The 131,827-nt window shown below is 34.2% G+C and overlaps 5 protein-coding genes across 11 annotated transcripts in view; 4 read left to right on the top strand and 1 right to left on the bottom strand.

Annotated features, from left to right (window-relative positions):
- The first annotated feature begins 15,844 nt into the window (after positions 1–15,844).
- On the top strand, positions 15,845–30,901 carry LOC124363794 (cilia- and flagella-associated protein 20-like). 2 transcript variants are annotated; one of them, XM_046819055.1, is made up of 3 exons: positions 15,845–16,082; positions 28,887–29,078; positions 30,529–30,901. In XM_046819055.1, the coding sequence occupies exons 1-3, from the start codon at positions 15,999–16,001 to the stop codon at positions 30,874–30,876; spliced, it is 624 nt and encodes a 207-aa protein (XP_046675011.1). In that variant the 5' UTR covers positions 15,845–15,998; the 3' UTR covers positions 30,877–30,901. The 2 variants fall into 2 exon arrangements, with proteins under 2 accessions (XP_046675011.1, XP_046675012.1); XM_046819056.1 differs by having other exon boundaries at positions 15,938–16,082; positions 28,858–29,078.
- A 2,390-nt stretch (positions 30,902–33,291) lies between these two features.
- Positions 33,292–60,824, bottom strand: LOC124361755. Its single transcript, XM_046815720.1, has 2 exons — positions 60,495–60,824; positions 33,292–33,598 (listed from the first exon to the last, which is right to left on the bottom strand). Exons 1-2 carry the CDS (start codon positions 60,629–60,631, stop codon positions 33,367–33,369), a joined length of 369 nt encoding a protein of 122 aa, XP_046671676.1. The 5' UTR covers positions 60,632–60,824; the 3' UTR covers positions 33,292–33,366.
- On the top strand, positions 49,997–98,536 carry LOC124361754. Of its 6 annotated transcripts, none has more exons than XM_046815716.1 (2): positions 49,997–50,175; positions 98,021–98,336. In XM_046815716.1, exons 1-2 carry the CDS (start codon positions 50,171–50,173, stop codon positions 98,319–98,321), a joined length of 306 nt encoding a protein of 101 aa, XP_046671672.1. In that variant the 5' UTR covers positions 49,997–50,170; the 3' UTR covers positions 98,322–98,336. The 6 variants fall into 6 exon arrangements, 5 of the variants coding, with proteins under 5 accessions (XP_046671672.1, XP_046671670.1, XP_046671671.1 ...); XR_006922394.1 differs by lacking the exon at positions 49,997–50,175 and adding an exon at positions 50,662–50,743 and having other exon boundaries at positions 98,021–98,536; XM_046815714.1 differs by lacking the exon at positions 49,997–50,175 and adding an exon at positions 71,215–71,685.
- A 2,343-nt stretch (positions 98,537–100,879) lies between these two features.
- Positions 100,880–114,629, top strand: LOC124361753 (zinc transporter 2). Its single transcript, XM_046815713.1, has 6 exons — positions 100,880–101,033; positions 106,344–106,644; positions 108,220–108,391; positions 110,455–110,560; positions 112,043–112,177; positions 114,173–114,629. The coding sequence occupies exons 1-6, from the start codon at positions 101,015–101,017 to the stop codon at positions 114,316–114,318; spliced, it is 879 nt and encodes a 292-aa protein (XP_046671669.1). The 5' UTR covers positions 100,880–101,014; the 3' UTR covers positions 114,319–114,629.
- Positions 114,630–129,093: 14,464 nt separating this feature from the next.
- Positions 129,094–131,827, top strand: part of LOC124363348 (tripeptidyl-peptidase 2-like) — a 57,746-nt gene continuing 55,012 nt past the window's right edge. Inside the window, exon 1 of the mRNA XM_046818597.1 lies at positions 129,094–129,466. Coding sequence (XP_046674553.1) covers positions 129,311–129,466 — 156 coding nt within the window. The 5' untranslated portion in view covers positions 129,094–129,310. The remainder of the gene's footprint in view (positions 129,467–131,827) is intronic.

Here is a 131,827-nt window from a genome sequence, read left to right as displayed (position 1 = left end):
ATAGTTATTACAATATTTAAGTAATCTATTTCAAAGTTTGAAATCATAAACATTGCAGAGAGTGTCTTTCTTGAATATTTAAACTTTATGTGCTAGACTGAAAAAATATATTATTGTATTTTTATCTTTGCCTTATAAAAACTGGCCACACTACTAGTTACGTGGCCAGTCAATTTCCAGGTTTTGTATTTGTAATATCTGTTGTGTGATGCTGTTGGAAATAAATCATTTATTCATATTTGTGGTGGTTCGGATATAATTTGTTCAAATTTATATATTCCAAATTATATTTATTATTATAGTGGTTCGGAAGTCACCTTTAAGCCGTTGGTCTCCAGGTTAAGTGTTAGAGAGGGCTTCTTAGCCCTTCCTTCGCCTGGTAAAATAAGACTTTTCTTTTATCACTTTTCAAATATACAAACGGCAATAAAAACGTTCGAATTGAGGATCTCGCACTGCGAGGAAACATATTATTGGCTGTATTGAAGAGCCTCTTATAGTAATTCTCTGCCAGTGCCCTTGAGTTTCGTCCTTGTGCTGTAATAACGATAACGTTGTTTCTTTGCTGCCAAATCAATAGGTTTTTCACTAGCTGATCCCATCGAATATCCAAATATCCTTCTGTACAAACAAGGTAGGAGTGCGCCACAGGCTTCGCTGCAGTTGTTTGCAAAGATTCAAATCTACCCCCTATTCTGTACTTGAGATGTACTGCGTACAAAAGAGTTAAAGTTAAAGAATGTCTTATTTTACCAGGCAAAGAAAGACATACAGTCAGACAGAAAACAACCCTTAAGAGCCCCCAGGTAGACAGAAGAGAAGTCTGCCAGTCCACTGAGCCGCTCTGTCAAATCCAGTAGATAGACATACACCTTCACCAAACTCATTCTTATCTACGTGGAAATGAAGTTTCATGCAACAATTAAAGTTTACAGATGAAATTGTCTCAAAGCTATCTTTCGAATAGTTAAAGCAACTTGAAAATTACAAGTATTTTGACTGATTTGTTCAGCCAAATTCCATAGAGGGCCGTGCCCATCATCAAACACGAGGTTAGCGAAGTAAAAATGACGTTACATGCAAAATTTCAAGTCTATAGCTCATTCGTTCTTGAGCTATATACACACAGGCAGATATACAGAAGAGGAATTGCGCCATAACCCTAGTGATAGCTAAGCAATATACAACATTCCAAGTTATATTTCTGTTCATTCTCCAAATACATCTTGAGTTGTGGGTGTTGCTAACACTCGACCAAATCCCACGAGGAGGCATCCATCATCATATCGCTCTATCTTGTCCATATACAAATAAACGGATACAACTGAATATCGGAAGACTCGATCGAATATAACGAAAGGCACACCAAATAATCCATAACATTTTCCACATGCTGAAATGTCATTATGTATTCAAGTGCGTTTATAAACGTTTCGTTTATTATATGGTTTTGTTATTACATGAAGTATCCATGGTTATTTGTAAGACCAATGTAAACGTGTTATCTACCACTCAGCCAAATAACATGTAGTGACAAACCATCATAAAACTCGATGCTGCTCATATAGAAGTGAAACTCCACGCAAACTTTCAAATCCAATAAATTGGCATTGCAATGGAAATAAGTTGGATAATGTTACCAAAGAAAAATGTATCTTACGTGGAATTTCCACCAGTTGCAGCAAAAAATAATTTCTTTTCTTTGAGGTTTATTGAGCAAGATATTTGTTTTCACTTGTAAACCACAAACCAAATTGGGAAAATACAGGAATTATTTTGTGTAGCTACTTCGTACCGTACGTATATTTTAAATATCACCAGATTTCAGGTAAGGCGACCATATTGAAGTGTTTCTATTTCCAATATGTTAATGGCTTTAGTTAGTTAAACATGCTGCGAAATACACTGTATTTAGAAAATTGAGGATGAGAGGTTTTGTATATTATTTACAAATCACGCATTTAAAGATTATTTGTTCCTATCCTCGGTGCAATTACATTGTACACTTGACGTATGAAGGAGTCTCAGGAGGTCGTGACAGTGTGCATCCCACTATCTGAGGTTGATAGCGAGTAAGGGCAATGGCCTGTCTATGGCGAGGTTTACTTGAGGAGTCTGACAGCGAGATAACTCGGAGATGTGGTAACTTTAGTTATCTCTCCAGAGTGTGACCGGGGGCGGGGGGGGGGAAGAATATTCACATACTATAATGTAAATTTAACTTACAGGTTCGCCATTTCCCATGGTTTGAAGTGTGTTTTTACGATGGAAGGATTGTGAAGGAAACAGGAAAGTTTATTTTTACCTAGTTTGTAATATTATATGTTATGTTAGTTATTTACCTGAAGAAGGGAGCAGATTGCAGATTTCAAAACGTTGTATTACTGATCTTTTTTATGGCAAATGTCCGGAAAATCCTATTTCCTTCATGTTTTCCATGGTTTTATCCTAACTTTTATCCCAGCTAGCCTCCCAATGTTAAAATTGTACACGTATTATACGTTAGTCTGTTTGAAACTTGGAGGTTTATGATTTAAAGAGTCTACATAAATAAAAAAATAATTTATATATTTATACCGCTTTTCTTCGTCTTTAGTAGAGCAACCATGAGTTTTACCTCTTAAGCACATCGTTAAACCTCAAACAATTTTATGTCTTTATTTTTGGCCTTAGAATTATAATGTAATGTAACTAAATTTGAACATATAATTAATATGCATCAAACGCTTTATAGATCCCTTGTTTAGTTTTTATTGTTTAAATATTCAAACTGTGAAGAAAAGATCGTTTGAAACTGTTTTGCTGAATAACCAATACAAATCTCTAAAATCCACAAAAGTGATTCGTTATACATGGTGTAAACCTTAAAATCTATTTCATAAGTACAGTATTCATTTATTAAGTTTAACTTTCACGGCTTGAGCCGAGACAATTAATATTAAACCATCTAGAACAGGACCTAGATTGTAAATGTTGCAAACTTTAAACCAGCATAATTTTTTAAAGGGTGAACCCTTTGAAGTCGGATTTGCAGCATTCGTAACTAATAAAGACCTTTAATTCGATGTATTACTCTAACTATGGTCTCATGTAATATTTCCTTTTGACTCCTCGCGGGCCATCCCCCTGACATGACAAAAATATGGTAGTTTCTTCAAAAAGTACATTTATGCAGTGATGTACCAAGTTTTATTGTTTTACCTGTAATCGATCTGGGACCATCAAGCCCATGCTGGACTATTTTTACACCCTGTATATTAACAATATCTTCACAATCTATTATTTTACTATGAAACATAAGGTAGTTTTTGTTAACAAAGTGCAACATTATTCTCACAGATTTAAAACCAAAATGAACGCCAGTACTGCGCCTTCCACTTGTACGTTTAGGACTTTTTACGTAAGATTCTTGAAATTCGTGCAAAGTAAATGTATGCAAACTGGCGTTGCTTGGCTATTTTTCATCATATGAATTACTTCGGTGATCAACATGAAAGTACGTAACATGTACTACATAGCCGTTAAAACACTGTTATGTCAGCTTATGTTGCGCGTAAGGTTTTATAGGCTTTTTTATTATCTAAGAAAATAATTTGAACAATGAATTTTCGTCAATAGTTTTATTATTCGAAAATTTAACTCTAAGAAACATTTAAGTTAACTTATAACAGGAAGCATGTTCAATTAAACATTGGAAATGTATGTTTTACCTTATAAAGAATTTTGTATTTTTATTTTTCATGAATATGTTTTTGTCAACATATTAAAACGAGTGTCATCTTAAAATAGAACACATATATGTTGATTTTAATTTTTTTGCAATCATTTAATATCATAGAGGACAGGACCATGACAAACTAACAAAAATATAGACTAATGATTTTGGATTGTCATTCACATTTGGTTTGGTTTTGTTTGTTCATTCTAATCATAGAAAACAATTCCAACATGTTTATACGTTTGAAACGCAGTTTGTGGTCCAGTCTGCATGCGCAGAGCACAATTAATAATTTAGATACATTTCAAAATTCTTAGAGCAATTTCATCGTTTTCCCTTGTTTGGTACACTCAAAATCCGTTGTTCGTTACAAGCAGACTCAGCATGCAAAACTCCGCTTTTTAGAAAAAGATGAACAAACTAGCTCATTTTTATTTACTTCAAAATCGGGATCTTTTTTATTTTGCGGTTTGAACCGACTTTCTCTTAAAATATAAAGCTTTTTAAATACAATTTTTATTACTAAACGATATGCATTAAAAATAATTTTGTTACAGGTTTGATATAAAATTGCGGAAGATAAGAATAAGCTCTGTGGTAGAAGGGGGTGTAATTTTTCCTATATAAAATACAATTCGCCTCTTTCATATATCACATGTATATATGACTGAAATCCATAATGTAAATTCCATGTAGCAAGTTAGGACTGTGACTATGAAATCTTAAAATGATAAGCCAACTGATTGGGTCGGTGAGGAGTCAGCATGGAAACAAATTTAAATATACTTAGATCTTAGTAAGATCGGGTCCCAGTTTTCAGTTGGTTAACATTCTTATCGCGTCCATTTAAGAAGAGAATCGTGTCAGGAGCAGTCGGTTCATAGCTCAATTGGCTATCGACAAATCCCTGTACACGCAGGAGGATATTACTTTTGCGAGAAAGATTAGCATTCAGTTGAAGCTTACGCACTCAATTAAAGATTCTAGGTGAGCGAGATGCCAGTATTGCAACTGCAACTTTCTTCTAATGAATGACAGACACCTCCTGGAGCCTCCCCGAGTACTGACTGACTCATGCCCTTACCCTTTAACTAAGTGCCTGCAGTGGTTTGTGTCTGTAGAGAATGATTTACGGGCAGACAGGTCCCCTGTACAGTATTCCCGATGAATAGCCGCCCAGGTCCCAGGAAGGACGACGGAAGGGGACAACGACCAGGAGTTCACGGCGTCTACGTGGGCGAGGGCACGTCTGCATCGACGACATCGTGTCAGCATTACTCCAGTGCCACCTGCAGAGTCAACAGTCAGCAAAGCGTGCAACAAAATATCCACAGCTGAGTAAATAAGGCAAGCCATGAGTTGGCAGTTATTGCCACTTTTGGTCCAATATTTGGGTCTACATAAAGCAACCTTCTTAATTCGAGTTCAACTTATTACAACCTATTACAACTTAAATCACATCAGTTCTGCAATCCTAACAGTTGTACAAGTGATGCTCTACAGATAGAAATCCAGTAAAAGAGCACATAACCATTGAGCAGGAATAAACTTTTTGTTAACATATGATTTACCAAAACTTCTCTACTTTAATAAAAATGTGTAAAACTATTTGTTAAATTGGAAAACTGTTAATGGTCATCCAGTGTAACAGTGTAGCCTACCAATCATAACTTATTATTTAACATAGATTTATTTTCAGTCCACCACGAAAAGAAAACCATTAACTACCGTATGTGTGCCTAGTTCATTCAAACGGGAAGCTGTATTGTTTTTATTTTGAAATAATGTATGAGTATGACACCTATATTATGCAGTATTTAAATGAGTATAGATTTGTTGTTAAAGCCTCTCATACAGCTCTTGGACTTTATTTTACATTAAACAGCCTTACTACCTTTGTCCACAAATACATTGTTAAATCTGTTTTTCTTGATTGAATAACGCCGGGGTATGCAATATTGTTGTCAAAAGTTTAATTATGATTATACACTTTTTGAACATTGATGAATTTTTCAAGTTAGCTTTAAATGTAAATAATTTAGGTTTTTAACCAGTGATACATTTTTAGAGGGCTAGCGCATCAATCCAACGTTTCATCTTTATGAGGTTTATAAACGTTCTACTGGTGGACATTTATGACTAGAACACATGCAATATCCATGTCACCAAATAGAGTCCAATTAGAGTATATATTCTAAAATACCCGCTTGCATTCTAAAATAGTAATACGTTTATTCCGTTGTATAATACATTCGTTTGAAGTACCAAAAATTCAAGAATTAATTAATTAAATCGAATTGCTGACGTAGCGTAATCCTTGTAAAGATTTTACTAAAACGCGAAAAGAGAAATGAGTTTTTATTAAATTAATGCTGTAACTAATATAGAGACACACAGAGCATATTTAAATTGACAACAATCTAACCTGGACTCCACATGTAGACCAACTCTGCAGAAAGCTCAGCAGTAGCCTATTTGTATTAAAAAGAATAACAAAAATGAGCAATCTGGACACAGCAAAAACTGCGTATTTCTCACTCTTTGAAGCACATCTAAGATATGGATTAGTGGTATGGGGAAAACTCTTCCATTGGGAATCTCCAACGGGTACTAATACTTCAAAAGAAAGCTGTGAGAACATTGGCAGGACTAGACCCAAAGGCTACTTGCCGGCAAGCTTTTCAAAATCTTAAAACTTTTGACTGTGATATCTCTGTTTGTGACAGAAGTGATCTGCTATGCTGTCTCACAGAACATTACAAGGCTGGGAGAAATGCACCATTACAACACTCGGAACGCCATGAACTATGCTCTGCCAATTCATCGCCTTTCTTTGTACGAGAGGAAGCCAAGCTATGCAGGACCTAAACTCTTCAATATTCTTCGAGACCATCCGAAAATAAACAGTGGACAGAAATGCTTCAAGAAGAAACTCCAAGAATGGTTTCTACACAGGACATTTTACTCCCTTGAAGAATTTATAAACTGGAGGAACCATTAATCATAGTGCTTAAAATGGTTTATCCACTGTTTTCTACATTGCTGACTAATATTCTAAATTATTACCTTTACCTACTTGACGCTAATTCTGTAACTCTATGTACATGAAAGAAACTGTCTATTGTCTATTAAATTAAGGAATTAATAAAATAACCAATTATCTTAAAGACTCTGCATGCGGAATTCCGACTAGGTTCAATGATTATAACAATCAAGTAGGAAATATTTCAGTGGCTGAAGGACTGAAGGTTTTATTTACAACTCAATCTCGTATGGCAAATATGTCATCTAACTCATATTGTACGTTTAGTATTACTTGCGTGGTCATTGAACAGAACAATCTGAAATAGTTTTACAGATGAAGTATTGTATTCTTAAAAATGTCCACTTGTCCAGGAAACGAGTTGAAGAGATTGGACCCTATTCCACTTAACCTTTGGGTCTGGGTCTCTTTGCTTTAGAAATATTGTTTGAAGGGTCATTTAACCTATCGCCAGACGCGGTATCGGGCAAGGATCTCGGTCTGGGTAGAGGGTGGGCTATAGACAGGACAGAACCACTCTGAACATAAAAAGTGACAAGCGATAACCTTGCAGTCTCCTAGGCGTCTTTACCAGACACTCAAGCCGCCCGCACGTCCCGGCATAGCACTACGTAGTATCACATATACAGATAGTTCGATATCTGTGATTTTTTCAGTTTTAAGCTTTAAATGTGACCCTTAGGGCTAATTTAACTATAGTATCGAGTTTGACAATAGTAAGCTGTTTGCAGTTTATAGCTGTATAATTATTTTAAATATTGGTCAACCAGACTTGAGGCATATCCTAAAGACTATAATTGTATTTAAAACTTTAGAAAATCGCTGAAACTGTTTTTATAAAATTGTTGCTACATAAAAATTATTGTTGTTCTAAAATTTTTCTTCTGCCCAACCATCGTGCATTATTAACGCATACTTATGTACTATTTATTTTTCATTTGAATTTTTCACTGTGTTACGTAAACTTTTGAACAAATCGTTGTTTACATACCAATTGGGGGTTGTGTTGATAACTGATATAAACAAGGAAAAAACTTAAATTATATTAAACTTAATTATATTATATTAAATTAAACTTAAGTTACGTTTTAAAACTACATTTGTGATGAATATTTTATTTAATATTCGTGTATTTTTAGTGTTGTTTAAACCCATATAAAACACATATTAGCCTATTTCTTGAGCTTTTAAACGTTCAAATTTAATTATACACAAATAAAAAAGTAAGCCATCAATATAGTGTTTAAACATATATTAATTTATTTAAGATATTTTTGTTTATATTTACCATAGTGTACTGTACCTCATAATAATTGTATATTCGATAGCAAACTGTCAGTATTACACACTAAAATTATCTTAAGTGCTAAAGCCACAGCCTTCATAAAATGCTATCCGTGTGTTCGACAACTCCGTATATTCCGTTACATCTGATTATTCCTTTTTAATTTTATTAAAATACTTCTCAAACACCTAATTACAGATACTGAACATAATACCAATTTCCGGATTACAAAAAGCCACATATACACCAATGAACGCTTCATCATCACAATGCATAAAGTAGGTTATATCAATGAAGTAATACAGTTAATATTTACAGAAATTTGGTTACGTGTCATTATCGATTTACTTCTTAAACCGAGAAACCTGTAAACCCACGACAATATAAGCCACACCGCTCCATACTGTGCGTGTGTGCGTGCCACCTCGTGTGTAAGAATAGACGAGCGGCAAGTGATGAAACAAGATGTTTTGTCTGATATTGTTTGGGAAGCCATAAAATATGTGTAATCGCGACATTGGCACTTCGGGTGAATTTGTCCTTCCCGCTTTCACTTACCATTTCTTCACACCTACCTTCGCCGTCGCTTGGACGATAAATCAAACTGAACAGGTCGACAGGCCAACACAGATCAGAGTGGGAAGGGGTTGCATGAGTCACCTACAACCAACAACTAACAAATTGTTAATTTTTAACAAACCTTGACGTTACATTAAAAACATAAAACCAATATTTAATACATTTTATTTATTGGTTTTATGTTTTTAATGTAATTTAACAGTGACCAATATAAGCTCCATCTACAGCAAACCTTGGCGTACTTATAATTTGTTCTGTGCTTCATAAAAATTAAAAAAATATATCCTTCTGTACGATTAATACGTATCATGTAAAGACAAAAAACTATCACTATAATATTATTCCTCCTTTAACAGGTTTGTTATGTCCATTACTCTATATTTATAAAATTATAAGTTACAGATTTTATAATCTATTTAATTAAAAAACAATAAAGAAAGAAAGAAAATCCACAGCACAAGACTAAATGGTATAGTTCGATAAAAAATGTAATATACTTACAAAATTGAGGAGATTTCGTCGCAGCATGGTTCAGGTAAAACCTTTTGTTGTTTCTATAAATGCAAGTTATACGTCATTATTTTAAGATTACACCAAAAGTAATTTAACTTGTTCGCAAAACTTGAGAGTTTTGATGTCTTCCTATATTATATATTTTGTAAAATTGTCTAAAAGTGTGCACTTAATAACTTAAGTATCCCTTGAATTAGTCTTCGAAAAATGTGTACAGGATAAACTGTGAAGTGTGTCAAGGGGCTTCAAAATAAATTATATCAGTTTTATTAAAAGTATTTTTACACTCCTGAGGCTTCGCGTATTACCTATATATATTATAACTAGACAATTATTGCACTGTAGTTAAAATACATTTCAAATTAATGAAGAGCTCAAAGTTTTAATCAATTAATTAAACACTAGAATTATACACAGCATTTATATTTTGCCATTGGAAATGTAAAATGCGTAAACTGTTATAATCGTCTTGGTATCAATACTAAGCATACTTGTTAATTATAACGTAATGGGCTGAACTTTTAGGACTTTTAAAATTAAATCTTTATATTAGAACTTATGGGATTATTACACCGAACACCGATATTCACTGACCAATAGATGTTTTAGAGGGATCAGTGTGTTATTATCTACTCTAGGTTGAGACAGTCCAAGGATTTTTAACCAAACTTGGGCTGTGTAAATGTTTGTAAAGAACTGTTCTTTAATAATGTTCCCACAACAGTGTTTTATAAAATAATTTCATCCCGAGACTGTGCCTTTCTTGTTTCTAAACATGTTCGGTATCAACTAACACATTTATTATAAAATTATTAACACATAGTAATTCACATACCGCATTTGGTAATACTAGTTTCCTTGTTTGTTAATTTCATCGCTCGTTTAGTACCCCTCTGGTCATATCAAACTCTGATCTTGGGACCAACCAATCAGTTAAATATATACATTTTAAATAAAGTAGCTTCATTATTTACGCTGTAAGGGGGGGGGGATTGTTCATCACAGGGCTTTACCATCTTAAGTAATGTTTGATTGAAATACAATATAATATGTAGAATATAATATAAAATCGGGACTTGCTCCTGGAATTAATGGGTGAAATCACTTAGTCAAGTTTTGTAAAGTATTTTCACAAAGCTCTAAGCAAAGTGTAGTAAAGTCTGTCGCTTTGGATCTCTTACCGTGGTACCAAGTGTTTTATATCAATTCTGGATGAAGAAATAAGCAGTACAATATCCATACCACATTTGTGTAAGAAAAGTTCAATAACATGAATCCTGGTCCTGTCTCTTGATTTTCCACTTTCATCAGCTTCGTTCTCTTTGGCCATATTTGATTGAAATCAGAATGTCAAGTTGTGTATATGAGTTATATAAACTTATAACAAGGTTTCCAGAACAGTGTTGTTGATCATTGATCATTGTTTCTCCATGGGGCTCTTCTTCTGGCTCCAAACCTATTTTTGATCAACCCCGGTTAACACATAAGCTATGAATATCCATGCCATATTTTAAAAGTATACAGGGGCGCGCGCGCGCGCGCGTGTGTGTGTGTGTGTGTGTGTGTGTGTGTGAGAGAGAGAGAGAGAGAGAGAGAGAGAGAGAGAGAGAGAGATCTAGGGGCTCTGCCCCCTTGGGTCTAAATGGATTGAATTAAGAACTTACGGACAGACAAGATTAAACTTTGTACCAGATTTGGAGGAAATCCGACTAGCATACGTTCAAAACACTGCATTACAAACAGATATGTTTTGAAATGTTTCACTTTCCATGTTGGGTGACAAATTTCAATTTATTACGCTCAGCGTTCTTAGTGTTTTAGACACTATAAATAGAAAAATATGTTAGGTTTTGGTGAAGATTTTTCTGTTGGTTTAAAAAAATATTTATTGCAACCAGTGTACTACAAAATGTATTCTTACCAGAGATTCCTTTATATCATAGCTGCGGTAAGCAGTGAACGCCTACAACGTTGTGATACTATTAGTAATACTTGACAACACTGAAATCACAGTTTCTTCTATAACGGCGTGTGCCTTCGTCAATACCAAATGCAAAATGTTGATTCATTCGACATAACTACCATTCTTCGTTGTTCAAATGTTTTATATGTTATTGGCGAGAATTGTCTATTACACTCTCAAGCAAAGTGTCTTGTCAAGTTTTATTATACAACCGTGTCTCACATCAACGTTTTCTTGTTACTTTCATACTATTAGTATTAACACAGCTTAGTAAAGTTTTAAACTGATGGATTTTGTGAATGTAACGACAACTATGTGGACCAGTAGCGTAGCCAGAAATTTCGTTCGGGGGGGGGGTCCGAAACCGGGGTATCCGGGGGACGTTTTGTGTGTTATTTGCCAATGAATTCACTGGTAAAAGGTAAATACCAAAAATATGGAGCTTTAGTAACTACGCCTTATAGAAAGTGGAAAGAAGTAATAGGCAAATTAAACTCTCACAGCAACTCTAGTACCACAAATTTTTCTTGTATAGCTACAGAAACTTTACGAAGTTCATTCGATTCTGGCCGAGTAGAAGGCACCAAAGTGATGTTGGATTCACTGGATAAGAAATAAAAGATCAAAACAGAGCTTCACTCAAGCGTATAATTGACTCAACTATATTCTGTGGAGAAAATGAAATACTCCTTCGGGAGACATTGGGCCACTGATGACGGCCGAAAACCCTTTAGAAAAGAAGGGCGATTTTCGAGCGTTGCTCGGGTACAGATCAAACTAACGGTCGGAAAATGCACCGGAAAAAACTCTACTGATTAGAAGTTCGGCCACTTTGGATTTCACTGATTGGGGTTATTTATGAATGAGTTAATAATGACGATTTTTTGTATCATTACACTGTAGACGATATTATATAATTCGGAAAAATCACTTTCGGTCGGAAATAAAATACACCTGAAGAACTTCAACTACTTCGGACTTCGGTTATTGAGGTAAACGTGGTATTTTTTTATTGAGTTAGGACGACGATTCTTTTTATCATTAAACAGTACTCGACTACCTATATAATTATCGAGAAAAAAAATCACTTCCGGTCGGTAAATACCAAAGAAAGCTCTCTACTGATTCGTTTTGACGATTTTAGGATTTCACTGGTTGAGTGGTTGAGGTAAAAGTAGTACTTATAATTATGTTAGGACATTGAATTTAGAGATTAATTCAACGCCGACTAATAAATAATATAATTATCGAGAAAAAAAAAAACAAAAATAATCACTTCCGATCGGAATATACTCGTACTAAGGAAAATTAAATATAATACCTCAGTCAGTGAAATCCAAAGTAGTCGGAACTTCTTATCAGTAGAGTTTTTCCAGTGTATTATCTGACCGGAAGCGATTTTTTTAATTTTTTATTTGATAATTATATAGATATTAGTCGGCGTTTAATTGATACCTAAAATCAATGTTCTAACATAATTCTAAGTACCACTTTTATCTCAAACGACTCAACCAGTGAAACCCAAAATCGTCAAAATCTGAATCAGTAGAGCTTTTCCTCGGTATATTCCGACCGGAGGTAATAATATTACATTTTATTGTGTCAACAATAATAAAAATTGCATACAATCGTCAAATTAAATTAATCAGAAATATGTATATATATTTTAAATTGCCCCCATTCATACCCGTTCATACACAGTCCACACTCATTCCTAAGACTGATACATACTTACAGCCATACGTTTTAAAATCTTCTAAATTTTACCACCAGAAAATAGAGGATGATCGAATTACTTTAAAATTTAATCCCAGCGGCTCATCTTAAAACTCTTCCACTGAATAAAAACACCCTCGACACCAAAAAGTGTCTCAATCGAGCTTTAAATTTTGCTGGTTCATTCAAAATTTTTATTTCATCAGGGAGCTTGTTGATCAGCTTAACAGCAACCTCGGATGGCAAACGTTTTAAATGCGGCTGTTCTGTGCGGATGTAACCGAAGGTTGTCCCTGCCCTCTTGTCCCGTATTGATACGTATTGATATTGATACGTCCATGCCCCGGACGAACTCGCACTTAAATCGGCAGAACAGGGCGACATCGAGGATGTAGAGACAGGGCAAAGTTAGCAATCCAAGCTCCCTAAAGGCATCTCTGCATGAATTTCGGGATTTCAATTTTGAAAATGATGCGGACAGCTTTCTTTTGACTTCTAAATACTCGCTCAAATTTATATTTAGAACAGCTGCCCCATAGCCTCAACTCGTACATTAGATAGAGGTGTACAGGGCCGAAGTAGGCCATTTTTTAGTACATCCCGGGAGCAAAAATTTTGAAAGGTTCCGTAGAGCATAAATGCCTGAAGAAACCGTTGAGCAGGTACTTTCAATGTGATTTTTCTCAAGTCAGACTTCGATTAAGGTACATTCCGAGGAACTTGGTGGAATCAGTTTTCCTCTATGAGGACATCGTCCGCCATCACAGCAGCGCGATCCTCAATCTCTCTTTGCCGCAAACAGAAATTTAGTAGTGCATTTGATTTGGAGTTGTTGGTCCTCAGATTTAATTTAGAACAAAAACTGAATACATGAATTCAGTTCTAAAAAGGAAATGATTTTTAATTCATGTTTTGTTGGAGCTTTAATGCAGAAGCGTTGTATCGCCAACATATTGGACAATTTTCCCTCTCAGGAGCGATGAGTTCCGCCTGCTGATGTACACAAGGAACAAGACTGGTCCAAGTATAGATCCCTGTGGGACTCCATAGGAAGAAAAGTCGCTAATTTAAAATGATTTAATTGTTTTTTTTTCTCGATAATTATATATGTATTAGTCGGCGTTGAATTCATGCCTAAAAATCACCGTCCTAACATAATCCTAAGTACCACTTTTACCTCAACCACTCAACCAATGAAATCCAAAATCGGCAAAACTTGAATCTGTAGAGAGCTTTTCTTCGGTATTTACCGACCGGAAGTGATTTTTTTTCTCGATAATTATATAATAGGTACGGTGTTGTACAGTTTAATGATAACAAAGATCGTCGCCTAACTCAATCGAAAACCCCACGTTTACCTCAATCATTGAAGAACAAATTAGTTGAAGTTTCTAATCAGTAGAGTTTTTCAAGTGTATTTTCCGACCGAAAGTGATTTTTTCGATAATTATATACACGTTTACAGTTTAATGACACCTAAAATCAACGTCTTAACTTAATTCTATGTAGTCACTTTACGTCCCCACGACGAATTTTGAACGAAGTGGTCGCTAATTTAAACTGTTCGCCGTGTTACGGTTCAGGTTACTTTGCGACGTCACGTGGCCGCGCCCTAAAGAAATACCGTGATTACTTTACACTATCCGAAAGACCGAGCCCAAAAGTATCGTTTTGATACTTTATGATTTAAACGAAAGGGCAATTATATTTTTAACAACGGTCACTTCAATCAGTGAAATCAATCAATTTAATGTTTGTAGACAAGAGTAATGATAACTGTCCTTTTTTCTCCTGCTCCATGCTTTATTGTTTATAGGTCTTAAAATTTCGGGGGGGTCCGGACCCCTGGACCCCCCCCCCCTTCGCTACGCCACTGATGTGGACACTGTAAGCATCTTATGTAATCATATTAGTGGACTAATTATTGTTCATTTTGTATTTAGGTGTATCTTCAGATACTTTATTTACATATTTAGTCTTTAATTTATAATTATTTTTATGTGTGATGGTTTTGAGGTATTTTCTATTCCAAGCTTTAGCGAAAACAGTGCAAATTTTAAACTTCGCCAAAATGGCTATCAAAAAGCGAACAAACAAACACTAATCGTGTATAAGAAACAAATTTATACAAACCGATCTCTTGGAAAATATGCATTCGTAATTTTTGAACCACGCAATTTAGTGTATTATTGTTCTTAGGGCCCGAATATGCATATGAATTAGGATAATTTGTTTTTGACACGTAGGGGAAATTTAAGGTTACCTTATTAATGTCGAATAATTGTTTGTTATTTTAGTCGTTAATGTAATATACCTAAATGTAATAAAGTTAATGTAATAGAAATTACACCTGAAATGTTTTCCACAACAATTAAATTATCTTTAGAATACTACTCTAAAATCTGTTTTGTTTGTAAGTTTTCAAACATTAAATATGAATTTCAGTTGAAATTAAATTATTGTGAACCTTATAGATTAGTGTTAATAATGCTGGATTTTTTTTATAAATCGAGTACGGTAAATTTGAAATACATTTTTTGCCTGAATAAAAAAGATAAAATGTTGAATCATCAAAGGTTTCTATCTAAACTGCCATATAAATCTAAACTAAGAGTACATTCAGTGATAGTCTTAAGACTGGTTTACGGTGATGTGATTTGTTAACAAGATTTAGGCCTCCAATGGTTTAAAACTAGCAAAGAAGACATAACAATAGTGTACTACGTGGCCGCATTATAAGATTATAAAGGCCAGCCAACAGGCAAAAAGAAAAAAAAAAAAAAAAAAAAAAAGAGATGTACCCATTAAATAAGTGATAAAATTATCTATCAATTCTTGATAGGTAAGAAGTGGGAACAGGTTTGTCAAGTTATTGTATTAGTAATATATTTAAAGTTAATTTAAAATTTCGATGTGTCGTATTTAATACCTGCCAATCCTAAATCCAAACAATGTTGACCTCTGACGAGAAAAGCTGAAAAATTCACCAAAATCCCATAACATATTCATGCGGTGGAGAAATATCAATACAGCTGTTGAATAAAAATAAATACACTCTTTCACCTAACCCACACTTTTAGGTTATGTAAACAAAATAGAAAATTCTCTTTTACCTCAAAATTTTCAGTTTTGAATTATACTATTTTATTTTTTGTGGCAAAAAGGGATAGAGAAATTGATAATGTTCAGAGGAAAGTATCAAAACAAGTTGTTTTCTCTGTTTAGCAGTGGTGGGAGCCAACCTCTCTACGGGTGGATCGTAAAGGTACGCTGCATAGCCACAATAGTCAGTTCTATCTTCAATAGTACGAGACATATTATAATTTCAAGCCTGTGTATTGGCTAAAACTGTTTTTTATGCACTTAAGCCTGAGATATATTGTTTAAACTTCGCATGAGCATATACAATAATTGTCTAAGTTTCTTCTGATAACAGTAGTTTTAAAATTATTAATTGATGTCTGTTTACATTATCAATAAATAATACATCCAAATGGCCAGGCTTACAATGATATGTCTCGTACTAAGTAACAATCAATAGTGCAAGATAGTGCACTAATAACACTCTCACTTTTCAAGTTTTCGAGTACAAACCGAGAAAGTGCTCTACAATACAATTATCTAAGTTTTTAAAACTACTTGAGATATGAGAGTTTATGTCTCGTACTATAACACAATGTGCAATACACTCACGTCTTTCAAAGTTTCGTACAAACCGAGAAGTGCTCTCAATACAATTATATAATTTTTTTAAATCTACTTGATATTATGAGCGTTTATGTCTCGTACTATAGCACAATGTTGCAATACACTCACCTTTCAAGTTTCGTACAAACCGAGAAGTGCTCTCAATACAATTAATATAAGTTTTTAAATCTACTTGAGATATGAGAGTTTAATGTCTCGTACTTTAGCACAATGTGCAATACACTCACCACCTTTCAAGTTTCGTACAAACCGAGAAGTGCTCTCAATACAATTATATAAGTTTTTGTAAATCTATACTTGACCATATGAGAGTTTTATGTCTCTGTACTATAGCACAATGTGCAATTACACTCACCTTTCAAGTTTCGTACAAACCGAGAAGTGCTCTCAATACAATTATATAAGTTTTTAAATCTACTTGACATGGGTGAGAGTTTATGTCTCGTACTATAACACAATGTGCAATACACTCACCTTTCACAAGTTTTCGTACAAACCGAGAAGTGCTACTCAAATACACATTATATAAGTTTTTTAAATCTACTTGACATATGAGAGTTTATGTCAGTACTATAACACAAATGTTGTCAATACACTCAACCTTTCAAGTTTCGTACAAAACCGAGAAGTGCTCTCAATACAATTATATAAGTTTTTAAATCTACTTGACATATGAGAGTTTATGTCCTCGTAGCTATAACACAATGTGCAATACACTCACCTTTCAAGTTTCGTACAAACCGAGAAGTGCTCTCAATACAATTATATAAGTTTTTTAAATCTACTTGACATGTGAGAGTTTATGTCTCGTACTATAACACAATGTGCAATACACTCACCTTTCAAGATTTTCGTACAAACCGAGAAGTGCTCTCAATACAATTATATAAGTTTTTAAAATCTACTTGACATATGAGGAGGTTTATGTCTCGTACTATAACACAATGTGCAATACACACACCTTTCAAGTTTCGTACAAACCGAGAAGTGCTCTCAATACAATTATATAAGTTTTTTAAATCTACTTGGAGATATGAGAGTTTTATGTCTCGTACTATAACACAATGTGCATTACACTCACCTTTGTCAAGTTTCGTACAAACCGAGAAGTGCTCTCAATACAATTATATAAGTTTTTAAATCTAACTTGTCATATGAGAGTTTATGTCTCCAGTACTATAACACAATGTGCAATACACTCACCTTTCAAGTTTCTTACAAACCGCGAAGTGCTCTCAATAACATTATATAAGTTTTTTAAATCTACTTGACATATGAGAGTTTATGTCTCGTACTATAACACAATGTGCAATACACTCACCTTTCAAGTTTCGTACAAACAGAGAAGTGCTCTCAATACAATTATATAAGTTTTATTAAATCTACTTGACAATATGAGAGTTTATGTCTCGTACTATAACACAATGTGCAATACACTCACCTTTCCAAGTTTCGTACAAAACCGAGAAGTGCTCTCAATTACAATTATATAAGTTTTTAAATCTACTTGAAGATATGAGAGTTTATGTCTCGTACTATAACACAATGTGCAATACACTCACCTTTCAAGTTTCGTACAAACCGAGAAGTGCTCTCAATACAATTATATAAGTTTTTAAATCTACTTTCATATGAGAGTTTATGTCTCGTACTATAACACAATGTGGCAATACACTCACCTTTCCAAGTTTCTTACAAACCCGAGAAGTGCTCTCAATACAATTATATAGTTTTTAAATCTACTTGACATATGAGAGTTTATGTTTCGTACTATAACACAATGTGCAATACACCTCACCTTTCAAGTTTCGTACACACCGAGAAGTGCTCTCAATACAATTATATAAGTTTTTAAATCTACTTGACATATGAAGTTTTATGTCTCGTACTATAACACAATGTGCAATACGCTCACCTTTCAAGTTTCGTACAAACCGAGAAGTGCTCCTCAATACAATTATATAAGTTTTAAATCATACTTGAGATATATGAGAGTTTATGTCTCGTACTATAAACACAATGTGCAATACACTCACCTTTCAAGTTTCGTACAAACCGAGAAGTACTCTCAATACAATTATATAAGTTTTTAAATCTACTTGACGATTATGAGAGTTTATGTCTCGTACTATAACACAATGTGCAATACACTCACCTTTCAAGTTTCGTACAAACCGAGAAGATTGCTCTCAATATTACAATTATATAAGTTTTTAAAATCTACTAGGAACATATGAGAGTTTTATGTCTCGTACTATAACACAATAGTGCAATACCACTCACCTTTCAAGTTTCGTACAACCGAGAAGTATCTCTCAATACAATTATAAAGTTTTTTAAAATCTACTTGTCATATGAGAGTTTTATGTCTCGTACTATAGCACAATGTGCAATACACTCACCTTTCAAGTTTCGTACAAACCGAGAAGTGTGCTCTCAATACAATTATATAAGTTTTTAAATCTACTTGAGATATGAGAGTTTATGTCTCGTATCTATAACACAATGTGCAATACACTCACCTTTCAAGTTTTGTTCGTACAAACCGAGAAGTGCTCTCAATCCAATTATATAAGTTTTTAAATCTACTTGAGATTATGAGAGTTTATGTCTCGTACTATAACACAATGTGCAATACAACTCACCTTTCAAGTTTCGTACAAAACCGAGAAGTGCTCTCATACAATTATATAAGTTTTTAAATCTACTTGAGATATGAGAGTTTATGTCTCGTACTATAACACAATGTGCAATACACTCACCTTTCAAGTTTCGTACAAACCGAGAAGTGCTCTCAATACAATTATATAAGTTTTTAAATCTACTTGAGATATGAGAGTTTATGTCTCGTACTATAACACAATGTGCAATACACTCACCTTTCAAGTTTCGTACAAAACCGAGAAGTGCTCTCAATACCAATTATATAAGTTTTTAAATCTACTTAAGATATGACTAGTTATGTCTCGATACTATAACACAATGTGCAATACACTCACCTTTCAAGTTTCGTACAAACCGAGAAAGTGCTCTCAATACAATTAATATAAGTTTTTAAATTTTTAAATCTACTTGAGATATGAGAGTTTATGTCTCGTACTATAACACAATGTGCAATACACTCACCTTTCACAGTTTCGTACAAACCGAGAAGTGCTCTCAATACAATTATATAAGTTTTTAAATCTACTTGACATATGAGAGTTTATGTCTCGTACTATAACACAATGTGCAATATACACTCACCTTTCAAGTTTCGTACAAACCGAGAAGTGTCTCTCAATACAATTATATAAGTTTTTAAATCTACTTGAGATATGAGAGTTTATGTCTCGTACTATAACACAATGTGCAATACACTCACCTTTCAAGTTTCGTACAAACCGAGAAGTGCTCTCAATACAATTATATAAGTTTTTAAATCTACTTGACATATTAGAGTTTTGGAATTAATTACATATAACATTAATGATATTATGGTCTATTTTACCCTAAAACAATAAGCCTAGGTATGTGAAAACCAAGACTTTTCTGTCATCAACAATGACAATTTTGTATGTTTATTGGCATAACACTATTCAATTCACAGTGAAATGACGATTCCATCTTTAGGAATTAACGTTTTATCCCTACAGTAGTATTAATTAACTTTTACCACCTTTAAACGTTTGACGCGAATCACACACAACACCATCACTGCAATGTTTTTTTCCTGTAAATACGACACATTCTCAGATGGAATTCTGCCGCAATATTCCCTTTTACTTGCAGAAATAGAATAAAACTCCTTGATTTACATTTGGTGGGTAGCTAAATAGAGGCGGCCATATTTAAGCGACTGCTCTACTTAGCGCAATTCTAGGAGGGTCGTTGGGCCAACGATCAGTTGAGTAATCGAACCGTTCCCGCGCAAACTCGGCAGTGACAAATGTTGTAGCGGGGAAGATGCGCGATCGACTACTGCGCACACCGCGGACCTGTCACGTGTCTGGCCGTCATGGCGTGAGATCGGAGGTTGAATAAAAACGGCTCTTGACAATTCAAAGTTACTTTAGACAGGGCCTTAAACATTTCGATAGAATTTCTTTTTTTCAGAGTTCGTAATTCACAAACTGTCATGCATTGTAATGATGACGCAAACTAAGATGACAATTTTCACAGTCTTTCTTTTATGTATTTACAATGTTGTAGACTATTTTAAAAATCACAATTCAATATCGTTTTGTTATATGTGACTGCAGATAATTACATCGTCAGGGTATTTAGACCATAGTATTTTAGTTCAAGTATTAAACAAATAAAATAAATAGCATGTATAAAAATGTGTAACTAAAGATTTGTAGGGGATTTTCTTGGCTCGGTAACATACGAAGCGTGTGGGAGCAACAAGCGGTGAGCTGCATCCTGCAGATACAATTGGAAACAATGTGTATCCAATTTGTGCATAACAGTAATTGCATGAAAAAGGGAGAGTCAATTAAATTATGATGACAGGCCAGATGGCAGTTGATACTTTAAGTGACATGATTCACCTCACTCGACATTCATCTTAAGCGGTTGACTCACACTTTTGGTTTGTTGTGTTGGTTATGTATATATTACGCCGTGGAATTCTGCTTCTCTTCGCATACTATATTAAACGCTTGTGAAATGTTAACAATAGCTAAAATGATTCAATAACAGTAGGGCCTATAGAGATAACAAAGATAGCTGTATTGTACTGGATTCTGTATTGTAAATCGAAATGATGTGGTACACCTAGAAATACAGAAAGTGTATATGTTGAACTCAAAAATTCATAAAAGTTCATAAATACACAAAAATAATAAATGGACATTTTGCGCAGTTATGACACTGAATAATAACATTCACTTCTCTGGTAGGCCTTCAATTTGATATAAATTGTATATAGTACGTTTACCGCTACTATTGAATGTTGTGACTCTTTCCAGAAAAGTGTTTCATAATACTTTTTATTGTTAGTGCATTTGTGGTATGCAATTGGTACTTTAAATGTCTGATGTAATAAGGACACAAACGAACAAGTCGAATTTAACTGTAACAATAACAATGGTTTTTTTTCCATTTTTAGTTTGTAATTAGACTTCGTGGTGTGGTATCAATGATTTTAATCGCTCAAAGGACTGCACGTTTTCAGAACTTGCCTTGCGAAAGAGTCCAACAATAGTACGATGAATATACGTATTAAATGCCGTTTCATAAATGCTGGGGGACTTTACCCAGTTTTAGGTAGATTTTGTATTCAAAATAACACTATCGCATTTATCCTCATAATACTAATTAAGGAAAATTTGTACCTAACGTCAATGAACTTGATCTCCAGAGTCCAAAACCATCCCCGTTCCAAAGTGATATATATATCAACTCTCACTTGCCTGGTGAGTTCACTACCATTACACCACAGAGCCGTTTAATATATATACATATAAAAAACGCGGCTTGTGCAAACAAGTTAAAACTGTACAGAATGGTTTGCTAGCTCGGTGCTCTATGTCGTTCCAATATGGCGCCGTTTCAACTAAAAACTCTACACTCCGTCATCTATGAACCCATTGAAAAAGTTTAGTGGTCTGGAATGCTTATACCATTTCCAACAATTGTTATAAAGAATTCTTTCTTGAAAGGTTTTTAATATATTGATTACAGTACATCAAATCTCATAAAAAACAAATTTTTGGTATTTCTGTTACAAAATATATCTACTTTTTCCGACTGAGATAGAAGGATTTCTTTTAGAGGCCCATTTGGAGAGGAGTGAAATAGACCTAAGTGGCTATAGAAATACAATGGAATGGGATTTTTTAATACTATTGGTTATAATAGAGTTATGCGGTCTATAAAAAGCAGACAGAATCGGCAGAATGGGCGGGAATTTTTGCGCTCATATGTTGGCCACTGGTGGCATGCTGCACCTTCTCCATCCGTAAAGAATCTCAAAACATGAGTAACAAGACTTCTGGTCTCTCTCTTCTGTTCCTCATTGCCATTCGTCACCTGTGCAGCAGCGACTTGGTGTTCCATCTCTTCTCAGCGTTGTGTTTCAGGCTGACTGACAATATCTTCTTCTGTTCATCTATGATCCAATAGTTTCTATCAACCGGATGTACCGGTAGACCATGTTGATTTTTCTTTATAAGAACAATGTTAAACATCAAAAATTTTTACTATCTTAATATTAGTCTCATAATTATTGAAGGTGTGTCATTTAAAAATATAATAAATACCCATGTAAACTATTTTTAGTTTTGTAAATATTTTAATTGGCTATTCAGACCAAATTGTAAACCTTTTTGAACTTCATCGTTTGTATGTTCAAAAAGAATACACTTAACTAGAAAACCCACAAAGCTTTTGGGTGCTTATTAATAAGATATTCAAAACAAGAATAGCCCAACTCCCCTGACGCTACGACCAAAAATAAGGGCGTAAAGGTTCACGAGGTTTAACATTGTTCTTATGGGGTAAAACTCAATGTCGTTTCTCTAAAGGCGGTTTTCGCGGTATTCACAGGTGTATGTCTTGGATTTATTATCTTTTTTGCATGCTTAAACCTTATTTTCTGTAGCACATTAAGCTTGACGAAGAAAGCAGAAATCAGTTCTAGAAACTTCGCGTTTCGGCTTTGCGTAACACAATAATGATACTAATGCCCGCAATCCTATTATATTTTCAAGTCGTATATTAGTAACAATGCATTTTAGACACACAAATAATAATAATTTCTGTATAATTGCATTAAACATTCATTCTTTGTATTATACAAATGTAAAACTCCCGATATTCGTTTCTTTATATTTCAACATGTTTGGTGTATTTTTCAGATATAATTTATTATCCCAGTTTGATAAATGCCTCATTGCTGAAATTTCCCTCATGCTATTTATCTTTTTAGACATTAATGTTACTTCTTAAGTCTATAAAACTAGTGCAAAAGAGAACGAAATGACATGCAATGTGCCAAAATGTTAGTCTTATTGGGAGCACTAATTGGCTGAGCTTTAGCTAAGCTTATCACTCAAGGGCTGGCAAAATTCCATGTCTGTCGTTCAAAACGATATCTACCCTATCGAGAACAAACAACCTATATACTTTAAATTTTGCATGAAGTTTCAGGTAACATCTAGTTTGAAGATGTTGAATTTGGATGAGCGTCAGTGAACATTGGTATTATGGGAAGCCAAGATTATAACTAGGAAATCACAGAATACAGAAGGTAGGAGTCCGCCACACCCCGTGTCGCAATAACACGCTTCTCTGGGGTTGCATGCAACAATTCCAAGTCTGCATCTTACTGTTGCTGTTACTATTTCACATGACAGGATGTCGTATTATTTTTTGTTTATTCCAAGATTTTCTTGTGGCCGTCATGATCAGGCATGTGTAAGCAAATCTTATAATGTAGCTATGGTGGGAAGGGTCGATTCAATACCAATGTTGAGTTTTGCTCCATTGAAAACATATTCTCAATGTCTCATCAGAAACACAAGTATCTTCTCACCTAGATTACACCATACTTTAATATTGTTTCTAGGTGTTTCTGATATCAAAACGATGTAAATCGTTCGTTCTGAGCTTCTTCGTCGCCGTCGTTTTTTCGATCTCTTCAGATGAACATGACTCTAGATTCCAGGAGTCTGGGACAGTACTAGGTTCCAGTCGCTGCGCTGCGGAAGTTAATTCTGTTTCCATCCATGATGGATTGAGTAAGACAGTTTAATATGGCATATGTGTTGGCTTCACGGTAAATGTGTAGGTTCTATGCCTGACAGACTGTGGTGATTCCAGTGTCTGGTGTTATGATTATGGATTTCCTCATTACTCATTGACTTACAATCAAGGGCACTTGCGTGTAATTAATAGTTGTTGTACAGATACAACCCTTTGAACATCAGAGAGTAATGTTCCTGCTATCTAGACTCATACATATGAAGCTTTTTAAGTTCAACATGATTACGTTTCAAGTTCTTTTTCCTTTCCATTACAGTAAATTATTTTGGGGTACCTTCCATAAAATTAATGATTGACTACAATGTAGAAAAAACATTTATTACAACGATAAATAAGCTCATAGATTATTGTAAACAGCTTTTCATAGAAACTCGAATTCTAACTTTGAAAGTTTATTTACTGTGTCACTACTCGAACACTAGACGTAGGGATATAATTATATTTCTTTTTTTGGGTTCGAGACAATTAGATCACGTTATGACACCACTTAATATGGTTACTAGCTGCCCTCCAAAGCGAAGAGTTCAATTTCTATAACTTATAAAATTGCATACTTCTCTGATTAAAAATAGTTGCATAATATTAAGGAGTTTTTAACGTAATAGCAGACAATTTAGTGTATTCATACAAGCATTTTTTTTCTTTTTTCTTACTTATACTGTATTTTGCCATATTGTTGTTTTCACACTATGCCATTTATTTTAATTTGCCTTTTTGACTCTGATTTCGCCTGTTAAGCTTTTAACCTCATTTGAGCTTTAAGAACATCATACCTGCCAGTTGTAACTGTTTATCCATGTTTACGTTTAGAATTTTAATGTAACATTATTATATTTATAATTTGAGTTTTTTAAGTTGATTTTTAGTTATAGAAATTAAACTCTTCTTAATCAGTTAATTTGTAGTGATTAAAATGTGGTAAATATTTATTATGTTGGAAACATGAAGAGTTAAAAGCACAAATAGTCTGATAAGATAATCTCTGTTTCAGAAGTGTAATGATGCAAATAGCCCCACTCCACTGTACACGAATCTTGACGTTTAAAGAGTCGGTTTCTAAGAACCGCGGATGTGACACGTATCCGCGCAGCGTCAATGCCTCAATTATCGCGCAGCTGGCGGCTGCATTCAGAAGACACGGTGCTGCCGTTTTTCAACACTGCGGCATTCATGGAACGACAATTTCCGCGCTTTTTGCTTGCGCGACACGTTGACGTCTGCCGAATCAGTTGCCTGCTAGCAGAAACCAATGTAGTACGAGTACGAATCGCATTGACGCAAGTAAAACTTGAAGTCGAAGTATTTTACCAACTAGAGTTGGATGATAAACTTTTTGCTTTGGTTCGGAAAAAGAAACTATTATGTTACTTCCAGAACCGGAATTATAAAAATAAAACAAAATATATGTTTGAAGAAATGGTAGTAACATTTCTGTTCATAGAAACTTCCCTCCCCACATTACTTCTAATGCAAATGAATTACGTTTGTATCATAATACAAATGATTCTGATTCGTCATAACGAATCAGAATGTTTATATTCCAAGAGCCTTGAGCCAATTTACATTTAATAAATACGCAATTTGGATTTTTTTTATCGATAGAGAGATTTCTCTAAAAATAGAAATTGATCGTTAGCCAAGCTGGTTTTGAAATGGGTCGAAAAGGGTGGGTGTGAAAAGGTTTTTAAACGATTATTTCGGGAATCATATTTAATTTTATCACACTTAAAACCCTTCCCAAGTGGAGAACCCTTCCCGATATGTGCAGTTCATGTTGGGGTGAACATTTTTATACACCTTTAATTATTTTATACACCAAGAATTAGTAATACTGATTGTAGAGCGGTATCAAGTAATTGCGTAGACTTTGCTCGCACACCACGTATCGTTAGCGTATTACACCAAGCTATCCTTTATGTGGTTACTAAGATCATTTGCATACAACAGATACAAAAGAGGACCTATAATAGAACCTTGGGGAATGCTGGAGATTATAGGAAGAAAACTAGAACTTGATTTGCCCAAAGAATTCATTACCTCGACACATTGGTTTCTCCCAAAGAGTTAGCAGTCAAACCAATGCTGTGAAACTCCTCTAAAGGCTGATGATTTTGAAGAAAATTAATCAGTCTTTCATGAATGATGCGTTCATAAAACTTTACTTAATATAGAAAGAATAGATATCGGTCTATAATTTTCTGGATAATTATTTGGACCCCTTCTTAAATACAGGTATAACTTTGAATGTTTAAGACTAGATGGAAATTTACCGTGTGATATTGAATTATTAAGTAAGACAGTCAACGGCACTGCTAAAGCTGCTGCTACTTGTTTGATTATCGCCGGACACACGTCATAAATATTAATAGCATTGCTAGACGTAAGGTTTTAAATTACATTAACAACTTCAATTTCTGAGACTGGGGTAAAGAAAAGAGAAGAATTGCACCGAAGAAGAGTAGTTCATGGTTGAATATTAGATACATTTTGAGGAAATTTGGAAACGTTTACAAACATATTACTAAACAATATGGCAATATCGTTTGGCTAGGTTAAAGAAAACTGTCTATCGGGTAATCACGCAGGAGTACATAAGTCTCTTTAACTTGTAATATATCATATTATGTTAGCCATACCATATCGTATGTTTTAGATCAAACCAATAGTAATGTATTTATTAAAAAAGGTCAGTATGATCGTCATAAATGAAGAAAATTGAACATCAATGTTCTGTTCAGCGAAAATGAGTTGTCAATCAGTTGCCAATACTAGTTCACCGAATTTAATTATTAATTAAATTGCGTTACAACTAAATAATTAAAACTACATATACACGAACAAATAACTTAACAATAAAACTAATTTTATGAGTATTAGCTGATATAATCGTACAGCAATACAAATAATCTTTCATGTCCTGGACTAATAATAGTAGAACTAATAACCGTGTAAGAAGTCATTATTTTGATAAAACATGGAAATGAGGTTATGTATTAATTTTGAACAATTCTCATAATAATTTATGTAATTTGAGCGTCGTAAATGTTTGTTTCATAACGAGTAATTATTATCGTATACATATAATACAGAGTTTCAAAATTATGTGTTATGAGTATTCAAATGAATATTCATGCCTCAATAAATGAGATACTATTTATTTCGTATGATTCAAATACTGCAATACAAAAATAGTGTTGCTAGTTTTGTTTTCAGCTACCTTAATGTAAATTATAAGTTAATTGCGTACCATTATCTTAGCATTGACCACACTGATCAAATTAAAGCTCAACAATTTTCAATAAAGTGAATTGATACAAAATTTTTAACAAACTTAAATATTTTATTAAAAGATGAGGACATTTTTGAAAGGTTAAATGAAAGTTTAGTTTCTTTTAGTTCTTATCAGTACTTACTACAACTGAGTAATAATCGATGGACTATACATTGTACTTCTTGCCACTCTCTTTGCGACTGCATATGGAGATGGATCTGGTCTTAAATTTGTTCCTCAGTGTAAATGAATTTTCCACCAGGTGGCCGAGTTGGTAATAATGATTCTGATAGCAAGGCAAGTCTAATCAAACATTTTCCTCACTGGAGCAAGATATGATTGCTGATCAAAGTATATTATATACAAAACACCGATACAACCAAATGATACATAGTTTCTGTCTTGAGAACAATTGGTGTGAAAAGTACTCTAAGAACTAGTATAGAGCTTCAAAGTAATTTTCTAAATAACACCTAGCTTTCAGTGTCAGTGAAAATGTTGTAAAGATTTTTTTAAAGATATTCTGTTTGGAATTTAAAAAAATGTTTTACTAAACAAGAAGTTCGAATTTGCGTCAATGATGTTTTTACAGACTGTGCTATTTGTTAATTGTGTAATCACGTTCTGCAGAACTTTTAAAAGTACTACACATTTCGCTACCCAAATAATTTTAAATTGTGAATTTGTTATTTTATTTCAATATTAATTTTGTGCATAGTATAATCATTACTAGCTTTAGCGCTTAGCATAGTTTGTTTTGTTGGAGATGGTAGATACACTCTGTTGCACCGCGGGTATGTATGTCCTCCTTTAGACACGTCAGTATCTCATGGAGCAATTGTGGAGTCACTGGACAATATTCTCTAAAGTATGCTTCACAATTAAACAAGTGCCATAGGAATATTTCAGCTGTCCTAAAATATGGATTGCACTCTTTTGATACTAAAGAACTGATAAATATTAGGACTTCTTCGGCCCTTCTTCCTATAGCAATGCGTAGCTACATCCATATTCATTAACTCAGAATGAATATTGCTCACCAAAATCACGCGCTCTTAAAAAACATAACAAGCGTTTGATAATACGACAGCAACAATCAATTTACGTTCATGGATGCTTACGTATTGGTGATCCTTAATATCACGGTTTATAGAGTTCTTGGATGAGCCTTACCTAACTTTTCTTTTCTGCTGTTCCCACCCAAATGTTCCCTATACTTCCGTTTATGGTTGATAATGTAGAAAATTTTTTTAAATAGGTGTTGGTATGATGTAAATACATCAAATCTGTTCCTGTTGTATTTTGCTTCAAGGCCTCCACGTGTGCGATGTCTGTTGCCAGGAGATGAGCGGATCGGTGCACCAAGTGAAGGACGAAGACCTGAAGAGGACGGTGCTGGAGTTGACGGGTACCAATATCGCCACGGCTCACATTACCAGTCCTCCTCCTCCCCACCACTGCCTGGGGCTCAGACTTCCTTGGATCACGCTCCACCTCAAGTATTTCAATCAACCTTTCTCTTTTGAAGTTCAGGTAAAAAAGAAAGGCTTTAAGTGTTTTTTTATTTGTTAGTAAGAGTTGGCGATACAATTTTAAGATGAAGATTTGTATAATGATTACCATTAATTAAGAATCGGCTGAGGTGAAATGTTCTTGAGTTTTCTCCCGTAAGAACATTATTAAACCTCAGGCACCTTACGCCCTTATTTTTGTCATATCGTTATGGAAGAAGTGCCATTTTAAAGATGTAATTAATACATATCCAAATGCAAAGTGTATACGTTTTGAGAATTCAAAAGATAAACCACAGTAAAGTTTGTAATGTTTTCAGAATTCCCTATAAACTAGTGTAAAATATAAGGAGTCATGGATGCGTAATAGTTATAACTTTAAAATAAGACACCTTTCATAATCCTACGACCAAAAATAAGCTCGTAAATGTTCATGAAGTTTAATAATGCTCTCGTGGGGCTAAAACCAGGATGGCCGCCAATAAGGTCGGCTTTTAATTGAACCGTAAGCTACCGTCTACATTATTCATATCTCTATTCAAGTTGAAATAAAACATAATTAAAAACCAAGTTTAACTGCGTAAATTAAAGTTATATTTTGTTTAAACGCTACAGTATTTTTCAAACTCTATGGTCATTTCTAACAATGCTTGCTGTATCTTCCTTGAATATATTTTCATAGAATAATACACTAGCTCTTTATACGAGTACTTAACGCATTACAAACGTATAACAAAAATGAAATATAAATATTTGTATTTTTTAGTAATATCCAAGCCTGAATCTCATGCTACATCAAAATTGATGTAACTCGACGATTTTTCTAAGAATTTACAATATGGTTATGAGTTAATATTTCGGTCGATAAATCTGTACTGAGTCAGATGAAAAGCAACGTAAACCTAAATGTTACTCCCTACTCCCTATTGCAGATCCTAGACGACGACGAGATGCAGAGGCGGTTCCGGTTTAGCACCTACCACAAGGAGACGAAGCTATCGACGTTCCTGACGACAATGCCACTGAAGGTGGTTCCCGGCTGGAACATCGTTCAGCTGAACCTGGCAGAGTATACCCTCTTTGTCAGAGAGAGCTTACGTAAACCTAAATGTTACTACATGTTGCAGATCCTGGACGACGACTGCGGAAGGTCCAAGTACCTACCACAAGGAGTTGAAACTATCGACGTTCCTGACAACGATGCCACTGTTTCCCGGCTTATCGGACCGTTCATGTGACGCTGACAGAGGACCCACGGGGCCAGATGAAAATCAAGCTCGAAATGGGCCAACCTGTTGCAGATCCTGCACAAGAGTAGACAAACCAACCTACCACTCCTCTATCGACGTTCCTGACAACGATGCCACTGAAGCTGGTTCCCGGCTGGAACATCGTTCAGCTGAACCTGGCAGAGTATACCCTCAGCGGTTGACAAGCAACGTAAATGGGCCTAAATGTTACTACAGTTGCAGATCCTGGACGACGACGAGATGCGGAGGCGGTTCCGGTTCAGTACCTACCACAAGGAGTTGAAACTATCGACGTTCCTGACAACGATGCCACTGAAGCTGGTTCCCGGCTGGAACATCGTTCAGCTGAACCTGGCAGAGTTCACAGAGAGAGCTTACGGCACGATGTACATGGAGACGCTGAAGGTCCAAGTCCACGCCAACTGTCGCCTGCTCAAGGTGTTCTTATCGGACCGCATGTACGCTGACGCGGACCTCCCCAGCGGTTACAAGCTCGAAATGGGCCAAATTCGGCACAAAGTGGAAAAACCAACTCGCACTCCTCTACCTCAAAGAACTCAGAAAAAATAGTAAATAGTTCGAAAATTGTTCTACCGATTCCGGTCATTACTGTGTTTTATTTGAATCAAGAATCTAGGAATCTTTATTGTCTTTAATGACAATGCTATGAACGTCACTTTTTAATACAACTAAAAGGCCTACTCTTATTACACCTTTAAAATCCCATAAAACAAGTGTAATGATTAGACATTTAGAATATTTGGTAAAAGTAAATTTATATATACATGGTAAATGTGAATAACGCCACAATTTGCTCATTAAAAAGAAAATAAACGTAAATATGGTGTTAGCAGCACCTCGTTTAATATATATAGAGATATATAATATAGATATATAAATATATCTATATAGAGATATAAAAATAGATAACAATAAAACAACTAAAAATTGACAATATATAACCTTCCAAAAAATAAAAATAGCAATAAAATAAACTTAACAATAACAAATAAATAATAGGATATATAACTATTAACAAAATCTTAATTATTAAAATATTAAAGTACTATTATCACAGGTTAAGTAGTCATTTAAAGAATAAAATGTGTACTATTTGTATAGTCAAGTATGGTAGTAACTAAAATCAAAAACGTTAATTTATTATGCTTTGCAAGCAAAGAAAACTTGAGTCAGACATTGAATAAAACAGAAACTATGGAGCGTGGTTTCTTGATAGAAACTGGATGTGGATTTATATCACATTCAGTTCTTTTATCCACTTTAACACGTTGCTCATCATCTTCACTATGAAGACTGACTACACCCTCCCCTCCCCATCCCCCCTCAAAAAACTACGCAAAAGACAATCTTCAAAAAGATAATGACGCATTATCTGGGTGTCGACTCCTAAGTCGCAGGATACATTGGGAGCCTAGACCCAGCTAAACTTTCAAGACCCATTCTTACCCATATCAGTGCGAAATCTATACAACAAAGTACATCCTCTCCGATGCAGTTATACACCATCTACTATTTCCGTTGGATTAGGCATCAAGTTCTTGAGTAATTGTGTTACGTGGTCAATCGATAATCAAGAATGAAATACATAAATATGTCGTGGAGTACAGTATATACCCGTGTAAAGTTTATGGACAGGAATACCTGGTCAGGGCTATTAATCTAAGTTGTCTCCTTCGGTGTGATATTTGCATAAATGACTAAAAGTGGCTCATAAATATTCATGGACATGAGTCTCGGCTATTAAAATAAGTGACATGCGTGAAAAATTGTCCAAATCTATGTTACCATGCAGAAGGGTCGTAAATCTAATTTATTCAAACTCTAAACTATTTAATTTCGTAGAGTTCTCAGAATTAAAACTCTCAGTATAGCTAGTGACGCTAGGTTATTTGATACAGCCCGAAAACATCAGCGTTAGATCGTTAGAAACCTCGTTGGCTAATCACTGGTGATAATCCTGTTTTTTCAGCTAATAATAAATTTAGATAATGGGGTTAAAGTAGCCAACAAAACACATTTTATAGGTCAATTTTCTAATTGTTAGTAAATTCCTTAGAATCTAGTTTTATAGAAGAAATCTTCTGAGAATTAGCAAGCATTTTACCAGAAAGTATGATTTCACAGAAAGTCACTTGAGAGATATAGAATCTGTAATACGAATATATTTAGAGCAATTTCGCAATTACAATATTGATTGGAGCTTCTTGGAATTTTCCAACAACCTCGTACACGGTGAGGAAGAATATCAATTGATTGATTGATTGCGTTTATTCCTATAATTTAGACACAAAATAAATAAAAAATATTTTTCTAGAAATGTAACATAATTGTGATATTTTAAAACTTAAATGCAGTTTTTCATTTATTTATTTATGTGGAATTCATATACTTTACCACCGTGTACATGATAGCATTTTAAAGGCACACGCCCACTAAGGATCGTAATAGTGGTAGCTTATAAATGGTTCTCAAGTAATAAATTATTATTGTGGAAATCTCTTATAGACCAATGGAAACGTTGATATTAGGACATTAAGACGTATGAAACATTTTTGGTTATTTTTCTGCTCATAGACGTTTTTTGTGAACAGGAGAAGCCGATCCCCTTTTATGCCTTATTCTGTCCGTCCCCATGGGCCACTGGCCTGTGCGAGGATCTTATCAAACAAAATAAGGGGGAGAGTCGATAAAGTACAAAAAAATGGTCGATGGTACTGATAAAAAGTTCAAAGGCCACAGACAGGATTCGAACGTGCGGTATCTCTAACCCAGACTCATAGTCCAACGTCTTAGACCGCTCGGCCATCGGCACTCCATAACGATCCTAAAAAGATTCCTCAACACCCTATATGCTATCTCGTAAAGAAACATTAAAGACTGCAGGTCAAATGTGATGCAGTGACTGAATAAAGGTCATTACAAAATGTTACATTGTCACAGGTATCAAGAAGACTATTGTAAATATGGTTTGAACAGTGTACTTTATTAACAGTTGAGTGTACTCAGGTCAGGTCACATGATATTGCTTGTTGTATTGTACTACGAGTAGAGTATTCTGTAGAGCCTCTGGCGCTCCTTGGAGGTGAGAGGGTCGGGCACCTTGGGTACGGCGGGCAGGCCCCCAGGTCTGAACCCCCAGCTAAAGATTCGGTCTATACGCACGCCATCCCATGCCCGGTTGTGCCTCAGGGCCAGTTCGTCTATCTCGGCCTGCATCCGCCGCGCCTGGACGGTAGCGTAGGCATCCTTCCGCATGCGGCATATCACTCGGCTGGAAATCACCAATACATTCATGATTGCACATGTAACAGATCAAATTCAACATGGCAGTATAATATATAATATGTAAGGTTTTTATGATATTGACTGAAGTGGTCCATGTCAAGACGATGGTTTAAGGCTACTTTGACTATTATAGGGTGGTTTTCTGGGGAGCCTGTGCAAGCAATTATTTCCTAGGAATGTTCAGATTACAACAAAGGAGATTCGCGTTATCGCGAAGTTGAGCCTCAGAGAGTCGTGCAGGACTGCATTCAAAAATCTGTTACTGTTGACTCTGCATCTCTCTATACATTTTGGAAACTATTTTACTATGTTTGTCTAAATGTGCCCTAGTCAGGGGTTTGGACATACACGGGTATGAGAAAAGAGGGAGAGATAACTACCGTACTAGAAGACACAGAACGGTAGTTTATGAGGCATTTCCCTTCGTAGGTAGGTTTTCAATTCATCAACAGATTGCCAGATTTTATAATGCCCTTAAGTCCAAGGTTTAAAAAAATCGCCTGAAACGCTTCGTAGCCCAAATGGATTTTACAACGTTGACGATTTTGTAGCATTTAACTGGGAGACCGCCTAATTCGATGACTGACTCCGACGCTGGATGTGGTTTGCAAGTAACCTTGGACAAATGAAACCCGAGTGTATGAATTTGTTTGACGTTTTGAATGTGATGGGATTGTGGTGTGAATGTTCCAAATCTTAGAATTAAAAATGAAGTTTGTCAGGCAGTGTTAATGGTAACGAGCAAATAAACGATCTGATTTTGATATAATATTATACATGACGTTTTTATAGTGGCTATTTTAGCGAGGGAAATAAACTCAGAAATGTTATAACTATGGTAGGTTATAAAATGAAGTAAAAGTTATGAAGAATATTGTTGGAATTTGCCCATGGTTCCGGAGATGAACCTTGAACGTATCCTGGGCAGTGGACGTGCCCATTCTCTAATGGGATCAATAAATGCGCAGTTTTTAAGGGCACGCGGAAGTTTCAGATCCTTTACTCCGCGCGTTACACCCTGTACACTCATAGTTCGGCATGAATGTTGTGGTTTAACCACGAACTCCTCCATGACTTCCTCCGCTTAGTTCAGTCACATCTGTGGTGATCAAGTGCAGCCATATACCTTAAAAATGACTTATCACAAGATAGGAGTTGCAATTTGAAAATTTAAAGTTACCTCCTTGTATCCCCTTTTGAAAATGGGGGTGGAATTTTTGTTACCCTCAAAAAAACCCTTGCGCGAAGGTTGTAAATTGTTTTGTTAGGATCGTCGCAGAGAATATTTTCAAGTCATTGTGTGTTTTAATGTACCTTTCAAATGATGTCCCAAAATAGGGGTTGCAATTTGAAAATTTCAAGTGACCCCCTCTCTGCCCACCCTTAAAAAGAGGGGAGAATATTTTTATCCTTCAAAAAGTTCATAAAAGTATTTTAATAGGTATGGTGAAGGTTTTACATCGATATCTCAATCCGTTTGGAATATGTTCAGGTGTATCAAGACTTAATTTACACCCTGTATAACTGAATTTTATCGTGAGCATACTATTATAAGTAAACCACTTACAAAGACACTAGGCGATTTTAGTTCACGCAGGGTGGGATAAATACCCGTCTGCCGCTGTGATGCCGTACTCTCCCAGTATCCCCACCATTGCTCGGCACTCGCCCGTTTGCTCGGGGACGCTGCTTTAGCACCTCCTGGAATAAGCACCCCCTCTGGCTTTGACGTCACGGCAGGGGGTTACCAATTCAGCGCATGGACATAGTCGAGGCGCTGAATTAGGACCCCTCTACTGGAAGGGGGTGCTTATTCAGGGCCTGGACACGGCCAGTGCGCTGATTTAGCACCCCCTTTCGTGACGTCAAAATGGCGTCAGTAGCGAGGGGGTGCTATGCCCAGGGGGTGCTAATTCAGGCGCACCGCTTGCTCTATCCCCTGACCTAGACTGCTACTTAGCCGCTAACCTCACCCGGACGCAAGCTCCCCGGATACGTCTATAGCTACATTAGGCTGTTCAATTAATATTTTACGCTTGTATTCACATAGATACAATATACTTATAGAATACGTAAGGAGCTGCAATGAAAACAAAGCGAGACACGATCCACACAACTGATAAAACAGAGACGAAGAGATGCTTGTTCCACTCCTCACCACTGGAGGGGGGGCCTCTCCTGCACGTGGCTTCAGATATTTGCTTCTAAGCAGGTTTCTTTGCGAGCGGTTTATCTACAAGTTAGTGAAGGAAACAGGATTTTTCCGGACATTTGCCATCGTTCAGTGAAACAAGAAAACAGTAACACTACGTTTCGAGATCTGCAATCTGATCTCTTCTTCAGGTAAAGAACTAACCTAATACATAATTACAAACTAGGTAAAATAAACAAATCTTACTAAAGCGTTGTGGCACGCCTAAGTCAGGAATCACAACCTTACCATGTTGTTGTTAGTCAACTTCACTAACACTAAAGACATGCACTTAATACAAAACTATACAAAACACTAATCATTAAAACTAAACTACGGAATACAGGTCACAATACGTCTTCACTCGTCTACTAACCACCTACGACTGACCAGAGGGACTAGCCAATGGCAATCGTGACGGCTGGCTAAAACAAGATGGCGGAAATACAAGGGAAGGGGAACAGGAATGGGCCCTTTCGTTATTATTGGTTCATGCGAGATGAACTTCTTAAAACCATATTGTGACTCCGCATTGGTTTATTACAAATATCCGATCCGTTTGATACTTTTGGTTTTCTCTTTAGTTCATTTTTTAGAATTTGTAACCAAAGCGGCCTAATCTGGACTGATGGTTGACTGATTGGTTGGTCTGCCAATTTAATATATGTTGCCTCAATTAATTTCCCTTTGAAGAAATGTGGTTCCCGATGTATTATGTGGGCTTCATCCCAATTCATATGATGGTCTTCGGACCAACAATGGTGTGCAATTTTTGACTTTTCTGTGAAACCCTTTCTCGTGTTTTCTTTGTGTTCTTTTATCCTTACGTTTAGTGGTCTTTTTGTCTCGCCTATGTATTCCCTATTGCAGCTACATTTTATACTGTAAACACAGTTTTTGGAATCCTGTGTGCCATTTTTTTGTTTTGTTTTTACGAGAGTTTGTCTAAGAGTGTTGTGTGTTTTAAACGCGGTTCTAATGTTGTACTTTCTACCTACTCTTCTAATTTTCTCCGATAATCCCGGCACATAAGGGATTGACATAAACGCAAATTTATCACAATTCTGTTTTTCTGACTCAGGAATGATTCTTCTGGTTCGTTTGCACTTATTAATTACTAATTGAGGGTATCCATTGCTTCTGAGATCCGATTCAATTTTCTTAAATTCTTCTTTTAGTCCATCTTTATCTGAGCACAAGCTCTTTGCTCTATCAAACAACGAGTAGGCTACAAATTCTGATTGTTTTAATTTCAACAAATAAGTGACGACTCAACGACATAGTATATACAGCGTGCTTGGTTGAGTACTACATTTCAGGCGGCTGTTGCAATGTGACTGCGTGTGTTTTTAAATAGTTATATGTGTTCAAATCAAAATCCTTTATTGCTCAAAATAACATTTTCATGCATTAGCAACGTCATTAAAGTATACACACAGGGCTAGCTTAACTAACTTATACAGTGTTACATGTTATCCTAAGTATACATAAAAAAAAACAAAACTATATTTAGTCTACTATTTACAATTTATGCAAAAAATCCTGGACACTGTAAAAGGAACCGTCGATGAGGAACTGTTTTAAGTTATTTTTGAACAAGGTTAAAGAACAATCCACCTTTAAAGCATCTGGAAGTGAGTTGAAAAGTTTAATGCAGTTGTAAGTTACGTGTTTTTGAAAAAAAAAGAAGTAGAATGTTGTGGAACTGGAATGTTAAGCCGGGTTCTAAGTGAATAATCTGAATTGGTGTTAGCTAGTGTCATAAAGTATTCATTATTTTTTAAAAAACTAAAGATTCATAAATAAATATGCTTGGGAAAGTAAGAATGTTGTTGTTTTTAAATACATTTCTACAAGATTGATGCCTACTTAGCCCAAAAATAATCCGCAAAGCTTGCTTCTGCAATTTAAAAATGAAATTGGTTCTGCAGTTCCTTCCCCAAATGGGAACTGCGTAAACAAGATGAGAATAAAAGCAGCCATAGTACAGAGTTAGTAGTAATTGTGAATTAGCGAAAGAAGCCAATTTTCTCAGTGCAAACAAACACGAACTTAGTTTTTTTTTTTATCTTTAACTATTCTGAAAGTCTTAAATCAATCTACTAGCATCTAAAAGTGGTCCATTTAGTTCAGGGTTTGAAATAAGCTGCATTGTCGAATAAACCGCTCAATATACCTACTACATATAGGTCATTTAAAAATTCATGAATACAATTATAATTACTTACATAATTACCTAAAAACAACCAAGCAATTACATACTATTTATACGTGACCTCGTTTGACGTGTCACCTTATATAAATTCTAAGTTAAATGAGTCACTCAAACTGTTACCACCATCAACTACTTATCTGCCGAGGTCACGAAATAGCTTAAGGTTTGATCAGAATATCATATCAATGGCACTGAAAACTCTTATCTGCAACTCTTTAGTGAGTAAATAGACGTAATAAGAGAAGCACTTGTGATCATGTCAAGTGTAGGCAATCTGCGTGGATTCTTCGTGTTTCCTTGACATTCGCTTGGATTCGGTTACCTCCGAGAATTAATTTTATAGTTAGAGAATTTAGGCGGATGTGATTTATTCCTGACCCTTCCTAGGGTTACTCAATTTTGTTCTTTTCTCCTCATCACAAATATGAAAACCAGTCTTTGAAAAGGACTTTGTTCCTTTCTATATTCACATAAAACATGATTGAAATCTAAAATAGCTATTCTTAGAACTTACAAATCGTACGAAAGTCTTATATTTAATCGAAGCTTAACGCAACATCGTTGAACTCTATAAAACAGCAAAAGTAAATGTAGGTAACCTTTTTAATATTTTCAATTCGTATTTATTGCCAATATCCTATCTCCATGTCTGTCATCTGTTGTAAATACTGTATTTTGAACAATTTAAGTTGATTGATTCATGTTGGCAATAGACTACTCTATTTGTATTCAAGCCAATGTTAAATGAAAATCACATGTTCTATTGGTTCTGAAATTGTTTGTTAAAATTTAAACACAAGGTTGGTGTGTTTTTTATTTTGTTTTGTTAATTATGTGTAATAGTATTTTATTATTTTAAGAATGGCATTGAAACAAGTAGGCTACATTTATTGTTATTTAATTTGTTTGAATTGCTTTTCTTGTTTAGTTAAATCTAACAGTTTCCTTATCAGTTGTCATTCCTATTATAAAACATTTGGCAACCCTTGCTGGGAAAAACGATGGAAAACGGAATCTAGATCGAATAAGGAAAGAAAGAATACATTGAGAAGACGGTTCACGCCTGGTTCAATAAATTGGGTGATTCAGTTTAAGGCATCAGTTTAAGGTCTCAACATGTATTGATGAAACTTTATCGGATAAAGAAGATAGGCTATTATTTATTGACGTTCAGGTGAGTGAGTTGAAGTTTTCTACAGACAATGACGAACAATGTCTTGAGTATACTTAGGTAGAGAGTGAACAGAGAGCAATAACATGTAAATATGGCACCCTTAGCTCGGAAGTAAGGCTTGGCCAACGTTCAAACCAAGGTTCATTTGATAATCCAAACCTTCCTTGTGCTAGATAACTGTATCATTTGTCTCAACCTGAGTAAAATTTGACGGTAGCTTAAAGAATTATATAGGTTTTTATTTAAGATTCAAACCTTCAATTCAGTTACAAGTGATATTTATGTGTCTATGCTGTTTTCCACGGGAAATTCAGCTATGCCAGAGCTCACCTTAAGAGAATGGCATCTACAACATCCATAAGGTTAGATGTAAATAGTCAAAAATGTAACTCACAGGCGTACAAACCTAAATTAGAACAGCTTTAGCATTTTTTAGGCTCGAGGTAGAAACAGAAGAAAGGTTATCATTGCTCATAGTACATTTTTCAGAATAATGGTAAGACTAATCTTTCAGGTAAAAATAACAAAATATATTGTAAGCCTAAAAATTGTGCTAGCTGACATTAAAAGGTTGTAAAAGGTTTTACTAAACCTATACCTACAGCTGCAGGTACTGCGTGTTGGCTTTACAGTTGATTCAAAGCCTAAACCTAGTTGTGTATTGTGTGAGGGTTTTCATTCTGTACTTGTATACATTCTATTCTACTCGAAATAAGAGTTTGTCTGAATAAAAAAGAATTTTGAATGTTGTTAAGGAGCTGTATAAACAATAGAAGAAGTACCAACCAAAAGGGGACATTATTTTCCACGTAGACTTGTTTTCAAAAATAATGATACTACAAAGATTCGACCTGATTTTGACGGATAGGCTAGTGAGAAAGAATACCCGTCTTTCAACCAATGTGTAGAAAAGGGATTGAATTTATTAGAAGAAATTCCTCTTTTGCTTCTTCGTTTCAGACTGAATGAAATAGGAGGAGTTTCGAACATTGAAAACGTATTCTTACAAATAAGCATAAGCGAGAAGGGCTGTGACTACGTATTTGAAGGTGGCGTTTGTATGTCGATTATATGGGTTGACGAGACCTATCATTCGAAAACTTATCGACATTCAAGAGCTGTTTTTTGGGATCACTAATAAGCCATTCCTTTTGAATGCAGTGGTTGACTAAGAGTCTTAGTCCTACATATGTTCTAAGTCGGCTATTAAAACAGTGATTAAGTAGTTTTTATGTCGTCGATTGTGTAACAAGTGTGAATAGTAAAGAAGACTTCATCGATAGTGAAACTAACTTTTGTATTTAATGAAGCCTGTTTTAAACTGAGAGAGTGGGAGTTTACTCAATTAGACCCTTTAAATAATATTAATACAAATGTCGTAGTCATGGCTTGGGATCGTAAAAATGATACCTTGAAAATAAGAATGGACAAAGTCGACATAACCTCAGTAACCTAGACGATTTATTCTGCCAACTGGACAAAGCATATTTGACGAGCCCCTGTATCTTTTTATCCTAAACTCTTACTACAACAAGCCTGGACTGAAAAAGGAGGATGGGGTGAAGAAATAAGCGAAGAGGTAAAGAGAATTCTTTTTTATTGTCGTTTAAGGCAATCGATCTTTTAGAAGACGTTGTAGTCTTACGATGGTTTATGACTGAACAATCTTTGGTTTGGACACTACACACTTTCCGTGATGGAAGTATTACTCAGTTAGCCTACGTGTCTGCTGTGTTCTTCGAGTTGAGACAAAAATGAAGTATTTATTAGTTGAATTCAAGCGAAATGAAGAGTTTCGCCTATGGAATATCGACAACACTGGTGCACAGAGTCTTTTGGGCATTATTCCAGAGAACGTTTGGATAGAGAAAGGAAGACAGAATATTAATCAAATCAAATCAAATCAAATCATTTTTATTTTGCCAGAACATTACAAAAATGTATAGCAATAGTCATTTTTCTATAATTTGGACCAATCACTCCACATTGAGACCAGTCAAACATTAAAAGGGCTCTTAACGCTTGTGTTATATATACGTTCTTCAATTAAACAGCTTGATGCCTGTAGTCCACCATTACCGTACGTAATGTTGCGTGTTTAAAATTAATCAGAAAAGCCTTTATTTCTTCGTAATGGGAGTAAATCATGGATTTGTATGTTTTGTCATGCTCATTCTATATTACTTTTATTAGGTATTCGTACAATCTTCATCACTGAATGTTTATATTGGCTTTATATTGTATTATTACAAGACGAGGTCGCACACCCATAAGGTACAGCGATCAAAAGAAACTCTTCAGAGGATTTTATAATGCTATGGACCACTTAGATTGGACCAAGAATCACCAATATTACTCTTGATAGACCGCACAGAATGGTGGTTCAACGCACCTTCTGCTCCATTGTGGTTTTTGGGAACGAATGGTATGAATTTTAGATAAAAATGATTTAAAGAAGGTGCTAGGAAGAGCGGCTATTAACAGTGAAGAACTAATATCAGTTTTTTGTGACTGTAAATCATTGATAAGCAACATACCAATAAATCTACTTGACAGACGATAGTTTAGAGTGCACTGCAATAACACTAAAAACTTTTGTCCATGACATTTGAGATTGCAAAGTTATTTACTTAGACACTGGATTCTATTATATCTGAAAGAAGACTCAAATATCTAAAGCGAGTTTGAGAAGATCTAAGAAAAGGAATATTTAGGGATTATTATATAGTGGAATATTTAGGCCAAATCTTGGCTGGGAGAAACTCAAGAAGTCCGAAGGTAGTAGAAGTAGTTCTAATCGGCTCAGACAACACTAAAAGACAAAATTGGCCTCTCGGAGTAATCTAAAATATCTTTCATGCCAGAGGCAGAACCTCAAGAGTCGTGCGACTGAAAACTACGAGCAGAATACTCGATAGACTGACTCAGCGTATCTATCCACTTGAGGTTTATGGTGATACAACCGAACTGAAGACTGTGGCGAACCGGATACAAACCTCTAATACTACGAAATCTTAATGGCAGTACAAAATAAACAGTGAATACATCGACTCATACAAGAACTGGAAGAAGGGTGAAGCTACCGCGACACGACTTCTCGATTAGAGTTCAACATGGCGTTGGGACAATTGGTAAGGTTATACCTCTCCAAGTTTTAAGGATGAAGGATGCTTTGAATACGATATTTTGAAAATGTAAGTTAATCGATTCATGTTGGCAATATACAACTCTTAAAGGAGAATACATAATATGTTCTATTGGTTCTGAAATTATTGTTTGTTAAACTGTAAACACATGGTTTTTGTGTTGCTGTATAACATTATGTGTGTATTGTATTATTTTAAGAATGCCGTTAAAAAAATACAGTTATACAGAAGCTTCTTCCTTATTTGGATTATTTAAATAATTTAAAAACAAACACTCGAATAACAAAATTATTGCCTTTTCTGTTTAAGTTGAAATCTGGCAGTTGGAATTCTCATTACAGAATATTATTGCCTTTAATCGTGTATTTTCAGAGTTTCTGGTGCCATTACGTAGAATATTACTAAAACCCATTATTAGCAATTGGTTATTGGAAACTAAAACAATTTTTAAACATTTTTATTGCATACACTTGTTTCGGCATTAAATAAATGTAAGTACACATATAGAACGTTTAAACGTTGTTAAATTTATACATTGTTGTAATTTTTAACAGTGATTATATATATATATATTACACTGCTAAATATATATTTATTTTTTATTTTTTCAAACATTTGGTTTGTTTTGTTTTTCGTCAGTTTTATATTTAAAATACGAGTTCGAGGTTCATCACTATAATTTGTATGGCATATTTATCCATTTACCTATTTGTTTATTTATTTGCTTTAGAGGTTATTACACTGAAGACGATTTGATGCCGAAACGCGTGTCAACAATGTAAGATGCTTAACACTGGATTCGGTTTATTATTTTTTTTAATTGATTATATAGATACCCCAATATTGGAGAGCTTAAAATTTCAACGAGCTTATGTCGTAAAAGTAAAAAATTCAATAATCAGAATAAAAACCAATTTTATTTTTGTTTATGTTGTCAATAAACCGACTCCTTCATTCAGTAAAACTAAGCACTCGTATATTTTATTAGTTTATTGTTGTGGAGGTATATAATGAAATGAACTGATGTATTTTAATTTCAGAAATGCCATTGTTAGTTTTATCTCGATAATCCACACAATTGTGTTCTCTTGGGCAATGTTTCCTCAACGGAAAATAGGTTTATCAAACAACTTCCGTATCAGAGCTTGGTCTCAGAATTATCCCAATTGTCAATCAATCAGGAAACAACCACACAACTGCCAGAAGGAAGTTTGACGAGGACGGTAGTTGCGTCGCGACGCCTGTGAGACGACAGTGCTGCACATTGCACACGCCTCGGACAATCTTTGCACACGATACATTAACTCCGTTGACTGATAACAGCTATCAACTAATTATATACGACCAAATCCCGCCGAGTGTTCAGATTACGCTGTTAAGAATGGTCTCGTTTGCGTGGCATCTCACACATCGCGATGAAAGCTTGACAAGCTGACACGTCGCAGTCACTCATACTATCTCACTGTCGCAATGTCAATGAAGCGTTGCGTAAACATATCACAATCAGCAATGTAAACATTTCTTCGAATTATCGTAGTCGATTAAAACTATATCAATAAATATTAAACTTTACTTTAACTCATACGTTCTCGCTGGCTCAAGATTTATTATAAGAGCACACACATATGGAAATGCAGCCCAATACAGAGCCTTGAGTAATCCCAGAGGTAAGAAGTGAACAAAAATCGAAGAATACAGTATACAATTAACCTATACAATTATAATTTGTACAGTTTTTGTTCTTATTTATTGATATGGATACGCTATGGATTTAGGGACTAGGGACTAGGATTTATACTAGGGACCATTAGAGAGTGCAATAGAGGGAGGACCCTATTTGGCGAGTGACCTTGGAAACAGCCAATGAGAACTGAGCGACGTTGCCAAACTTGTTCCCCGCTGTAACCGCCAACAGCACTCTTTCTTGCCCCCCACAGTAGTGTATAATATCACATTGTTATAATTATGTTTTGGTTTATTTATTTGAACTTTTAATTTAATGTCAACTTACAAAGTCAATTACGTATGCCATCAAACCATCCAGCTTCCTGGTAACTTCAAATCAAATCAGTTTTATTGCTGTGACAATAATTACATTGTATGGCAAACGTCAATTAATAAAGATATCCTAAAATTTCTGTCATTCATACTATAATACACATACATACATACAATCTTTACAATCACTCCTCTTTCATTTATCGCCAATGCAACCCACTTCGAACAGCGGAGTCAGTCTTCTAATTGGGCGGCCTTACAGTTGAAAGCTAAAAACTTACCTGCATTATAAAATGCCTGAGACACCAAGAAGCGTTTTAGGCAAGTCTTAAACGCCTATGGTGTTGGAGCATCTTTGATTGAAATGGGCAGTCTGTTGAGGAATAGAACACCCGCTTGTGAGGGCAGGCGTTCATAAACCACCGTTATGTGTCTACCAGTTCAGTAGTTTGCTCTGCCACGTGTCTCATACATGTGTATGTCTTGGCTATAGTTAAGGCACATTTATTCATACAAAATAAAGTTGTTTCCAATATGTAAAGACATGGCAGAGTCAACAGCTGCAATTTCATGAAAACTTGCCTGCGCGACTCTCTGAACTTGATTTTTGCGATGATTCGAATCGCTTTTTTTGGAGTCTGAATGCTCTTTGGAATGGAGTGTTTGCGCAAGCTCCCCAAAGTAGCCTATCACTCCATAGGCCAGGTGGGGGTATATCAAGCCATAATACGCCGTAATCAGTACCTGACTCGGGCAGTATTTTGCTAAAGACCTCAGAACAAAGATGCCTGAGCAGATTTTGGCGCAAACATGATCAATGTGCTCATTCCATGGCAGTCCTCAATCAAGGTACATTCCTTGGTATTTCGAAGAGTTGACGTCGTCCAGTGTGGAGTCAGCCATCAAGATGGCAGGTCCACATTGGTTGCCTGCAGTGCGCAAAGAAAAGTTTTTAAAAACTATGGTTTTTGCAGAGTGTATTGTGAGGTTGAGGCCGTTGAAGTACTGCGACACAGTTTTTGATATCAACAAAAGCCTGTTGTTCCAAAATTTAGCTTGATCTTGCATTGAAAAATATAGTCGTATCATCTGCAAACTGCACTGTTCTTCCATACAGAAGCGACGATTTTATGTCCTTGACATAAAGCAGGAAAAGCACAGGACTGAGGATAGACCCCTAACTTGCTAATCGTCCTGGAGCCGAGATTAGACTTGTATTGTAGAGCACACAAACTAGGTTTTCGTGAAATGAATATAGGGATTTGTTGTGAGAAAGAATTCAATCGTCAGCAGCACTAGTTTTGTTGGAGGTTGAAATGGAAGAGTAACTAAAAGGTTAAATATACAACATGTAATTTCGCCCGTGGTCATAATTTTCGTAGCTTTACACACTTGTAACCATACAACACTTAAATATTAGTTGTATTTGTGAAAATCAAAATTTTTAGCAAAATCTTCGGTCTTTATCAAGTTTTTTGACGAGCGTTGGTGTTTGGTCGTTGGTCTTAAGTGTTTAAAGTTGTGTCATGTGAACAAATTTATCGTTTGGTATTTATTCTTACCTCTGTTGATATTCTTCCATTTCAAAACCTACCAAAACTAGCGCGGCTGGCTGATCAATCGCTTTCTTAGAAAAATATTTATGGGTGAATTTAAGGAAAATTTAGGATGTGTGCTCTGACACAATTCGAATTGACTCCTGGCTCCGACCATAAATACGCATTGCTCTTCTAAATCAATCTTACGTTTTATGTTATGTATGTTTATTTAACAATATCATGTATATCTAACGTTCGCTTTCCTACTACATCATAATCTACATAACATGCTTGAAATTTCGCTCTGTTTCTCTGTACGCAGACTTTTATACCCTGATGTCATGCTGTAATATGAATGCTTACAACCAAAACCACTAAACACAATATTAGATGCTCAGCAAGAGATGCGATCACCCTTGTCAACATTATCACCGATCTCCACCGCACGTTTTCCATCTTAGAGGTAAATTAGAGCTCCATTATGGAACTTTCCATATAGAGAGCCCAGGGGCGTACCCACGATTATATTGTGGGGGTCCAGAACCGTCATGCCACATTTCATTGCGGAGGAAGAGATTTAGAACATACATTTTTAACATTATTTTTCTAAGTATTGTTTATATATATATATATATATATATATATATATATATATATATATATATATATATATATATATAAAACTAGGACTAATTTTTTAAAGATTTAATATTGAAAAGATACTATAAATTTATTTAATAACACGTATGAAAGTGGCTAGCATTGCCATTTTAATTGAGTAACACAAAATAAACAGTACGTTTACTTGATAAAATCTAGCAATTATTTATCAGTCCTATTTGTAATATATTCGCAATATGTTCCACCTCTAATATGTTCCAACACTATAACACCAGACTTGAATTAACGTCCAATTTTATTTCTACGATAATGTATTAAAGCCTTTTATATTAAAAAAGTAGATGAGGAGTTGTTAACGAATCATTAAATCGTACGTCACTAATAGTAATAGCTACTGTACTTTGCTCTAATGCTCTGTTATGATTTCTTTATTTTAACTTAGATTTTAGTAATGTTGGTTAGTTATAGGTTGGTTATTCACATGAGGAAGAGATTAGATTGCAGATCTCGAAACGTAGTGTTACTGATCTTTTGTATCACTGAACGATGGCGAATGTTCGGAAAAATCCTGTTTACCTCAAAATTCCCTCCATCGTCAAAAACGAACTTCAAAAAAAGGATAGTAATTAGTATTTATCATAAGTAGTGATAGTATGTTAGTAAATGTGTGCTTTAGTTACTTGATTTTTTTCAATTACCAAACGATTGGGGAGGGATCCCTCAGTGATACGATATAATCAACTATCGATGTTTCCAATCGTAACTACTGGTAAGGATATTCAACAGGCAATTATATATTCACAGGATACATAAATTTGGCCCATAAATCCATTTCATATTTGACAATAATTTGCATACAGATAACGTATTTTACTTAGATACTTCTTTTACTTTGCTTTTGTTTACAACAGTTTTATTTTATTTGTAACAAAAATTCAGGTCTTTATAATACATTTTCGATTACTAGTGTCGGAATTATGGAGCTTCCTTCACCTGCTGTAACTACTCGTACACGAGTACAACTTGTATAAATGGAAGTAGGTAGTTTCCAAAGCAATTCAATTAAAACGTTGTTGAATCTCTTTAAATCAATCAGTCTAGGACTCGTATCATCGCCTAATCAGATGATTAAAATGACCATGTAATTGTCATGGCTGTGCCCAACAGGCGACACAGCTGATCAGGTTGAGGTTTAAATAAACACTTCGCGGTCCTTGAGTTTGTATTCTGAGCCTTGGTCTGATACGGAAATTGGTAACTCTGCAACGATTGTCTTAATACAATATGGTACATATTGTAAATTTCTCTATGAAAAAATCTGTGTACATAAACCAAAGTCGGGTTAGTTACATAATGTATAACTCAAGAATAGCTGTACGGATTGTAATCATCTCTAATTTGTTGAATTCTTCTCCGCCTCAAATAGAGAATAACTAAATAACATAGAGAATATTAAAACATCGTAAAAGTTCACGGAAGAAAATCAGGTAAATAGTAAAGAAAAGGATTTTTTTACAATATCAGTGATTCAATGAGCCTGTTAAGTGTAATACATTGTCCTGTGAAAAAATTGCTTTATGACAGCACAACCATAAGTTTCATTAATTTAGCCACTATTTTCAATTTTCTTATATTTATAGTCTTAAAAGCATAGAGTAAGCTTGATAGTAATAACACTTCTTATTTCAACATTTTCTGCAACCGCTGTTGAGCACAGAGTAAGAAAAAATCCAGATGAGGAAATGAAATGTTTTAGTAAAAATGTACTGTTAACTGTACATTGGTCAGTACTACAATGCAGATATCAAAGATAAAGTTACTCTCTAACTGTTAGTATAAATTTTAAAGGCTATTAGTTAACTGTTAAAGAAGTATGTTTCTCTGAACTGTATATGTAAATATACTTTTTCAGGGAAACTATGCAAAATCAACTATGGCAACAAAAAATACTAAGGCCGGAATAAATTACAACGGCCATAAATATTCACTTTTTGATATATCTTCTTGGTCGTAGCAAAAAGCAAACTCTACTTCGAAGTCGGAAGTATAATTCACTCGGACCACAAGTGCTTATTTACGTACAAAGCCTACGAAATTGCGTGCGAAGCCACAAGTGCCTGTTTGTATATTATAACAAGATACAAACAACGATTTGTTGATTCTTAAACGGCCATGTTTGACAGGTAGAAACTAACTCGTTAAGAACTTTTCAACACGATTAATCGTAGCGATTAAAAGTTGTTAAGATGGTTGTTCACCGGATATCCACTATCGGAGCGTGAAATAATCGCTAATACAACGAAAATATTCAGAGACATGTGAGTATCTCAAGGATTTAATAATCCTTGATGTGGACATCTATCTTCAGTAAATAAATGTTAAACCAAAACCTTTAGATGCTAGATTAATGGCTTTCGTGGCTCGTGTTAACCATCATCTAAGTTTTCCGATTTGTCGAAAAAATTACAAACACGATTAAAATCTTAAGATATTTTGCCTTCGTGTGGAGAGATACTTACAGTCAACGAATGATAGACAAAAATTGTAGATGATAGTTTAGTGGTGTTGGTTCTCAGGCCGGTGTCAACGTCGAAAAAAGAAACTAAATTCCTAATACAGATAAGCCTATAGTATTCAGATATATCGGCTTGGCTGTGCACTCAACAGATATTAAAGAAAAACTGTAGATGTTAGACTAATGGTGTCAGTTCCAGGCTTACACGATCGTTATCAATAATCATACAAGTTTTCCTGTTCATACCGCGACGAAATTACTAATATAATCATAAGATTTTCGACCTTCTTGTCGAGAGCCATCTTCTGTTACACGAACAACTCTAGATCATTGAATATTGCTACTTTTTTCAACGATTTAAATATTCTCACTCCAACGTTCTCGATTTTCACAATTTTAAAATGTTGTTAATCAAAGCATGGAGGTATACCTTGAATTTTTGAAAACATTAGTGTTTAAGCACATTTTGTAGAATAACGGGGTTTTTTCCGATACCAATCAGAGTAGATATTGATATATTCCTCTACGATACACACAGATTATACCAAATGATAAAAATTCACTAATATAGGTGCGAATAGTCTGCAAGTTTGAATTTTTTTGAAGTTGGAGTTTGTATTGGCTACTGTTAACATAAGTACATTTTAACTTAAGCAAAAAAATGTTTACTTTTGTGATGTGTCTGACGAAGATAGCCTTGCTATCGAAAGGCCTCGCTAAAAATAAAAGTTTTAAATATTGGTTTATGTGTTTTAAATGTAATAAGTTGGAATTTGTTTTTGCCAAAAACATGTGCGCGCCGCGCCGTAGAGCGACACAGAAGGTTTTTCCGCCAAACAGCTAAATTAATTGACCCAAAAACCGGCCTATTAAGGCTATCAGTTGTTTGTATGACATTGAACAGCGCGTAATTAGCAAACTAAACGCGCGTAAACCCAAGCGCTCGTCACGGGACAGATTTACGAGCTCGAATTGTCGCGGCAGCGGCAGTTGGCACCTGAAAGTGTCTCATTATCGTCACCTCCACCTTATCGCTAGGTGTTGCCGAGTTCCGCGGTCCAGTAGCGTGTCGACCTCCGGCCGTAGTGGTCTAGTACGGCAGCGGCCGCGGCAGCATCTGTCAGTAGTCGCCGACATCACCGACAGGATCACATCCAACCATGAGGTAAGTGGCTTGGAATTGTGGTTTGATCCACTGTACTCTCACTGCTGTATGTGATATTGCTTAATAATTTTTTAAAGTGCCACACTTTCTCCATATTCATTTCCCCTATTCAACGAACATAAAAATTACAAATATGTCAACACTTATTTTAGCACACAAAACTATACACCACTATAAATACTGAAAATCGTGATTGTTTAAACACCTTGTCAAATCCGGCCAACCGACAGTCTTGTTTCGCTCACTAAAAACACTAATGTTTTCTTTTATCAACACAACAACAACGACGAAATAAACAAATAAAACGTTCTTGAAATTTCACAAAAAAAGAACACGCATACCGAAGGAAAACCAAGTCAGTAAAATATCTATAACAGGTAGAGTAAATAAAACAGTCAATATCTTTACATGTGTGCATAGTACAGTGTTTACATTACCACGCTGTCCTCCGTATCTATAGCACTCTCTCTATCAAGCTAGAGTACACCCACATTCCCCCTCAAACCGATTCATGCCAGAGTTTCAAAGATAACGCCAGGATCTACGCTTTTCTAGTCTACATTCCAAGGTCAGTCTTTAAGGACTTTAGGGAGTTAGCTTACTCTAAAAGGGCATCCGTAATTGAGTAACATCACAGATCGGACTTTGTCACTTTCCCGTTAATTCAAGTACTTGTTACGTTGTTTTGTCATAACTTTAGAATTGTTTATCAGTAGCTAACAAGGTGGGTTACGCCACATCACGTGTCGTGCAACAGGCAGTGCTGAGGTTTCATGCAACATTTCGAGTCTATTAGGCTACATAAGTTACCATGCCACGTATTAAAATTTCATATGATTGTACCGGTTCTCGGTTTGCCATCATGGTTACCCATAATATGTGTAAAGATTGTTACTTACGCTCAGCCAAATCCCATGGAGTGACATGCACCATCATCGAACTCGATGGTACTTATATAGTAATAAAATTCCGTGCAAAGGTTTAAGTCTGTAGGTCATTTCGTTCTCAAGATGATATCGTGCAGCCAGACAGAAATAAAATTTTTCCAGCGCCTTCGCTAACGCTCAGCTAATGAAAATACTAAATATATTTGTTTTGTTAAATACTTTACTGGCGTAAAAAGAATATAATTTATTTAAATAATAATAATAATTTAGTTTTAATTACTAAAATAATAATATAATTAATAATTATTATTTTTTATTTATAATAATAATATTATTTATTTATGTCACATATAATTTAAAATTATCTTTTAGTCGTTGGACCCTACATGATTGTTTAGTGTTGTGCGTTATAGCATATTGTCGCCCGTGGATGAAATGTTACCTTCTATATTTTAACTGTACATAATACGTCTCAGATAGTGCCAAAATCACTACTATAAACTAAATTCGACGGTTTTACAGTTAAATTTGGGAGAGCAAGTTGGTGCACATGTTGAGGTAAATCACTCTTGGCTTGAGTTAGAGATAACGGAAGTTCCGATCTTTTCTGTGACAATAACACTGTTATCATTACACTGACTGTTGGCCTTGTACTGACTCCCCCCCCCCTAATTCTGTTTGATACAATTCTACACACACCAGAGGCCTATTATCATCTGTAGAATAAGGTTAAAAGCGGGAGTGATAAAGTGAACAAAATAGATAAATAGTATTCTGCTTCTTCGCCCGCGGCTCAAACTTTTACCTTACAATTAAAGTATTGCAACTGTTGTTAATGTACTGTTTATTCATGGTGGTTCGGAAGTCACCTTTAAGCCCTTGGTCCCCAATGTTATGTTAGAGAAAGCTACCTAGCCTAATAAATAAGACATTCTATACTTTACTTTACTTCATGTCTGTTGGTAATTCGGCATTACGACGCATTCACCTGACTATCACCTGGGAGATCAATTCAGAGACTTTGACATCGACGATGGTAGATCATGTCTGCAATATCCCTTTTGACGATTCCTGTAGACCAGATAATGCGAAACATGGTACACGCAGCCGCATGGTACACGGTATCTGTGAACCACAGCGATGCTGGCAATGTCATCAATATGGTGAATTATAGTTTTTAAGTGATTTCAAGAGAAGTTAAATTTTATCGAAAATTAAAAGCCACTTTATATAGATCATAATAATACAATCGTTTTGAATTGCAGTTGTATTTTAAAACATCGAAATGATCTTCATTTAGCCATATTAACAGATTTAAATTGTTCACAGTTTACAGACACTGTTGCATTTCCCTTTGAAAATGTGTTGGTTATCCACTTTCCTTCTCTTCAACGGTTTGTGCTTCGAAGCCTTTCTCCGTCATTCGTCAATATTCTTGAGTAAAAGTATCGTACATGAATTGGAATGAAATTTAACATGTCTACCCAAATATATACAGATATAATAAAATGAGTAGAACTTATACTCAAAGTAATTGAACACTTTCTACACTGATATAAACTTGTTAGAAACGTCCAACAACCTATGTCCAGAATTACTGCATTCTCGTATATGAGGGCTTTGGTTTTCTCCCACAGAAGATAAAATGTTACGATTTTCCACTTATTCTGGTTGACGGAATTTTGGAGAATCAAACAAAGCATTTATGTTGCTTAATTCCATTTGCCTTTGCAGTTAAAAGTTGTATTCATACACAAGTACTATTCTAATAACTAAACAAACCTAGACATCTCATCTTACTTTCCTGAATTATTGGAGATGATTTGTCTACTTCGTGAGTATATTAACCGTCACCTTAAGATTGAGTATGCCTAAGTGGTGTTTTGTCGGCAGGTAGTCCAGGTGTCTATGAAAGTTGAAGTGAATTGCTGGGTGGTTATGGTGACAAATGGCAGGAAATGGTGTTATGTTGGTTGGAGTGACAGTAGTTGGTGAAGAAAGAGCCACCAACCCGGTCATAGATTGCTTGCATCTCATACCCTTTCCAGTGATGTCCAGTACTTCAATAACCTCTACTCTTTCACTTAAGCAGGCCTCTTCAACGTAGTATCTCACAATCATGGTCTTCTCATCGGTGATGTGAGGATAGTGGATGTGATATACGATAGTAGCAGGGCAACGACAAATTGGCGATACAACCAAGAGGTGAAGAGTCACTTAAACGTGCTACAGATGGTCCTCATCTTTCTTTCAGCCGCTAACTGATGGAACGATACAATGGTGGCGTCCGGGAACATGAATTGTAGACATTGGTTAGTTATGTCATTAACTCTATACCAGATGACTCGTGTCGCAATTACCTTCTTCAATTAATACAGAATTAATACAGAATGGCTTGGAAAGAGCATGGGTAGTGGGGTTAGAGTGTTTGTTTATTGGTAGAATTGGGGAACACAATTGTTTTTCTTTCACCTTTGTTCTTTTGTTTTTTGTTTTTTTTTTAATGATAGGCAATGATACCTGTTTTGACATCACACTAAAACTATCGGTCATTCTTAGACCGGTTCGGCCTATTATACTCTAGTAGACTCGTTACAGTCGCCTAATGCAATTTCTTATTTCCATCGCTGTAAAAAGACAAAATCAATTCTTTTAGTAAGTCTTCTTTCAGACACATTTTTAGCAAGCACTTTCCAGGAATTGTTATTCTTGTTGTTCACTAGAAGACTGGTGGGCGTGAACTATACTCTGACAGCATGAATAACCATATTTACATGGTTGTTTTTTTTTTTTTCGAAACACAACCGTCACACATTTGGGTTCCACGCACATACGGGTACGGTACGTAGTTTTTGGAGACATTGGTGACTCGACGAAAATCGTATCAATGAATTTGAAGCAACGGCTCACTTAACCCTATTGATTGATTGAGAGAGTTGTTACGTTGTCATTCTACTTGTGAGATCTGTTCTGAGAAATAATTTCCATTCAGTAAAGCGGTGGCAATGGTAATGTTACGAGAGGAGTCGAGTGAGGGCGGGAAATTTCGTTGAGAACTTCACCGCAACGATTCACAGCAGCTTAATCGTGTAATGTACCTACAGGTGAGATAGAGTGGTGGTGGAAGAAAGGATGAAGTGAGCTTTGGTTGTTGGAAGATCCCAATCTCGCCATGGCTCGGATCATGGGAATTTTTAAGGATTATCCTTACTTTTGAAAAACTAATCCCAAAGTTTGTGAACATTAAAATAACGTTTGGCTTTCCATTGCTTATTATAAAAATTCCTAGGTATATAACATATCAAGAAATAAATAAACAAATTACAAACCGTTTAAACTACACACGCTCACGATAAACAATACTAAAACAAATAAACTATAACAATATCTGATAGTCCGCGTACGTATGAAGTGCGAGATAAGATTTATGCCTGCAATTTATAGATGCAACTTTATCACAGAACTGTAATGAAGAAAGATTGCAGCCAATGTAAGGGGAAGTAATTGCTACACAATACATGTAAATCATTATCGTTTGATAATCAATACTTCAATATGATTGTAACACGCAATTCGCACTATGTGAAATATGACATTATCTTAATCGTTCTGCCAATCGGCTATTCGGTGTTGTGAAATACGGTTGATACGAATACTTGAAGTCTCTATAAGATGTTCTAAAACAAACTCAGTTCTCATTTTTAATACAAATATTGAAATCTTTTCAGAGTGACAAGAGAATCTAATAAATTGGTTTGTACAACGTGACAGGTTATTTACTACAAGAACCTATTTTAGTACTCCCTTTTCGCTAAAACTATTAGGCTAACACTTTTAAATTGGATTTATAAATATCCTAAATTCGCCATTGTCGAGTAGTTTCAAAATATAGCGATCACAACACTCTCGTCACAACGATTTTTCAAAACGCCTGCGAGAGCCAAAGATTGAGTTGGCGGTAGAGCGCGTTAAAAAAGCGACATTTAAGTCCTGCAAAAATGAAAACAAGAGAAACTTAATCTCCCATTCCCAATAACTAAAGAGATGGTATTAAAATTGAGAATTACATAAAAATAACTAAACAGAGTTTTTCACAATATACATAGCCTATATTATTATTTTGAATTTCTGGTAAAACGAGGCAGCTAATACAATTAAATAACGAAATGAGTGTTTTATTCTTCCATCCCAAATGAGAGAAACTGCCTAAAGTTACTTTAGTCAACTCGCGTTGGTGCTTTAGTTTTATAATACGGCATCATTACAATTGTACACAATTATTAAGGCCTTGACTTCAAAATTAATTTAACATTGGCTCGTTTTAGGAGTATTGAAGCGCTGAATTTTACTTTTTTAATATACAATTTTCATTATACACTTTAGGATATATATACAAATTTATTTGTATAAAATCTACAAAATTAAAGCTTTGCGTCAAACGGACATTTTAACGTCTTGGAACCTAAACTAACATTATTGGATTTTTCAATAGTCTCATTGATCATTGGAAAATAATATTAATTTTCTAGTCTGAGATGACTTTGGTAGCATTCGTACACTGAAGAAGATATTACGTATAAGAAGCATTGTGACGAGATTACGTATGAAGCAATACCACCTGCCATTGATCTGGTATTGACCAGGAGACCATCGTTCCTCATTGGAGATGAATCATAGAAGAATCAGACTATAGCGAATCGCCTTGAAAAGTAGAGGTTCCGGGATGTCAACGAATGGTAGGTCTTCCATTGGAAAAGAAACTGTTACGATAAAATGTGAATAGTGAAGATGTAATTCAATAAGAATGCTGTGAGATATATAATAAATTGTCACTGGCGAAAAAACCTTCACAGTGAAGTATCAAGAGCATTGCTATGACATATAGTTTGTAGTACCTTTAGTCACATGATCTACTTTGTTACCGGAGGATCATGACATATAGTTTGTAATACCTTTAGTCACATGATCTACTTTGTTACCGAAGGATCACGACACATAGTTTGTAGTACATGTAGTCACATGATCTACTTTGTTACCGGAGGATCACGACACATAGTTTGTAATACATGTAGTCACATGATCTACTTTGTTACCGGAGGATCACGACACATAGTTTGTAGTACATGTAGTCACATGATCTACTTTGTTACCGGAGGATCACGACACATAGTTTGTAATACATGTAGTCACATGATCTACTTTGTTACCGGAGGATCACGACACATAGTTTGTAGTACATGTAGTCACATGATCTACTTTGTTACCGGAGGATCACGACACATAGTTTGTAATACATGTAGTCACATGATCTACTTTGTTACCGGAGGATCACGACACATAGTTTGTAGTACATGTAGTCACATGATCTACTTTGTTACCGGAAGATCACGACACATAGTTTGTAATACATGTAGTCACATGATCTACTTTTTTACCGGAGGATCACGACACATAGTTTGTAATACATGTAGTCACATGATCTACTTTGTTACCGGAGGATCACGACACATAGTTTGTAGTACATGTAGTCACATGATCTACTTTGTTACCTGAGGATCACGACACATAGTTTGTAATACATGTAGTCACATGATCTACTTTGTTACCGGAGGATCACGACACATAGTTTGTAATACATGTAGTCACATGATCTACTTTGTTACCGGAGGATCACGACACATAGTTTGTAGTACATGTAGTCACATGATCTACTTTGTTACCGGAGGATCACGACACATAGTTTGTAGTACATGTAGTCACATGATCTACTTTGTTACCAGAGGATCACGACACATAGTTTGTAGTACATGTAGTCACATGATCTACTTTGTTACTACATGTAGTCTGAGATCACGACACATAGTTTGTAATACATGTAGTCACATGATCTACTTTGTTACCGGAGGATCACGACACATAGTCTGTAATACATGTAGTCACATGATCTACTTTGTTACCGGAGGATCACGACTACAGTTTGTAATACATGTAGTCACATGATCTACTTTGTTACCGGAGGATCACGACACATAGTTTGTAGTACATGTAGTCACATGATCTACTTTGTTACCGGAGGATCACGACACATAGTTTGTAATACATGTAGTCACATGATCTACATTGTTACCGGAGGATCATGACATATAGTTTGTAATACATGTAGTCACATGATCTACTTTGTTGGCGGAGGATTACGACACATAGTTTGTAATACATGTAGTCACATGATCTTGTTACCGGAGGATCACGACACATAGTTTGTAATACATGTAGTCACATGATCTACTTTGTTGGCGGAGGATTACGACACATAGTTTGTAATACATGTAGTCACATGATCTACTTTGTTACCGGAGGATCACGACACATAGTTTGTAATACATGTAGTCACATGATCTACATTGTTACCGGAGGATCAAGACATATAGTTTGTAATACATGTAGTCACATGATCTACTTTGTTACCGGAGGATCACGACACATAGTTTGTAATACATGTAGTCACATGATCTACTTTGTTACCGGAGGATCACGACACATAGTCTGTAATACATGTAGTCACATGATCTACTTTGTTACCGAAGGATCACGACACATAGTTTGTAATACATGTAGTCACAAGATCTACTTTGTTACCGGAGGATCACGACACATAGTCTGTAATACATGTAGTCACATGATCTACTTTGTTACCGGAGGATCACGACACATAGTTTGTAATACATGTAGTCACATGATCTACTTTGTTACCAGAGGATCACGACACATAGTTTGTAATACATGTAGTCACATGATCTACTTTGTTACCGGAGGATCACGACACATAGTTTGTAATACATGTAGTCACATGATCTACTTTGTTACCGGAGGATCACGACACATAGTTTGTAATACATGTAGTCACATGATCTACTTTGTTACCGGAGGATCACGACACATAGTTTGTAATACATGTAGTCACATGATCTACTTTGTTACCGGAGGAACATGACATATAGTTTGTAATGCCTTTAGTCACATGACCTACTTTGTTACCGCAGGATCACCTTGATCCCCCAGGCCAATTATGTCGTCAATATTTCGACCTTTCGTTCTGAAGACGGTTAAATCCACAACATCCGGCAGTCATTCTTGTATTTTTGGAGAGCACGAACTGTAACGCTTTCTCTGTAACTGAGAACTGGAGTGGCGAAGGCAGTCCAGTGGGGTTTTAGTCAGATTAACTTTTAAATTTCAGAGTCATAGCCCATTTTTTTAATTTTCCTGAAGACAAAAAAATATAAAAATGTTTGTTTTAAATAAATAAATAGAAAACTCCACGAATAATTATGGGTATTCAAAGTAAGACATATAGGCAGTTTTGTAAACAAACTAAAATTAAAACTACTACATATAGCAATGTTATTTTTCGCGTTACATGCATAACCTCCAGGGAATGTCTTGTAATGATTTATATATAACTTAAATAAATTATTTTTTGTAATTAAATATAATTTAAGAAAATTACTTCTTCTACTAAAATATTAATTAAGTTATGCCTAATTTTATTTTTCATAAATAAAAAATCCCTTAATTTTTTTCTTATACTCACACTGTAAAAAACTCATATCCTAATCTCCAACCAGTTTTCTTAACCTCATTATTAGTTACCCATGAATACTATATAAAGTGTGTATAATATAATACTACCTGGATGGGTTTTTTGCTTTTCAAGAATAAGGCCATGACTAAAAGATTTAAAAATCCAAACAATTATCCCAACTGAACAATGGTTGCTCCACCATAATGGGATAATGCCATCCCTAGTTATGTTTTAGACTAAATTTTCAGGAAACAGATGATGTACAAGCCACTAATACATTTGGTGATAAACTCCTGAAACTCTCTGTATTTCTGGGGTGGGGGGGACTGAGACGATATCCCCAGTAATCCTGTAAGCTGATGCCAAGCACTGTCTATACTTCAGATTAGTAAATCTGGGGATGTGGAGGCTAAACTTGTACATATGAGTTATACCTTTTCCTCAAAATGTTATGACTACTTTCCGCGTCTCAAAGTATGATGGTTTTCAGGTCGCCACGCAGTGAGAAAATAACGGCCTTGTTAAATTAATACTTAATTTAAATTTAATCTATTTTAAATAGTAACTAGCCTCAAAATAGACAATAGTCAAAAGGCCTGCTTCAGTCAAAAAATAACTAAGATATGTTTTATAACGGTTAAACCTGTAGAAGACGTTAGATAGTGACGTAGTTTTGTATCTGCATTACACTAATGATCAAGCACTGCATACTTAATAAATGTGCAGTTAAAAGAATATTTTTACCAAAACTTCCTACTTTACTATCTGAATAATCTCTTTATTCATCGGTGATTACAGAAATGTTAATATAAGAGGTGTCGTTATTTTATGCTTTCAATACTAAACACGTAATGAAATTTCAATTGTAGCCTAATAACACTATAAAAATATTAATGAAACATATAATTGTGTTGTCACAATTAATGTAATGTTTACGAAGAACAGTTGATTACAAAAACGCATTTACTATTTGATAATTAAAGCAAAGGGGGGTTTTCAAGATCAGTGGGGCTTAGACCGGAGGGATTTTCGAAATAGGAATATGTTAACTAGAGATTCTAAGAACGTCCATGTAACATTTCAAAATATCGGTCCACCGGTGAACGAGTAACATACACACAAACGTAAAGACAAACACCATTGGATTTTATAAAATAGTATAGACTATATATGCAATTAATATAATAATTGGGCACATCTTGAAATTGACCTACAGACATACTGTTGAAGAAGAGGGCAGGAACTTTTATATTACAAAGGATGGTCAGAGAGAATAATGTGTTTTTATATGAAAATATAATATTCTTACTGGTATATTCATAAAAAATAAATAATTTTGTAAAATTATATTAAATTAAAATGAACGTTATTTCCTAAAGCTATAACGCCTTGAAAACTTGTTATTCCGTGGGTCCACTGTTCATATAAATAATGTCAAAATTCATATTCCTATATTCAGGCATTTTTCTCTGGACCAGGTTATCAAACTGTCCAAAATGTCTAGGTACTTTAAATGCCTGTAATACCTTACAATTAAACAGCCTTCCATCCACATTCTCAGGATGGTTATTATTATAACCCGTAATAGCCTAGTGTAACCATGTGGTCACAAAACTACGTACAATATATAGGCTACACATTAAAACTCACTCATCATAAAACACGGGCTTTTGAGACGTTTGAAGTGCTGTGGCTCGGAAGGTTAAAAATTACTAAAATCCAATTGTACCACTTTAGTATACAGAGAATTACAGTTAGATATGACCTTGATGTACAGATATATAAATTAATCACATATCAAGAGTTTCGCTAAAAAGCTAATAATTTTATGTGAGTTAGTCGGTACTTACTAAGGGATTCTCAATCTACTGTAGCTGGGGTAGATGCTGCTGTCACTTTTGAACAGTTCTGGAAATTCTAGCTGGAATGAAGTCTGTTTCGTGCGCAGTTTTTGGATCTCTGATCGAGACACTCTCGAAGGCGCCATCTTCGTTTGTGATGTAATCAGTGAACCTAATTTATAGATTTGAGCGATATTTATAGGTATCTACTATCAAATAAAATGTAAAAAATATAATAAAATTACAATCATTTTGTGGCCAGATGTGTTTGTTGTCGGTAACATGTTAGAAGACGGAGGCTCTGGCCCACACCACGGCTGGGCACGACTTCGTGACAATAATATTTACTCGTGTTGCTATGGTAATCTGTACATCTAGATCTGGCTCAGTGCGAGTAGTATTTGTTAAAAGCGATACTGTAAAAAGTGTAGGGGCAATAATGTTAAGTGCAATATGTTGTAAAATATACAAGCTATTAAAGTGTAATAGTTTACATATTTTATGTGCGGAATTGTACTAAGATTTTGTTACAGAGAGATTCTGGTAAATATACACTTTTGGATGTTTGAAGAATTCATATTTCTTCGATTTATGTACGATTTGTTTAAGATATGAGTTATTTTAGCTTTTTACATACGTTAAATTTAAAATTTTTACAGATATTAGTCATTGATTGAAGGCATGATCAAGAAGTAGAGTACCAGTTGATTTAACAAATACAGACAAAACGAAAGTGCTTATACATTCATGACACATATGCGTGAATATGATTTACTGCAATAAACGATAGGTGAGTATTTTACAATCATAAATTATGCGAAATTCTGTGAAAATCGCACCAAAGTTGATTACAATACAAAACATGCTTAACATTAGACAGAATTAGAAATCACGAGTCTGCTGTAGTACACTTGTATTGCAAAAATGTGTGGTACATGCTTTCTTAAACAGCGAGAGCAACATAAATGTAAACAGACGTGCACAGTAATTAAAGTTGGTTTTTAGCTCTATGCACACAATATAATTTTGTATCAGTCTAAAATATAGGCATTGTAATAAGCAGACCGATAAAGCCGATGTAATATATTAATTATTATTAATTATTACTTCCTGGACCGATATTCCTGGACTTACTTCTCAATATTTATATAAAGTGTGTGTGTGTGTGTTTTAAATTTTGGTAGTAGTAGTAATAGTGATGGTAGTGGTGGATTCAATGAGTAAAGAAACTGGAAATGTGCATACGAGATAAGATAATAAAATGTTAAAAGTTTATTTTCACTACAATCCATGATAAATCTAGATATCGGGTTACAAAACCATGAGTCAACTATAGACAACGAAAACATCTTACAAAATGATAGTGTTATTGACCTGAAGAAGTGTCTCCAGCATCGAACACATAACAGTAATCTCCACAGCGAATAAACATGAGATAACGGCGGCCAACGGTAAGACTTTTACCATTTCATACAGTTACACTGTTATTGAATTGTAGATGTATTATGTTGTGTCCAGGAAATAAAGTTGAAACACGATGGCCAATGAGATGAACAATCTCACAAAATTGCGTTACGGGTAAAATGATTGCAGTAGTCTATTGAATAAATATGAGACAACCGTTGGCAACAAGAAAAACGTTTCAAAAAATTACATTCTTACTGATCTGAAAATATGTTTCCAGTTATTGAGTGAACAAACTAGAAGTTTCTCCCACAGTACGAGTATTAATAGATTTCTAGAGACTTGACCTCGCCACGTTCAAACCACACTCACTGGTGAGGTATTTAGTTAATATTTGTTTTTGTAATAGTATATTCTGTCAATATGGGGAGAGTAAATACCCAACTAGATCCTTGCAAAATATGACGAAATATATGCAAGAGTACTCGCACAAACTATGTAGTCCGATGTGAGTGTCAATAATCTGAGCTTCAAGAAATAAAAAACAATAAACTCGTTTCTTTTTAACTTGACTACTATATTACTTTCAAGGAGATGCATTCAAGGTCGCAGCTGTCCGTATTCTAGAGATAGAATAGTCGTGATTTTCTTCTTCGTGACTTCAAATTAGGCATAAAAACTTTCACATTGAATCAATAGCTTTCGGTTTTGAAGACTGCTACATAAGCGATGGTATGTATGGCGTTGATTTAAAAAAACGCATGTTTTGATAGTCGCAATGGAGGTGAAGCGAGCTTTTCTTCGGGATTAGCTGAATAAATAAAAATGTAATTTTTTCTGCCATAGAAGTATAATAGATGCACCTTATAGCTATTACTAATCCCTCTGTGTACGGCGATTAATAGAATATAATCAATTACTGATTTGCTGCGTAAGTTAATGAAACATTCCAGTTTCAATTTTATTAAACAGATTAAAAAAAAGAAATAACGGAGAAACTGTGATTACGTAAAAGACAGAGCACAGAAGGTTCTATATTCACGGCGCGATCATACACGACGGTCAGACCTATAAACTATCATTAGCGGGACGCACCAGTTCTTTAGATCAATATTAAATATTTTTCATGTCTTGGCTCATCAAGAGTAGGAGCGCGAATTCTGTCGCCTGTTTGTAGTTATTAACTTCACTAAGACGTCAGAGTTTGTGTTGTACTCGTATTTGCGTTTGGGTTTGAATTTCCCATGACTGATATTCATCAAAAATTAGAATTATTAAAACAAAAGATGTGTTGTTTTGTAGGTTAGCTACTTTAGATACGGCATAGACCTGTGGCTTATGATGACGTAATTCTTTCTCTCAAACCAGACGGCACTGTAAAGATATAGGCTGGCTGAGATTGATTGTACACTTTTTGAATTTTGTACGACATGAAGTTTGCTAATAACTAGCAAATTTCATAAAGGGAAATGAATATGCGAAAGAAAATAGGTACCAGTAACTTGGAAGAGTACAGTAAATTAGAATTTCTCTTTTCAAGTCTGTTAAGAGCTATCTCTTGCGGCGGCTGGACACCGGAGAAAAAACTTTTATCGGCTTATTCATAAACTGTGAATAAGAAATTTCTCACACACACACACACACACACACACACACACACACACACACACACACACACACACACACACACACACACACACACACACACACACACACACACACGCACGCACGCACGCACGCTCGCACGCACACACACACACACACACACACACACACACACACACACACACACAGAGAGAGAGAGAGAGAGAGAGAAGAGAGAGAGAGAGAGAGAGAGAGAGAGAGAGAGAGAGAGAGAGATCCAATTACACGTTTTCCTGTATGTTAAATTTCTCGTCTGTATCTCTTTCAAACTTTCTTTAGACTAACCAGCAATCTCCTAATGAAGCTAGTGAAAAGGCAGCAATGAGCTAGTGAGACAACTAATAAACAACTCTATTTCATATATTATTTACTTATAATCATTATTTATATTAAAGTTCTAAGTTGTTTACACTCATATTTAAATGGGGTTAAAAAGCTTACGGTAGAACACTCATAAGAGAATAGGGTATGTATGGTTCTTAACTGAGCTGAGAATTTTCAAAATATTTCAGATGAGTTTATCAGCACAATAATGGCTGCTAAAATCACCAGTATGGACTGTAAATCAGCCTTCATTACGTCTATATCAGCACGCAATTTACAACTATGTGGAAGATTATCGTAAATACCCCGCATTTGTTGAAACACGTTTCCTAATAGAATACTTTTAAAGATGTCTGAAGATATAATATAAAACTATAATAATAAAAACTTTTGATACGCCATAAAGTCAAAACCATTTTCTTGAAGAAGTGTACTGCTTGAAGCGATAATTATTCTAGTTGTTACGATTGTTGAATTAGCAGATAAGTTTTAGGTAATCGTCTTGAAGTGTCTATTACGTCAATTTTAGAATGAATCAAATATGTTACACTGGCATTGTGTAGTTAACAAACAATTAATATACATGCACTTTTACAACATCCTCTACCAATATAAAACCTTTCATGAGCCTACTTATCTTTCGTAAAATATCTTTCAACTGGAACTTTTTCATATTTGAACTTTCTTGCAACTTATGTACGTACCTATACTTTAAATTCGTTCTTCTTTTCAACCGGATCGATTAAAGCCATGTTTAGTTAAGTGATAGTAAACATTTAAAACACAAACTACAAGAACAATATAATATTACTAGGTCATATTATGACTTAACATTCTTAGTCACAACTAGCAGATTTATTCATAATATGCTACTAATCTTTTAGTGTTGATATGAACTAAATTCTCACAAAATAATTTTAACAACATTGAGGATTAGAAATTCCTGTGGTCAGTAACAATACATGTTTTTGTAATAAAAATAAATTAGCCAATTTTTCAACTCTGTACACAATGAACCGTATTATATAAAAAATCTATTACGTATTTCGCTCACGTCATATTAATAATAGGCTCTTTAGTGGATCGTCATCTAAGGCCTAGTATAAAGTTAAAAATTTTCCTACCATATCTGAAATTTCTCATCAAGAAATTGCAATCTCTGCATTCTTTCATTTCCTGCTAATTTTATGTGTGCTTCAACTAGGGTGCAATCCCAAAAACCAAAAAAGTAAAAATGTATTTTATATGTGTTAGGTCATAATTTATGGTAAAAATTCCTTCTCGCCATACACATCTTCACCACTACAAAACCCAAAGATTTATAGGGATTCTGTTGACTGTCATGTTTCTAAGCAGTAAATAGTTGTAACTTGAAGAAAACTACATCTAGGTTAATCATTCCTTCTTGTTACTTTATTTTATGGCTCAATATAATTTGTTACACATTGCTGTATATGAAAGACCTCCTAGATGATCGTCACATGAAAGCCAGACGCAAACAAAAACATTTCCCATAGCACGATTGAAGTGACTTATGGATATTTTAAAAACATTTCAGATTTGCTATTACTTCTTAAACAAGTATATCATAAATGATATGTTAATTTATGATAAATAAACGCGTTTATTTACGCATTTACAAACAAGTTTTGATAAGTCCAGTGGGTCAACATTCTTTATTAAAGATTCACGTTTTATTTGGTAAAATGTATATTACAATAAGATTAGCTAGCGGTAATATAAATTTTATTTACTTATGTGATATTTGCTTTAGTCTGAATTTAGTGAAGCTATAAATGTATAATCCTAGAAACAGTTAACTATTTTTTAATTCAAGAGGTAAATGTTGAATTTAGCTCCAGTTCACCTTCCCCTTACGTGCAGCATCTGAAATCTGGAGTCATATTCGCCTGAATGGATCCAAAAATAGTCGGTGGCGAAGAACAAAGGCGCTCAAAACTAACCCCCCCGCATCGTTTCGACATTAGAAACACCCAGACTACAAAAAGTAGTGCAATCTAGGTGAAGCGGTATTCTCATTGTATCATTATGTGCACAATTGAGCACTCTACGATATTGACTGAAACGATCCCTAAACACAGTGGAGCAACCGAATCTTCTGCACATAAAGCAGCTATGGTGGGAAGGGCTGATTCAATGTGAATATTGAATTTAGCTCCATTTCACCTTCCTCTTACGTGTAGCATTTGAAATAGCTGCTTTATGTGTGCAAGAGGTAAATTAAATATAAACGGTAATCGTTTTAAAATTTTATTTTATAGCCCTATACACTTATAGTTGTTTTAACATTTTTAAACATAATCTCCTGCGTGATCTCCACACTTTTACCACCGATCTGGAAGTTTCAGTATTCCCTGGTAATAGAAAGTTTGACAGCGAGTTGTAAGCCAATTGTACACGCCTGCTTCTCGATTTTTTCATTGCTCTCAAATCGTTTTCTTCCCAGTGCTTCCTCCATAGGCCTGAACAAAACAATAGTCATAGCGGGACAATTATTGTAGTGCTATAAGGAGGGTGTTCAAGGGTTTTTCAGCCCATTCCTTCTAGTGTATCCCATGTCAAAGCCGTGGTGTGAGGCCTGGTGTTATGATGGAGGAGAATGACATATCTGATGGGCACGTCTTGTCTTTTATTTCGATAGACGGCTTTCGCCGACTGTAACAACTGATAGTACTAAGTCGCAACATCCATCCTTTCTCCACCATTCCTTATTTGCCATTTTTTACTCAGGAGTGTAGTGATGTACCCTCGTACATTATTTCAACCCTTTCTCGTCTACCCTTGAACTCTCTCGCCCACGTAATTACACTGTTCTGTTATAGTGTACTGCCACCAAACAGTGCCCTCAAACGAGTTAAAGTTTTCAATGGTTTAACGCCTTTATTGGTTAAAAATTGTATGATAATCCGTTGCGCAACAGATGAAGGAACTTCATGCTCGGTCATGGCTATATTGACGGCAAAGCCGAGCTTGAACAATAGCTAAAACGATTACCCCACTCCTCATAAACCAAGCGTCTACTTTCACAACATTATCTAGATAGGAACTGCATTCTAAGAAGAATAGATAAATTACAGTTTATATTAGATTTACCTTTTTAAATTTAGCCGTTTCGATACCTTCCTATTTAGAGCCTTCGCAAAACTATCTCGGCTGATGATTGACTTCGTTCTAAGAAAAAAAATCCTTTATCGATTTCTCGAATACTTATCTCGACAATATAATACCTACATTACAATAATTGGCTATAATTTTATTATTATTATACTTAAATGATTCAATAACTGTATGTCTTGTAATATAACTGTAAATAGTACCGTAGTATACCCAGCTATTTTTAAGATAAACATGAATGTAGATCTGGCAATAAAATTGCACTCTGAGCTAGAGTGATGTAGTGAAAGATGCTTATAGGAAAATATTTGCAAAGTACATTAACTGTAAAAAGCTATAGAGGTTTTTGTCACCTGATTTTAGTTATTAGTTATACAACTGTTATTAGTTTATACAATATATAATCTAAAATAAAAATATTCGCGATTTTGCTTAACATTTAAAGCTCTTAAACATAAAAAATTAATAATATGTACGGTACCCAAAATATGCTTACTTTTGTTTCAAAACTATATACAACTTTAAAATTAATTATTTAAGTGCGTTAGCTAAGAAACTAAGGACTTCGACTTTAGGGTTCCTCTACAATAGCCTAAAATAGTTTCAGTTGGTGATGAAATCGTTGTAGCTATTAAATAAATATTTATGAAATGTTGGAGAGAAATTCGAGTTGATTTTATGCACAAAAAAACGGTTTCACTCTCTTATTTCACGGCCTAAAAAGACTGCCAGTAAGACATTAATCTAAAATGTATCAGGAGATTAGATATCTTCCAGTGATTATCAGGAAAACTTATGTTATAATGTAATTTAAACAGAATATGCCCACGATGTCCGCGTTATTCAGTGAGAAATTGCATGCAGAGCCACGGGAAACTGCTGGTAATAATTCCTTATTTCACACTAACAAGACAAATAAGATAATCCTTTGTCTGTAGAATTCTATTGTTTGTCTTGGTCAAAATAAATTGATTAGATTAGTGTATAGTAATAATTACATTATTTATTCCGTACAATAATTTAATTTGTATTAAAACAATGATAAATATAACAGAGAATCCGTGTAATATTATATCAATCCTGAAAATGAACGTGTACAACTATCAATAAATACGTTTTGAAATTTCTGAAGTATTTCTACACTAACAAAACATTCGCAATAAACCTGCTACCATCTCTGAGTAGTACATACTTAAAGTGATAGTGTCAACACATAAATAACACTATAATTTAACTAGTCCTAAACTAGTATAATTGTACATATGATCCATTTTGCATAGAGTACGAAGCATAGAGTTCTTCTACACTCTCTTATAGAACTTACCCAATACGTCACAAAGTAAGTTGTTCAAAACAGAACAGACTACAGAGCAGAACAGACCTAGATTTAAGATTATACAGGGTGAGTCTGACCACCCGTGCAGTATTTACAGCTGTCTTAATAACTGACTTCCAAACTTTTTCTATCTCTTTTCTCCATAATTTGGCCTCTCCGAATCCGTTAAAATTATTTTTAATTTTGAAAAATGCCCCTAAAGGGCCCAATTTGGGGGGGTAGGGGTACTTTTTGGGGAATTTTCAAATGTAAACATGGGTCATGTGATACATCAATTTAAAGGTCTTATTACACCAAACATTTTGGCCCAAACAAAAGTTAATTATCTTTAACCGTATGTACAGGGTGTACCAAAACGTTTTGAAATAGGACTTTAAAATAAAGTACCGTGTTACCCTACCATACAATACGGAACAGCTCCAGATTTTTTTCCTAACTTGCTATTGACCTATTTTTCAATGAAATATGTGGTACGGGCATTTTTCACTGGATTTTCTAAATTTCAAAAATATTCAAAATTAAGAACACAAAAATCCTAACACTCAAAATTCTTAAATAGCAACATATAAATAAATTTTTATATCAAATAAAAGGTCTTTTTAAAACAAACTTTTTTTGTATTTAAACTTTTTCCCCTATCTCTTACTGTTTTCAAAATGGCAGCCGAAAAACTGAATTACGTATATCTGTTTACAAAATGTAACAAAATTATTTTTATTTGAACAAACAGGTTTTTTGTGATTAAATAAACAGAATTTGTTATGAAATCAGGGCCAAAATTAAGCATGTTTTTAATTTTCTAATGTGGCCCAATATTTTTGTAGTAGTTTCAATGTTATCTTTTAAAGATAACATTGATTCATGTATGCACAATCTCAATGCAGTCTTGGGACTAGAAAGGTACTTTGTACCACCCTCAACAGGCTTATCACTTGCGGTATCCTGGCTAGACCTTCTTTATCTGACAAATGTGATAAGGCTTACCCTTAGTCAGTTTCATTGGTGTCTGCTGTTAAGGACAGCTTGTGGTTTTTCGAAATGCCGTACACAAATGCAGAGGCATTCGATATGCTAATGGTGTTAGGCGAATGTTTTCAAAACTATGTGGCTTTCTGCGAGGGTATATGCCGAACGGTTTCCAAATAGAGAACCTCAGTCACGAATGGCCTTTCAAAGACTTGCTATTCGAGTTCGTGAAACAGGACAGGTACAGGCCTGACAGCAATAAGGGAGAAAAACGCTTGCAAGGCCTGTAAGAAGTGGACTAGGGCACCAGAAGTATTGGCGGCAGTGCAACTAAACCCAAATGATTCTTCCAGAAGAATAGCTATTGATTCTGGTATGAAGTCAAAAGTTCAGTGGTGAGGATCCTGAAAGACAATAAAATGCATCCCTACAAGATGTCCCTGCACACCAAGAACTTCATGGTGATGATGGCATTCAAAGAATGAATTTTTGTTTGTGGGCAAGAGAAAAGTTGCTACAAAATGAAACATTTTTTCGCAATCTACTATGGTGTGACGAAGCTACATTTCGGAGCAACGGCGAAGTTAACCGTCACAACATGAGGTACTGGGCTCATGAGAACCCCCACTGGATACGAGAGGTTGACAACCAGAGGTACTGGACTGTGAATACATTGGTGTGTGGTATTGTTGGTAGGAGAATTGTAGGTCCTTTTTTCTTTGAAGGACACCTAGATGGAGAGACTTATAACAATTTTTTAATTAATCACTTGCCTAACTTATTAATAGATGTACCTGACGAAGTTGTTGGCAATATGTGGTTTATGCACGACGGTGCTCCGGCTCACTACTCGCACAACGTGCGACAAACGCTTGATGAACAATATCCCTGGAATATGGGTTGGAAAGAGGTGGTCCAGTTAACTACCCACCCAAGATCCCCTGATTTGACCTGTATGGACTTTTACTTTTGGGGTAGGCTGAAAGACTTAGTTTATGTTTTACGACCGACAACACCCGAAGATATGATGCAGCGAATCCGGAATGCTATAAATTCAATCAGCCACGAAGAAGTGTTGCGAGCTGTAGATAGCTTAAGTTCCAGATTAGAACTGTGTTTAGCAAATGACGGACTACAATTCGAGCACCTTTACTAGCAAAATCAATGAAAGGTAAGATTATGGCTAGTTCAGAGGTCATTCAGAGCTATTAAGCAAATTAAAAATTAAAGGACATATTTTTATTTCATATAATTTAAAATTAATTTTGTTACCATTTTGTAAACAGACATACGTAATTCAGTTTTTCGGCTGCCCATTTTGAAACAGTAAGAGATAGGGAAAAAAAGTTAAATACAAAAAAAGTTTGTTTAAAAAGACCTTTTATTTGATATAAAATTTTATTATATGTTGCTATTTAAGAATTTTGAGTGTTTAGGATTTTTTGTGTTCTTAAATTTTGAATATTTTTGAAATTTAGAAAATCCAGTGAAAAAAATGCCCGTACCACATATTTCATTGAAAAATAGGTCAATAGCAAGTTAGGAAAAAAATCTGGAGCTGTTCCGTATTGTAGGTAGGGTAACACGGTACTTTTATTTTAAAGTCCTATTTCAAAACGTTTTGGTACACCCCTGTACATACGGTTAAAGATAATTAACTTTTGTTTGCGCCAAAAATGTTCGGTGTAATAAGACCTTTAAATTGATGTATCACACGACCCATGTTTACATTGAAAATTCCCCAAAAAGTACCCCTACCCCCCAAATTGGGCCCTTTAGGGGCATTTTTCAAAATTAAAAAATAATTTTTAACGATTTCGGAGAGGCCAAATTATGGAGAAAAGAAGATAGAAAAAGTTTGGAAGTCAGTTATTAAAGACAGCTGTAAATACTGCACGGGTGGTCAGACTCACCCTGTATAGAACAGAACAGTAACAGATGTTTTGAAAGTGTGTTTAGCGGGGTAATTGTTCTCGTTCAAAGTAATTTTTCAATACGTCAATTTTTATGCAACAACATTGAATATATGTAATTCATATAAACCAATGTTGTTATTTTGAACATCTAAATATTTGAATACTGACATAATTTGACAAAGGTATGATCAGTTTAGGTTGAGGTACCTACTGATCCATCAACTGTAAAAATTACAAACTGTGAGATGTCTGTGCCATCAGGACGTATTGAAACAGCAAGATCTATCAGAACTTACAGTGTATCATTTTGTGATGGTTCCTTTGATAACGGAAAAACACCATTATTAAACGGTTCTCAAGAAGATTTATCTGAAATTGATGCTGAAGTAGATCAATGTGAAGAAATTAATAGTACACAAGATTTGTTATGTACATCCTTGCCTGCAGGATCAAACCTGCATGAAAAATATTCCAGGTATTCTAATAACTTAATAATTAATTGTTTTGTTTATGAGAATGATCTTGTGGTGGTTGACCTGACAGTAGAGGTCCAAAATAGTTAAATTAGACAACCCCAAAATGTAATTCATATAGGCTAATCTGCAAGAAAACAACACACAATTGTTAATTATGACCAATTTTAATGGTGCTAGAAACAAACAAAGTGTTAAAAAAGTGCCAGAATATTTTTGAACAATATGTATGCTGGGAAAATATTAGGGGAGTCTTAATACAATTTTTTGTCTGTCACATATGTTGAAACCTAGAAGCATGACATTTTTATTTTAAAGATAAGTTCTAGTAGTTTACGGATAAAATTATTGAGTGATCGATTGTTTGTGGATTTTAAATATTTGTATTAATTTTTAAAAGTTATAAATATTTTTATTTTCTGGTTTTATTATTCAATATTAAATGTTGTGAAAATAGACGTGGAACTGGCATATATTTTTTAAAGGGTAGAGTACAATAAGCGGATCCGGTTTTTATATCCATTAGTACATTCATCAATACTTAATTTGGGTAGGGTACGATAAGCGGACCCGGTTTTTTATATTGAAATTGGCAAACAATATAACTTAATCATAACCATCGATATAATCAATCGATACTGATTAATTATTTTGAATTATTAACTTAAATGGTCTATATCAACAGCTGTAAACACTTTAAAATAATACATGTAGGGTAATATTTCAATTTTACATGAGTAATTTTAATTAGCCTATATTGAAAATGGCTGTCAATTTTAGAAAACTACATGACATTGCTTTGAAATATGATAAGACATAAATAAAATATATTGTTATTGTGGCTTCAACATGTTGGACTCGCACCGAAAACACCATTATGTGAAATTTGTGGGAAAGAAACAACTGTAACTGTGAGAGGAGCAAATATGGTCGTTTTTCCTAATTTTTGTTATAATAATTTGTTTGATCACTGTAAATATTAAATTCATATTTTAATTTAAAACATATAATTGTTATTGAGGACTATACATACTTTTATATTGATTGATAGTCTAGGATTTAAGATGCGAATATTAGGTATCGAAGACTACATTCTTCGATATTAAAAACCGGGTCCACTTATCGTACCCTTCTCCTTAATTTTTTTATTGAGTACACGTTTATAAATCATATCAACATATCTATAGTCATGATAACAATATTATATTTTTAATAAAAATAATTAGTAGAATGCACTAAGTGATAATCTTATAAATAATAAATGAGCTCTAACAATCAAACAAACAATTAGAACTGGAAATAGAAAAAACTCATAAATAATAATGAAATGATAACATTTATAATAATGCGAAATATATGTATTTATATGTTTTTATCCTAGGTAGCAATGATTAACCGCTTTCGAGAAGTTGTTGAAGCATCTTCTCTAGAAAACCATACTTCTCTTCTGTACAAATACTCTCAGAGATGATCTGCAAGCAGGTCGGTTGATATTCCACTTTTAAACTTCGTTTCACAGTCCTCCACGAGCTTTCGACTGTTTGTTATTATCTCTAAAAGAAAATACGTTTATTATATGAAAAAGTGTTTATAGTTGATACAAGTTGGGTATTGATCAAAATCAGTATCAGTTAGTTATATCGAAAGTTATAATTGAGTAATATAATTTGTCAATATCAATATAAAAAACCAAGTCCGCTTATCATACCCTACCCCAACTTTGGTGTAAGAGGCAGTAACAGTTGGTGATAAAAGTATAATTTTGGACTAAAGATAAAAACCATTCAAAGACATTTAAGTGTTAGAAAAATCAGTCTGATTTGTACCTTATACATTTGGGGTACTAGAAATACAAGTTTTCAAACATTAAACTAATATTAATTATCATATAATAAAGAACCTTTGGAGGGTTATAAATAGCCACCATGGGACTCTTGCACTAAAAACACTGGTGACTATAAATAAACTTCCGCCTTTCTCGCATACATTCAGATGTGGCATATATATATATATATATATATATATATATATATATATATATATATATATATATATATATATATATATATATAGTCATATCCTCTTTAAAGGGTTAAACAAAAATTATTGACAACATTTTGAAAAAGAATATTTGTTTGTATTTTTGTGCATTTTATTTTGTAGTTGGCTAGAGTTATTAATTTCAAATCCTCTGGAATTTTGATTGTTTGATAGATAAATCTCAAGGGATGTATTATGTTTCTCACCACCAGAGCAGGGCTGATTTCAGATAGACAGACAGCATGGTTTATTTTCATTATTTCCCACTTTGTTTACAGTTAATTATCTCTCCATACTGGTAGGACGTACATGAGAAAAACTGTAGGAAGTTATGGTTAGGACATTACACATCAAAAGACTGTGGTTAATGACATTAAAAATCAACATATGAGAGTAACTCTTGTTAACAACACATATGCTGTAACAGAGATAACATACAGAGTATAGCAACAAAACGCTCCATACTAGAAAAGTACTTCCACCTTTAATGTTCTACAACATTGTTATTTGTTGCCTGCATCCCCAGAAATTATGTCAGCTATGAATTTGTTCAAGTGGACTAGTCCAATAAGGTAATAATTTGCTACTCTAGCAGTTAATTACATATTTATTTCAGGTAAATAACACTACACAGTGTTCCAATAACTAATATAGGTACCACTGTAGGTACAAACAATCAAACTATTCGATAATAGCAATCGAATAATGAGTATTGGCCGCTTATTAAAGTCTACCCTCAGTTAGTACTACAGATATCCAGTACTTAAGTTTTATGATGTTAATTTGTCCAAGCATTAGTTGGGGATGACCAAGAAATGTTCAGTTGTTGAGTTAGATTGTATAATATAATTCTTAAAGGAAAATTGTTATAAAAAATAATATTAATGAGAGAATATATCAAATAATTCAAGTTGCAATATTTAAATACGTACACGTGGCCACAATATTTTCTTTTCACCTAGTAGGCTAAGTAGACGTCATAGCAGCAAAGTCTTACATGTCTTGTGACTAGACAAGAATTGAGTCACAGTCGCATGTAGTGTACGTAGTGGAGAAGTCGGAAAGGAATCTTGGCAGCTTCTGTGGGAAGTAAAATTTATCTTAACTATTTAAATTGAATCTATTGTGAACTTGTTCATTTTTTAGAAATAAATATTGGTTAAGCAAACCGGGGGTTTTTCGGGGTTATAGGGTTTGCCAACATGTTTACTCTTAGATTCGTTCAATCAGTGGGAATTAGACAAGATTATTATTTTAACCGTAGAATTTACTTTATTAATAATTACTTACTTTAACCTGTTCATCAAAGTTGGCGAGGGGACTCAGAATAAACCCACTCCCTGGGCACAATAATGGCATGACCTGCGATTAACATGCTTCGTGAATAGCTTTACTATTTGGTATAAGTTAGAAATTTATACCCTTTTACCTTGGCTTTTACTTCAAATAGATGTTATTATTTTATTTTTACTTTCTTTTAATGTTATATTAGATAAAAATATATATGTAGGACAAAAATATATTGAATGTCCAACTAATTCTAGATCCCTTACTTCCCTAAAAGCGTTTAAAATTAATGTTTTGTAGTTACTCCAATTCAAAGAAATAGCAAGCTTATTTAGTTTTAAGATAATATAAGCAACACATGAGGAGTGCATTGTAGAAAAACTTTTCTTGTGTAGAATTTTTTTCAAAATAGACCAACATTATTTTATCAATAGTTATGACAGCACATATTAGTACTATTAAAATCATGGTTAACAGTGGCAGATATAAACCTAAATACTCTCTCATTAGGCACATGTCCACTTAAAAAGAAGTTTAAACATCATTAAAGTATAATTATTTAACTTGTAGCATTATCATGTTACTTCATTGATTAAATTATATTTAATTGGAATTAATGACCTTTTTCAGAAGAATCAAACCATAAAGTTCAGTATTGTTCATAATTTCTAAAAGTATTTAATATCTGTTATCATTTTGTAAATAAAGTATAAATACAATAATTAGTTTGAAAGATGTGCAATTTTGTTAAAGATAATTTTGTAAGCTCAAATGTGATAGTGTAAAAAATAGTATTTGGAAGTATAATATTGTTATTTGTTCCAATTATTACTTCCAGTGGATAAATTATCAGTAATACTATAAAATAAAGAACTCAGAAGTTTTGTGCTTTATTACTATGACCGCTTTATTAACTGATAAAACTATCCATCCCATTACAAGTCACTCAAACAATCAGCATTATCTTAATGAGAAAATGATAACTAAGATGGTTGAGTGCCATCTTAAATATTGCTACCTACGATTTAACACACTTAAGGTCTAGTACAAATCTACACAATGTATTTTAAAGTTTTACAATAAATTGGCTGAGCATTAGTGAAACCTATCACTTGAGGGGTTTGGTAAAATTTCCCTTTTGCCTATTGTCTGTCCACAGTACTGTAGCCTAAATCTAGAGAATGAATTGAGCTCTAAAATAATTGAATTTTGTTCATTTACACATACAAGATAGAGTTTTTCCTACAGTGTTGCATGTGCTTCCATGGAATGTCCTTCATCATCTTTAGCAATGAATGTTACTTGACACATGGCCTAACACGTTTTACCTACAGATCAGTTATCCCAACTTCCTGTCCGTCTTGTGAGCAATTACATCAGGTAGACAAACAGTCATTAATTTGAGGTGGCTACATAATTATACAAATACAGGGTGATTCGGGTAGTGTTACCGGCACTTTCTGAGCTTATTGTACTATAAAAAATAAAAAGTTCATCTAAACATAGTTCCGGAAATGCTTAGTTACTGATTAACAGCCAACAAAAGATTTCACCCACAATTTAGTACCCGAGGTTAAAATAATCATTTGCTGGGAGTTTGGGAAGAGAGATTTAGAGAAGAATGTTTTTCTAATGGTTTTTGACATGATAAATTGAGTAAAGTTTGTTCCATGACTATATCTCTCTTATTGTTTAAGATGTAGTGTATAAAACACAAATTAAAGATAAAAAATCGTTTTTTGAATGCTCTTTTTTGTGTTTTACATAGTACATTTTAAACAATAAAAGAAATACAGTTATGGAACAAAATTTATTCAATTTATCATGTCAAAAACCAATTAGAAAAAACTGCATTCATCTCTAAATCCCTCTTCCAAAACTCCCAATAGATGATCATTTAATCTCGCGTACTGAATTATAGATGAAATCTTTTGTTGGCCGTTAGTCAGCAACAAAGCATTTCCGGACCTATGTTTATATGAACTTTTTATTTTTTATAGTGCAATAAGCTCAGAAAGTGCCAGTAACACTACCCGAATCACCCTGTATATATATTACATGAATAAATAACATGATCAGGTTACATTCTTTTCATATATCCATTTTTATACTTTTCATATACCCAAGTCACTCCAACAAACATTATAGAAATAATCAAAACAATTAACTCCAATAAATCCCCTGGAGAAGATAAGAATGAACATATTAAACATATGTTTAAACATATTAAGGAGATAATAGCAATCTTTTAAATCTATCCATTTGCCAAGACAAATTTATGGACTGTCTGAGGAATAGATAATTATTACAATATAAAGAAATAAATCTAAACTCAATTCGAAAACTATTGAGCAGTAGCAATTCTTTCATCAATACACAAGATAATCCAGGCTTAGTTTTTAAATATCTAAACCAATATCTGTCCGAAAACTATGAATTAAGTGAAAAACAGTTTGGATTTAGAAACTCCATAATAGAGAAATGATAATGAGTTTGCAGAGTTAGCGAACTACGTGTTAAACAGTAACCAGTCACGGACTGGCCTTGTTTATAGATTTCTTCAAGTGTTTGACATGATAGAGCTTGATGAGATAACCAACGCACTATTTAAAATAGGAGTATAAGGCTGCCACTTAAATTGGTTTAAGACCTATTTGGAGAAGAGAACTTTTGTTGTAATGTTTTCAGTGAGAAAAGGAAACCTTAATTATGGTGTTCTGCAAGATATCCAGCTTTCTAGAAAGGTTCACTTCCGGCTGGTTTATACATTCCAGTTGAACCCACACTGGGCACAGCAAAAACCAATGTCACTTGAATATGAACCACCTTATGGATGTCCAGTAGCAACACAATTGTAAATGTCAAGATTCTGGGGTGCAAAGGTAATTCGATAGATCTAGTCTCTTACGAGATGACTGTTGGAGTTTGTGGGGTTCCCTAAGAGTCAAAAAGGTTCTTGCCAGCCTAGACATACGGGTGTGCCACCCCCTGCCTACTTTGACTGGAGAGGCTGGTTCAGAACTGGCTTCTTCTTCCGAAGGGACATGACCTGAGATTAGTGCCCTAAATTCTTCCTCATGGATCTGGACAGGGCCCCTACCCACGATATTTCCCATCCAGAACTGGAAGTAGCACCAAGATCCTTATAGGAATAGGTGCAATTTCTAAATTTCTTGTCCTAAAAGAACAAAAAAAGTAGCCAGCTTGGACCAGTTCTTTTCATTATTTATTTAGACAAAATGTTTCAAAAAATTAAAAAATGCGTAATATGGGCATTTCCTAATGATTATCTAATGATAAAAACATCAATATAGCGGAGGTTAAACTGCAAAAATATTTCAATACATTAAAAAAACGGGCCCATAATAAGGGTTTAATCATAAAGAGCACGTGACTAATGTACATATGTCTTAATAATTAACTTATCAAACATGTGTGCTTACTTGACCCGAGGTTTTTGTATTCAAACCTATATTACCCTAGGGTAATATCCAATCCTCCTGAGATAAATCTCTTTCCTAAAATTGCAGCTGGATTCTTTTCATGATGGAAGTTTATTGTTTAAGATATCAGGATCAGAATATCTTTATTTACAAAATCTTCAAGAAATGTAACGGTGTCAAGATTACAATAAAATAGATCGAATTCTTGATTTACAATGTCAGGATTAAGAACTCTTGAATCATAGACTGGTCCTTTAACAAGCCAGTTGTACAGTTGTCTTCAAAGCGTTTTTATTTTTAGGCGTTTCAGGTTCTCTGGTAGTGAATTTTAGATTTTCCGTCCTGCGTAGGTGGTTTTTTGGTGTATTTAGTAGTATGAGGAGGAAGTTGGTAGTCAGTAGCTCTTCAAGTGTTGTAGGCATGGATGTCCTCACCTCTTAGCAATTCCAGTTGATCAATATATAACCACTTCATGAATATACAGACCCGTGACTTGCAAGATTTTGAGAGTTTTGTAATCCTCTCTACAGCTTTAATTTCGGGCGAGGCTGGCAATTGTTCTTGTGGCTTTTTTATGAAGGACCAGTATTATTTTAAGGTTGTGCTCGAAGGTTCTTCCCTACACAATCAGACCATATCTAATGTGGGATTCCACCAAGGCATGATACACTGTCTTTTCTACCACCAGTCCTCATATCCATTTTATTCTATTAACCAACATGAACTCCAGAGCTAAGTTGTTTACTTAGTACTCCAACAAAGTGTTCCAGGAAAGTTCCGCATCTGTTGTTAAGCACAGAAATTTAGTATGCTGTTCTATAGAGATGTTGGGAATTTTTCATATCTCTTCATGTTTGTGACTAAACAGTCAAATGCTTTGCTGTAGTCTAACTACACAGCTGATACATGGTTGTCTTCTTCTAATTGATCTGTAATAAACCTAACCAAACTTTTAATAGCACTAATAGTTGACTTCCCCTTCTGAAAATCCATGATGGTTCTTAGTTAGGAGATTTTTAATTTAAAGTTGTTGCAGCATTTTTCTGCAATTTCTGCAGTTTTAGTGCAATTTTCTCAATAATTTTGGCAAATGTGAATGAGTGATATAGGTTGATAGTTTTTTGGATCCTTTTTTATGCTTGGGGTAGAATTTAGATATTTCAGTGCAGATGGGAATTTGCCCAGACTGAATGATTTTTAATTCTACTTGTTAGAGGGGCTGCCTACTGTTATGTACAGTGTTTACTGCTTTAGCTGGGAATTCGTCCAGTTCAAGAGATAAGTTTAGTTTTAGTGAGTTTATTGGTTCTAGGACTTTTCTCATCAGCATAGTAAAATGGAATGGTATGTACTAAGCTGGAATATTGTTTGTATCAGCCAGAACTACATTTTGCATTTTGGTTTCTATTTTGCTGAAGAGTTTTGTCTCTGTTATTTGTGAAAAATGTTGAGATGATCAGCATTGAGCTCTGGGTCATTCTTTTTCTTGCCATTCACCTCCAAGTGAAGAGATGTATCACCCGTCATTTCGTCCTTGTCGCTAGTACTACCTGTAATCTTATATTTATAAAAAGCTCTGAGATATTAATGTTTTAATAAGCTTTTATGTTGCTGTTCATTTAACCTAGTCAGGCAAGCTCAGACTTCTCTCCAAGGAAACTCTCTCCTTCACCTGTTCCAAATCCTCAAGGTTGTTATGGCCAAGTTTGCCCGTTGCTGTCTTCTTTCCAATTTTTGAACTTTCATCCAAATGTTTAGGACCACCAGAGTCCCCCAAGCAGCACTGATGTACTTGAAACAAACTGTTAAATTCAGCTGAAGGTCACCCGATATCCAGAGTTCACATATTCTCAATCAGATTTTTGCTTTGACTAAGCAGCCTGTGGTGTATGCTATTCCACCTTTGCTTTTAAAGATGAAAAAAGAAATGTAAAACTGAGAACACAGATCATGAGGAATAAACTTTGTTCAGAGGATACATTCCAGTCCTGGATTATACATGTATGCCATGTTATATGTTGTTTTTAAATATTATAAACAAATTTAAAACTTCAATCCTTCCTCGGTTTTCGTCAATCGTTGACAGATTATTTTATAATTTTTATCTAACATTAAAGATTTATTTGTTCTCTTAGGACAAGAAGCTTATAAATTGCACTTAGTCCTATTAGGACCTTAGCGCTGCTTCTGGAGTGACAGTATATTCTTAATGGGTAAAGTTAGGGGGTAGGGGTCGCCTCCTATTGAGATCCATGAGGAACAATTAGGGCACTAATCTCAAAGTCATGACCTCCGGAATAAGAGGTGGCCAGCTCTAAACCAGCCTCTCCAGTCAAAGCAGGCTGGCACACCCTTGTTGTTGAGTTTAGCAAGAACCTCTGATACTTAGGGAACGAACCCCACCAACTCCAACAGCCATCTCCTGCAGTAGACTAGACCTATCGAATTGTCCCTGCACTTCAGCATCTGGACATTGCGGTTAGTGATGTTCTGATCCTGGACATCCATAAGGGTGACACATCGGTTTTTGCTGTGCCGAGTGGTTGGTTTAACTGGAAGGTATAAATCAGGCAGAAGTGATCCCTGCTGGGTTAACGTTTAAAATTACTGGTTTATAATATCAATACCTGTTCTGTGTACTAAAACATTATATGTTTAAAATTTATACTAAATATTTTACAGCATATTTTGAAAGTGCGATAACTTATTTTTATTTAAATATATTTTTTTAACTGTTAACTCCAACTCATTTAGAGGGAGGATGCATCACCAAACTTCTTTAACTAGAGACCAAATTTGTTCATAATTTCGTTAGTTCAAGAATGTTTATTGTTTAATTTAATTAATGAGCAATTTTTTATAGTTACAATCATAAAACAAAATATCTTAATCTCGTTTCAAAGTAAAATTGAATTTAAATTCGTGTTCAGAAGAAATAACTTTAATGTTATAAAATCAGAAAAAAATATTTTATAGCCGTGTGAACAAACAAATTGTTAAAACCCACAGTTTATCGGCTTTTATTATAATTATTCATCGAATACAATTAGTCTATATAGACAATAGAAGTTGAGCGTTTTGAATAAATAATTTATGAGTATCCTGATTAAAGTATGTTGAAAGGTCTTATTTTTATCAGATATGTCACTCACATTGACTAGCGTACCAAAATATATGCATCTATACAATTCAAATGACATATAAACCAGACAAATTGGAAGGTGTAACATTGTCCCTTGTGGGGTTGTGTGGTGGTTACTGAAATAGAATGCTGTTTTCCTTGTTACTAATCTCTCAAGTATGTATTGTTAATATATGTTATCAGTTGGGAAGAAATGACATTATGGTTCTTATCTCGTGTGAGCTTAGCTTTATAATAAGTAAATAATTTAATTATCCTCTTTATTGAAGATTAAAATAATCCTAAAAGAAAATTAGGCTTTAAGGAAAATAATACATTTATTCAACACTGAAATATTTCTGATTTCCGCTCAGTAATTATGTATATATTTCAAGCTTAGAAACTGAGGGCATATTATACTAGCCTCTTTTACACCAATCCCCCATCTTAAAATTAAAATTACACTCTGTGTACTATGGTATATTGTTCTGGAATAGATCAATTTCTTATTTTTTATTTAATTTCTTGATTTTAATGTCAGAGTTACATAACTCTTCCTGATTAGTCAGGAGAAAGTGACAAACTTTCTAAATATTGTTCATATTTATGTGTGGCTGTCTTCTCAAAATATGAAACTGATTATTCATTATCAGTTAATTTGTACAATGCTAATAGTATACTGACTGACAGTAAGAATTGTAAAATTTATTCATTACACTTTCAACCATTTTAAAACTTTATAGTCAAAATTGTACAAGACAGAAATTGTTAAAAGAATATAAAGTAGTTTTTAAAAACGTTAACCTGTTCTAGTTGCAATACATTAGATTTTGTTATTTTGTGTCTTTATATTCACTTATAAAATCTGTGTTATCGTTTTCTTCTCAAACCTTTGTATTCGGCTACTATCTAAAAAAAATCTTATAAAATACTAAGACCATAATGTAAAAGATCTGAATTTTCTATTTCTCTTTTTAACTTTGCTCGACTAGGGAGTTTTCTTATTAATAACTAGGATACAACAATTCAGGTTTTAATTTTTGAACAGTTACCATCTTAAAACCATAACGGGGATTAAGAAATGTGCAAGAGCAAAAGTTATTTAAAACGGTCTTAATATGTTCAAAACCTATATCGCTTTGTGTATATGTTTAGACATTGTCAGATTTAAAATCTTACATAAACACAACGGCAGCCATATTGAAACGTATTATTCATATTGAGACTCGAAAACAAATGTATCCAAGCTATATGTAAGTTCTGTTGCTGTTCTATAATTTGACTTTGCTAGAACTTATGTCAATCATCATGTTCACCATATTTCCACTACGTTGTAACTTCTCAAAACTTGGTATGGCCACTATCTTAAAATCGTTGAAGATATAAAAACATCATATAAGAAAAAATATTTTTTAAATGAAAGAATACTAAACAAAATTTAAATTTTGCTCTAGTATAGCTAACAATGGAGATATAATCATTCCTTTTTTAAACTTGAACAACTGATACTTCGAAAAATGGTGACATACCAAATAATTCCAAGTGAAAAAGTTGTTTAAAATAGTTTTTTTGTGTTATTTTGCCTGTGTTTGGTTATAGTTGAGTTAAACAGATGCAGATGCAGGAATGTGAATGACCACTATCTTGTAACTTTTTATTGTTTGAGACTGACTAACAAACTCAACCAAGATATTTACAAATACTGTCTCTTTATGATATTTAGTCTGAATATATTAAGAATGAAAGTTATCATGTTCACAAGCACACATTGTATTGCATTAGCCCAAATGTTTATATAGAGTGTTTTTGACCACTTGTCCACTATTCATAATTTACAAGAAATACATAGCTTTAAAGTTTTATTTCAGAATTTGCCATTTTAACATAGCAGAAAAAAAATGTTTTATATGACTTATTGGACTTATTGGTAGAAATCCTTTCTGGATGTGGAAAGTAAACTGCCAGTTATACTGGAGTGTACATTTGTATGGTGTTCTTGGTAACATGATTGTAGGAACATGTTTATAAGGCATTAATAGGAAGCTGTATATACGAGAAGAATGCATGTAGACAAAAAATAAATAACAAGCAGCTATATTGATAACCAAACGTTTTTGCCTGATAAGAAGTGACCTGAATCATACTTAATTTGTTAAAGATGTATGGTATAATTATGTGGTATTCAAAATTAGATACAATGTGTGGTAGGTCTAGACCTACCAACATCAGTGGTGTAACTTACCAATGTCTTAAGTACAAAGGTTAAATATATTTTTTTAAGTTTCAAATTTAAAGTTCATGCATATCTATACATATAGAAAGTACATTACACAATTATATAAAGTACTCTACATATGTAAAACCCCAAAAACCAGTAACTCATTTTAATCCCAATAACTTTCAGACAACTAAATGGGTTTAGATGCAAATTATTCCATCTCACTTCTCAGGTGCTCACTGATAAAAAGATGTAAAGCTTTTTTATAATCCTACCACCGATATATATATGGAAAACTGCAAACCTTTTTAACAGCCACAAAATCTCTTCAATCACCTGAAGCTTGAAATTTTAAACTTCAGTAAAGTAAGTGCCATAACCGTTAACTGAGGAATGGTTTTGTAAATTACACAACTCGACCTTGGGTATCCACAAAAAACTGCAAACCGTTCCAATCTAGAAATTTTGCTAGTAGTAGAACATGTACTGTAAATGTTAGGACGATTTTGGAAAGTTTCACATGCTAACCTTAGAAACCTGAGGTAACCATAAAAACTTTTAACCTCAGGTGTTAGGGAAAACACTGGTATTGAGGTTTTTACCAATGAATGTAGTAATTTACTGAAGGTTATTGAAGCAATTACAAGAATTTTTCAGCTAAATGTAGCTAATAGTAATCACATAGTATTTCTAAGCATACTTCTATTTTTAGGATGAGGTGCTGGAAATTAGTAATTTCTTTATCAAGTGTCTCGGAAGTATTTCGCACTCAGGCTTGAAATTAGGAACATAGTGATCCGTTGAGCAACAACTGCTTACTAAGAATCATTTTTAAAATGAACTTCTAACAGAAACTATACAAACTTTCATTACAGGGATTTCGTCATATTGACGTGTTTTACGACATAATGTATAGCATTAAAAGGGACTTTGGTATTATCCAGGGGCCACTTTATCCCTATTTACTTGTTATCAGGTGATATAGTAGGTTTAGATTATTTTATCATAATATGTTACTAGTAGTAGCAAAGTTTAAGTTAACCTTTACGAGTGCTTACATGATCATCTGAGCTTGAATTTGGGTACTATATGAAGGGATGTTTTTATTTTTTTCACCAGATGTGCAGGTTGGCAGCTATGGTGGCACCGAAGTCCGCCATTCCGCACTTCAGGCTAAAAAAGGAAAACATCCCTCGAGATAGCACCTAAATTCAAGCTCAAATCACGTAATCGCTCGTAAATGATAACTTAAACTTTTTCTATTTATAATACATACATATGTATTTACCTACTTATAATACAGTCTACTACCATATAATCAATATGGACAGAGTAGCTTTAAAATCCCATATTGGTCTACATCTTACTTTACAATATTATGATATTCCCTGCTTTTATAACCAATAGTGACATTCTACTGGATTATTTCATGTCAGAGGGTTATATGTTCATATATTACTAGTTAAAGTACAAAGTCTACTAAGCCTAATACCATAGAATAGATGCAACCTTAAAAACATGGCTATCTGGGCTTCAGGGCTCTGCCCCATTGGCCTTGAAAGTGTAAATAGAAACTATAAAAATACCAGAAACTACACAATTATATTAAAAGGTTGTATATACACTTTCTGGTTACTAATTGCTTGTTACAAGGTATTGCTCTCTCAGTGTTATGCTTTCTCTTAGATTCCAGAAGCTAGAACCAAATTAAATCTCAGGAAATCCTTAAACAAATACATAAAATAAAATTTTGCTCTGATATCCCACGATCTCTGAGCTAAGCCTCCCTTGTTCGAAACTTGTCCATTTTCAATCGGGTTTAGAAATAAGGGATTGAATATTTATGCAAAATGTTTGGTCTAATCCATCTAATTACAAGATTAACTGCTCCATTATAAGGCTTCGCTTTCTCTAATCATATTTAATTGCAATCCTTGTTCTTGAGATCATCCTGTAAGTTTATTATAGCAAGTTTTGTACAGGACGCTTCACTAATTAAGCTACTTGTTTTCACCTTTGGTCTTTTCACTCCTGGTTCCATACATGATTTATTATGGGTTAATACATTATCTATAGAATATTCATGCTTTGAGATAAGAACAATCCAATTACAAGAAATCTAGACTAGTCCCTTGATTCAGTGCTTTTATCTTAGGGCTTCACACTTCTGGTCATTATTGATTTAAATCAAGCCTCATCAATATACAAGCTACTGGCTAAGCTTTAGTGAAGCCTATCACTCGAGAGGCTGGAAAATTTCATTTCTGTCTGTCTGCACGATATCTCAAAAACGAAATTATCTACAGGCTTGAAATTTTGCATGAAGCTTCATTTAAATATGACAAACACTGAGTTTCATGTTGGTGCATGTCAATCCATTTGTTATGGCTGAGCGTTATCGAATATTTTTAATTGGTTTTATGGTAACCATTGATGGCAATGAGAAATTACAGAACCAAGTAAATTCGTATACAAACTTGAGTACAATCATATGAAATTTTTACATGTGACTTTTTTATTCCTTTAGTAAAAAATGAAAAATAATAGAATGGAAAATCAATGACAAGATTTGAAATTAGCGCACTCTGGCGTTGTAGTATCTTCCCTTGTTCACCGAAACTTATTATTTCAATACTAGTGTGAATGAACAAAAATGTAAATGTATCATGTGGCAAGATATCCCGAGAAAGATTTTATTGGTAGACTTAAATTTTCCATGACATATTGTGTCTAAATAGACAAGGTGTTTTTCCTGGGTGCTTTTACTGCCATGGAATTTGGCTGAATGTCGATTTTGTGTAAATTTGTATTCTGTAACCTTATATGTATGTATATCTGTCTGCAGGACATCTCGAGAATGAAATCACTTATAGATTTGAAATTTTGCATGCAACCTCAGCGAAGCATGTTACGCAACAAGTAGTGGGGTGTACTATTACCTTGTTATGTAAAGTTTTGTAAAGATAGCTTCATTATGAAAAGCCATTAAATTGTAATTACTGAAAATTCCTTTATCACGCTTTGCATCCTTGGTTTCAATTGGGTTGAATAATGAATTTACGTTTCATATTTATGAAAGATAAGTATGTGTCTAATTTGGCAAAAACCAGGCAGAAAATATGACCTCTATAGGCTAGTGTTTACAGATAGACAGACAAACGTTTTGCTGCATTGCAAGTGATGACAAACACAATTAGATATAAAGAACTGTTACGTTATTGAATAAGTAAAATGTGATATTAATGTCACCAGAACATCTAAATCGTATAGAAAATTGTTTCGTTTAATTATATTCAGGCTAAGTTTAAAAATCATATTTACCAAGTGAATTGTCATATCTGAGATAAGAGACTGCTATGCTTAGTACATTTTATCTGAAAACTTTTCTTCAAAGTGATATTTTTATATCATGAACACGTGTGATATCTTTGATCTGTGGCTCCAACGTTGTAGTTGATAGTAAGATGCTAGTTTAAACAAATACGCTAGCTTTATCAATATTTGTCACACCCTGGCGCACTATCTTAGTCTGTAATCCTGAGCCACTCTTCACTCTGGGGTCATGTGTTTCCAATTGAATATTCCAGTTCTTGTTCAACATGAACGAAAGCACACCTTTAGCGCTGTAAGTACTGCATATTTCTATTTTCAAAACAAATATTAGGATATAAATTCTTATATATTGTACTGAAAGCTTTCAAAATGTTTATATGCATAGTATAAATAATGATAATTGGACAAATACCGTCAGGTAGACGATAAAAGTTATTAGGTAACTGATCAGTGCAGGTTAAGCAACCATGTGGAATGAAATAATTAATATATTACCTATCAGTAATAAATATTCTAACTACTTAGATCTTGATTAATTATCCAGTTACAGCCTTTTATAACAACCTTTTATACATTTTAGTAATTTATTGTAGTAGATTGTGGTTATGTATCAAGCTTAATTTATTTGTGTAGATTCCTTTAATCAGCAAAAATTACATTTATTGTGACCATAAAGAATTTCCCAATATTACACTTGTGCACTTGTTGGTCAAAAGGGCAGTCTATAAACCAGATATCCTCCTGACCCCAAATTATCTCCAAGTGCTTTATTGAACATAAGCATTATACAATCGATTGCTTAACGAGAACACAATCAACTAATGGGGGAAAATAGTTTTTTTGATGTTTTGAATTTCCATTAGTAAGCTATTATTTGTTACAAAGAAGGCAAAATTAGAATCATGAGCAGATGTATAAAGTAATGCCATTTGCTGTCCAATCTTTACACATAATAGGCGTTGATTTAACTGAGATTTGTTGTAAAACTTTAACATAGATAACATTTAAAGGCTGAAAAATCCTTAGTTTCCCATTTTTATGACGTCTTTACTACGAGAGCATACATAATATGGACTTGGTGCAAGTCTCAATGTTAGAGAGTTTGTTAGCCAAAATGTTAACTTTTAATACTAGCTAGACTAGTGTTCACCACCAGAGCATACATAATATGGACTTGGTGCAAGTCTCAATGTTAGAGAGTTTGTTAGTCAAAATGTTAACATTTAATACTAGCTAGACTAGTGTTCACTACCAGAGCATACATAATATGGAATTGGTGCAAGTCTCAATGTTAGAGAGTTTGTTAGTCAAAGTGTTAACATTTAATACTAGCTAGACTAGTGTTCACTACCAGAGCATACATAATATGGAATTGGTGCAAGTCTCAATGTTAGAGAGTTTGTTAGTCAAAATGTTAACATTTAATACTAGCTAGACTAGTGTTCACTACCAGAGCATACATAATATGGACTTGGTGCAAGTCTCAATGTTAGAGAGTTTGTTAGCCAAAATGTTAACTTTTATACTAGCTAGACTAGTGTTCACTACCAGAGCATACATAATATGGACTTGGTGCAAGTCTCAATATTAGAGAGTTTGTTAGCCAAAATGTTAACTTTTAATACTGGCTAGACTAGTGTTCACTAACAGAACTTATTTAGTCTGGAATGCTACATGTCTTAATGTGTCTATTAGAGCGGTACTGTCATTTAATCAATGCATGTCTTGAAAGTTGCAATTATAACTAATGAGTTTTGAATAAATTGTGTGAAGTTTGTAACTACTCAAGCTGTTATTTGTTTTTTAGATGTAGAATGCGAAAATTATTATTTAGAATTTCTCTTAATATAACTTTTTTTTAATGCACACTCCGCGTGAGCATAACTGAATTTGTTTGGCAATGAAGCATCTCTTTACATGTAACGGAATAGAATTACTGATGGTCACTTGAATCAGTTAGTTCCTGAACTGAGGATTTATTGGGTAATGACGAGTGAGCAGTCGATGTTAGGGGAAGCCTTCAATTCCATTCACTTTAGAGGATGTGGTAACATGTGATTTCATGACAATCAAGCACTAATTGTTCATAACAGATCAAATTATAAATGAGATTAGAAATACAGTAGAATTTCTCATATCCATTCATGATGGGACCGAGCCATGGTCGGAACGGCCAAAAGGTCGGATATTGGGAGGAGCAAAAATAACGCCTTTCCCAGGTAGAAAACACTACATGTATGCAGTATACTACAATAAGTGAACAAAGTTGTTGAACTTGTGAATACTAGCGTTTGTATGTTGCTGAATACATTTCAAACATATTTTAAATTAAATTAAAACGTGAATAAAATCTAAGCATATGTAAAGTACCTTTCTTGAAGAATTCAGTAATAAATTTTTGTTTCCATTTTGTCAATCTTGACCTTGCGGAAGTGTCACTCCATTTTTTTTTTTTTTTTTTTTTTTTTTTTTTTTTTTTTTTTTTTTTTTTTTTGTGTGCCCACAATACATTCATCAGGGTTTTATTTGGATGTTGCTCGATGTATTTTAGCGCAACATCGAAGGCGTCTTTAGCAGCAGAATTACTCACTACGTAGTCTCTTGTGGTTTCCTCTTCAACCGAGTCAATTTCTTCTTTCTTGGTTTCGTTCTGCACAATAACAATGATTTGGTCATCGCTGAGATCTTCATTGGCTGCAACTTCAGAAACATCACTTTCAACAAGCCACTCTTTTACATCTGTCACCTTGTGATCGTGCTGAAACACTTGTAGATTTTGTAAAGTTTATGTTTTGTTTGCCTCAACATTTGCTTCTGTCAAAGTTGGCTCATGATCAGTTTTAGGTTATTTTTATTTCAATGAAGGCCAAATCTTTTTCCAAGCCTTCTGAAGGGTAGTTTGTTTAATTTCATCCCAATCTGCTGCAACGATATAGATGGCATCTTTTATTTTTAAACATTTCATTGCCTCCAAAAGGTTACATCCTTCTGCTGTTTTTCCACGAGAGAGCCTACGTATTTTCTTCTGTATCTTCTCTTTAGCCACTCAATGATGCCCTGATCCATAGGCTGTAGTAAAGGTGTAACGTGGGGTGGCAAAAATCAAGTCTAAACGAGCTCTCCAACAGAGCACGGTCGGACACTAGGTCGGATGTGGGGAGGTCAGATATGAGAAGTTCTACTGTATGTATGTATATTCTTCTAATTATTGAAGTATTGTCTGTAGAAGGAGAAGGGGTAAAATGATAGATCTGATGTATAAAATTCAGTTTCTGCTTGAACTTTCAATAAAAATTTTAGTTTTGTTCCAAAAAAAGTTGGTTTGTTTATAATTATGTAGAATAACATTATAGATAAATTGAATTGAATTCAGTTAATTTTTAGTAAAATTATAGAATCGTGTGTTTAAACTTTTTGCGTATGGAGCTAGATACAATGAACTTAACTTAACCTGTTTGCATCCTATTTGAAGGATAGGAAACAAATGGTAGTCCAACACACAGATAAGTCTGATTTAAAAAAATACTTTAATTGGTTTACCACAGGGATCTGTTCTTGGAGCTTTTCTATTTGTTGTTGCAGTAAATGATTTTGCACTTTATGTGCCTTGTTAACCAGTATTGTATGCAGATGATACGATACTTATGATATAATAAAAGTCCAGATAAACATATCCAAGATGAAAATTATGCATTAAACAGAGCTTTAGAATAGTTTGAAGCCAACTGTTTACTAGTGAAGAAAACTGAAAAATTATATTATCTTTAAATTATCAATTATACAAAGATGTTAAACCTGTTACATTGTTGGGGATATACCTTGATAGTAGATTAAGTTGGGACTTTCATACTGAACGATTAAGAAAAAAAATTATCTAGAGTTGTTTACCTTCTACGTAAACTAAGAAAAAGTGTTACAATAGATATGCTTGTGGCAGCTTATTATACTTTTTTTCTCTCGTCTAAATTGTGGAATAACTTTATGGGGCAACTGTAGCAGCACTAAAGCAGTCTTTACATGGCAAAAAAGGCATTGCAAACTGTAAGAATGTTCATCAAAGGGGTACATGTGTGCCAATTTTAGGGAACTTAATATAATGACCGTTCCTAGCATATATATAGTTGACTTATAAAATCTTAGTTAAAGAATCAATATCTAACTTTATAACCAGACAATATATTCATAGTCATAACATCAGGAAAAATCATATGCTTGATATACTCTCTGTCAAATTAGAAAAGTATAAAGAAACAACATATTCATATAAATTAAGCTTTTTAATTAGTTGACTGAGAAAGCTTGGTCTGTATCTATATTTATAGGTTTCTAGGTTTTAAGCAGTAATAGAAAACTGGTTGAAACAAAAAGTATTTTATTCTGAACACAAATATCTGGCCTCTGACACTAGTGATATAAGTTTTTAATTACATTGGTTTTTTACTCCCTTTATTCATAAAACATTTATATTTATATTATGTTGTTATTTCAATGATGTGAATCTCCATATGTTACATTAGTTATACGTTTTATTGTTATTTTAATTATTGTTACGGTTATAGACTTGTTGGTATTGTTGACTATTTTATTATTACATATTAGATTATTGTTTGTTCTATTACTATTATTATTATTGCTAGTGTTATTATGTAATATAATAGTGACTTTGTCCCTTGCATGAATTGTGTTTAACGACAATACAATTCTTGATTCTGATTCTTTCTTTATTTAATAACTGTTATAACTATAACGTGTTAGCACCTTCATTGTGGTTCTATAATGAGTGATCTTGACTCTATATCTTAAGAGTTTAACGGGAATACAAGTACACAGTTCGTAGGATAAATTTAATGTAACTTTTGATTATACAGCCTTTTACAGAATAAATCTTAATGACTTCAAAAGTTTTATAGTCAAAAATACAACTGAAAATATTTTACAAAATATTGAGTAAGCCATACCAAATCCTCAGTTACAGGAAACTGTGATGTGATTGTTGTTAGGGTGGTCATGGTGTATAAAGGTGTATCAAACTGCAATTAACTTTCTTGTATAGAATATTGTTAATTTGCTACGGATTGATAATGGTGGCTTTGTGTTCTTATCAAATTCCATTTATAAAATATTGTGTAAAAGTTTATTCAAATTTTCATGGATATTATGAGAATTATAGCTTTTGTTTATATAATTTGATTTTGTTTTATCTATTCATTATTACAATGACTTACAGGTATCTCTCAGCCATGGTTTTTACGTGGCTAAAAACTTTTATTAATTTATGCAGTCTGCTCAATACTCAAATTATTATCATGTATGTATATATTTTTTATGTATACTTCATAACAAATAGGAATAAGCCATTTAAGAATGAACAAGTACAATTACTCCACACCATGTGTCGTGTAACAGACATCCCGGAGGTTGCATGTAAAATTTCAAGTCTTAAGCTCATATCATTAGGCTACGTGTGCTACCAGTGTCACAAGTCATTTGATTTTAGTCAGTTTGTTTATAAATTAATTTATTCTATATTTTCTTGCTGATTACCTGTAAGACCAATGTGAAAGTGTTAACTAACAATCAGCCAAATCCCTGAATTGACATCCACCGCTATTGAACTCGATGTTGCCTAGTTAGAAATGAAGATTAACGCAAAATTTCAAGTTTTAATGTCAGTTTGTTCTCGAGATATCTACAGACACACAAATATGAAATTCGTTTAGTCACTTGAACGCTCAGGAAATAAAATAATCCTGTTTGTTTGATGACAATCAGCGATATTCAGTTTATTTATGTATATGAAAATCTGATTGAATTGTAACTAAATTAGTAAAAGTGGATGTAAAAACTCTAAAAATAAATAATTTATGGAAAAAAAATATGTCAAGAAATTATAAAATTTTAAATAAATCACATAGCATAACATTTCAAAAGAAGTAGTAAAATGTATTTAAAGTATTTATTACCCTTCTGTACTAAGGAAACAATTTTAATATATAGAAAATGTGTATTTTTACATTAAATTGAATAAAAGAATAAGAATAATTTATTCACACTATATAACTAAGTGTTTTCTGTGCAGGTCAAAATATCAGTATCAAAAGTAATTATAAAAAAGCAACAGAACAACTGTTTACAATAGAGCATACAACCTAAATGTAAAACACAATAAATTCTTGTAACAGTTTTAAGTTATTCCTACTACAAAAACAATCGGTGTACTCAATAACATGGGTATCACCGGAGTCTGTAGAAAGCCTTCCCGATCAAGTAAGCCTTTAAATAATTTTTGAAAACTGTTTACATTTGTTTGAATTTTGATTACATTTGGAAGTAAATTGTAAAGTTTAGGACCAAAATAAAAAATTTTATATAAGTGTATTAAGAATAACATTAAGACTCTGGATACTTTACACAGATTTCTTTTGTTGCAACTATAGGAGATATCTCATTTCAAAGGTATAATTATTACCCATCCAAAATGCATTTTGTTTTATTATATATTACTGGTTAAATAGAAACGATAAACCTTTTTGGATCAATATTCAAAAGTATACACTTTGTAAGAAAATATATATGTTTAGCTACTTTATTAATGGTGTTTAGTGTCAGAATAATAACTAAAAGAGTTGCCACTTCAATGGTGTCACTGGACCATTGCTTGGTCAATTTTCCTTAACTAATAGATCTATATAAACAAGCACGGTTAGGAACGGTAAGGCAAAGTAAACAATAAACCAAAATTTATTTTTATCTTTAAAATATGACAAACTCCCATCATTACAAGACCAAAACTATGGCCATAAATGTGTTTGAAGTTTAACATTGGTCAAATTAAGTTACATCTAGCTCTTAAACAATAAAATGTTTTCAGTGAAAAAGAGATATTGTCTATTGTGATAAAATTTGTTTAAAAACATTTATTGTAACATTTTCTATAAACAATAATTGACAACAACTAACCAATGAAAATTCTGTAAATTGCATTAATGAATTTAAAGATAAAGGTATTTCTTGGTAAGAATGTTTTTTGATTTGGAGCAACTCCTGTTAGATATGTGTAGTCAACATATGACTCTCTTTATTTTCCTTTATTCTGAATTTCTTCGGGATCTTTGTATTTTAAAATTGTATTGAAGAAAATTTTTATCTTGGTTGTTTGAACATGTTAGTATATTTTCAATTTTAAAATGTTATATAAAAAATAATTCAGTTAGGTGTGTGAAGCACCTAAAACAAACTGAAAATAAAATAAATGAATTTATACAATTTTTTATAACTTATTTCACTTAAAGTTGGCATGTTAATTATTATGGTAAATGTTTTATTTATACATCATATTCATATTTTTTATCAATTTGTTGTATCTTACAAACATTATTAATTTTGAGGGCTTTTATAAAAAAAGTCCAAAATGTTTCGATATTTTTTATTATTTCAATATTGATTTTTGTGTGTGGTTTTTCCAAACTATGTACTGGTTCTAACTAGCTATAGATTTAGCAAAACAGACATTAGCATTTGAACATGACCTTGTTAGCCATGGCTTTGTTCAATTCCGGTGTTGTAGAACACAAAACCAAACTGTGGTTCATTGTCAGCCGAACCTTGAGAAGCAGAGGTACATACCTTCCTAAATACACACATTACCAAGTCTATTCACGTATTTCTGTTTGTAAGCTGTGTACTGTCAGTTGTGGGAATTTACGTAGTTACATGTATCTGATGTGCTTTGTCATTAGACATTTTGGGTACTAGGTAAAACGATTTAAATGTTGAAATATATATTATACGTGTATGTTTGTGTTGTGTACAGATAGCAATGTTTGATGGGCTGTGTACAAAGTGTATTTAGCTATTTCTTTGGTAAGAAGACAACAGACAAAGCGATTTCCCCACCCAGTCCTTCCCCACCTTCCCTCCTCCTGACACTCCTACATTCAGGTTGGTACCAGTCTATTGTGTATCCTCTTAAGTGTAAGTTTGTATTCATTTTATCAACACTTAAATCGTGAATAGTAATTTTACCAAGTGTTTTAAAATTTTTAAATGTACAGAATCTAATTGTAGTAATAACATGTCCTTCAGTAGTAACTTAAGCCAATGAATGCTTCAAATGCTGAGTATTGTTTCTCCTCTTCTAACATTGGAATCTGATGATTTGCGTTAGAAAGATCAACAGTACTGAAAAATAGAATGTTGTGAAACTTTATGAACAATATCTTCTACATGAGGGACTTTTAAGCATCTAAAGTGTTGTAATGATTTAAAAATTTATGGAATAATCAATAACCATTTTTTCTTATGGTTTTAATTTTATAGTAATTAATGCCTGAGTAACCGACTTTCCTCTACTACACCTTTCGAAAGCAAATCATTGAACCTCAATTCCTATAAAACCTTTCATTACTAGATTTATATTTATATCTAGTAGTTATTTGGTTTTACATCAGGAGTTAGGTTAGCAAAGAGTTGCGCGGCAGTTTGATTTTGGCTTGTTCTAACAAGCACATTGTAGAGAATTTTTTATCACCACCAAAATCAAGCAGGATTTGAGAATGTAGGGATAAGATATCTTGAGGAATAATAAAATCAGCCCAGAGTAAATTTGCTAAGACAGCAAATATAACAATGAAGTATTGGTGATATTTGAGTTTTCATGTTAACAGTACAATATCCAATTATATTAGAGCACAAGAATTTAGATACCATTGATATATGTTCTTGTCCAAGGGTGACTGCTAATTTATGTCTCTGAACAAAAATTTGCCTAACTCTGAAAACTTTCAGCGCTTCCAGTGTCTACTAGTGCGTCAGCAGGAGTTGTCATTTATTTTCATTTTAATAACAGCTTTCTTGAGACACAAGAGTGATGCTGCTGTAACATAGCCATTAGAGTTCCTGTAGTTAACTTTATGGTATTCAGTCGGAAATTTAGACTTATGCAGCTAACACAGCGCACAATAAAACAGTAATTATTATTGTATAGGGAAACTCAATAATATTACTCAAACAATTATCTCAATAAACTCAAAGGAAATCAATAATTATAAAAACAGCTGGTGTTATGATTAAATATTTTCATAAATTGAACAATCAGTTATCATCACAATTAACACAGAATCTTTAGATACTAGCTGTGATGGATACTTTATTCTTTTTCCTCTTTAGCATTTAAACAAAAATTAAGGGTAATGAATTGTCAAAACAGATTTAAATACATTAAACAACCATATCTAAGTAAAATTTATATTACTTACTTTTTGTACAAATCCGTCAACTCAATTTCCTTTAGTTAATAAATGAAAAAAATTGTCGTGCATTGTCATTGTCATTGTCCTCGCCAAAATATCTTATCATTGTTCTTGAAAACTTGTTATTAAAGTTTGTGTAATTTTAAGGTAATGACTGAGTTGTCAGTCGTAACAAATTGTGTGTAATGTTCTGATAAACCACAAGAAATCACAGCTGATTCACGCACCTCAAATTAAAGCCCACTGTTTTGTTATCTTTTAACCATAAACTTAATTGATATGTTATTCATTTTTTCCTCAACATTGCCAAGTAAATTATTTAAAATTAAAAAAAGGTAAAAAATTAAGATTCACTTACTGTATTATGTCATGAAGTCAATTTATTTTTAAGTCCCAGAGAATACTTCTTCCTGCATCTAGTTAAAATTACATTTTAAATAATAAACATGTTTTGAAAGCAAATAGTGAGTCTATAGACACACAAAACAGTAATTTATGTGGTTTAAGTAAAAAAAAGCTACAACATTTAAAAATATGTTGCATAATTAATTAAGTTAATAAAAATTAATCACTTTTCTGTCTTTAATTCATTTTATTGACTAATATACTCGTACATACACTTCCCTTGATATGTTCATGCCTTCCAAATGGTGTAACAATTGTTTAATACATATCATATTGGTAAAGAAGATTATGTTAACTTTCGAAAAACAAATATTCAGATAGGTATTCTATATGTGACTTTAGTTGCGAACTATAAAAAAATTAAGTCATCGATCCTTTGTGCTTTTAAGAGTCTTTTTAGAAATATTGTCTCAGATCGAGAAATACTGCATAATAAGGTGTAATTAGTATCATTCAATCAATCATCTTTATTGCACATACAATGTACAGAATACAAATGCAGGTGCATTGTCAAGAAGTTTATATACATTTAAAATATTATTATATACTTCATTGGTAGTGGACAAAATAAATATAAATTTACAAAATAAATCCCAAACGGAGTTTGTTTCTAAATACAAATTTACTCCTACACTGGACAGGTTAAATATTTGTTATTACCATTATTGGGATATAAAAACATGTATCTACTCCATGCAGTATTGTACTATTGTAAATATGATTAGCCTATATGTGAACTAAGAAAGATAATAATAAAACTTATTAGTCTAGTAGATAAGAACACAGTGACAAACATCGTATTAACAGTGATTACATGTAACTTACTTGTATGATAAAATACATTTATTTACTATTACATATTAACAATCAAAACACTAAGAGAATGCATGTATACAGTCTACACAAATAATAAATTATGAAATTTAAATAACTTTGATATAAATTCCATAATGTTAGTTATATGTTTATGTCCAATCATCAGTCAAAAACAACATTAATTGTATAATATGCTTTATTTCAGAGAATTCTTTTTTTTATTTATTAAGATGTTCTCTCTTGGATAACCATATCATATTTTTTGGAGTTGATTGTTTCAGGTGCAGGTTTAGTGCTGCCTGTTGACTTTTCCTAGTGCTTGTCTCAGTGATGTGATTTTGAGCTTTATTTTTGTATTCTGTGATCAAACTGCTAATCGTTAGTATATGATATTAAGAAATGTTGGTGTTTGGTCTGTTACAGTTTCCACAAGAGCTCGGCATACGGTTCCCTCCCCGACAGGATGGGACAGGACAGCCAGACTGTGGACCTAGGCAGCCACAAGGTCATCTACTGTGTTCATGGTAAACCTAGTGGCTGCTGTGCCACTGTTGTCAACGACTCTTCCAAACCCATCCATCATGTCTGCCGATATACCCAGAGAGACTATAACTATAGGTTAGTATTTTATACTGATATTTATATTTGTGTCAAAAAAGGTCCACACACTAGTTTGAAACGTTTTACTTTGTTGAATTCATTATTTTATACTTATTTCATTTAAGTAAAGCCTTTTATTCGCTTGAGGAAAGCAGACACCACTGTGAATACTCACTATGAGCAGGATAATTGTGGGTAAGAGGCTCTTGAATTTTGTTTGTGGTTTGAAAGGATACAGTTTCCTTCTCTTTGAAGACTTCCTAAACAAAAATCTACAACTATGCACCTGGTCTGCTACTAAACTAGTGCTTGTTATTATGAGAGGGTTTCATTCCCTGGATGCACCCCAATATTCTGAGATAACATTCTCTTACCAGTTTTCCCATGAGGTAGATCTGTAAACACTGCTAATAGTGCTATGTAATTGAGGCTATTGTTGCTATGAGAGAGTTTCATTCCCTCAATGCACCCCAATATTCTGAGATAACATTCTCTCACCAGTTTTCATGAGGTAGATCTGTAAACACTACTATAGTGCTATGTAATTGAGGATATTGTTGCTATGAGAGAGTTTCATTCCCTGGATGCACCCCAATATTCTGAGATCACATTCTCTCACCTGTTCCCATGAGGTAGATCTGTAAACACTGCTATAGTGCTATGTAATTGAGGCTATTGTTGCTATGAGAGAGTTTCATTCCCTGGATGCATCCCAATATTCTGAGATAACATTCTCTCACCTGTTTTCATGAGGTAGATCTGTAAACACACTGCTATAGTGCTATGTAATTGAGGCTATTGTTGCTATGAGAGAGTTTCATTCCCTCAATGCATCCCAATATTCTGAGATAACATTCTCTCACCTGTTCCCATGAGGTAGATCTGTAAACACTACTATAGTGCTATGTAATTGAGGCTATTGTTGCTATGAGAGAGTTTCATTCCCTGGATGCATCCCAATATTCTGTGATAACATTCTCTCACATGTTCCCATGAGGTAGATCTGTTAACACAGAAAACAGAATCCGAGAACTGCAGATACTGTCAGGATGTAGACACGGCAGAGTATACCATACTGGATTGTGAGAGGAGGGACCAGCTGAGAAGACGGTACTTGGTGGAGCTTGGCATCCTGACGAGTGGCAACATCATAACTAAGATGATTGAAAGCCAAGATCAGTGGGACATGGTGGCAGAAATGGTTGAGAGGATCATGAGGCAAAAGAAGATGGAGGAAGGACATTAATAGACTAGAAGAGTAGAGTAGTATATGTCATACTGCTGAGACCCTGCTGGACTGAAGTAATGCCTTTTGGTGATCCCAGTTCCAGTAGATGAAGCGCAGGAAGGTTTTAGTGGGTAAACCTAGGGATCGTAGAGAAAGAGAAGAAAAGGGAGTCCCACACACAGGGAGCTCTAAAGCGGAGACCCTTGGTGCATAACGCATTTCCTCCTGAGGAAAAAAAAACTATAGTGCTATGTAATTGAGGCTTTTGTTGCTATGAGAGAGTTTCATTCCCTCAATGCACCCCAACATTCTGTGATCACATTCTCTTACCAGTTTTCATGAGGTATATCTGTAAACACTATAGTAATACTATAGGACTGAGGCTACTGTTACTATGTGAGAGACCCCTTCTTTTTTGTTTTCTGAAGCCTACTAACCCTGTGTGAAAACATTGTCTCAGTACTTGCTATGAGATAGACTTGTAAACATAAGTTTGCTGTTTGACATTTAACTGGCATCTGTTGTCCAAGTTGTTTAAGCACAATGATTCAAACAAATTTGGTTATTTAATCAAACTACTCAATCTTTTACTCTATATTTGATTATCCTGTTCAAGTTATGGAATGGACAGATACATATTTTATGTGTCTATCAGTACTAAATGAACTATTAATTTTTGTGTAATGTAGTTCAAAGTGTTGGATTTCCCTCTTGTTGTATTTAATTTTATTATAGATATCTCATTTTAATTATTACGTGATATATATCAGACATACTATTCAAGCATTGGCAGATTTTTTTAGAGGAAAACACCTAGTTATGGAGGTAATTGGTTTTCTTTTTATTGCTGGTGTTATAGCATAACAATTTTTTTATTTTAGACATCACTTTTCCCATAATTTTGGGGGAAGTGTGAGTAATTATTTAATCATAAAAAACCTAATTTTAAGTACCTCAAAAACTAGTTACTAATATAAAAACATTTGAGTTATTTTATTACAAATCTCTAAAAGCCATTTGAAAATGTGTATTCTAAAAAAGGAGGAAAGGAAATATTTGGAACACCTAGTTCTAGTTCATACAAAAGACAAAAAATCTTTTGTACACAAGATAAATTAAGTTGATAAAACAAAATGTAATTACAGTATTTCAAAACCTTGGTGATAAGAACAGGTACCAATTCTATGAGTCAAAACTGAAATCAGCACTTGTAACCAATAATTAGTGATCACATATAAAACGTGATTTGTTAAAGTAAAATAATTTGATTGTGTATCGACCCAAATAATTACAAAAACATTCATTAAAGTTGTAAACTTGTTACACAGGTGACATCATTATATTTGTTTTGATACTAATGAGGCTTTGATAAAAGAAACAAAGGTTGTTGGTTCACCTTTCAGTGACAGTCAGGTGCCATGCAAACCACACAATGTGTCTGTCTGTTGTTAGTGTCACCAGTAATCCGAGTGATTCCGTTGTTGCAGTTGATGAAGGACCAACTGCCACAGGGACAGTGGACAGAACCAGATAGATCGCCAAGGCCAGGAGAAAGCTGATTATCGCCAGCATATTGTGTCTCGTTTTTTATGATAGTTGAATGTGTTGGTGAGTATTTTACCAAATATGAATAATTAGCGTTCACTTGTGCATTTTTTATTTAAGTATCATTAGATATGTGGCATTTTTCTGTGAGCAAAAATTTATAAGCTGTGTCTGAATTCTACGGGAAAAATTTGGTGAACAGGTTATTTTACATAGGCATACCAAAGGTTTCTATAAATTTGTGTTCCCATGTTGCTTTCTTATGTCCATCTGTTTCATCTTTAAAATTTTAAAATATATCTCATTAATAATGTTGAAATTTTGCATATTTTTTCTTAATACTGTACCTTAAGACTGGAAAACAAAAAATTTATACGTTGAATTAGGTTAAATTATTTTGCAATTATTACAAAATTGTAATGTTAAAAGCCAATAAGGAATTTCTTAAACACAAAATAAGAATCAAGAATCAAGATCTTTATTAGCCATTAAATAATTTTTTACAAATTACAATAGGCTTCGTCAGAGTAAGTCTAGATTTCCTAAACCTATATTATGTACTAGAACAATGTTAAACAATTTAAAAAAGGTTAACTAAGATATAAAATTTTCACAAGACATATACTCTTCAATTGTATAAAACACATTACACTTAAGCCACTTAGATACAACTTTGTAAAACTCATTATTTGGCAACAATCTAATTGAAACAGGTAACTTATTTAAAGAATCTCAACTGTTGGTATTGGTAACTTTTCATTGTTTTACTTAATCTAATATTTGGTGCAACCAGGTCTTGTTTGTTTCTTGTTTGATAATTATGCACTAAACTGTGAGTATTAAAATTATTTATATTTACTTTAACAAATATTAAATTACTATAAATATACAAGTTGGTAAGTGTCATGATTTATTATTTACAAAAAACTTGCTCTGCAGGATTCTCGATTAGATAACCCAGCCAATACCCTTACTGCCTTCTTTTGCCATGTAAAGGATTTTTTTGCAGCACTAGAATTACCCCAGAGGCGTACACCGTAACTTAAATGGTTGTGAAAGAGACCAAAATAGGCCATCAATAAAACATCGGGCTCACACACAATACTTTAGTTTCCTTAGTAAGAATAACACTCTTGACAATTTCTTACAAAGGCCATCGACATGTTCACCCAGCAGAGTGTACTGTCTAGGGAAATACCAAGTAGTTTAACCGATTTTAAAAAGTTGTCATTAATTGTGTCTAAATTATTTTTCAATTAAAAAAAGTATACTCTCAGTCTTACTATCGTTTGTATAACCAGATTATTGGCAGAATACCATATTTTCGCTAGTTTCAAATGAATTGGTGAGTTGAGAAATTAACTTGTGAAACATTAACATCAGAGCATATCAATGTTGTGTCATTAGCGTATAGCACTGATGTTGAAGGTACATTATAACTAAAATCATTTGTAAACACTAAGAATAAAAAGGGTCCAAGGACTGAGCCTTGAGGTACCCCTGTACTTACATTTAACACATCAGAAGAACAGTTATTTTACACATACAAATTGTTTTCTATAGCTAAGGTAACTTTCAAGTAGTTGCAATTCTTTATTCCTAATACCGTAAAATTCTAACTTTTTACACAACACTGAATGTGACACTAAATCAAATGCTTTGCTCAAATCAATTAAACTACAGCCAGTAACAAGTTTTTTTTCAAAGCCTTGAGATAATGTCAATAACAGACTCAACGGCCATATTAGTGGAGTGATGAGGTCTAAAACCAACTGAAGGGGATATAGCAAATTGTTAGATACAAAATAATCATACAGTTGCTTCAAAATGCAGGGATTCAATTACTTTTACTTAAATATGGGGACAATTGCAATATGGACGATAGTTCTCAGGGTTATTTCTGTCACCTTTCTTAAAATAGGTGTCACCTTGGCAAATTTTAAACACTGAGGAAAACTACCTTCAAGAAACATGCGGTTTTTACAAGATTAAGTAAGTGGAACTAATATTACATCTATTATACCTTTGATTACATAATTGGATAAACCAAATACATCCTCACTTCGAGAGTTGCTCATCTTGTTAACTACATCTTTAACAGTTTTTTTGTCAATTGATTTCCACCTGAAGTCATTTTTACATATTTCAGGGCGGGGAAAATTCCTCAACAGATCAGCCCAATTAACATCATTTGACATGTAGTTTACTGTGTTAATTTGTGTATTTGTAAAATAATTGTTCAATACATCTGCAGAGACGAGAATTTTTTATTGTGTGTGTTCAATATGCCCTGATTCTTTTTTAACAATTTCCCAAGCCTTTCTACATTTATTTTTTGCATTTTGAAATCAATTTATCATTGAGACTTATTTTAGCTTCACTGATAGCTTTGTAGTACAATTTTTTAAACTGCATGTATTTATTCTTGTCAAGTTGGTCTGAACTTAATTTCCACTTGTCATATAAGGCGAGCAAGAAAGTGCGCATTAACTGGAGTTTGGGAGTAAACTGACTTCTTGTTAAGTGATCACCTGGTTTACAACTTAATTTGACACTAATCAATGGACAATAATAATTAAAATGAGTTACCAACATATCTACAAACATAGAAAAAACACCATTTACATCATCGAAATTACTTAAACACCTGACCAATCAACACCTTTTTAAGCACTCTCCTAAGTCATACAATCTATCTTGTGAAATGAGACGCTTTTTTTATATGGTTTGTTCTCACCCTTCTCTTTTGAAGTGATTGAAAGAGAAAAAACTAACAAAAAACACCTGCATGGTCAGAGATTATGTCCTGTTTAAGCAAGGAGCAACTATACAGTTCCTTGTTGATATTAGTATACAGATTATCCAAACAGGATGTGTTTCTTGTTGGCAAGCTATTCGTGTTGTATAAATTTACTGATCTAAGAACGTTTAAGAAGTACTGCACATGTGGCGTATTCTGTTCTAAGATATTAACATTTAAGTCACCAGCCAGGGCAAAAAAACTTGTGGGGCTTTGGTCATTAAATATACTAATAGGTTTTCTAAATTATTTACAAAAGCATAAAAATCAGAATTGGGAGTTCTATACATACATACAATAATAAATTTATATTCTATCAGCCTAATTACAGAGGGTTCACACACAAAATCAAGACAGTATTCAGAGACATCAATTACTTCATATTTCAAAGATTCCTTTAATAAAAAATTGAAGAGCCTCCGTGAATGTGAGGAGGTTTGCGACAATAAGAGGATGCTAGAATGAAACTATCAGGCACATACAATGAAATTTCTTCCTTCTCAAGCCAGTGTTCATTCAAACATAAAATATTAGTGGCATGGTGCTTTCAGATTGTTTCCAAATGACTCAATTTTGTTCCTAAGTGATCTGATATTTAATGTCAATACCTTTAAGTTGGTTGAGACTGGTATGTCAAATGTTGTCGGCTGTTGGTACTTTATTATTATTCCCTAATCTAGATTGATGAGATTCATTAGTTATCTTACTTGTATTAACAGAGTTAGACAGATTATCTATTTTGCAAAAATTACTACTACTAGTGAAATTTACACTTTGGTTCTACAAGTCAGTCTATTATTTAAGTCGTCGGACTGGAATCCACAAATTCTTGGTTTTTTCTTGGTAAGTGTTTTTTAAGTGTTTCTATATTATATATACAGTATATAGTAGCCAATATGAGGTGGAATGTGCCAGAATGGTGTTCCAGTACCTCTCTCAGAAATACATAAGTACTTTTGGTATGTGTGGGAAACTTTTCCCTGCACATAATAAATGTATAAAAACACTGTTTTGTAACATATTACTTGACATATTTCTGTATTATAACACGCAATCAAGTATGCATTTCTTTTTTTTTAATAAAAACTACTACACTAATTAGACAAAACGGTATTACATGCAAATTATAAACAACTGCATTTGATATGGCAAAACAACTGAGATCTGAATTAGAAGTAATTAAATAAAGCATGTATCCAATGTTCCATTTTTAGCCACTAGAATTTATTGTGAGCATGTTTCAAAGTGAAATGAACTGGCAAAATTGAATAGAACAGATAAAAGCAACTTGCCTAAAGTACATAACACAAGTCTTTTTTGGATAATTAGTCATGTTATATAATAGCAGATAAGTGGTAAGCAAATCAGTTATCAAACATTTTGTGTTTTTATAGTAATGTTTTTCTCTGCATTTTTTATTTATGCTTCATTTTAACAGTGTTAATAACTGATGTCGTTGTATAATCATTGAAATATTATTTGTTGTTTTATTGCCCTTAGTTGCATCTTATAACAAAAAGTTATAATATACACTGTTTATGAATTATGATTTTTTTATTTTTATAAAATCACAATAAACAGATTCCAAACCAAGGAAAGATGGAAAATGTTCATGGGACAATTTATTTGCAATACAATCCAGGTACATTCTATGTACATTTAGAAATGTGTATGCAACTTTATCTTTGATACACATTGACAAATTTAGACTAGTTTAATTTGGATTTTCAGTTGTTTTGTATTTTTACTGATATAAGAAGCCTAAAAAGAATACGTTTAAGATTTTGAAATAGTCTGAAAGTCTCCATTTACACATACTGTTATCGTTTTATAATTCAAATGATAACTAATATCGTCTGCAAAATTGCAACAATCAGCTAACTCTTACTATATTTTTAAAGGGAATAAAAAGTTGTTCTTTTGAAATTTAACAATGAAATGAATCATATGCATTTAAAATAGACTGGCCATCACGACGGATGCTGTCCACTTGCTCACTGACTTTGCAGCGTTCATGATCTCATTGTTCTAGTAGACAAACAACTGAGACTCACATCTGTGTGTTTCAGGTGGATAATTATCAGGAAGTTAGGCCATCGCGACGGATGCTGTCCACTTGCTCACTGACTTTGCAGCGTTCATGATCTCATTGTTCTAGTAGACAAACAAATGAGACTCACATCTGTGTGTTTCAGGTGGATACTTATCAGGAAGTTAGGCCATCGCGACGGATGCTGTCCACTTGCTCACTGACTTTGCAGCGTTCATGATCTCATTGTTCTAGTAGACAAACAAATGAGACTCACATCTGTGTGTTTCAGGTGGATACTTATCAGGAAGTTTGGCCATCGCGACGGATGCTGCCCACTTGCTTACTGACTTTGCAGCGTTCATGATCTCATTGTTCTAGTAGGCAAACAAATGAGACTCACTTCTGTGTGTTTCAGGTGGATAATTATCAGGAAGTTTGGCCATTACGACGGATGCTGTCCGCTTGCTCACTGACTTTGCAGCATTCATGATCTCATTGTTCTAGTAGGCAAACCAATGAAACTCACAGCTGTGTGTTTCAGGTGGATACTTATCAGGAAGCTTGGCCATCGCGACTGATGCTGCCCACTTGCTCACCGACTTTGCAGCGTTCATGATCTCACTGTTTGCGCTATGGGTATCCAGCCGCAAGCCCACACAATCGATGCCCTTCGGCTGGTACAGGGCCGAGGTGATCGGGGCCCTGACGTCTGTCCTGACCATCTGGGTCGTAACTGGCATCCTGGTGTACATGGCCGTGGAGAGGATCATTCACAGAGACTTTGAAATCGACACAGAGATCATGTTGATCACCTCCGGTTTTGGTGTGTTAGTCAACCTTATGTAAGTATATAACAGTAACATTTACATTAAAAATCTGTGGGAGATCCATTATTCAGTAATGGATTTTGATGATAGATCAAAATGGCTGACTGACTACAGTCTATGTGAAGTGGCTCCCAGTATAAGTGCATTTAAGTGTGTAATTCCTCAACATATAATTACTCATTTGTGAGGAAACTTACCAGGTTACTGTAAGTCCACACTATAATTAATAATATCACTACAAGAATATACCTTCTATTCTAAAACACTCAAAAAACTGACCTCATTCTTGATCTGAGCAAACAATTAAGATTAAAAATCAAAATTAACTGGACTTTACTTGCTTAAACAAAGATTCTTTTCCTCATCAAACTTATTTCAATATAATAACAATGCTTTTTAAGTATTATAAAGAAGGAAGTTATAAGTAATACATAAGTGAACATATGGCTGCAATGAAGGTCCAATAGTATCAACAACTGCTGACATTGACAACCCAGCACATTCCATCTGCCACCACTGACCTACCTCAGTCAGCTGGCCGTAATAAATACCTTACTACAGTACAACACTGTAACATTTACATCCTCACTTGCTTACAACTATTTTTTGGCAAGTAAATTTTTATCCCTTTAACCGACCAACACTATTTCAACCTCATGAATTATAAGTGCCTGCTAGGTATCCTTGGAACATGCAATATTGGAGTTAAGTACTCTGGTATAAAATGCACAGGTCATGTGGAAAATGGTATCATGCTGGATGTCAAAATTTTTAAAAATAAATAAATAAAAATATAAAAAAAAACACATGAAAAAATGGGCCACCCATGAAATCGAAAATTGGCAATACATTGAATGCAAGTTGATTCAAACTCCAGGCTCTTCAAGCCATGGAATAGTTGATCTGGTAAATGCTCAGATACCATTCAGAACCTGGAAATGACTCTTACTGAAAATAATTTTCTAGAGAATTGCAATAGTCAAGAGAATGAGCTACATACAGATGGCTGCCAAATTTGGATCAGCATTAGTAGTTGACTCCTAATTGTTATATAATGAATGTAAAGAATGGCGGCTTCAATCGCATCACTCAATGGTTTTGTTTTGTTGTTGTGAAATCAGTTTAGTAACATATAACGTATCAATGATGGGAAGGGTTGATTCAATGTGAATGTTGAGTTTAGCTCCAGTTCACTTGTTCTTAGTGCAGCGTCTGGAATCAGGAGTCATGTTAATCTGAAGAGATAAAAAACTCTGTTATTTAATTAGGGTTCCAGGATTTTAATGGTTCTAATGAGGGGCCTGAGGTTAAAAACAAGTACATAAAAATCAACCGAAAATTTGGTACTATGTTTCAGATATAGGCTTCTTTTAATAATCATTTTGCTTTAAATGGGGTATTCAGTATTTTAAACTTGTACTTAAGCTATTACAGATTCAACAAATTTACATACCATATTGTGACTTTCTAAATATATATATTATGCATTTCCTTTGATTTTATTCATTATTTGTCACAACATTCTTTATATATTGGTGTTGGAATGAAATGAAGGTCTATTGTATTTTAACATATTGTTGATGTTTTCAGAATGGGCCTAACGCTCCATCAACATGGACACACACATGGAGGGGGAAGTAGTCATGGTCATAGTCATGGTGAATCAGAAAACATTAATGTACGGGCTGCGTTTATACACGTTGTTGGTGACTTCTTACAAAGTTTTGGTGTATTCGTCGCTGCCCTTGTTATATACTTTTACGTAAGTAGATTATTTGTACTATTATTAAACTGTAGAGTATTTCTCAGGTTTACAGGTTGGAGAAATCTTCAGTGATTCTGATTCTGATTTTTTTATTACTAAAACATAGTTTAATGCTAAATTTTATCTGCTCGTTTACAGATCCTGTTTTCCAAATCTTAGCTAGTTTTTTTTTAACTATTGAAGGACTTGTATAAGTGATGTGCATTATATGAATACAGCACATAACTTAATACACATATTTAATAATGGTAATTCTACATATTGGATACACTTGTCTGGTAGTATAATATACATATTATTTTCTCAAGAGGAGGATATACTGGAATATACCAATATACAGAGTGTGACAAAAAGGTTGAGCTGGCTACGTATTTTCAAATTCTGTGTGTGATTTTAAGCTAAAAATGAAGAATAACTTTTTCCAGTGTCCACTTCGTTTAGCTATTAGCCGCCATTTTTTATTTTTTATTAACAAATTATTATCTCTAAAACTTGTAAAACTAAAGAAACCAAATTAGGCACCTAGGTTTGAGTAGGGAAGAGAGAAAAAAAATAATTGTGTTATTTTCTTTAATATTAACAAAATGGCATCTGTTGAAAGTTGCTGAAATCAAGTAAAAAGAACCAGTATAGTTATAAAACATGTACTAGATACCAACTATTTGGAGAATTTTATTGCAATTCCAACGGTACTTTTTTCATAGAAATCTACCAACACATAAGTAAGCATGACAGCATACGCTTATACAAGCCGGGAGCACCAAACATGTCATAGTTGAGAATTATCAGTTGTTTGTTGCTCCTGGCAACAACCTTTTATATATATATATGAAAGGATGACAAAAATGTTTTGACTGCACAATTTCTTGAAATTTCTACTTTTTACTGAGGACTTTAATATATTTATGTTTGGAAAACTGTGTAAATTAAAAAAATGTCCATAACTCTGGTGTTATGATCAATATGCTGCAGGCATGTACATCGGTGTCGAACATTTAAACTAATGTACGTTTAATGAAAAATGGAACAATGTTACAGCTTTTTAGTAGTACCTGTAGTGTTGTATTATATTTACATTAAGTGTTATAGCAATTTCAATGAGTTTAGAAAAATGCACGTGTTGTGGATAAAGTTGTGCTATTGAATGTCATGTTCGAGATAGTCTACTGTATTTAGTGTTTGAAGTCGCCAAAGCAAAAAGATTTTATGAACAGTTATGCAAAAAAGTAAGATGGAGCAGTCCACACAAAAACAGTCTGATGTTGGCTGTTGTGTCTGAATCTCCCCTCCCCTCCTACAACCCTCGCCCAACACTGTAATGTTGCCAATTTATGTGAAATGGAAAATGACTGATCTGTCTCATCATATTTTGCAATAAAGAGAATATATCATCAGCTGTTACTGTAAACAAATATACATACATTTGAATTCATTCATCTATTTCACAGACAATATGAAAATCAAGTAGACAGTTTTCTTTTTTTTTAAGTTTGTTATATACGATGGGAGGTTTGAAAGGATACCATATATAACACAACGTTTCGAGGATTAGAATTGACAAAGAGAATAGATTCCAATCCTCGAAACGTTGTGTTATACCTTTTGTAAAATAAAACGATGGTAAATATCCTAAATCCTGTTATCCTTTCAAGTAGTCAGTATGTAATACCAGTGAGTAGTGGATACAGCTGATGGATGCAGCCAGACTATAAGGCAACACTGCCTCAAATGTTATTAGACTATTTTGGTGCAGGCTGGTCTAGTATTCTTGTTTATCCAATTTGCATATTGACTGACACTGTTTTTATGTTTACAGCCAGACTGGAGTATTGTTGATCCAATTTGCACATTGACTGACACTGTTTTTATGTTTACAGCCAGACTGGAGTATTGTTGATCTAATTTGCACATTGACTGACACTGTGTTTATATTTACAGCCAGACTGGAGTATTGTTGATCCAATTTGCATATTGACTGACACTGTGTTTATATTTACAGCCAGACTGGAGTATTGTTGATCCAATTTGCATATTGACTGACACTGTGTTTATGTTTACAGCCAGACTGGAGTATTGTAGATCCAATTTGCACATTCTTGTTTTCGATCATTGTGTTATGTACCACCATGGCAATTCTGAGGGATACACTCAATGTCCTAATGGAGGGTAAGTTGTTCAATCCAATTATAAATGTTACGAACTTGCTGAGACTCACAGTCTGCTACGATTGGTGGTCTGTTAAACGATAACTGTTTGTAGGTTATGTAATAATTGATCTGTTATAGGTTTTTTCATTAGTATAAGTCGATAGGAAGTTCCATAAGATTTTTTTTTCTTTTAATTAGGATATGAAAGATCTCTCTCAAGATATAAAGTACCAAGATGCACATCCTTTTTGTGTGTATTGTAAAAATAAGGTTTTGTTGATCATTATCTACAAAACTTGACTCAAACTATTGATTTAAAGGATATAAAATCGAAGGAAATGTAAAATTATCGTACAAAAGTTATTAAGTTTTATTTGAACCAAATAACGACTATAATATTAGGAAACCCAAATTTGTTAACTGTTTTAAAATAGAGATAGTTTTTTAAGGCAAATTATATCTATATACACAGATATTACTAATATAAAGGTGCATTTCTCAATTAATTTCAACTACATAGCTTCAAATATTGAAAATTAAAGTAGTAATTGTAACATTGTAGCATAATTTGAAAATAGTTATACTGTCAAATTGGTTAAACTTTTTTGAACCCTAGATCCATGTCGTTGGTACTTACGTGATAATAATACACAATCTGGGTTTGTTACAGATTACATCATCAGATCATGATTAGATGAATTTGTCACAAGTCACATATCAATGAAGATTTCTCATGAAAAAACTAATTTACTGAATTTGACTGAATTGGATAACTTAATGATATTGTGGTAGAACGTTGTTTAACTAACCCTTAAACATTTTTAGAAGGAGTTGAAATTTTGTCTATCAAGGAAATACTCTTAGCAAATATTGTCAATTGAAATACATAATAAGCAATAATGACTTAGAAACTTCACTATCTATTGAGCAATCTTTTCAAGTGTTCAAATTTATACAGTGGCAAATTTTAAGAGAATACTAGTTGAAAATTTGAAAAAAGCTTACATTAGACATTTATGGTACAACTCTTGTTGACTAATCCAAGTATATAGCAGCAAATTAGAGTAGTCTTCAACTATAATTATGTGCAAAAGAAATAAATTTATTTCACATGAGACCAAACACATTACATAGTTAGTTATTTGGGATTTATTTTTGGAGCAATTCTGGGTGGAGTGGTCTAACAGATTTTATCACATGAAAATGTTGACCTTGCAGCGTGTACAAAACTTGAGGTGTGCTTGCAGCTAAGGTATACCATTACAATTGTTGTAAGCAGATTTGACTAAATGAAATTTTTATAAAACGGTAGTGTACTATGACTGCATGCACAACTGAAGTCGTCCCCATATAATTGATTAAAAATCATTATTTTGATTTTTATAATGCCGAAATTGATTGAAAAAAATGTGATTGCTATTTGTAAAGTGAATCCATTGCGCTAAAAATGAATTGAGATGGATTAAGGGCTGAGATTTATACTTTGATGATTTTTGCGTAGGCATGCCGAGAGGAGTGGACTTTAATGATGTCCTAAATACTTTCCTCAGTATAGATGGGGTGCAGAGAGTACACAATCTTCGTATCTGGGCTCTCAGCTTGGACAAGACCGCCCTGGCGGCTCACCTGGCCATCAGTGAGTCCTTAGCATAACTCATTTTTATTACAAATCAAATCTTTTTCCATAATATAGTCTGGTAAAGGTAATGAAATTTAAGTAAATTTTGAAAAAAAAAGTAACGAGTGTAAAAAAATAGAATTAAGACCATAATTACACAATATATTTTGTTGTTAACAAACATAAATATCTTATTTTTCATCATATTGGGGAAGGTCCACCAGAAGTCGGGCTAAAATCTTAAGTCAGTCATGGTCCTCCTGAACTAAAAGAAAACATTTTAAGTAATCTGTAAAAGTTCGGAAGGCATTGTATAAAAAAAAAAAAAACATTTATACATTTATACAGGCATTAATGTCGATGGACTAATTTTCTATGAACGTTATTTACTTCATTTTAGTCTAATTGTTATTACATAGATTTCTACTTTGGCACTAAATTGAATAAAAGGTAGTTAAATTGAACACTTATTGATATTATTTTCAGGGCTAAATGGTAAAGATTTTATTTTAAAATAGTATCTGTTTATTTGTGCACTAACAAAGTTATTGTAGGTCAATTGCAAAAATGTTTGTTTTACTCTGACTACAACTTACAATTCTTGGGTGTGTTTTATTCATTTTTCAGGTCAAAGAAAGCACAACTTCACATCCTTTAGTAGCATTGATGTAAAAAGTCAATATGACCTGCATATCAAGGGAATAGCTAAACTCCTAGTAACATTTTTCATTGGCTGTAACCCACATGCAAACAATTTGAGTACTTATGTTTTTTAATCAACATAACTTTTATTTATTTTTGTATAAGGAATGAAGTATCAAAGTTTCTGCATTTCTACATCCATATCCCTGATTGGATAAGATATGTGAAAATATCAAGAATCAATTTCATACAATCACTAAATACATAGTCATATACACCTTATATCTATATGCTACACCTTTACACTGTAATTAGAGATAAGTAACAAATATTTATAATAAACAGGGTAAGAACCCAGCAAGAAGTAAACAAGAGATGTTGTTTTTATGTTATAACCAGTTAATTTCCTAATCTCTATCTATGTTCTATCCTTCAGTATAACTCGTTTAAACTTTTTTTTTTCTCCAAAAGTGATTAGAATGAATAAATAAGGTTCCAACATCTGTTTGTCCGTCACACTTCTTTTCATGTAATACTAGATTATCCGATTTTTGATGTTTGGTATCTCATAATCACATTCTTTGATGTCAAGTTGAAATGGCTGCATAAAAACTTCTGTGTACCCGAAACTTGGGTAATGTTGCATTACGTGATAATAAGTGTGGCGGACAAACAGGTCTTGTCTTATCTTGTATTTTATTAAATTCAATATAAATTGTGCAAATATGGGAACTTATATTTTGGCTTTCAATGCAGATTGAATTAATTTTGTGTTATTGAACAGTCTTGTTATCGGTCAGTAATATTTAGTAGATCATATCATAAGTTACTGAAGGAGCCACCCAGTGTGAACCTTGCCTAGAGCTTGTGTGTAAGCACTGTTCCCCCTCCACTCCATGCTATAGCATGTGGTACAGTCAATGCCAAACAAATGTAGTGCTTAACTTTTAACAAAATTTCAACCAAAGAATATTGAACTGGTATCAAAACTTAGCAGGCCACCACTTTTACGAGTGAGTCTTGGTGATACGACAGGTAGGCTAAGCAATGGCGTCCGTTTGTTTACTGACTACATGGTCCCGCCACAAGAGGGTTTTAGGTGGTTGTGGGGAGGGGGGTAGCAGCACTGCTAACATATATGCTCCACAGTTCACGCTAGCTGGCTCTCGCAGTATTGTAAAATTGATGAGTGCAGAGGATTTGTGTTTCTTTCAAATTATAAGTTTTGTATAAATTAAATGTGGAACATTAATTTGACTGAGTTACTTCACACTGTAATAAGACTAATGTAGCTTAGTATAGTGTAGTGTAGGCTATGTATTAGTTTAATTTTCTGAAAAAAATATTAATATAATGTTTGGTTTTCATTAGGTCCAGGAGTGAACTCGCATGAAATTTTGAAGGCTGCGTCCCGAAAAATCCATTCAAAATTTCACTTTTTTGAGATGACCCTTCAAATAGAGGATTTCCAAGAGGTAATGAAAGACTGTACGCAATGCCAATGTCCAGAAAAATGATTCAATGAGTTTTAGACAAGCGTTTGTGTTATCGTGGTAAATAATAAGCAGGGAAGACCTAGACATGTTAGTCAGGTTATATTTTCTCGTAACTATTGTTTAAGTAAAGGTAGCTTAATTAGTAAAAATGTAAAATATTTAAGTACCTGTGATAGTGTAGTTTAGAATATTATCCAGAAGCAATGGAGACAGCTCTAGTCTTTTGATATTTTGTCAGTTTAATGTATTTTGCATAAAGTAAACATATTTGGTGACATTTTCTATAAAGTATATTTATATATTGTGAAATAAATTGCTATTTTGTATAAAAAGTGTATGATTATTTTTTCAAATGTCTTTATTTTATATTATTATAATCTTCCTAACAAAACTGAAAACAGCAAAAATCTATCCGAAATTGAAACAAGGTGGCCCCAAAAATTATAACTATAGACCAATCACTTTATTACCCTCGTTTCTAAACTCATTGAAAAATCGTACTTACTAGACTTTTAAACTACATACAACAGAATCAACTAATAACTGACAAGCAGCATGGATTTATTTCTGGAAAATCAACAACTGCAATAATATACCTAACTGAACACATAATAGACAATATTGAAATTGGCAATACTGTCACTAGTTTATACCTTGACCTTAGCTAAGACCGATTGCCTAGGACATGATATAATACTGGCTGAATTCCAAAATTTAGGCATTCGACAATCTGCACTCACTAGCTACATCAAAGATCGAAAACAAATTGTGGAACTTAAGGAAATTACAAACGGAGTTAAAAGGCCAGTTCAGTCTAGCCTATGCTAGTAATCAGAGGTGTTTCACAAGGCTCAGAACTCGGACCAGTTTTATTTATTTTTTTCATTAATGATTTTTCATAACATCTACGAGAATATTGTAAAATGGTCTTGTTTGCTGATGACAGCGTTCTACTAAAATTTAACAGTAATATAGAACAACTAGAAATAAACACCTACATAGCTCTGAATCTAGCACAAGAATACACCATAAAAAATGACCTTGTCCTTAATTAGCAAAAAACAAAACAAGTGTCACTGGGTAGTAAAAAAGGGTCCGTAAGTGAAATGCCTGGCCTCCAAGCAGCAAATAAAGTTAAACACCTAGGTGTTGTTGTGAATGAAAACTTAAGGGGAGTCCGACTCCCATAAGAACGCAATGTTAACTATATGTTGCATAACTTTAAAACTATTTAAGATAGCTTACTGCTTTTGGTTTTATTTTGAAGATCATGTATTTTTCTAGCGCCCTAGGAGAGGCTTTTAGTTTTTTCTTTTAATAAATAAATTATGAATTTTTAAAATTTTTGTGTTTTAAAATTTTAATATATAAATATTTTTAAATCAAATTAGGATAATTATATCCCAAAACCTCTCCTAGGGCACTAGTATTTTAGCCAAGGAATGTGTGTTAAAAATTTCATTAAGATATCTCAATCAGGTGTAGGTTTTATACAGTTACAGTTTAAAAAAATGTAAGTTTCGGTAAACAGCAAAAAAACAAAAAAATGTATGTAATAAATAAATTTTCTTACTTTTAATAATGTCCAGCACAGTAACTAGGATTGTCTGGATCATCTTCTGCCTCATACAAGTACTCTAACTTCCTTTTGGCAGCATTTCTTGACTGTCAAATTTTTTTTCCATATCGGAAACAGCTTTTTTCAGCTTTGGAAACACGGTCGAAATCGAGACGTCTTGCAGTTTGAAGTAAAATCCTTCCAATTTGTAGGCCTAAGTGTTCCATTAATTTTACTTTAGCTAAGTGTCCACTGTTGAATTATCAAAACAGCTTCAAATACACCAAATTTCAGGGTTTCAAGATTTACAAATGTTCTTTTAGGTATTTTACTCAGAAACATTGTTCAAAGACTCATTGGGTTTTGGGATTTACCTCTGAGATATTTTTGCAACAGTTCTGGCTTGGCAAGATCCCTGAATATAGGTTTGATCTCTTGAAGTATCACCTCAGGCAAATGGAAGTGCTTGGTGTGGTCATAGGTATCATTTTCATGGGTTGCTTTTATGAGTCTGACTATAGTAGCGGGGCTGGATCGACTTTTTGGTGTGCAAGGTTATTTTAAATAATTTTGTTCACTTATTTAGAATTTTCTGTAACATATGTTTATATATCGTTAGAAAGAGGAGATTCCAAAGAAAAATAAAGTGTTATAAACTAAAAATCACACAAAAAAAAATGTTTCTTTGGTCAGACTGCCCTTAAGCTGGAAGAGTCACATAGACAACCTCTGCCTAAAGCTTAGCTCTGCTTTGTTTGCCTTAAAAAGAGTTAAAGTAACCAACACCCATGAAGCCACAAGGACAGTTTTATCATGCATTATTCGAAACCCATCTGCACTGAATCGCCGTTTGTGGTGGTTCTTCAGGAGGTAACCTCTGCCAAGTCCTGCTTATGCAGAAAGAAGTAATAAGACTAATGGCAGAATTAGGGTCAAGAGATAACAGCAGAGATATTTTCAAAACTTGGAGGATACTGACAGTGACATCAATTTATATCCTGGAAACTATCCTATAATGCATTACCAATGACCCTCCAAAACAGACACCATAACTCAGAAGGGTAGGAGACTATACGCCACTAGTCCACAGAACAGCATGCATACATACATTCTTTATTGCCATTAAACATGGGATGCAATAGGCAGTCACATAACAAATTTAAATCTAACCTAACCTAATATCACAATAAACACCATCTTCATTGAAAGAACAGCAAGAGAACCCATGCAAGAGCTTATCAATTAAAAACCCTTGTTAAAATCAAATAAAAAATTAATTAAGATCTAGGGTTATAAATTAAATTTAAAATGTATGGTTAAAAGTTTTAAGTGAAAACAAAGATAAAAATTGAATGGTTGTCTCATTAAAAGTAAAATTAAAAAAACTCTTTTAATATCATAAAATGAATTTACTAAAAGCTAGTTTTGCATAACATTCTTAAATCTAACATATCATTTCTTCGATGATGGCTCGAAGAGGGGACTTTCTACATGTTGAACGAGTTCTTCACATGAAATGATTAATTTAATACTGAAATATGACCTCATCCAAATTATAAATTTCCCTTTCATTTTCCAATCCTTTTTATTTTCTTATGACTGTAACGTATCTCAAAGATATTGTTAATAAAGAATTGTCATTAATTTATTAGAATGGGTTCAAGAACAGCTGTGTCCTGTGATATAATATGCAAATTCTTAGTAATTTAATTCTTTAAATTGTAATTTATTGGCCAAACTAGAATGTTTTAGCATAAAAACCTATTGATTGATATTGAACTATGTTCATTTCAATTCATTAGTAACATCTACATACAATCATAGATTTGCGAAATATACAAAACACAGGATTAAATAAAAAAATAAACACCTTTATTGTAAATGACACCGCAACATATGATTGGGCATGGACTCCAGATCTCAGGAGTCAAGTCTGTGACAGTGTCAGACCTCAGACGCTGCACTAAGAGGAAGATGAACTGGAGTTAACATTCACATTGAATCAACCCTTCCCACCATAGCTACGTTATGCGTTTCAAAGATAGTCTACAATAACTTATAAACATTTTTATTTTGGTATGAAAAATAACCTAATCTTTCCACATTTTCAATATGATTATTAATGAAATATCCTTTAAGTCTCTGGTTGACATTAACAAATTAAAGTTTATGAATTGAAATAGATGTTCTTTGTTGTGGTGAAATAATTCCTTACATTTTTAGTGAGCACAAAAAATTATGTAACGTATTATTTCCTGTTAATTTCAAAACAATCTATGTGTGAATGCCTTACATTACCTACATATTCTTAAAATGTATATAGAGTTTGTACAAATTCGTACTGCTTAGTAAAGTTATTCCATAGTTGGGCTATTTCTGACATAAGTTGCTCAAGTTTGGTGAAGTGGCCGGTGTCCCACTCGTACAGCTGACTGAGACTGTCTGTATCGATGGGCTCGCTCAGGAACCTCGGTCTGCCCATTCGGTAGACGAATGTTGCATCACTGATAGACCATCTGTCGTGGTGTACAACAATATCATTCACTTTCTGGAGATTCTCTCTGAAGTATTCCATGGCATCAAAGATATCGTCTCGGTTCTCCGGGCTTGTCCTAAGGTTCGAAACGATAGACTCATCAGCGATGTGGAGATAAGCTAGTTTTTCAGGCACACCACAAAATACAAATTGCAAGTACGAAAGTTTAAAGAATGCAAGTCTAAATATAATCACTAATTTACTAGGGTTTTCTCATAGTCAGTTAGGAATATTACACAAACCAAACGATATTGCGCTTATAAGTTTTATGAAACTCTACCCAGAGCATCTTGACTTTTTCAAATAAAAAATACAGATTCTTCACATCTTCTTCAGACCATCTCAAGTAACTCATCAGGATATCACTATCAAGTTGTGATTCTAAAAATGAAGGTCTTCCTTCTTTAAACAAAAACTTTGCTATTTGTTTGGCCGATTCATCTCTGTCATCGATCATGTAACTCAGTTTAATCAAGGATCTACAATAAAATTTAGTACAGCAAATCTAGTATGAGCTTATCACTGTAGGCTTCTCTTGGATCTTCTATCATACGCTGAATGCCCTTTTCCAATTTTAAAATGAGAGGTCCTATCAACGTTTTAGCGTTAGTAAAATCTCTTGATTGTAAACCGCACACAACAAACACTAATATGAAACTATATTTAGAATCCATGTTTGGTTTATTCACACATACTCTTGTGATGTAATGCGTTAACTATTAATCTTATCACAATTACAATTTGTCACACATGTTTGCACTCTTCTGGCAAACTCTACCAATACAAAATTAAATAATACTTCTCTTAGTGTTTATAAAAACTATTTCTGGATTTGAAAACAGTTTTATTTTTATTAAGTATAAATGCATTGATACTAGCATCACTAAAGGAAATCAGGACGGTGGAAAAATAACTCATTTCTATAATTTATGAGAAAGTACATACCTCATTGCTTCAAGAAAGTTCCGATAGCCTCCAAGAACAACTCTTACTGGATCTTTAATACAAGCATCTCTAAAGTTTTGTCAAATTCATTTAATTTTTTCTTTATCGATTAAAGCATTGTATGTTAAGTTTGAAATTTCAAAATAGAATTATTAAGTTTTGTTAGTAAATGATTTTCTTACATGCTGAAAACTGCAGATTAACCTTAGCAACATATTGTTATTAATAAAATAATGATATAACCAAAATCTGATTGATTAATTGATTGAATCAGAAAAAATGAAATTGTGTATTTGCTATTTTTCAATTTTTAATAATGGAGTATGTGCTCAAATAACAATTTGATGTTTTTATTGAAATAGAACATTTGTTGTTTCAAATTGTTTCATACCAAACAGTTGTGAGAATTTTAATCTGATTCTATATTTAATTTCTAACATCAAATAATTTCAATTGTAGTTATATCTGAAGTATATAGGGCTTTATGAAATCTTTGACAGTATTTTGGGAATTTGTTCTCCATCTGAAGACAAACAAAAAATGTAATATAAACATATGTCTGAAATCTTAGTTTACCATCTGTCTGTATGTATGTTTCTTAGTACTTACTTATTACTTCAGAAACCAGTAGAGATGGGAAAGACACTCAAATTTGAAAAAATTGTAAAATCCCTTTGTACATAATTTTTCAAACAAAGCAACAATATAAGGTAATAAACATCGACTGAGGAAAGAAAAATTATGAGAACAAATACATTTATTAATTAATTTGCAAGGGCGTAGCCAGCAAGGGGTCTGATCCCCTCCCAAATATTCAATTGTTTTTTTATGAAACGATTATTGTTATTCAAATAATTCAGTATTACTGGTGTTATCCAAAGTAAATGCCAAAATCATAAAAGTGGCAAAAATGTGTTCAGTTAAGTTAATTTTTAAGTTAATGATTTCATTTTCAAATCATTAACTTAGTAGCCAGAATAGATTATTATCAAAGCAATATATTTTTTAGAATTTTTTTTTATAGGTTAAACATTTACAAAAAGACACTGGGCGATTTTAGTTCACACAGGGTGGAGTAAATGAACTCATTGTGAACTTATCATTCAGAGTAAATGGATTCTGTTAAATCTACCGATACATTAAACTCATATGTATTAGAGTGAACCTACATGTAGGGAGTGATAGTAGAAGACCTGGCTTGAATAATAGTTTTCAAGAAGAGTGTAATACTTGTAAAAGTTGTGTGTCATCCGAGATCTAATAATAGCAGAAGCTAATTTTAAGATAGGTCTCAATATAAAGCAATGGCAGGGCCATAGGCGTACCTAGGATGACCAAAAGGGGGGTTACTACTAAAAATTGTCCTTACCTTAGTCAAGCTGAGATACAAGAGCATTCCTCCGGAATATGTTAAATACTAATAATATTAAAAACTGTAAGTTTTACAGCCATCTGATGATATATTATTCTTATTTTATGCTCTACAAAAACTGCTATAATTTAGGCAAAAACTTAACATTTTGGGTTTACGCCAGATAACACAAAAATTGAAAGAAAACGGTGATATATTAAAGCTAAAGTAAGCCGAAAAATGGCTATACCGAACTACAAAATACATCCTCCGCCTCTTAGAGGTTTTTGTATTGGCTTAATGTCTCCGTGGTTAGATCTGCACTAATGTTTGAGGCTGTTGTATGGTGGCCAAGATGGCAGTAACTGATCTGACTAGCACCCAAAGGTTGGTTTGCCTTTCTGTCACTGGGGCTTTTCCAAGTGCACTGGGCGCAGTTCTAGACTATTGCCTCAACCTTGCCCCTCTAGATATTATCATTCGGGCTATGGCCAGGTGGAGTGCCTACTGTTTTTAGCAGGCGTGACTTTGCTTGGCCTCAGGCTGCAGCAGGGGGCACTTTAGAATTAGCATCCTGATTTAGGGAAATGCTCTGCACATGATATCGGATCAGATACTACAAAGATTTTCCTTTGACAAACCCTTCATGATTGTCATACCTTCTGGTGCTCCCTATGGGTCCCTATCCCACAGTCTTTGAGGCAGAAATCATAGCCATTATGTAGTGTGTTCGTAATAATCTTCGTTAGAAGTAAGACGATTAGCTTTTTCACAGATAGCCAGGCTGCATTGGAATCGTTTAACTCTTGTGTGTTCAACTCCAAACTTGTCTGGGATTGCTATCAAGTCGTTCTTCTTTTGTCAGAATCAACAATATAACTGTTTGTTGGGTTCCTGCTCATGAGGGTATCTCTGGGAACGAAAGAGCTGATGCCCTGGTTAACTTGGGCTCAGCGTCCAATGTGATGGGACCTCAACCGTTCTGTGGCATTTCTGGGTGTGAATTCTTTGGGGCTGTCTCAGAATGGGTACACTGAGCATAGGAGAAGGTGTAGGCTGCATTCGGGACTGAAAATGAGCAGAATGGTTCTACAGTTGCTTTCTCCTAGGGTGGCGTCTGACCTCGCACAAAGTAAGTCGGTATCTTCTCGGGTTATGAGTCTGATTACAAGACATGGTCACCTGAGAAAGCATCTTCACAGAGTCGTTACCCTTTGGGAGGATCCGCTTTGTAGAATATGTGATGAGCAGGAGAAAACTGCTGACATCTGCTCTTTGACTGCCCTGAAAGAACAAGGGAGCGTTACGTCATCCCTGGTAGTACGGACAAGGCTGGCGAATTTCCCCAGGAGGACCTGATAAGTTGTTTGTAGCTGAAACTGTAGATTGATCTGCCTCAAGGTGTGCTTCCGGGGTGCGCGAAAGGCTCTTGAGGCTTAAGAGCATGGCAATAGGCCACTACATAGAAGAAGTATGTGTTCATGGCCATTAGCCGTTGTCTCTTTCGCAGACGGACTCGTCATTTGGAAAAAATTATCAAGCATGAGTCTTGTGTTTGACTATATGTCAACTATTATAGTAATAGTAAGTAATATTAATAGTGAATGTTTGTTATTAATGGGGAGGTTAAAACTCAAAAAAAACCCTGGATACGCCTATAACAAGAGCCGTGTAAAAGACCAAAGTTGAGCCAACAAAATTTATGGCTATTGTTGGTGTCAGAATGTCTGAGCAGAAGGAGGTGTTCTTTAAGATAATAATGTAAAAATCACTACGTACAGCTTACAACTGATTAAGTTACGTTAACAAATACATAGGTTACTCTACATTCAGATTTATTACTTTCTAACACATATCGCCTACATCTTTTAATACTACTCATACCAATATATATATATATAAAGGTCCACATTTACCGATTACTTCAGCAGAGTGTACCACTAACATTCACATTGGCCGTAATCCTGATAGTCTAATCGTTACTGACCAAATTTCACTTCATGTCACCGCATAACTCTCTATGCTTTATTGGCCGAATACCTAAAAAAAGCGTGTCTCTTAGCTAAGCTTAACATAGGCACCAAAATTGTGGACGCCCATTCCTGCAATTCCCTGCATTCCCAAGACAATCTATTCCTAGCTTACGAGACGAATTTTTGTCCATGATGCTCTTATTTTTCAAGTAGCAGTTGTAACTGGAAACCTTAAGGATCAAATTAACCGATTTCCCGATAGAGACTTGAGCTTATAATCATGCTTGTATGGCTCAATAAGATATCTGCTGAATCATCTCCTACATAGTATAACCATCTGCACACTACCTCGTGTACTTATCAGGACACAAACATGCTGTCTTTAGGCCCTCATATTTTCAAAGTAATAAGCATAACTGGCTGGCCATCGTAAAATTTATATGGGCTTTGTGTTGGCCAGGGTTACTCCCAATGTTTTAAGCTGTCGACTATGCTTGCTTGAAAATAGGGCCCCAGGATGGGGATATAGAAAGCCGAGAGTGTATAAGGTAGATATGAACAATAAATGTCCAGATATAGACGTTAATTGGAAATTACATAATCGTCCTTTGTCAGTAAATTAGAACTGACTAGAGTGTCGGATATGAACCACACTTTTGAAAGTGGGGACCCCGCAATGGTTAGAAACTAAACGCTGGGCTATAAGTGCTTAGAAGTTTTGAGCTCCACGATGGGATATGACAGTACACCTGACTAAGAGTAAGGGAATTGCTCGGTAAATAAAATGCAAAACAAGTTTGTTTATGAGAGCTAATTGAAAATATATGTGTATGCCATGGTTGGCTAATAGTGAAGTCAATTTGTGTATATTTCTCGTTTTAAAGGTAGAAGGTCAAAATTTGGATATGGGTCTAGCATTCTTAAGACGTTTGAGTGTAGAGCCCAAACAGTTAGAATGCGGGTGAGGGAGTTAAGCATGTTTCTAAAGATGCATTACATAAAACAGATGGTTAGTTAGAACCCTGTGTATGGACATTGGTCAGAAAAATGCAAGCCGTTAGAATACCGGTTGTGGGACTATTGTAGTATAAAGCATCCTCATTTCTGGCCTCAGCATGAGCCGTTATAAAACGCGAGTGATGGTATTTATTATGTTTCTAGAGATGGATTGATGAAATAGTTTAGTGGGTATAAACCTGTTCATGGGCATTAGACATAAGTAAGTAGGTAGCCGGAGAAATGGTTGTAAAACTATGTAATATAAACATCCTCATTTGAAACCTCGGCAGGGACCGTTAGGTTTGCGGGCGAGAGCCTTAAGCATGTCCAAAAGATGGGTTACACGAAATAACTGGGTGTATATATATGAAGTAGACAATCAGAGTACAGGATGTAGGACTATATCAGTCTTAGTTAGGGCCTTAGAAGAGCCCGCTATACATCAGGTGGTGAGCGATAAGCATATCCTAGAGACGGGGTATACGAAAAGGGTGGGTGGTTGTAGGTATATGCGTGGACATTGATCATGCAGTAAAGTGTAGGTGGTTAAAATCTAGGCATGAGCAATATGCTCGGCTAAGATCCCAAAATAAGTATGGGAGACAAACACAAAGTTTGGAGTCCAAGCATGATCTGTTAGAAATGCGGGTGCGAGCTTTAAGGCTCTTGAAATAGGTTAGCAGCATAGGCCTATGTGTAAATTATGGCCTATAAATGTTAGGCAACCTGATTACCGGGTATGCTCTCCGATTTCATGGAATAGCAGTCTATAGCCTGGTTTTGGGTGCTACGGACGCTTGAGAAGTATTAGAGTGATGCCCTAGGGCTGGCCGTTGGAACTTATAGAGTGGGGGATATACCCGGTTTAGAGTTTTCATGAATGAGAGGTAGTCAGAAAATGTGGGGGGTCCCGACAAAGACCGTTATATAGTTACACGTTAACTGCAGACCACATTAACGTCAGTATATGAGAGAATAAAGTGCTCCTGGAAAATTACTCAAAGGCTGCTACCCCCAAATGATCAGAAACACAAACTTTTTCTGACGATCGTGTTTTTTTGTGAAATACTGTTAAAAAGCGCGGTATGTACAGCATGTCATTTGTTACCTTTCCCTTCATATAAGTCAGTCAGCCCGTAAGGTTCATGGTGAACGATCCGTGGTGGTGATCTCTGGAAAATGCCTCAAAAATAAACTTGTTCCCAGTCAATACATTCCATTTTCTGTAGTAATGTAGTGTATGAGCACTGTATCGCATACCAACTGTGTGTGTGTGTGTGTGTGTGTGTGCGTGTGCGTGCGTGCGTGCGTGCGTGCGCGTGCGTGTGTGTGTGTGTGTGTGTGTGTGTGTGTGTGTGTGTGTGTGTGTGTGTGTGTGTGTGTGTGTGTGTGTGTGTGTGATAGGTTCCTTCGAGACCCTGTTTTGGTCTAGAAACATTACAATATAGTTTTTTTTCGGACTTTGTTACGCACCCTTCAAAAAACGTGTTTTTGTGCACGCAAATACAGGTAAACCATAGGTTGTAGGCTACATAAATTAACATAATAATATCAACGTTAAGTGAGAACTATAACATTGAAGTACTACTTTCTGGGTTTTTTCACCAACTTTTAAAATAATATTATTTTAATCCTTCCATATACCTGTAAACATTTTATTCTGAATGCAACCTTCTCAAAAGATTTGTTAGTAAGTAAGGTGAAAAAGTGATTTCTGGTTGGTGGAATAAAAACAGTTGTGTTTATTTTGCTCTCAATGTTTCAATAATATTTTTGCAGTTTCCTTCATAAAGTGTAGAAACCCCTTTTATGAACAATGCAAGTTAGTATTGTTCTTTGTTTTGTAACACATTAAAGTGAATATTTGTGCAAGTACTTTTAATTTTAAGATGATTCAGTCCTTCCACAGGAACTGTGTCCAAACCTAAGAATACGTTGTTTGAAGGTGATCACAACTATTGTTCTTACTCAAATAGTGTTAATAATGTCTCTTACATCCAGATTGTAATAGCTGAGGATTTTGATAAAGAGGACAATACAAATCCACGGTAAACAGTGAAACAAGGAAAGAAGAGACAGTTCAACGAAAATTCAAGTGATTTTCACATTAGGACAACCTGTCACTTGGATAGTGACATCGAATTTCGTAACAGTTCTAAAGTGCACTTACAGCAACGGATATCATGGATGAATATTCAACTGAAAGAAAAAACAAACTACCTCCGTTTTTCCACATATAGACTATCTGATACAAGAAGTATAATCTCTCAGCGGAGGGTGTGTATCTTTAATAGGTGCTTTCCTAAAAGGGGATCTCCAGTCATGTTTTGTGGCAATGACGAGACTAGATATTGACTGCGGGGTCTGGCTCCGGGGCTGTGGGTCGGTGGCTCTGGGGGGATAGGTGTGGTCTATGGGGACTATAAATAACTCATAAGATCTATCAAGATCTTCCTCAGGGTTGACGGTCCTATAGCCTGGAAGGACTCTTTGACCATTATTGGAGCCATTGGCAGGCAGAATGCTGGGATCTCCGTGTCTGACTGGAAGGTTGTTGGAGATGTCCACACAGGAGGTTCCAGAACTATGGTTTTTGGTTTTGATTAGCAGTCTTCAGCTACTCTTAAAGGCAGGCACTGGAGGGCGTTCATTGGTGTAGAGCGGGTGTAGGATGCGACGCCAACTTGTACAATGAGGCGTGGGTCAGCACCAACACTAAACGCAGGGGTAAGTCGCTTCTGGAATATATAATGTTCCGTAGTATAGTGATTGAAAATGTGGGAAATGTACCTACGATTCGCACGACGACTCGTAGGAAGGTTATAGATATGACAATGATGACGGAGGATATGGTTAATCGGATACGTGGCTGGCACGTGTCTGACGAGCCCTCCCTCTCTGTTCATGCTCACATCTGCTTTAAAATCGGAGAACTAGTGCTTAAAAAAGTTCAGTATAGATATATATTACTGAACCGGAGAGGCTTCGAAAAGTTATGATGGGAACACACTTTCCGCACTGTATTGTTCATGACAATGGTCAACCATTCGGCAGTGAAGGGAGACCACTCACTACGAGGCGGGCCACTCATTTGCAATGGAGTCTGGCGCACCGTGTAATAACCTTCAGAAGGATCGAGTGGGAGATTAATTTTTTAGTCCATATAAAGCTCCTGGGGGAGACGGGGTGAGACCGGTTTGCTTGCAGCGGGGGCTGGATATTCTCCTTCCCCTGCTGTGTAGACTGTTCATGGCCTCCGTGGTCCTCAGGTACATTCAACTGTCCTAGAGAGTGACCAGAGTAGTGTTTATAAGCAGGGGAGGGCTAGTCTGGATGGACCTGTCTTTCAGGCCGATATGTCTGTTCTCCTCTCTTCTCAAAACCGTGGAGATGGTTTGATTTGGGATCTCATTTGGAGCGACCTCTATATCCAAGTAAGCATGCCTACACTCCAGGAAGATCATGCGACTCGGCCCTGCATCAATTGGTATGCAGAATTGAGAAGACACTGGCAGCAAACTAGGTAGCCATAGGTGTCTTTTTGGACATCGAAGGAGCCTTTCACAACACGGGCACTCAGGCGATTATCAATGCGGTCTCCAGACGTGGTGTTAATGGTCAAATATGTGACTGGATAATGGCCTTACTCACAGACAGAGTGGTTGTTGCCATCCTTATGAGAGCAAATGTCAGTGCAAGGACTACGAGGGGCTGTCCACAGGGTGGAATTCTCCTCTTCTGTGAAAACTAGTTGTGAACGACCTACTCGTGTCTTTGAACAGGGGTAAGCGGATGACATTTTGATTCTTATAAGCAGCAACTTCAACATAACTGGTTGAACTTGGACTGGCCGTCACGGAACCGACCAATGCTAATGACCTGCTAATGTCTTTGAATAGTAGTGGTGTCTTTGCACAGGTGTGCTCTGATGATATTATGATTCTTGTGAGTGGCAAGTTCAACATAACAGTCACGTAACTGACCAATGTTGCTTTAAACATGGTGGGAAACTGGTGTGATGGGATTGGCCTTACTGTCAACCCACCAAGGCTGGTGTGGTTGCCTTTACCAGGAGGTGTCAGTTGGAGGGTATTGGTCCAGTTCATAGATAGGGTCCTAAACTGGGGACCTCATCTTGAAAGGGTTATCGCTAGGGGGAAATGGTCTTTAATTCAATGGAGACGCGTGATAGATGGGTCTTGGGGATGTAATTGCCAAGGCCTGTGTAATGGCTTTATGTTTCCGTAGTCAGACCTACACTAATGTATGGGGCTGTTATAAATTGGCCAAAAACGGAGGCCAAGATAACGGTAACTTGTCTGGCTGGCATCCAAAGGATGGCTTGCCTTGCTATAACTGGGGTTTTTCATAGTGCCCGGGTGCAGCTCTAGATTGTGCAGCTTGATTGTTCATCTCAGTTATTTTGATGTTTTAGATGTTATCGTTTATTCCACAAATAATGGAGATAACCCGCCTTATGAAGGAAGTGCTGTCCTAATTATAAATGATATTCAACATAATGAGATACCCAAATATAATCAAAATCATATCTAAAGAACTACCGTTGTAAAAGACTATTTATTTATGGACAGAACCTCTGGATATTTAAAAAGTGTATTGTCCACCTAAGCATAATAATAATATTCAAAGGTTTGATTAGTTTTTCAACACTTTAGGTTGCGATTTCCGGCATGGGGAGACTTCAGTGCCAAACATTTATCAGAAACGAGTTTATAGACATGTGCAATTAAGTTTTAGTGAAAAGTATGAACGATAGCTATATTGTTCTTAAAGAGCTACAATATTTATCCATGCGTGATGTAAAATATAAACATCCCTCAATAATTATGAGGACAGAGCACTAAAAATAGTGTATGTGTTCTTTCCCACTTATCAGAGATTATAAGATAAATTGTATTTTTACATTAAAATAGAGATGTATAATTTGATGAAATAGATACAAAAGACAAAGGCCGGACAGTAGAATTCTTTTATATAATTGTAATTGAACTCAGCTATAGAGAAATTGTTACAACTCTCTTAGCGAGATTTCATATTTTCAAGAATCTTCATAAAAAAGAATAACAATGTCAAAATATGTGTTCATAAATAAGGTGGGTGAGAGGTCTGATAGTTGTAATGATAAGACCGGCGTTACTGTGGGTTTTAAAGTAATGTAAATTATTTGTTTTTGTTACGCTTGCCAATACTGGACACAGCAGGGCATAGGTGGTGGATATTCGAAATACTGCGCTTATAGTGTAATTAGGTCCTGATAAAAATAGATTAGGAGTATATATTAAATTTGGAGCAGTAATCGGAATAGCAACAACGAACAATTCATACAATTTTTTCCTCTATGCTCATGTCAACCTCAACCATAGTCATATAACAACCAAATCAAATTAAACCTTCCATAGGCTTACAAAATACAAATACTGTGTTTAAGACGGTAGAAAAGTGAGAGTCACCGATTGTTGTTATAGGATAAAGATGTTGCTAGCGCTAAATCATAAATTTTAGTCAAGAAAATTAACTGTAAAGTAATTGTAATTTGTTGGCGTCCTTTTCGCCAACTTGTTCATTCTAGTACAAAAATATATTCAATTAATTTAAACAAAAGACACTTAAACAATTCAGTAACACCAGTCATGGATGTGGTTATGGACTTCCCTACCTCATCTTTGTTACCCAAAAAAGAAACTGGAGCTGCAGCATTCGTGAATAAATATCCAGAATATGATGGCAGGGGTACTGTTATCGCAATCTTTGATTCTGGTGTTGATCCTGGTGCAGGTGGTTTACAGGTTAGCTTAACATTTTATACAAAATGTAAATTTAATAAAAATGCCTGTGATTTATAGGTTGTCATAGTTTATCTAAATTGAATTTTCTAGGCTTGGAATTATATGAACATTTAATATGTTTAACCTTATGTACATTTAATAACATTAAATCAATAGATAATTTGTTGTGATTCATTCATTCTTTAATGAGCAGCCTACACTCGTTTATTCGATTGCTAGCGTAGGGTACGATAAGTGGACTCGGTTTTATATATCGAAGAATATAATCATCGATACCTAATATTCGCATCACGAATCCTAGACTACAATCATATATTTTAAATTAAAATATTAATATATAGGAAAACTTATAAATAATTAAGAAATTGATATTTATTTATTTACATTAGCATGACCATGGAAAATGGACTTTTTATTTCATGGGTTGGGCATTTATAGCCAAGTATTATTATCACAGGTGCATATGAACTGGGGGGAAAGTATATTATTGTATTATATTTATGCTTTTCGGACATTATTGCGTTAAGGAGCAGGGGCATCACGTGATCTGGGATTCGACTTTTGCAAGCTCGAGTTAATTTTTTTTCTAAAAGAGCAAGCACTGCGCAGCGGGCAGGCATCTTTGACAGGATTAACGTATTAGTCAGACTTGTCTTTATGAATTGCTTCCACGTGAGATACCGAACATCCAAAACAAAGGTGTGCCATTACCACTACTGAACTAGGAGGTTAAGAATAGACGTGGAGGAACAACGGTAGTTCAAAATGGCGTTCCTTCTTTATTTGAGAAGGCGCGGAGTATTACCAAACTGTCAAATATGGATAGTGTTGCCAGAGGTACGATAATTATCGTAAAGGTACGATAATTTCATTGATTTTATGCGCCGGTAAGATACACGATGGGTAGTTATTATCGTACCAAGAAATATTTTTGACAAATTTATACAAGTAACAAACCAAAAGTTAATTATAACATAATTTATTACACGAACATAACATACTTTTTCATTAAATGTGTTTGGTACGATTGTTTTATATGAAAGTACGATAATTTCTCGTTGTTGGTATGATAATCGGTTTTTAAAATCTGGCTATACTGAGTTTGAGCAGACGCGGAGTTATAGGAAACTGTCAAATATGGAGTTTTCAGAGGATTAAAAAAAATCGTAGCTCCTTTGATTTTCGTTGCCGACGAATTTTTTCTTCAATATTGTTTTCAGGAAAAAAAAATGAACATTCCATGGTCACGTTAATGTAAATTGATACCAAGAAATTATATAAATAATAAATAAACGAGAACGATCAAACAGGAAAACTCATAATTATGAGCCACAATTCATATTATTTAACACGTTAGCTGCCGGCAGCATATTTTCAAATTTTCGGCGTAATGCCAAATTTAACCGTTAGTTATTTTTAGATATTTTTACTTTAGTTGTGTTTATTATACACTATGACAATAATATATACTTTAAAACTTTTAAAATAAATCGTTTAAAATTCTGGACCGATCGGGTCGGCATCAATATTTTTTAACGAATATTGATTGAAAAACAAACTTGTCGACCCAATCGGTCGCCCGTGTATACTAGCATATATTTTGTTTCAGTGTATTTATAATAATAATAATTGTTATATACACGTAATCGTTTATATAATAATAATACGATTACGTGTATTATTTGAAAGTGTTTACAGCTGTTGATACAGATGAAGTTAATTGTTCAAAATAATTCATCAGTAACAATTAGTCATATCGATGGTTATGATCAAGTAATATCGTTTGCCAATTTCGATATAAAAAACCGGGTCCACTTATCGTATCCTACCCAATTGCTATTATCGAACAATTCGATATATTATCCACCTTTGATGTATGTGTAAAAATCATATACAATAAGAGTTATAGTAAATTACCGTAACACGAAGAATCTCTTACATTACAATTTTAGACAATTATGAGGTTAAAGGCTGACCTGGTAAATCACGAATTTGACGTAATCAATATATTCTGCTCATCCTCCTGAACAAAAATATATAAAGTTTTAGGGGATGCAAATGACAAATAACATGGATTTATAACTAGTTAAGGTTTTAATGTTCTGTTTTTGTGCTGTGTCTGGATAATCTGTTTGCTTAAATATTATCTGCGGCCGGGACTGATAGCGTATCTGTTATCTGAGGGCTCCAGGGCAGAAGTCGGTGCTTCAAAAGATATCGTGAACTGTAGTTTGGATTGAGTGAGTTCATGACAATCATGGATCAACCATCCACTAGTTCGACAAATCGCAGTAAAATGTGTGTGTCAGAGTGTTTTGTCGGACATGTTAAGAGTTTAGCTACGTTTTTACTGGAACGAGA

Source organism: Homalodisca vitripennis, chromosome 5 (genome assembly GCF_021130785.1).
Source record: "Homalodisca vitripennis isolate AUS2020 chromosome 5, UT_GWSS_2.1, whole genome shotgun sequence".
Lineage (NCBI taxonomy): Eukaryota > Metazoa > Arthropoda > Insecta > Hemiptera > Cicadellidae > Homalodisca > Homalodisca vitripennis.
This window is presented reverse-complemented; position numbering and strand designations above follow the sequence as displayed.

Bases quoted from the DNA above. Each gene is read 5' to 3' on its own strand.
- LOC124363794 (XM_046819055.1), top strand. From the start codon at position 15,999: ATGTTCAGAGGAAAGTATCAAAACAAGTTGTTTTCTCTGTTTAGCAGT. The intron at 16,083-28,886 runs GTACGCTGCATA...GTCTGTTGCCAG, and splicing joins TCTACGGGTGGATCGTAAAG to GAGATGAGCGGATCGGTGCA. The intron at 29,079-30,528 runs GTAAAAAAGAAA...CTACAGTTGCAG, and splicing joins CTTTCTCTTTTGAAGTTCAG to ATCCTGGACGACGACGAGAT.
- LOC124361755 (XM_046815720.1), bottom strand. From the start codon at position 60,631: ATGGCGCCTTCGAGAGTGTCTCGATCAGAGATCCAAAAACTGCGCACG. The intron at 33,599-60,494 runs GTAAGTACCGAC...GGTGATTTCCAG, and splicing joins AGTAGATTGAGAATCCCTTA to CCGAGTGATATGCCGCATGC.
- LOC124361754 (XM_046815714.1), top strand. From the start codon at position 71,456: ATGTCTGTGCCATCAGGACGTATTGAAACAGCAAGATCTATCAGAACT. The intron at 71,686-98,020 runs GTATTCTAATAA...GGTCTGTTACAG, and splicing joins CTGCATGAAAAATATTCCAG to TTTCCACAAGAGCTCGGCAT.
- LOC124361753 (XM_046815713.1), top strand. The intron at 108,392-110,454 runs GTAAGTAGATTA...TTATGTTTACAG, and splicing joins CCCTTGTTATATACTTTTAC to CCAGACTGGAGTATTGTAGA. The intron at 110,561-112,042 runs GTAAGTTGTTCA...ATTTTTGCGTAG, and splicing joins ACTCAATGTCCTAATGGAGG to GCATGCCGAGAGGAGTGGAC.